This window comes from Mesoplodon densirostris, chromosome 5, assembly GCF_025265405.1.
Source record: "Mesoplodon densirostris isolate mMesDen1 chromosome 5, mMesDen1 primary haplotype, whole genome shotgun sequence".
Classification (NCBI taxonomy): Eukaryota; Metazoa; Chordata; class Mammalia; order Artiodactyla; family Ziphiidae; genus Mesoplodon; species Mesoplodon densirostris.
This window is the reverse complement of record NC_082665.1, coordinates 115,606,055-115,750,233: the sequence shown is the minus strand read 5'-3', so window position 1 is coordinate 115,750,233 and position 144,179 is coordinate 115,606,055. Positions and strand designations below refer to the sequence as shown.

General features: G+C 39.8%; 2 protein-coding genes across 7 annotated transcripts; both read left to right on the top strand.

The window, feature by feature from the left end:
- The first annotated feature begins 42,797 nt into the window (after positions 1–42,797).
- ATP13A3 (ATPase 13A3) lies at positions 42,798–124,615 on the top strand. 6 transcript variants are annotated; one of them, XM_060099308.1, is made up of 35 exons: positions 42,798–43,298; positions 44,068–44,111; positions 61,537–61,594; positions 67,288–67,386; positions 67,816–67,989; positions 68,635–68,817; positions 69,122–69,192; positions 71,131–71,211; positions 72,366–72,435; positions 74,416–74,550; positions 75,028–75,100; positions 77,439–77,570; positions 78,869–79,048; positions 79,194–79,351; positions 80,081–80,269; positions 81,597–81,658; positions 85,171–85,321; positions 87,961–88,107; positions 88,685–88,702; positions 88,845–88,998; positions 89,095–89,215; positions 93,031–93,155; positions 95,075–95,250; positions 95,776–95,898; positions 95,972–96,051; positions 96,823–96,865; positions 96,954–97,063; positions 97,371–97,467; positions 98,371–98,443; positions 100,085–100,262; positions 100,927–101,123; positions 106,861–106,949; positions 112,712–112,792; positions 114,386–114,475; positions 121,158–124,615. In XM_060099308.1, exons 4-35 carry the CDS (start codon positions 67,336–67,338, stop codon positions 121,353–121,355), a joined length of 3,810 nt encoding a protein of 1,269 aa, XP_059955291.1. In that variant the 5' UTR covers positions 42,798–43,298; positions 44,068–44,111; positions 61,537–61,594; positions 67,288–67,335; the 3' UTR covers positions 121,356–124,615. The 6 variants fall into 6 exon arrangements, with proteins under 6 accessions (XP_059955291.1, XP_059955290.1, XP_059955292.1 ...); XM_060099307.1 differs by lacking the exon at positions 61,537–61,594 and adding an exon at positions 61,441–61,503; XM_060099310.1 differs by lacking the exon at positions 61,537–61,594 and adding an exon at positions 61,441–61,503 and having other exon boundaries at positions 42,799–43,298; positions 87,961–88,077.
- Positions 124,616–129,817: 5,202 nt separating this feature from the next.
- On the top strand, positions 129,818–131,527 carry GP5 (glycoprotein V platelet). Its single transcript, XM_060098647.1, has one exon. The coding sequence runs from the start codon at positions 129,818–129,820 to the stop codon at positions 131,525–131,527; it is 1,710 nt and encodes a 569-aa protein (XP_059954630.1).
- Positions 131,528–144,179: the final 12,652 nt, after the last annotated feature.

Below are 144,179 nucleotides of genomic sequence, written 5' to 3'. Positions count from 1 at the left end.
ATGAGAGAAGCATTGTATTTAAACACTCCCAGACTTTGCCCATACATTTTTTTTCCTTTGGCTGGTTTTAATTTGTATGCTTTTGTCATAATAAAACTGTAATTGTTAAGTATAGGGCTTTCCTGAGTTCTGTGAGTCATTCTAGCAAAGTATCGAATCTGAAGGTGGTTTTGGGAAAACCCCAAACTTGCAGCTCTTGTCTGAAGTAAGGGCAGTCTTATAGGGACTGTTCCCTCTGAGTGTGCAGTTTGGAAAAACCCTTAGAGATGCCAAGGTAATTCAATGAGAAAATGACACTCTTTCCACAAGTGGTAGTGTAATCATTGATATCCATATGTAAACAAGTGAACCTCAATACTTACCTCAAGGAATTCCTTGGCAGTCCAGTGGTTAGGACTCTGCACTCTCACTACTGAGTGCCCAGGTTCAATCCCTGGTTGGAGAACGAATATCCCGCAAGCCATGCAGCGTGGCCAAAAAAAAAAAAAAAAAAAAAGGTAAAAAGGAAGAGGTTGAAATAAATTTAAAAAATTTTTATCTCATACTATATACAAAAACTAACTTGGAATGGATCATAGGTATAAATGTAAGAAGTAGAAATATAACATTTTTAAAATAAAAAATAAGTGAAAATCTTTGTGACTTTGGGTTGGGATATATTAATACATTAAATAGACCATAAAAAGCAGGAAAAAATGATGAATTGGACTTCATCAAAATTAAAACCTTTTGCTCTTCAAAAGACACTGTTAAGAAGATGAAAATGCAAGCCACAGGCTGGGATAAAATACAGCTGACCCTTGAGCAATGTGGAGGTTAGGGACACCAATCCTTGTGCAGTTGAAAATCCACATAAAACTTAGTATTTGTATCCAAACTTAACTGCTAATAGCCTACTGTTGACTGGAAACCTTACTAATAATATAAACAATTGATTAACACCTATTTTGTATGTATTGTATTTACATTAAAGTAAGTTAGAGAAAAGAAAATGTTGTTAAGAAAATCATAAAGAAGAGAAAGTACATTTACAGTATTGTACTGTATTTATTGATACCATAAGTTTACATTGTCTGTTTACAAGATGAATCGTCTGTCAGTACCTACATCAGTATTGTCTTATGTGATGCAAAGCACTGTAGATGTTACACATATTACTAACACTAGACATAAAAAATGAAAGACAATGTGAAAAAGAATTTCATATTTATTTACAGGTGTAACAACTTATGCATTGATAAAGAAGCAGCAGCAATATAATTGCTTCATGGTAGCCTAGCCTACACACTAACGAATGAATCGTTATAAAATTTTTAAATTTATTTATTTATTTATTTTTTGGCTGTATTGTGTCTCCATTGCTGTGGCTTTCTCTAGTTGCGGCCAGTGGGGGCTACTCTTCATTGCAGTGAGCAGGGGCTACTCTTTGTTGCGGTGTGTGCACTTCTCATTGTGGTGGCTTCTCCTGTTGCAGAGCATGGGCTCTAGAATGCAGGCTCAGTAGTTATGGCTCATGGGCTTAGTTGCTCTGAGGCATGTGGGATCTTCCTGGACCAGGATTCAAACCCATGTCCTCTGCATTGGCAGGTGGATTCTTAACCACTGTGACACAAGGGAAGTCCCTTGTTATAAAATTTTTATGGCATACAGTATTACTGTCATATTCATAATACAGTATTGGAACTTTGTTACATTTTGTGAAAAAAAATACTTTCCTGTGATGATAGGCGGAAGCACAGTTTCTCCAAGTAGGGGAGAGAGAGAGAGGCATACTTTACAGTAATGTAATTCATTGAAAGCAAAGCTATAAAATAGTGAGAAACAAACACATTCTTAATTTCATATTAAGTATCACTCACCTTATGCCAACATAAGGATAGGCTTCCACTTCAATACAAGTCTTGTACATGGTGTTCTACATGATGAATACTTAGGCAACGGTGATGATGATGACACAAAAATGTCTCATACAGTTTTTGCCATGCACTTATTAGATTTTCAATATTTACTATTCATTAGGTAAAGTAGATCATCATAAAGGTCTTCATCCTCATCGTCTTCTCATCGAGTTGGCTGAGGAGGAGGAAGAGGAGGGGGGTGTCTTGCTCCCTCAGGGGTGGCAGAGGCAGAAGAGGCGGAGGTGGAAAGAGAGACAGGCACACTCAGTCTAATTTTACAGAAATACCTTGTAAATTCTGACTTTTTTCTGTCTTCATTTCTCTAAAAAGGCTTCTATGTGGTATCAATCCTTCTACCTTTTGCTTTAGTTTCAGTGCCTGAATGATAGAAGTGTCTATGTTGTAGAAGTCAACAGCAGTCTTGAATAAGCAGAACCCGTCTGCCAGATTGTCTAATGTCAGCTTGTTTCCTAGCAGTGCTTCTTCTATATAATCTTCCACATCATCTGGCACTGGTTTAGAAGCACTCCTCTCTGTCAAGTCCTCTTCAGTTAATTCCTCTGGTGTGGTGTCTATTAGCTCTTGAATTTCTCCAAGATCCATATCTTTTATGTGTGTGTGTGTGTGTGTGTGTGTGTGTGTGTGTGTGTGTATTTGGTTGTCCAGCTCCTTAGTTGTGGCACATGGACTCCTTAGTTGTCACATGTGAACTGTTAGTGGCAGCATGCATGTGGGATCTAGTTCCCTGACCAGGATTGAACCTGGGCCCCCTGCATTGGAGTGTGGAGCCTTATCCATTGAGTCACCAGGGAAGTCCCAAGATCCATATCTTGAAACCCTTCACCACCAACCCCCCACCTTTTTTTCATATCCACAATCTCTTTCATGATTTCCTTGATTGGCTCTGTCATAAATCCTGTGAAGTCATGCACAACATCTGGATAGTTTTCTCCAGCAGGAATTTATTGTTTTGGGCTTGATGGCTTTCACAGCTTTTTCTATAACAATGATGACATCTTCAGTGGTGTAATCTTTCCAGACTTTCATGATGTTCTCTCTGTTGGGGTTCTCTTCCATCATACTGACAGTCTTTTCCAGAGAGTACCACGTGTAATAAGCCCTAAAGATCCTTATGACCCCCTGGTGTAGAGGGTAAATTAGAGATGTTGTGTATGGGGGCAAGTAGACCACTTTGCCAGCTTCAGTGTTGAACTCATGGGGTTCTGGGGGGGCCACAGGCATTGTCCAATATTAAAAGAACTTTAAAAGGCAGTCCCTTACTGGCAGGGTACTTCCTGACTTCAGGGACAAAGCATTGATGGAACCAATCCAAAAAGAGGGTTTTATTGTCCGGGTCTTCTCATTTTACAACCAAAAGACTGGCAGCTGGTGTTTATCTTTTCCCTTCAAAGCTCAGGTGTTAGCAGCTTTGTAGATAAGGGCAATCTGGATCATAAACCTGACTGCATTTACACAAAACAGAAGAGTTATACTATCCTCTCTTGCCTTAAATCCTAGTACTCACTTCTCTTCCATACTAATAAATGTCCTTCGTGGCATTTCCCCCCCCTCAGAATAAGACACTTTCATCTGCATTAAAAACCTGTTCAGGCAGGTATCCTTTCCCCTCAGTGATTTTCTTTTTTTTTGGCGATACATGGGCCTCTCACTGCTGTGGCCTCTCCCACTGCAGAGCACAGGCTCCGGATGTGCAGGCTCAGCAGTCATGGCTTACAGGCCCAGCCGCTCTGCGGCATGTGGGATCCTCCCGGACCAGGGCACGAACCCACATCCCCTGCATCGGCAGGCGGACTCCCAACCACTGTGCCACCAGGGAAGCCCCCCTCAGTGATTTTCTTAATGGCATCTAAGAACTCATCTGCTGCCTCTGGTTCAGCAGAAGCTGCTTCTCCTATTATCTTGATATTTTTTAAGTCAAATCTTTTTCTAAAATGATCAAACCACCCTTTGCTGACATTGTTTTCTCCAGCTTCTCCAGATCCTTCACCTTCTTTTTGCTTTAAGCTGTCATATAATGACTTTGCTTTCTCTTGAATCGTATTGAAGTCTATAGAAATGACTTCCCTATAGCAATTCTGCACCCACATAAAGGCTGCATTTTCAATACAAGATAAAAAGTTATTTCACAAAAAGTGAAATGTTTTCACACCTGTTGGTGTAGTTGCAGTGAAGCTTTCATGAAATTATTTTTCTTTTTTCATAGTGGTCCTTACATTGGGACAACACAATAAATGAAATTAAAATGCTCTAGAAGGAATCAATAGCAGAATAACTGAAGCAGAAAAACAGATAAGTGACCTGGAAGATAAAATAGTGGAAATAACTACCGCAGAGCAAAATAAAGAAAAAAGAATGAAAAGAATTGAGGACAGTCTCAGAGACCTCTGGGACAACATAAAACACACCAACATTCGAATTAAAGGGGTCCCAGAAGAAGAAGAGAAAAAGAAAGGGACTGAGAAAATATTTGAAGAGATTATAGTTGAAAACTTCCTTAACATGGGAAAGGAAATAGTCAATCAAGTCCAGGAAGCACAGAGAGTCCCATACCGGATAAATCCAAGGAGAAACAGGCCAAGACACATATTAATCAAACTATCAAAAATTAAATACAAAGAAAAAATACTAAAAGCAGCAAGGCAAAAGCAACAAATAACATACAAGGGAATCCCCATAAGGTTAACAGCTGATCTTTCAGCATGTAAGCCAGAAGGGAGTGGCAGGACATATTTAAAGGGATAAAAGGGAAAAACCTGCAACTGAGATTACTCTACCCAGCAAGGATCTCATTCAGATTCGACAGAGAAACTAAAACCTTTACAAACAAGCAAAAGCTAAGAGAATTCACACCACCAAACCAGCTTTACAACAAATGTTAAAGGAACTTCTCTAGGCAGGAAACACAAGAGAAGGAAAAGACCTACACAAGCAAACCCAAAACAATTAAGAAAATGGTAATAGGAGCATACGTATCGAGAATTACCTTAAATGTAAATGGATTAAATGTTCCAACCAAAAGACATAGGCTGGCTGAATGGATACAAAAACAAGACCATTATATTGCTGTCTACAAGAGACCCACTTCAGACCTAGCGACACATACAGAAAAAGTGAGGGGAATGGAAAATGATATTCAATGCAAATGGAAATCAAAAGAAAGCTGGAGTAGCAATTCTCATATCAGACAAAATATACTTTAAAATAAAGACTATCACAAGAGACAAAGAAGGACACTACATAAGAATCAAGGGATCAATCCAAGAAGAAGATATAACAGTTGTAAATATTTATGCACCCAACATGGGAGCACCTCAGTACATAAGGTAAATGCTAACAGCCATAAAAGGGGAAATCGACAGTAACACAATCATACTAGAGGACTTTAACACCCCACTTTCACCAATGGATAGATCATCCAAAATGAAAATAAGTAAGGAAACACAAGCTTTAAATGACATACTAAACAAGATGGACTTAATTGTTATTTATAGGATAACCCAGCCAAAAAGAACAGAATACACTTTCTTCTCAAGTGCTCATGGAACATTCTCCAGGATAGGTCATATCTTGGGTCACAAACCAAGCCTTGGTAATTTAAGAAAATTGAAATTGTATCAAGTATATTTTCTGACCACAACACTATGAGCCAAATACCAATTACAGGAACAATACTGTAAAAAATACAAATACATGGAGGCTACACAATACACTACTAAGTAACCAAGAAATCACTGAAGAAATCAAAGAGGAAATTAAAAAATACCTAGAAACAAATGACAATGAAAACACAATGATCCAAAGCCTATGGGATGCAGCAAAAGCAGTTCTAAGCAGGAAGTTTATAGCAATACAAGCCTACCTCAAGAAACAAGAAAAATCTCAAATAAACAACCTAAACTTACACCTAAGTTTAGGTGTAAGGAGAAATGAAAAAGGAGAAGTAACAACTGACACTGCAGAAATACAAAAGATCATGAGAGATTACTACAAGCAGCAATATGCCAATAAAATGGACAACCTGGAAGAAATGGACAAATTCTTAGAAAAGCACAACCTTCCGAGACTAAACCAGAAAGAAACAGGAAATATAAACAGACCGATCACAAGTGCTGAAATTGGAACTGTGATTAAAAATCTTCCAACAAACAAAAGTCCAGAACCTGATGCCTTCACAGGAGAATTCTATCAAACATTTAGAGAAGAGTTAACACCTATCCTTCTCAAACTCTTCCAAAATATAGCGGAGGGAGGAACACTCCCAAACTCATTCTATGAGGCCACCATCACCCTGATACCAAAATCAGACAAAGATGTCACAAAAAAGGAAAACTACAGGCCAATATCACTGATGAACATAGATGCAAAAATCCTCAACAAAATACTAGCAAACAGAATCCAACAGCACATTAAAAGAATCATACACTATGATCAAGTGAGCTTTATCTGAGGAATGCAAGGATTCTTCAATATACACAAATCAATCAATGTGATAAGCCATATTAACAAATTGAAGGATAAAAACCATATGATAGTCTCAATAGATGCAGAAAAAGCTTTCAACAAAATTCAACACCTATTAATGATAAAAACTCTCCAGAAAGTAGGCATAGAGGAAACTTACCTCAACATAATAAAGGGCATATATGACAAACCCACAGCTAGCATCGTTCTCAATGGTGAAAAACTGAAACCATTTCCACTAAGATCAGGAACAAGACAAGGTTGCCCACTCTCACCACTATTATTCAACATAGTTTTGGAAATTTTAGCCACAGCAATCAGAGAAGAAAAAGAAATAAAAGGAATCCAAATCAGAAAAGAAGAAGTAAAACTGTCATTGTTTGCAGATGACATGATACTATACATAGAGAATCCTAAAGATGCTACCAGAAAACTGCTAGGGCTAATCAATGAATTTGGTAAAGGAGCAGGATACAAAATTAATGCACAGAAATCACTTGCATTCCTATACACTAATGATGAAAAATCTGAAAGAGAAATTAAGGAAACACTCTCATTTACCATTGTAACAAAAAGAATAAAATATCTAGGAATAAACCTACCTAAGGAGAAAAAAGACCTGTATGCAGAAAACTATAAGACACTGATGAAAGAAATTGAAGATGATACAAATAGATGGAGAGATATACCATGTTCTTGGATTGGAAGAATCAATATTGCGAAAATTAATATACCCCAAGTAATCTACAGGTTCAATGCAATCCTTACCAAACTACCAATGGCATTTTTCACAGAATTAGAACAATAAATTTCACAACTTGTATGTAAACACAAAAGACCCCAAAGAGCCAAAGCAATCTTGAGAAAGAAATGCGGAGCTGGAGGAATCGGGCTCCCTGACTTCAGTCTATACTACAAAGCTACAGCAATCAGGACAGTATGGTACTGGCACAAAAACAGAAATATAGATCAATGGTACAGTATAGAACGCCCAGAGATAAACTCACACACATATGGGCACCTAATTTACGACAAAGGAGGCAATACAATGGAGAAAAGACAGCCTCTTCAATAAGTGGTGCTTGGAAACCTGGACAGCTACATGTAAAAGAATGAAATTAGAACACTCCCTAACACCATACACAGAAATAAACTCAAAATGGATTAAAGACCTAAATGTAAGGCCAGACACTATAAAACTCTTAGAGGAAAACATAGGCAGAACACTCTATGACATAAATCACAGCAAGATCCTTTTTGACTCACCTCCTAGAGAAATGGAGATAAAAACAAAAATAAACAAATGGGACCTAATGAAACGTCAAAGATTTTGCACAGCAAAGGAAACCATAAAGAAGACGAAAAGACAACCCTCAGAATGGGGGAAAATATTTGCAAACGAAGCAGCTGACAAAGGATTAATCTCCCAAATTTACAAGCAGCTCATGCAGCTCAATATCTGAAAAACAAAAAACCCAATCCAAAAATGGGCAGAAGACATAAATAGACATTTCTCCAAAAAAGGCATACAGATTGCCAACAAACACATGAAGGATGCTCAACATCATTAATCATTAGAGAAATGCAAATCAGAACTACAATGAGGTATCATCTCACACCGGTCAGAATGGCCATCATCAAAAAATCTACAAACAATAAATGCCAGTGAGGGTGTGGAGAAAAGGGAACCCTCTTGCACTGTTGGTGGGAATGTAAATTGATACAGCCACTATGGAGAACAGTATGGAGGTTCCTTAAAAAGATAAATATAGAACTACCATATGACCCGGCAATCCCACTACTGGGCATATACCCTGAGAAAACCATATTTTAAAAAGAGTCATGTACCACAATGTTCATTGCAGTACTATTTATGATAGCCAGGACATGGAAGCAACCTAAGTGTCCATCGACAGATGAATGGATAAAGAAGATGTGGCACATATATACAATAGAATATCACTCAGCCATAAAAAGAAACAAAATTGAGTTATTTGTAGTGAGGTGGATGGACCTAGAGACTGTCACACAGAGTGAAGTAAGTCAGAAAGAGAAAAACAAATACTGTATGCTAACAGATATATATGGAATCTAAGAAAAAAAAAAGTTCTGATGAACCTAGGGGCAGGGCAGGAATAAAGACACAGGCATAGATAATGGACTTGAGGACACAGGGAGGGGGAAGTGGTAAGCTGGGATGAAGTGAGAGAGTGGCATGGACATATATACACTACCAAATGTAAAATAGATAGCTAGTGGGAAGCAGCTGCTTAGCACAGGGAGATCAGCTCGGTGCTTTGTGACCACCTAGAGGGGTGGGATAGGGAGGGTGGGAGGGAGGCGCAAGTGGGAGGGGATATGGGGATACATGTATACTTATAGCTGATTCACTTTGTTATACAGAAAAAACTAACACAACACTGTAAAACATTTATACTCCAATAAAGACGTTAAAAAAAAAGGAGCAATACCAAGACTCCACTGGCAAATGAACAGAAGCTGAATTTAAAAAAAGAAAAATCCAATTAGAAAATGGGCAAAAGACATGAACAGACATCCTGAAGAGGATATACAAATGGTAAATAAGCACATGAAAAAAGAAGTTCACTATCTGTGGCCATGAGGGAAATATAAATTAAAGCATGTAAGCTATCTCTACACACCTAGCAGAATGGCTAGAATAAAAAATTGGCAACACCTAATGCTGGTTAGAGTGCAGAGAAACTGGATCAGTTACAAACTGCTGGTGAGAATGTAAAGTGGAACAGCCACTGTGGAAACCAATTTGTCTGTTTCTTATAAAACTAAACATGTAGCTACCATACAACTCAGCACTTGCTCTGCTGGGCATTTATCCCAGAGAAAAGAAAACTCATGCTCCCGCTAAAAAACTGTACACAAATGTTCAAAGAAACTTTATTCAAAATAGCCAAAAACTAAAGACAAAACAGATGTCTTTCCACCAGTGAATGGTTAAGCAAACTGTGTACATCCACACCGTGGAACACTACTCAGCAATAAAAAGGAACAAACTATTGATATATTCAATGACTTAGATGAATCTCCATGGAAGTATGTTGCATGAAAAAGTCAATTCCCCCCAAATTACATATTGTATGATTCCATTATATTATATCCTTTTAATGGCAAAACTATGGATACAGAGAAGAGATTAGTGGTTGCCAGGGTCTGGGTAGGGAAAAAGAGAGGTGAATGGGACTATAAGAGGGCAGCATAAGAGGCCCCTTTGATGATAGGACTCTTCTGTATCTTGACCATATCATTGTCAATACCCTGGTTGTGATATTGTATTATACTTTTATAAAATGTAACCATTGGGGGAAATTGGATAGAAGGATCTCTGTGTTATTTCTAACAACTGCATGTCAATCTACAATTATCTCAAAATAAAGAGTTTAATTAAATGAAACTGCACATGAATGTTTATAGTGTATTTATTCATAATCATCAAAAACTGGAAACAAACCAAATGTCCATCAATTCTTAAATAGTAAATAAATTGTGGTACAACCTTACAATGGAATACTAATCAGCATAAGAAAGAATGTACTATTGATAGGCAGCAATATGAATGAATGTCAAAAGCATTATGCTAAGTGGAAGGAGCCAGACTTAGGAGTATATACTTTATGATTCCATTTATATGAAATTCTAGAAAAGTAAGAAACCATAATGATAAAGAGCAGATCAGTGGTTGCCAGGGCCCAGAGGGTGAAGATACAGAATGACTGAATATGGTTTCCAACTAACTTTTGGGGGTGATGGAAATGTTCTATCAATATAATGATTGCAGGGCTTCCCTGGTGGCGCAGTGGTTGAGAGTCCACCTGCTGATGCAGGGGACATGGGTTCGTGCCCCGGTCCAGGAGGATCCCACATGCCACGGAGTGGCTGGGCCCGTGAGCCATGGCCGCTGAGCCTGTGCGTCCGGAGCCTGTGTTCCGCAACGGGAGAGGCCACAACAGTGAGAGGTCTGCATACTGCAAAAAAAAAAAATAATGATAATGATTGCAGTAGTGGTTATATGACATTATATATTTGTTAAAACTCATCTAATCATGCACTTAATATTGATAATTTTGTTGTAGTTAAATTATACCTTCATAAAACAGACCCCCAAAATGGGGCTAATACATTTAGATGAATTTACAAATTTTTCACTTAACTGTGTATTATGGACTCTAGCTTCAGGGCATATAGCCTTACCTTCTTTCCACAACAGTTGCATAGTATTCCAGTGTATGGATCCCCATAATCCCAGAGTTAATTTAGTTAATTTAATTGTCCCCTTTTGATGAGCATTTGGGATGTTTCCAATATTTTACTTTACAAATAAAGTTGTAATAGTCAACCTTATCATATATCTTTGCATATTTGCGTGTTTTTATTGAATGGATTCCTAAAAGTGATTTCTTGGTCAAAAGTTATATACAATTAAAAGTTTAGTAGTAAGTATCAAATTGCCCTATAAAATAGGGTGGGGTCAACTTACATTCTTGTCAGTGGTGAGTAAGAGTCCTGTGGTTGTTTCTAAGGGATTTTTTTTAAAACTCAGGCTTTCAGAGTTTATTTCATCTATTTATTTTCCATCTAAGGGATTCTTTTTAAGCTCATTTACTTGTTCCTTTCCCACAGCTTTCTCGTGCAGTTAATATTTTCCTTTTCACAGGTCCCATAGGATTTCTGAAGCTCTGAGTTTTGACTGGTTTTTTTGGGGGGGGTATAAATTTTTTTATTTATTTATTTTTGGCCGCATTGGTTCTTCGTTGCTGTGCACGGGCTTTCTCTAGTTGCAGCGAGTAGGGGCTACTCTCTGTTGTGGTGTGAGGGCTCCTCATTGCGGTGGCTTCTCTGTGTTGTGGAGCACAGGCTCTAGGCGTGCAGGCTTCAGTAGTTGTGGCACGGGGGCTCAGTAGTTGTGGCGCATGGGCTTAGTTGTTCTGCAGCATGTGGGATCTTCCTGGACCAGGGCTCGAAACTGTGTCCCCTGCATTGGTAGGTAGATTCTTAACCACTGCACCACCAGGGAAGTCCTCTGAGTTTTGATTGTTGATGCTTTGCTAGGGCTTGTAGAATGTCTTAGTTATTTGCTGACCAATCCACAAGGAGCTCAAATGATAGTGGGGAGATAGACATGAAAAGCAATACTATATAGCATGTTAAATAGCATAATACTTGTGTATGTGTCATACACTGATAGTAATGATGAGAGAGAAGATGATGATAATGGTAATAATAATAGCCAAAAATTATTGAGCCCTTACTATGTACCAGGAAGTAATCTAAGAGCTATATATATACTTATTAAATCCTCCCCAAAATGCTCTGAGGTAGAAACTATTTCTACTGTTCCCATTTTATAGACTCCTTTGCTGGGCGTTGAATGACGAATAGGAGTTATCTAGGTGAAGAAAGGTTGTGGATTAAATGGAATCAGTCAGAATGAAGTGTGTATAAAGGTACCAGGGAAGAAAGAAAAGTCAATTCAGCAGTCCTGTGAGTAATTTCAGGTGGCTGGCACCCAAAGGGCACAGGAAAAGAAGAAGCTGGAGAGAGTTCATGAGAGGGTGGATGGAAATGTTTCTCATTTCCTCTTGCTAAACACACACACACACCCTACATTTGGCTGCCCCCACCTTGTTAAGCTATGGTTTCTAGTGGAGGCTGGGGGAAGACTTCTCATTAGCAAGTAATGCTGGGGACTTCTCTGGTGGTCCAGTGGTTGAGAATCCGCCTTCCAATGCAGGGGATGCAGGTTCAATCCCTGGTCGGGAAACTGAGATCCCACGTGCCGCGAGGCAACTAAGCCCATGCACCGCAACTAGAGAGAAGCCTTTGTGCCGTAGCAAAGAGCCTGCGCGCTGCAAAGAAAGATCTGTGTGCTACAAGGAAAGACCCGACACAGCCAAAAATTATTAATTAATTAATTAATTAAAAAGGAAGCAATGCCTGGAATTAGACCCAAAGGTTGAGTAAGAGTCAACCAAACAAAGAAGAGGAACTGAGTGTTCAGGCAGAGAATGTGACACAAGGTATCATGACTGGAGTGCTTAAGGAACTGACTGGAACTGGAGATGGCTAGTTATGAAGTGTTAAGGGAGAAGAGCCATTAGCGAGGCCAAAGAGGGTGGCAGAGCCCAACTCATGTAGAGGCTGTGGGTTGCATTAAGGAGTTCTCAAAACCCATGGTGACTCCAAAATCAATCAATGAAAAAGAAATGATCCAATATCTACTCTAGGCAGGCCCTGTCCTGGGGGCCAAGGGAGATGCAATGATGTGGACTGCCTTTAAGAAGCTCATAGACTAGCTAAGAAGGTAAGACATGAGCAAATATAAGGGAGCCAATCAAAGATAAAGAGCTACATATAACAAGGAATAAATATGAAATGTTGGGATTTATGGGAGGGAAAGACAATTGGCTGGGGAGGTGGGATAGTGAGGCATCAGGGGACGGAATGGAGTCTTGAAGGGAGGGTGCCATTTGGAAGGTGATAGGGAGTTAGCCTTCTGTATAGGACATTCCAAGAATAAACAAATGGAATATATCCTATATATATATATATATATATATATATATATATATATATATATCCTATATATATATATATTTGGAAGAGACTGAGTAAGTCTGCTGGCCCAAAGGGTGTGTGTGTGCAGGGAATATGAGAGAACCTTAGAAAAGGTGCATAAGGTCAAATTAGGAAGGGTCCTACATGCAAGGCTAAAGAATTTGAATTCAAATCTTTGTGGACAAAGAAGGGCTATTCTGTCTTTTTCAGTGTTGAGCAACTTGAATAAGGTGATCTTGTTTGATGATTAATCTGGAACAAAAGAGATAACCAAGTCAGGGAGACAACTTAGGAGGTTAGCGCTTATGTCACAGTTTTGTACAAGGTTGGCCAAAATAAAGAAGAAACGAGAAACCAGAGGGAAGAATGTGCCTCGTCATTTATGCCTTTTTGCAGGAAAGTTATTTTCTTCCTTACCATGACATACATTCTCTTTTCATGGTAATCTGCCTTCAGAACCTTGACGATGGATGTATTTAAAGTTCTAGAAGCCAAGTCGATGGCATAGTATGATGTCTTTTAGGAATATGTACTCAAGTTTCTTCATTGGTGTCTATCACTATGTTTCATGCTCACTCTCCTGTCTGCTGGGTCTCCTTTTTCCACAGGAGGTTCATTATTGAAGCATTCTTGATACGATAATAAAATATATTAAAATTATTTAAAAGGATGTTTCCTTCTCTTGGGGTGTTTTTACTCACAACACTTCTGTGGGTTTTCCCATGCCAACAACCGGTTCTCCAACTCTCCAGACACCAACTGGGTGTCCTACAATTCAATTCTATTCTGACACTAACTACCCCGAGTTAGCACAGACTCCACAGTTTTAAGGGTTCAGTCCCACAAGACTGTCCCACTTCAGATGCCAGCTGAAAGTATTGGGTCCCCCAGGTACCCACGCTTTTGTTCAATTTGGCTGCAGAGTCAGAGTTCCCAAACTCCCCACCAACTTCACGTTCCATCATTTGCTAGAATGGCTCACAGAATTAAGGAAAACACTTTACTTTCTACCATTGGTTTATTATAGAGGATACAAATGAACAGCCAGATGAAGAGTTATATAGGGTGAGGTCCAGAAGGGTCCTGAGCACAGGAGCTTCTGTCCCTGTCGAGTTAAGTTGTGCCACCTTCCCAGAACAGAGCTGTGTTTGCCAACATGGAAGCTCTTCCAGCCCTAGGTTTTTATGGAAGTTTCACTACACATGTGTGATTGAGTAAATCACTGGCCAGCAGTGATTAACTCAGTCTTCAGCACCTCTCCCCTCTCCAGACTTGGGAGTTCTGAAAATTCCAAACCTCAAATCACAGGGTTGGTTCCCATTGCAACCAGCCCCCACGAAGTTACCTAGGGGCCCACCAGCCACCTCATTAGCATAAACTCAGGTAAGGTTGAAAGGGGCTTATTATGAATAACAAAAGACACTTCTATCACTCAAGAAATTTCAAGGGTTTTAGAAGTTCTTGTACCAAGGAACCAGAGATGAAGACCAAATATAAATGTATTTATTATATCATAATATCACACCTTCCTCTTATTTGCTGAACAGAAGTGAATACGGCCTGTGTCATCTTTTAAAAATAGAGAGTTTTCAGTGAACACTTAGCATTTTTCATTATTTTGCTCTCCATTGTAAGGTCAGGGACCCGTATGAGAACCCGCTTAAAAACCACAGAGCATCACCCCACCCAAAAATGCACTATGTACACACACACACACACACACACACATGCACACATGTGTAAAATTTTGCCTGCGATCTGAGGGGTTCACTGACAGCTGAAACTTGTAGCCTCCAGGTTAAGAATCCCTGTCCCTCTGTATCCAGGAGACAAGTGCTGTCTGAAGGCCACAGAAAATTGAGACAAAATTCTATTACCTCTACAGTATTAAGGAAAAGGGAGAGAAGGTATGGAATGCATTCCAGTGAGGAACTTTACTGGATTCTTGAAAGGTTTAAATGGTAAGATTAATAATAACAACTAAAATGCTTTGTATATATACACCATAAAATGCTAGACCTGTATAAATTTAAGGGATTCAGTCTCCATTTGTGTATACAATATGGTAGAGAGCTTAAAGTGGAGGAGAAACATCAGCCCTCCTCATTACCCCCTCCACCCCCCCATATAATTGGCCCTTGCTGGACTTGTTTTCAAAGCAGTAAGCAGTTTTTGAGGGCCCTGCAATGTGCCAGAGGCTATGCTCAGCACCTAAGAGGGAAAAGAAAGACTGTGAAGACTCTTGCCTTCTAGGGAAGTTTATAGCCCAGCAGGAAGAAACAGATGTATATTAAAAACACACACTAATAAAAGGAATCAATGATGTGTTAAAATAGACTTGTGGAAATGCTGTGGAGAAAGGAGGTGGTACTAATTTTGCCTGGAGGTGAATTTGAAAGCTCTGCAACATGGGAAGGATGTTCAGGTGAAGTTTTGTTTTGTTTTTTTCCCTTTTAGCACAGGAAGAGAGAATTCCAGGGTCCCTCTACCCTGGACTTATCACCTGGACTCTGTGTACCAGCTACTCCAAAAAGAGAAATGGCCAAGTGCATTCACCCTGCTCTTCAGTAATGAATGAAGTAGCTAATGTGTGCCAGGAATGCTGCCCGGCATTCTCCAGCTGTTATCTCTAATTCTGATAACAACAAAATGGTGGAGTGTTAGCCCCGTTTTCCTGAGGAAACTGGGTTCTGAGCTAGGACTCATCATGGTCACACCACTAGAAAGTGGCTGAGCCAGGACTGGAGCTGACTCTAACTTCAAAATTACTATCTTTCTTCTATGCTACATGGTTGCTTTGGGCCTGTGTCTTAAGGCCTTGTGATGTTGTGGTGTACTCAAGCACACACATAGCAGACATTTGATACTTGTGTGGTAAATACATGGATAAATGAAGAAAAGAACAAAAGATTAAACTTCCCAGTAGGGGCAGCTCCTAGGAAGCCTGTTCCTGCATCCTGCAGAATGAATTTATCTTCCTTGCTATTGCCATATCATCAGTCGGACCCTGTTGTCCAGAGGGACTCCCCTCAGCAGGGTGTGCTGACCTCTGATGCAGGCACTGTCTGGGGAAGTGTAGATTCGCCCAGCCAGAAGCCATGCTTGTGCCTGAAAAGTCATGGCACCACTTCTCATCCACTCTGCCAGATTTTGCCACCATCTGCCCTGGATTGTAACCACATGTGGAGAGACCTTGCTTTGCCTGTGAGGCTGAGAGTCCCATCTACCTCACTGTTAGCAAAATGAACTCGGGTTTGCTGGTCTGATATGCAGCAAAGCCAGCCTCCTGACACCAGGTGGTGGTGAAGGAAAGTGCAGATTTTATTGCAAGGCACCAAGCAAGGAGAATGGACAGCTCATGCTCGAAATCCCCAATGGCTTTCAGGGAAGTGTCTTTAAAGGTAACCTTTAAGGGTGAGGGTCACAGGGTGTGTGATCAGCTCGTGGACATTCTTCTGATTGTTTGGTGGTGAGGTAACAAGGTGGTATTTCGGGATTTTAATCATCAACCTTCTGGTTCAAATCAGTCTGGGGTCTATATGCTTGCAGTCAGCATGTAGTCACCATCCTAGTGGTGGTGACCCTGCGGGGGGGGGGGGTGGTCAGCTTCTGCAGAACAATACAAAATTATGCATCAGATTGTAATCTGTATCCCTTCAGGAAGAGCTAGGAGTTTTGTGACTCTATCATTCTAATCATAAACTGCTTGAGTTTGTTCTTTGGAAACTTGGGGAAGGCCAAACAAGAAGTAGGGGACACGGAGGAGCTTTTGTACCCCAGAGGCTCTCTTTTTCTTTAAGACTCCTCAATCCTGAGGGGGAACAGGGGCAGGACAAGATAGGGAATACAGTTTTGGATGGAGAGGTTAATTATCAACTTAGCAGGGGAACTCAGTTTTAGGGGGACTTGGTTTCATCGCTACCCTGCTCCCCGTGGTCCCTGGACTGACACGCAACAGCTGGGGAAACCAGAGCAGCTCTAAAATGGGAACCACTTTCCACCAATTTTGTAAAGATTACAGAGGCATAGTTGTTACTTGAAGCCCTTTAAAGTATACTGTCGAATAAAATTACTGTTATTATTAGAGTTAGCACTTGACAAATGTTTAGCAAATGATTAGACAAATGATGATGTGAAAAAAAGTATGATGGGGAAAATGTGTTCTAGGAATTCAGATTACTGTAGGGTGGGGGGCCACTGAGGAAGGGAGACTGGAGGAAGGGAGGATTTGGCTACTTTGGAATATGGAAATGACAGTGGCCGTGGGGAAAATAACTAGAAGGGAAAAACTGCACCAGCATTCAGTTCAGCAACACTATTTATTTGCAGCAACATTCTGGTCTGAGGAGTCCTATAAGGAAGTTTTATGTAAAGGTAACTCAGCAATAACTAACATTGATCAAGAGTCACTTTGGTCTGGGTACTCAGCTAAGTGCTTTACATGGGTGACCTCCTTTAATTCTCATAACAGCCCAATGAGGTGATTACTGTTATAATCATCCTCAACTAATAGATCAGGAAATTGAGATGCAGAGAAGTTAATTAACTTACCTGAAGTCTAGTGAAAGCCAAACCATGCAGTGATTTGAATGCCAAACTAAGACTTTGAACTCCCACAGTGACAGAGGAGAGCTGCTGAAGCAGTAATATGGGTAGTAACATGGGTGCTTCAGGAAGAAAGCAGTATGGTGCAATACTTAGGAGTTGGGACTTTGACACCAAACTACCTGTTTTTCTAAAATCCCAGTTCTGCCACTTGCTAGCTGTGCCATCTTAGGTGTATTATTTAACTGCTCTGTGCCTCAGTTTCCTCATCTATAAAATGGGGGTAATAAAAGCATCCTGCTTTTAGGGTCTTATGAGGAGTAAATGAGATAATAAATGTAGAGTACTTAGAAACAGTGATGGCACATACATGTATGACAACTGTTAGCTACTATCAGTATGCTAGCTATTTGCTAGATGGACTGGAGAGAGGTCAGAGGCAGGGGGCCAGCAGGAGGCAAGGACTGAAGCAACGCTGCCTAGGGTGATGGCTACTGGAATAAAGAGTAAGATATTTTAAAGTAAGAGTCAATAAGGTTCATTAACTGGAAATGTGGGATAAAGAAGAATAGTTAATAATGATTCCTGGTGTCATTAACTGGGAGGAAAAGGGTTTCTAATAGCAACAGGAACACTAGGAGAGGAGGTAGTTCTTGGGGGCCAAGACCACACTTCGGGAAGGCATGGGGGGCATGTCAAGAGGACTCTGGGTTCTATCGCTAGCTCTCACCAGCTTGGCAAAAGCCTCCTTCCTCCTCTGGGTTTTCCCATCAGCAAAATGAAGCTTTTACACTTGAGATCTCAAACTTCTCTCCCAACTCAGATATTCTCCTATTTTACCTGGGAGTGCCCTAAAGGGAGACTGATGCTGATGGCCTGGCTCAGGCTTTTTGAAGTTCAAGGGTAGGTGACAGGAGGAAGGCAATAACAGAAGAGGGGGACTCCCCCCTTCTTTTTTTCAAATTGAGTTATAATTGACATATAACTCTATATTAGTTTCAGGTGTACGACATAATGATTTGATATTTCTATATATTACGAAATGATCACCGCGATAAGTCTAGTGATCATCTGTCACCATACAAAGTTATGACAATATTATTGACTATATTCTCTATGCTGTACATTTCATCCCCGTGACTCATTTATTTTGTAACTGGAAGTGTATAGCTCTTAATCCCCATCACTTATTTTACTTCTCCCCTCTGGCAGCCACATTTTTGTTCTCTGTGTCTATGAGTCTGCTTCTGTTTTGTTTTGTTTTTTCATTTGTTTTGTTTTTTAAATTCCACATATAAGTGAAATCAAACAGTATTTGTCTGTCTAGTTACTTTACTGAGCATAATACCTCTACATCCATCTATGTCATTGCAGATGGCAAGATTTCATTCTTTTTATGACTGAGTAATATTCCATATATATATATATATATATATATATATATATATATATATATATATCACCTCTTCTTTATCCATTCATCTATCAGTGGGCACTTAGGTTGCTTCCATATCTTGGCAATTGTAAATAATGCTGCAGTGAATATAAGGGTGCATATATCTTTTCAAATCAGTGTTTTTGGTTTCTTTGGAAAAATACCCAGAAGTGGAATTGTTGGATCATATAGTAGTTCTATTTCTAATTTTTTTTGAAAAACCTTCAAACCATTTTCCATAGTGGCTGCACCAATTTACAACCTTACCAGCAGTGTATGAGGGTTCCCTTTTCTCCACATATTTGTTGTCTTTCTGATAATAGCCATCCATTCTGACAGGTGTGAGGTGGTTCCCCCTTATTTTTCTTCATGTCCCCTTAAATATTGAACCTCAGGTCCTGCAAAGGCCCCCTCTCTTGAGATCCCAGGGATCTCTGGGACAGGCTCTCCAAAACAGCCTGTCCCAGAGATCCCTGCACCTCTCAAGAGATTCTGGGGAGCAGTGTTGGAGAAAGTCAAGGTCAGTGTTTGATTTAGATGCACCGCCTTCCACTTGACTGGTTCCTGACTCAGGCTTTGTTTTTCTACCAGATTAGAGAAGAAAGGAGAGGTTGTCTTTAAAAGTTCACTGTCCTTAGCACTGGCATCAGAAACACAGCAACAGTGAAACTGGAACCCTCGGTGGTGGCAGCAGCCCAGGAGAGCTTGTGTTTACCCTGATGGGCACACCTGAGGGGGTGGAGCATCACCTGCCCAGGTGCACCTGGAACTGGCCCTAGGCTGGTGCATGCAGCTGGCCTTCCATTCAGAAGGGCTGTGGGAGAATGGGCAGGTGCTTTTCTGAGAAGAGCTGCATTTTGAAATGGAGTTTCACATAAAGTAAAATAGAATGACAAAACCTAGGCTGAATAATGAACATGTTGAATGCATGCCAATCAACTTAGACAGAAACAAACACCGGGAGAAAAATGTTTTTTCAAATAAAGTACTACTTCCACAACATAGTGACATAGTACTACACAGAGGAGGTGCCTTCTCCTTTTTTAAAGCTGGCAACTGTGCTTAGACCATTTTCCTCAGATTGGACAATATTTAGGAATTAAATTTAGGAATTAAAATTAATTCTTACATATAGTGATTGGGAGTCATTTAAAAAACCTTAATTGGCTCTCAGACTTAATGATTAGAGGGAACTTTGCTTATTATTTTTTTCTGTGTGTGATATGTGGGCCTCTCACTGTTGTGGCCTCTCCCGTTGCGGAGCACAGGCTCCAGACACGCAGGCTCAGCAGCCATGGCTCACGGGCCCAGCCGCTCCGCGGCATGTGGGATCTTCCCGGACCGGGGAACGAACCCGTGTCCCCTGCATCGGCAGGCGGACTCTCAACCACTGCGCCACCAGGGAAGCCCCTGATTAGAGGGAAATTTGACATTAAGTAGGCTCTTTTCAGTTCACACAGTCATCACTTTTACTCATGTCAGCAAATATTTATTGGACATTTTTGTATTAAATAAAATCCTACTTGGCAAAAGTATTTTAAACACTTTAAAGCACTGTGCAAAAATGTTCGTGTGCTTGGCGGATTCATAGATTTCAAAAACCTTATGCCCCACGTTTTACAGATAGAGAAACTGAGGTCCTGGGAAGCAAAAAGTCTTACTGATGATCATTCCCTATTTTAAATATAGTGCCAGGCTGTGAGGATTTAAGGAGATGAGACATGCAAGTAATGGATAATCTAGCTCAAGAGAGATAGCACTAAGAAATGGAACCCATGGTGTTTAATTCCTTGTTTGTGTCCAATAGAATGCCCAATGCTTCTGAGGGTAAACTGGAGACCTAGGAGACTGCATCTTCCGTGCAAATTTGGAGAGACCATAGTGAAACCTAAAAGAGAAGAGGACACAGAAGTGACTAGAAGTATATCCATGGCCCCCTGGAGAGATGGCAGGCTGCTGAAGACTGCTGGTGACCACCCTGAAACAAGTGCCTGATCTCTAGGGACAGGCCTGGCGAGGGGTGGGGGTGGGGTGGGGGGGGTCTGTTTTTAAGCAGCACCCACAGGAGACTTCAATTATTGGTTAAGTATCAAGAGAGAAACCATGGGGAAAGTAGGGCATGGTGTGGCGAGAACCCATCCTTTGGCTAAGTCATTCCACTGGAGTCAATCTCAGTGAAATAATCACTGTTAAAATAGTCTCAGTGAAATATGGACAAAGCTTTATACACTCCAGAATGATTTATAATTGCCTCTGTTCTCCTTATTTTTCTCTTCACTCCTTGCTCCAGTCATACTGAAATACTTGTAGTTCCTCTGAACTTGCTGCATCTTTTTTCACATCCCTATTTTATATATATAAAATATTTCTATCTCCTTTCACTTTTTATTCTTTACCATCCTTCTAGAATGAGCTAAGTGTCACCTCCTTCCAGCATTTTCTTGTCGCTAAATTTTGGTGGCTAAATCGTGTCTCCTTAAAATTCCTGTGTTAAGGCCCTGACCCCACCCAAAGCCTCAGACTGTGACTGTGTTTGGAGATAGAGCCTTTAAAGAGGTGATTCAGTTAAAACGAGACCTTTAGGGTATGATGACCCAATCTGACCGGTGTCCTTATAAGAAGAGGAAATTTGGACGTACAGACACCAGGGGTGCACACACACAGAGTACAGGTCACAGGAGGACACAGTGAGAAGGCCACCAAATGCAAGGTAAGGAGAGGCCGCAGAAGGAACCAAACCTACTGACACCATCATCTTGGATTTTTAGCCTCCAGAACTGTGAGAAAATACATTTCTGTTTTTTTTGTTGTTGTTGTTTGTTTTTTGCGGTACACGGGCCTCTCACTGTTGTGACCTCTCCCGTTGTGGAGCACAGGCTCCGGACGCGCAGGCTCAGCGGCAATGGCTCACGGGCCTAGCCGTTCCACGGCATGTGGGATCTTCCCGGACCGGGGCATGAACCCATGTCCCCTGCATAGGCAGGCGGACTCTCAACCACTGTGCCACCAGGGAAGCCCCATTTCTGTTGTTTAAGCCACCCAGTCTTGGTACTTGTAGGTCCTTTCCTTTCTGGGTTAATGGCACTCCTCGTGCCTCCTCTTGTCACCTTATTTTAATTGTATATGTCTGCTTCCCCGTCATTTTTCTTCCACATTTTGAGTTCCTGGAAGTCTAGACTTACTCACTTTTATATCTTCAAACCAAGCCCAGTGCTTGACTCCTGAATGCCAGGGGTTCAGTAAATGCAGAATGAATTAATTACTCTGAATGAAAACAATATGCAATGTAAATGAGGAACAATGAGTAACAGGATATGCAAATTATAGCATATTCCTATGACTAGAACAATGCTTACAACCAATTTTTAATAATGTGGGAGAGGGCTTCCCTGGTGGCACGGTGGTTGAGAGTCCATCTGCCGATGCAGGGGACACGGGTTCGTGCCCCGGTCCAGGAAGATCCCACATGCCGTGGAGCGGCTGGGCCCGTGAGCCATGGCCGCTGAGCCTGCACGTCCGGAGCCTGTGCTCCACAACGGGAGAGGCCACAACAGTGAGAGGGCCACGTACTGCAAATAATAATAATAATAATAATAATAATAATAATAATGTGGGAGAAATGCTTATGTTCTTATATTAAGTGAAAAAAAGGTAGGATAACAGATTCTACCTTCAGGATGGGCACAACTATATTAAAATGAATCAAAGGCAACTCAAAGGAATTATGCAAAATGTTCCTAGTGCCTCACCCGGGTAGTGGCATTAATGGATGTTTATCTTAGTTCTTGCTTCCTACTTTGGAAATTTGTACCCCTGGTATTTCCTATTGAAAGTCAATCTGTACTTACCTCCTTTGTTGCATCTCTCCTTCTGCATTTCTGTTTTCTGGTTTCTTATTCCACTGTTTTACTAGTCAAGACTATATACTCCTTGGAACCGGAGCAGTGTTTTTGTACTATGGTTTCTCTGGTGCTTGGCATATCGTATTAAACACTAAACATCTAGTCATTCACTAAATAATTCTTCAATGAATGATGGCAATAACAACCACAAAAATGAAAGTTTTTGTTGTTGTTGTTAAGGAAACTCTCATTAAACCTCTTTTTCTTATGTCTGGCAATCCGGAAATATGTGAGCAGAGATGACAGTTTTCACTATGAATGGAGGCCAGTAATGATTCAAGTAACCTTGCATCAGAAAAAGGGATAAAATGGGTCCACAGAGCAGAGAAGGGTTTTGTGATTTGAGAAGACTTTTTGAAAGGCCTAGGTGTGTGACATGCTGAGGGTGGAGAAAGAAAACCTGACTATATTTTGTCAGATTTCTTCAAAATCCCTTACCAGTTAGTCAATTTGTTCCTCTAAAACTTGACGTCATGGTAAGATAACACAGGAGTGTTTACAATGAAAAGTTACTAGCAAAACACATGGAGTGTCTAGTTGCCACAGCTAACACTTCTTGCTCTCTGAAGTTTAGCCTCAGTTTCTGGTGAAATTTAGTAATGAATATCCACATCCACACTTGCAGATGGGAGTGGACCTGTCTCATAAATACTAGGTCAAGGTTTCCTTCCGAAGCTTAAAAACAGCAGAGTGACTATTTGTGGCACTCACCATAGAGCCCCACTGTGAGCTCAGCACTCTGGGTTCATCTTAGCTTCACTCACACACTCAAAACAGGAGAAAACTCAGTGGGCCCGAAGCAAAGGTGGGATCTTAGAAAAACACAGCTGCCAGGGTTAGCATGTGTGTAAATGTTTCTCTCTGTCGTGCCCGTGTTGCTTTCTTATTTGCTTGGCTCTGAAAGCTAAGCTTTCGGGCTTTAAACTTAATCCCGTCAGACCTGAATCGATGCTTCTTAATTATGCCTGTGATGTAGTAAATCAACACCCTATTAGGAAGTCATTCAAGCATTAAATATTTAGGAACTTATTACAAGAGAATTGCAACATGTAAGCCCTCAGGCAGGAAAAGATGTTGCTAATCTGTTCCATGTATGGAGCAGTGCTAACTGACATTGTGCAAACCAGGACAGGGCTGCTGGTCATATGTCCATTCATATATTTCATCAAATCCCACCTTTCAAATAAAAAAAACATCCAGTATAACCTCCCACCTTCACCTTTCTTTCTTATTTGCTTCTTTGTGGTTCCCTTTAAGCTGAAATTAAGTCCTAGTTGTGGCTCATGAGCTTAGTTGCTCTGCGGCATGTGGGATCTTCCCCAATCAGGGCTCAAACCCATGTCCCCTGCATTGGCAGGCAGATTCTTAACTGCTGAGCCACCAGGGAAGCACATGTTGGAAGATTTTTAATCACAGTTCTATTTCAGTGCTTGTGATTGGTCTGTTTATGTTTTCTACTTCTTCCTGGTTCAGTCTTGGAAGGTTGTGCTTTTCTAAGAATTTGTCCGTTTCTTCCAGGTTGTCCATTTTATTGGCATATAGTTTCTTGTAGTAATCTCTCATGATCCTTTGTATTTCTGCAGTGTCAGTTGTTACTTCTCCTTTTTCATTTCTAATTCTGTTGATTTGAGTCTTCTCCGTTTTTTTCTTGATGAGTCTGGCTAAGGGTTTATCAATTTTGTTTATCTTCTCAAAGAACCAGCTTTTAGTTTTGTTGATCTTTGCTACTGTTTTCTTTGTTTCTATTTCATTCATTTCTGCTTGATCTTTATGATTTCTTTCCTTCTACTGACTTTGGGTTTTCTTTGTTCTTCTTTCTCTAGTTGCTTTAGGTGTAGGGTTAGATTGTTTATTTGAGATTTTTCTTGTTTCTTGAGGTGAGATTGAATTCCTGTAAACTTCCCTCTTAGAACTGCTTTTGCTGTGTCCCATAGGTTTGGGGTCATGTTTTCACTGTCATTTGTTTCTATGTATTTTTTTTTATTTCTTCTCTGATTTCTTCAGTGATCTCTTGGTTATTTAGTAGCGCACTGTTTAGCCTCCATGTATTTGTGTTTTTTACAGTTTTTTCTTCTGTAATTGATTTCCAATCTCATAGCATTGTGGTCAGAAAAGATGCTTGATTTTGTTAAATTTTCTGAGGCTTGATTTGTGACCCATGATGTGATCTATCCTGGAGAATGTTCTGTGTGCACTTGAGAAGAAAGTGTATTCTGCCACTTTTGGGTGGAATGTTCTATAAATACCAGTTAAATCTATCTGGTCTATTGTGTCACTTAAATCTTGTGTTTCCTTATTTATTTTCTGTTTGGATGATCTGTCCATTGGTGTAAGTGGGGTATTAAAATCTCCTACTATTATTGTGTTACTGTCAATTTCCCCTTTCATGGTTGTTAGCATTTGCCTTATTGCCTTATTGAGGTGCTCCTATGGTGGGTGCATGAACATTTATAATTGTTATATCTTCTTCTTGGATTGATCCCTTGATCATTATGTAGTGTCCTTCCTTAGCTCTTGTAACAGTCTTTATTTTAAAGTTTATTTTATCTGATATGAGTATTGCTACTCCAGCTTTCTTTTGATTTCCATTTGCATGGAATATCTTTTTCCACCTCTTCACTTTTAGTCTGTATGTGTCTGTAGTCTGAAGTGGGTCTCTTGTAGACAGCATATATATGGATCCTGTTTTTGTATCCATTCAGCCAGTCTGTGTCTTTTGGTTGGGGCATTTATTGATACATATTATCGATATGTATGTTCCTATTACCATTTTCTTAATTGTTTTGGGCTTGTTTTTTCTTGCCTTTTTTTTTTTTTTTTTTTGCTGTACGCGGGCCTCTCACTGCTGTGGCCTCTCCCGTTGCGGAGCACAGGCTCCGGATGCACAGGCTCAGCGGCCATGGCTCACAGGCCCAGCCACTCTGCAGCATGTGGATCTTCCCGGACCGGGGCACAAACCCATATCCCCTGCATCAGCAGGCAGACTCTCAACCACTGCACCACCAGGGAAGCCCAGGGAAGCCCCTGGGCTTGTTTTTGTGAGTCTTTTTCTTCTCTTGTGTTTCCCTCCTGGAAAAGTTTCTTTAGCATTTGTTGTAAAGCTGGTTTGGTAGTGCTGAATTCTCTTAGCTTTTGCTTGTCTGAAAAGCTTTTGATTTCTCTGTTGATTCTGAATGAGATCCTTGCTGGGTAGAGTAATCTTGGTTGTAGGTTTTTCTCTTTCATCACTTTAAGTATATCCTGCTACTCCTTTCTGGCCTACAGAGTTTCTGCTGAAAAATCAGCTGATAACCTTATGGGGATTCCTTTGTATTTTATTTTTTGTTTTTCCCTTGCTTCTTTTAATATTTTTTCTTTGAATTTAATTTTTGTTAGTTTGATTAATATGTGTCTTGGTGTGTTTCTCCTAGGGTTTATCCTATATAGGACTCTCTGTGCTTCCTTGACTTGACTGACTATTTCCTTTCCCATGTTAGGGGAGTTTTCTACTATAATCTCTTCAAATATTTTCTCAGCCCCTTTATTTTTCTCTTCTCCTTCTGGGACCCTTATAATTCAAATGTTGGTACATTTAGTGTTGTCCCAGAGGTCTCTGAGACTGTCTTCAATTCTTTTCATTCTCTTTACTTTATTCTGCTCCTCAGCAGTTATTTCCACCACTTTGTCTTCCAGCTCACTTATTCGTCCTTCTGCCTCAGTTATTCTGCTATTGATTCCTTCTAGTGTAGTTTTCATTTCAGTTATTGTGTTGTTCATCTCTGTTTGTTTGTTCTTTAGTTCTTCTAGATCTTTGTTAAACATTTCTTGTATTTTCTCAATCCATGCCTCCATTCTATTTCTGAGATTCTGGCTCATCTTTACTATCATTACTCTGAATTCTTTTTCAGGTAGCTTGCCTATTCCCTCTTCATTTGTTTGGTCTTGTAGGGTTTTACCTTGCTCCTTCTTCTGTGACATATTTTTTTGCTGTCTCATTATTATTATTTATTTTTTGGTGAGTGGGATTGTGTTCCTGTCTTACTGGTTGTTTGGCCTGAGGCTTCCAATGCTGGACTTTGTAGGCAGTTTGCTTGGGAGTTCCTTCCGTCTCCTTGGGCATCAAGGGTCCCCACCAGCATCTGGCAGGTGCCCTAGTTGTGGGGAGACATGAAGGCTGTGTCTTCCCACACTGCCATCTTGACTCTGCCCTCTAAAGTTTTAAAAATGTTAATATTTTACTATATTATTTTATCTATCTATCTATCTATCTATATATATATATATTTATCTTTGTTGTTTTGTTGTTGTCAACCCATTTGAAAGTTGCAGACATCATGGCTCTTTATCCTCAAAAACAATCTCCTGGGCCTCCCTGGTGGCGCAGTGGTTGAGAGTCCGCCTGCCGATGCAGGGGATACGGGTTCGTGCCCCGGTCTGGGAGGATCCCATATGCCGCGGAGCGGCTGGGCCCGTGAGCCATGGCCGCTGGGCCTGGGCATCCGGAGCCTGTGCTCCGCAACGGGAGAGGCCACAACAGTGAGAGGCCCGCATACTGCAAAAAGGAAAAAAAAAAAAAAAAAAAAAAAAAATCTCCTATTTTTTTTTTTTTAATTTATTTATTTTTATTTTTGGCTGTGTTGGGTCTTCGTTTCTGTGCGAGGGCTTTCTTTAGTTGCGGCAAGCGGGGGCCACTCTTCATCGCCATGCACGGGCCTCTCACCATCGCGGCCTCCCGTTGCGGAGCACAGGCTCCAGATGCGCAGGCTCAGTAGCTGTGGCTCACGGGCTCGGCCGCTCTGCGGCATGTGGGATCTTCCCAGACCAGGACTCGAACCCGTGTCCCCTGCATTGGCAGGCAGATTCTCAACCACTGCGCCACCAGGGAAGCCCAAAAAACAATCTCCTATTATATCACATCTCAGAAAACTAAAACTGGTGAAATCTAAATTCAAAATTCCCTTCTTTCTAAGAATCCTTTTACATACTACCAGGATTCCAAACAAGGTTCATACATTGCATTTGATTGTTATGATGTGCTGGTCTGTTTTATTCTAAAATAGTTTATCCATGGTTTTGTTTTCTGATTGTTTATTTTCAAGACATTGACATTTTGGAAGAGTTCAGACCAGTTGTCTTACAGAATACTCCCACTTTTGGATTTGATTGATTGTTTCCTACTAGTGTCTAACTCATTCCTCTAACTCCTGCATTCCCTGTAAACTGGAAGTTAGATCTAATGGAAATTTGTGGGTTTTAATTAGATTAAAGTACAGTGTAATCTGGGAAGTGGTGATCCATTTTCTAGGTATTGACTGGATTAAACACCATTTGGGGGACTTCCCTCATAGTCCAGTGGTAAAGAGTTGCTTTCCAATGAAGGGGATGTGGGTTCAGTCCCTGGTGGGGGAACTAAGAGCCCACATGCTGCAGGTCAACTAAGCCCTCGAGCCACAATTAAGACCCAATGCAGCCAAAAATAATAAATATTAAACACCATTTTAAGTTGTTGGTACTTTAGAAGATCATCTTTAGCCTTATAAGACTCCATTCCTATCCTTTACCCACCTAGGGAGGGATGCATGGTTATATATGGACAGAGAGGGAGAGAGAGAGGAAGATTTCCCTGGCAGTAAGAGGAAGAGCACTGAATTTGGAGTTTAGCCCTGAAGTTGATCATATCCCTTTCTCAGTTTCCTCATCTAAAATTTAGAATAAGTTTCTTTTTAATGGATTGTTGGTTTCAAATGAAAGATCAGAAAAGTCTTTTTTTTAGTGAAATAAGAAGATCTATGTGGAAGTAGCTCTGCTTCAGGGACTGACATCCAGTTCACAGACATCCTTGATTCATCTCAAGTAAGTGAGCAAAGTATGAATCAATCAATATATCATCTATTATCTATCTATCTATCTATATCTATCTATCTCTATCTCTCTCTCTATCTATCTATCATCATCTACCTACCTACCTACCTACCTACCTACCCACCTATCCATCTAGAGTAATGAATTTTTGGTATTTCTCAAGAGTGACTAGAAAGTGTGGTGGGGTCCAGTTTTTCAATGATGATTTAAGACAGTGGTTCTTAATCAGCGGAAATTTTGCCTTCCAGGGGATATTTGGCAATGTCTGAATACACTTTTGGTTGTTTAACTGGGGAGCAGTTACTGGTGTTTAGTGGGTGGAGGCCAAGATGCTGCTAAATATCCTGCAATAAACAGGACTGTCCCCCTCACCCCCCAGCCAAAGAATTATCCTGCTCAAAATGTCAATAGTGCCAACATAGAGAAAACTTGATTTCATATAAGGCACAATTAAATATTGAACCTTAGTCCAAAATCCTAGGCCAATCCTTCAAATAAGTATTGGGAATTTGAAATTCCATGCCATAAAACAGTGAATTATGAATAGAAGAAGAAAAATAGAAAGAAAAAAATGGAGATACAAATATGTTAATCATTTCAGTTAACATAATTGCTACAGTTCAACTGAGCTTCCTCCAAGACTAAAAAGAAATCACAATCAGTTGTATAATTTTTTTTTTTTTTTTTTTTTTTTTTTTTTTCTGTACGCGGGCCTCTCACTGCTGTGGCCTCTCCCGTTGCGGAGCACAGGCTCCGGACACACAGGCTCCGCGGCCATGGCTCGCGGGCCCAGCCGCTCCGCGGCATGTGGGATCCTCCGGGATCGGGGCACGAACCCGCGTCCCCTGCATCGGCAGGCGGACTCTCAACCACTGCGCCACCAGGGAAGCCCCAGTTGTATAATTTTGATTATTAAAAAGGGTAACTCCTAAAGGACATTGATTTTCCTAAAATAAATTATAAAATGTAATTTTCAAAAAGTGTTTTATAATACAGGGAGCAATGAGTGACCTAATGATGGGATGGGCAATAGTCTCAGTATTCATGAAAAAAATGCAGAAGTAAGTTCCATATGGCTATTTATTATAGCAACTTAGATAAAAGCTACAGGGAAAATATTCAGATGAAATGCCTTTAGGGTGATTCTGTGAGGCACTGGATTAATATGATTCCATTTGGAGCCTTCTGATGGTCTAATTTGATTAAAGAATTGAATTATGGTACCTGGAGGAATATAAGGTTTAAGTAAAGGCACCACTGAACCATGGCCTGGAGCCCTTATTATGTTTTTAAAAACACTTTGTAAATATACTATTTAAAAAAATAACTTTATTGAGATATTATTCATGTACCATAAAAATCACCCTTTTAAAGCATAGAAGTCAGTGTCTTATGGCATTTTCACAGAGTTGTACAACCATCACCACTGTCTAATTTCAGAATATTTTCATTACCCCAAAAGGAAACACTGCACTCATTAGCAGTTACTCCCTCTTCATCCCCCCAAACCTCCTTCCTCCATCCCTGGAAAACACTAGTCTACTTTCTGTCTCTGTGGATTTGCTTATTCTGGACATTTCATATAAATGGAATCATACAAGATGTGGCCTTTCGTGACTGCCTTCTTTTACTTAGCATAATGTTGTCAAGGTTCATCCATGTTGTCACATGTGTTGATATTTCATTCTTTGTATTGCCAATTAATATTCCATTATATGGATATACTTATTCACTTCTTGGTTATTATGAATAATGCTGCTATGAACTTTGGCATGAATGTTTTTTTATCCTGAAAAGATATTGAATTTTGTCAAATACTTCTGCATCTATTGAGAAGATCATGTGGTTTTTGTTCTTTATTCTTTTTTTTTTTTTTTTTTTTTGCGGTACGTGGGCCTCTCACTGTTGTGGCCTCTCCCGTTGCGGAGCACAGGCTCTGGACGCGCAGGCTCAGCGGCCATGGCTCACGGGCCCAGCCGCCCCGCGGCATGTGGGATCTTCCCGGACCAGGGCACGAACCCACGTCCCCTGCATCGGCAGGTGGACTCCCAACCACTGCGCCACCTGGGAGGCCCTGTTCTTTATTCTTTTAACATAGTGTATTGCATTTATTGATTTTCATATGTGAGATCAACATTTACATTCCTGGGATAAATCCCACTTGGTTGTGGTATAAAACACTTTTTACATGTTACTGGACTTTGTTTTCTAGTTTGTTAAGGATACTTGTGTCTATAGTTATAAGGGATATTGGTCTGTAGTTTTTTTGTATTGTCTTTGTCTAGTTTTGATTATCAGGTTCATACTGGCCTCATAGACTGAGTTGGGAAATATTCCCTCCTATTTTATTTTTTGGAAGAATTTGTGAAGAATTGGTACTCTTCTTTAAATGTTTGTAGAGTTCATCGGTGAAGTCATCTATCTGGTCCTAGGCTTTTCTTTGTGGGAACATTTAAAAATTACTAACTCAATCTCTTTACTTGTTATAGGTCTATTTAGATTTCTATTTCTGCTTGAGTCAGTGTTTTTTTTTTTTTTTTTTTTTTTTTGCAGTACACGGGCCTCTCACTGTTGTGGCCTCTCCCGTTGTGGAGCACAGGCTCCAGACGCACAGGCTCAGTGGCCATGGCTCACGGGTCCAGCCGCTCCGTGGCATGTGGGATCCTCCCGGACCAGGGCACGAACCCGTGTCCCCTGCATCGGCAGGTGGACTCTCAACCACTGCGCCACCAGGGAAGCCCTTGAGTCAGTTTTGATACTTTGTATCTTTCTGGAAATGTATCCATTTTGTCTAGGTATCTAATGTGTTGGCATACAATTATTCGTAGTATTCCTTTATAAATCTTTTAATTTCTGTAATGTAGGTAATGGTGTCCTCTCTTTTATTCTTGATTTTGGTAATTTGAGTCTTCCCTCTTTTATTCTTGATTATCTGGATAAAGATTTGTCAATGTTGTCAAAATTTTCCAAGAATCAAGTTTTGGGACATCAGTTTTCTGTAATGCTTTCTTATTCTCTTTTCAATTTATTGTCACTCTAATCTTTTTTATTTTCTCCTTGGTAAATATACTATTAAATGTTTGCATAATGTGTTATAAACTACATTCTCATTTTGCTGACCATCTTTGGGCTTTAGGTTTTCTCTTCCTTCCTTTTCCTCCATTATAAATGATATCTGAGTGACCATCTCTGTGTAAGCATTTTCTCTGTTTCAAATACTTATATATGTTAATAGAGGAGAAATGGCTTTGGAGGGACACACTGGTCCTTTAATTTACCCAGCTATTTGACATTGAACAAGTTACTCAAGTTTAGGTTTCTTTAGACATTAACATCCCTTTAGGATGTTAATCCTTTCTTGGCACCTAGGTAATGTTATTAGTTTTCTATGATTGAGATATCTTGAGCAGAGGATGTAAACATTTCTTTAAAAACTTGATACATAAAGGAATACTTTTTATTGTTCCTTCTTATATGAAATAAGAAAAGGAAATAAATATAGATATGGAAGGAGCCACTTCAAAAGTTCCAAGACAGGTATCTGAGTGATGTGATGGTCTTTTCTATGTGTCAACTTGGCTAGACCAGTTATTCAGTCAAACACTGATCTAGATGTTGCTGTGAAGGTATTTTGTAGATATGATTAAAGTCCTTAATCAGTTAACTTTAAGTAAGGGAGGTTATCCTAGACAATCAATTGGTTCAATAAGTTGACAGGTCTTAAGAGCAGGGCTGACTCTTTCCTGGAGAAGAAGAAATCCACCTGAGTGCCCCAGCTGACCTTTCCTGATGGTCTGCCATATAGATTTCAGCCTTGCCTCGTCAGCCTCCACAATCGTGTAGGCCAGTTCTTTGAACTAAACCTCTTTTTTTTTTTTTTTTTTTTTTTTGCGGTACGCGGGCCTCTCACTGTTGTGGCCTCTCCCGCCCAGCCACTCTGTGGCATGTGGGATCCTCCTGGACCGGGGCATGAACCCGTGTCCCCTGCATCGGCAGGCGGACTCTCAACCACTGCGCCACCAGGGAAGCCCTGAACTAAACCTCTTAATAGATATCTCCTGCTGTTCCTGCTTCTCTGATTGATCACTGACTCTTACAAGGAGGACCAAATTTAATGAAAAAAAGTTAAAAATTCTAAACCTCCTTATCCTACATTTATTAAGGCTGTAGGCTAATTTATTCAAAATTTATTGAGTGGTTACTACCTAATGTTTATTGTTGTAGTTGCTGGGACTATAGGAATGAATAAAATAGAGAAAATTCCTGTCTTCGTGGAGGTTACATAGCAACCATAACAATATTGACCACCTGCTACAGCATCCACATGTGGAGGATAAAAAGGTGAACTATACCCTCTCTCTTGGACCTTGTAATTAGTCCATGAATATTTGAATTGGTATGAAGGAGGGTGGAACTGAGCAGGAATTTTAATTGTAGGAACACATAGTTTCTAATGAAGAGATAAAATCAGGTATTTCAGAGAAACTATGAGGTACCTCTTGAAGGGATATTTGAGATCTTTAGGGTCCTGAGACTTCTTCAACAAATAAAATAATATTTAAAAAATGAAACTAAGTTCATAGATGTATTTAGATGTACCCTAAAAAAATCATAAGCTTAAAAAAATTATAAAGGGAATTTTTAGTAAAGCCCCAAGAGGTTTCACTTTGGCTTTCTTTGTGAGCAATATGAACTATTTAAGTATATTTAAAGAGTCCAGTGACAAAGAGCAATGTGCAAATAGTGAGATGTTTCTGTTGTTCTCCACTTTAACACCTGGTTCTATTTCATTTTGTGCCTGCAGCTGTTGTGGAATTTGCAGAACCTTGAGCTGTTTGGACTCTGCTTTCTAGACTGGATTAGATTACAGGTAACCTCATGGTGGAGGTGTATTTTGGATCAACTTACTTTTGAAATGTTTCTGAAAGAAATTCTTTGGTAATGGGACTTCCATACAGTAGCTCAGTCAATATTGCCTTAATTTGCCAATTTTGGTGAGGCATTTTTTCCTTTGACAAAAACAAAACAAGAAGAACAAATGGGTTCTTTTTCTTTATTACTATAAAGAAGCAACAGCCTTCAGCAAACAGATGATAACAAACAACCTTCTGGTGATCTTGAGATATGGACCTGTCATAGTGGGATGAACATCTGTCGACTTGAATGAGACAATCATACCCACCTACTGACCTGCAATCCTTTCACCATTACTGAGCAATTCTTTTTTGTTGCCAGGAGCCTAAAGGAAACAATCACCTATAGCTGGGCGTGTTCCTTGTTTGCTCCAGAAGCCAGAACTGCCAGCACTGAAAATAGGTCACAAGTGGCTAGCAGTCCCTGAGAGGCTCACAGGAAGTAGCTACAAAGGTCAGGGGAGGTTTTTAACGATTATCTAAGAGGCCAGTGAATGACAGGCCTACAGGAGTTTCTCTGCTTGGCATCTGAAACAGCCACGTGGAGGAGCTGCCTCGGAGACAGACTGACAGGTGTGGAGATGTGAGCCTGGTGCCTGAGCCCCATGGTGCCTTTGTTCTGCTGTACAAAAAGCCTATGACTATATACAGTATAAGAAAATCATCTTTCAGGACTCAAAGGATGATCATGAAGGATTTACGGCATTAACTGCAGAAACCCAACACAATAGCCCAAGTGGAGAGTCAAGGTTGCGATGAACAATCTCTGAATTAATTCCAACCCTGAGATATTGGGATCCCATGATATCAGGTATATGTTTCTACTAATATTTGCTTTCATGGATCATTTGTTACTGAAGTTTATACCTTAATGCTGTTTCACTGAGAAAATTGTTATAGTACAAATGTCAGGGTAGAGTTACAATCTTGACATTACTTTTCACTTGTCTTATTGGCCAAGAACACAATTTCAGAACCAGCTTGACCCTGGGAATTACTAGGCTCAATAATAACCATTGCCTCTCCCCGAATAAAGAGGCAGGATACCATAGAGCAGGGATCATCCAACTTTTTCTGTAAAGGGCCAGATATTATAAATATCTGGGGCTTTGTGGGTCATACACTCTCTGTCACAACTACTCAACTCTGCTGTTGTAACACAAAAGCAGCCATAGACAATACGTAAATGAATGAGTATGGCTGTGTTCCAATAAAACTCTATTTTTAAAATCAGGCAGCTGGCTTTGACTTGGGGCCCTAAAGGGTAAAAGCACAGACTTTGGAGTCAGGTTCAAATCCTGGCACTATTACTTGCTAGCTGTGTGACCTTAAAGAACTTAATTAACCTCTCTGTGCTTTGCTCTTTTCATATCTCTAAATTGATAACAGTACTTACCCCACAGTGTTGTTATAAAGATTAAATAAGTAAATGTGTAAAGTACTTAAACAGTGCCTAGCAGATAGTAAGTGTTATACAAGTGTTTGTTAGATAATTAACCATCCTGTGAAGTAGGTAATACTATTCCTATTAAAACTGAAATTTGAAGAAATAAATATGTTACTTCTAAGAAGGCTAAGACTGGAACCTAGTTTTCCCATCTCCAGTACAATTGTTCTTTTCTCATCAGAGGTGAAATCATTACCTCTAAACACAGAGAAATCCTGGGAACAGCCTAAGGGGGCAGGCCTTGCCCCTAAAACCATCATTTAAAGAGCTGCTTGTATTTCTCCTCTCCCTGTCCACACGAGGAGGCCCTATAAGCAGTCGTGTGCTGGAGCTGATTTGTGTTGGCTCATTCGAGCAGATTGCTAAATTTTCAGGAATTCTGTGAGCTGCATAAACTGTTGGTAGCTTGAAAATGGCCATGGTGGGAGTATTTACACCATGAAACTAGCAGGTGCTCCGAATCAGGGCTTTTTTCCTTCAGGAGGCCTGGATCACTAGCACATGACTGGCTACATGCCAGCAGTGAGCACTCCTCCAAGCAGGGGTCCTATGATCTAAGCGAGTTGGTAAACAATATTCAGCAGCATGTGACCTACCATATCCTAGTGTACCATGGCCTGAGAAGAATGCGCATCCCTGGCTTTCTGTCTCGTGGCAGAGACAGAAAAGATTACATGCTTTGTTTAGCAACAGAAATGAGTGAGTGGTGGGCCCTGGACTCTGATTTCTATACATCTGATTCACAGCTCTCTTCCTATTCCTGTTCCAACACACTCGTGTGCATGCACACACACACACACACACACAGAGGCCTGTGTGGTTCAAGCTAAATAGGGACAAAATGACTTAGGAGGGGCTGAAGGAAAGAGAGAGCTTGTTAGGCAAACATCATCAAGTACTTTTAATGGTCACTTTTTATAGGAAAGGCAGTGAGTGCTGTGGCATTTTGTTTTTAGTCTTCTAAATTTTTTTTTTTTTTTTTTTTTTTTTTTTGGCTGTGTTGGGTCTTTGTTGCTGTGCACGGGCTTTCTTCTAGTTGCGGTGAGCGGGAGCTGCTCTTCATTGCGGTGCGCAGGTGTCTCCTTGTGGTGGCTTCTCTTGCTGCGGAGCACAGGCTCTAGGCACGCAGGCTTCAGTAGTTGCAGTGCATGGGCTTGGTAGTTATGGTTTGTGGGCTCTAGAGCCCAGGCTCAGTAACTCCGCGGCATGTGGGATCTTTCCAGACCAGGGCTCGAACCCGTGTCCCCTGCATTGGCAGGCAGATTCTTAACCACTGCACCACCAGGGAAGCCCCTTTTTTAGTCTTTTCTAAGGTGAAGTCTTCCTGAACACTGTCCTCTAACCTGTGGGAGCAGCGGAAGAAATACAAAAGAGGGCTGGAGTCAGTCAGAAGGACAGTAAGACAAATCACTTCCTCTTATGAAGTTGTGAACCTCATTTTTCTTCTCTATAAAATGAGAAGCTTAATCATGCCATTGTTAGTCTGACATGGTGGTTGTGAAAATCAATGACAGTTTGTTATTCATTTAGTCGACATACTTATTACTGAGTACCATCATTAGCCAGGTCCTCCACTAAGTGGTAAGGATCCAGAGATGGGTGAGTTGGGTCCCTACTCATGAGAAAGTCAGAATCTGGGTGTTTAATCAGATAATCCAAAGAGTTTGGATCCCAGAGGCTGGATCCCTGTGACTTCATTTGGTTGTACTGATGAAGAGTTTGACCCTGGAGCCAAGTTGCCTGTGTTGAATCCTGGCTGTGTGTTGTTTATTAGCTCTGTGACTTTGAGTGAGTTATTTAGTATCTTTTCCTATTTTGTAAAAGGGAATTTTAAGCTCTCCTCAGTTTCATCTTTAAACATTGAGATGATAATAGTACCTACTTCCTGGATTATTCCAAAGATTAAATGAGATAATGCATGTAAAGCTTTCTCATTTTAAAAAAAATACAGATAATAAAATCTATTAAAAAATACAGATAATACAGATAAAAATCTCTTTAAAAATACAGATAATAGTAACTAATGCTGCTTTTAGTATTGGCATTGTTGTAATGATCAAATAACATACAAAAGTACTTAGAACTATAGAAACAAAAACACAAATACAACATAGACTAATGGAAGACACAGACGGTAAACAGGTACTTGTTCAAGGTTGCAAATGCAGTAAAAAGATGCACAGAATAGGGATGCTTAGCCTGAGAGTCAGGAAAGGCATTTAACAGAGATGATGTTTGGGAATGTAAATTCATTCATTCACTCATTCATTTGACAACAAACATTTGAGAGTCTACCATATGCCAGGCTTCATCTAGTGCTTGATATATAGTGATAAACTAAACCGATTCAGTCTTTGCCAGTAGCTGCACCAAAAGATGGCTTCTGGGGAGGGCAGGGGAAGTGCTTCCTGTGTCCCTTCCCGTTAATTCCAAAAATCCTTTCCCCATTTACAAACATGGACAACTGATCCTTTTTCAGTCTTACATAAAGTGCCATGGAAGCATAGCCGCAAGACAAACCCTCATTTCTTCGTCCAAAAAGACTACCACTTTTAAGCCCCGAAAAATTCTTGAGTTGTAATCAGTCCTCATCTTCACAGAATTGAAATCTGGTGGGAGAGACAGGTGTTAAATATGTACATAAACTCACAGGTAATTAAAATTGTGGTAATGCTTATAAAGAAAATAAATGGAGGTCATCAGAAAATAAAGGAAAGAATAAATAGCCAGGGAAGGCCTTTTTCAAGAACTGACGTACACGTATTTAAGGCATGAGCTGAACTTGTATGAATTAGCCAGGCAAGGAAACAAGGGAAAGAGAGAAAGAAAAGGTTGTGCAAAGGCCCTGGGGTAGGAAAGAGTGTGGCATGTTTGAAGAACTGAAAGAAGGCTTACTGTGGTTGGAATGAGGTGAGGTAGGGAAGGGAGGAAGGTGAGGGTGTAGGAATGTCAGTGAAGGGGGAGTGATGGGCAGGCCATGTCTAACCCTGGACTTTGTAGGTCAAAGAACTTCACATTTTATTCTCAGTGAAATGGGAAGCAGTTGAAAACTTTTATCAGAAGCTATGCTCGGAGTCACACACAATAATACACTCTGGCTGCTGTGTAAGAATGGATTGGAGGATGGTAAGTGTGAAAGTGGGGAAATCAGTTGGGGGCTAAGGTGGTAGTTCCAGGTGAGAGAGAAACTTGAGAGGTGGCTTGGATTATTCTAGTGGAAGTAGAGATGGAGAGAGGTGGAAGGATTTGAAGTGGATTTGATATTGGAATGGAAAGAATGACACCCAGGTTTCTGGCTTGAGCAGCTGGGTGGGTGACAGTGTCTTTTGCTGATGAGAAATTCTGAGAATGTAGCTGGTTTGGAGAAGAAGGGCAAGAGCTGAGTTTTGGATAAGTGAATTTAAGAGGTACCAGTGAGACATCATGTGAAGATGATATGGACGTATGGCCCAGAGACTCTGAAGTGAGACCTGGGCTGCAGGTATATATATATGGTTGTGAGTTATTAATCTACATGCAGACAATAACTACAGCTATGGTATTTGAGGTCATCAGGGGGAGTGAATGTGGATCAGGGCTCTCATCCTTTTTTGAGGTTCCAGATGTCTTTGAAAAGCTGATAGATGCTATACTTCTTCCTTTAAAGTATTTTCATTCAAGTTTAAGGCATTTATAGACCCTCTGAAGCCCATCCACAACTCCTGTAAGGTCCATAGATGACCAATTAAAAAAAAAAAAAAAGACCCAAGCAATAAGACTTGTATATAAAGAAAAACAGGCCCTGGATTGAGCCCTGGGGAGCAGCACCATTTAGAGGTGAGACAGAGGAAGTATCCCCAAGAGTCTGAGGTGGCGTAGACAAAGAGGGAAGAGAAATTCCAAAAGACTTATTGAAACTGAGAGAAAAGTCTTTCAAGAATGGGAGATAGGGCTTCCTTGGTGGTGCAGTGGTTGAGAGTCCGCCTGCCGATGCAGGGGACACGGGTTCGTGCCCCGGTCTGGGAAGATCCCACATGCTGCGGAGCGGCTGGGCCCGTGAGCCATGGCCACTGAGCCTGCGCGTCCAGAGCCTGTGCTCCGCAACGGGAGAGGTCACAACAGTGAGAGGCCCGAGTACGGCAAAAAAAAAAAAAAAAAAAAAAAAAAAAAAAAAGAATGGGAGGTAAGTATTGCTGAGAGGCCTGAGAGATAAAGACTGAGAAGTGTCCACTGAGGTTGGCAACAGCAGTGACCTTTGGGAGGCCCAGGACTGTACTTATGAAGGGTTAGAGCTCTTGGAAGGAGGCATTGCCTGCTCCTCTGCAAAAACTGGAGTGAGGGGGAGATACTGGATGCAGAGGTGGGTTGATGTGTAGATTTGCAGGTGTTCCCTCTTGATGGCCTGCGTTTTTTTCAGTGAACTAGAAGGTAAGGTGACAGTGAGAGAGGAAGACAATTGAGAACAAGGATGGAAAGTGAAGTTAGAGCTTACTAAGGCGTCTGTTACCTATTTGGGGTTGTGATCAGGGGCTGGGTCTTAAAGAGTGAGTAGGATCAGATGAGGGAAGGGCTGGGCTCAGTACGAACAGAAGTCTGGGCACAGAATCATCGTGGGCCAAGAGCCAGCCAGGCTTCCAGAACTTCTCAAGGCTTTCTCCACTCCCTTTCTCTTCATCCTGGGCTTCTCTTTTTCTGGCTTGTCTTTCCCCTCAGTCTATAAACATGCTCAAGCTTTACCCAGTGACTCAGCAACTCCTCTCATCAGTGTCCAAATTCTCTTCTTTCCATACCCAAAACATCTGTAACAGGAAACTTTTTGAAATCTTCAATTGCTCTTGTTCTTCCTATAGTTTTCCCTTGCTTGGTTGCGTGTTGCCTTATTTTGGGGATGTTGGCTGCTTTTTGAAGTCTGGAGTTCTACATGGTCTTTTAAAAGCCTGAGTGCATTGATAAGTTCATGCTGGGTTCCTTGGAGATACAAGCAACAGTCAGAAGCTGGGGGAACCCCTGCAGGATTTTAGATAGGTATGTGTTTTAGACAGTTCACTCTGGAGGCTGTGTGGAGGATGAATTTGTCTGAGGGAGACTGTTAGGAGGCTGCTGTAATAGTTCAGGCTGGAGAGGATGGCTGGAACTTTTGCCAGTGGGAATGGAGGTAGAGATTTGAGTGTTACTGAGGGGAAATAGAAATGACCGGATGATTGGATAACACAAGAGGCTGAATCTAGAATGACTCACACTCATTCCCAACTTTCTAATTCTGATGGCTGTGGATGGTGGTGCCAACAGCTGAGGGAGGAGCTGCTATGAAGGCAGAGGATGAGTTCGGTTTTGAGCAAGCTGAGTTCGGGGCACCCCTGTGATATCTAGATAGAGCTGCCTGGTAGGCAGTTGGATATTTGGGTCTAACTTTTGTGGAAGAGGTCTGGGCTGGTGATCATTGATTTGGTAATCGAAACTGTGAGGGTGGAGGTGATTTCCTAAGACTGGAATGAGACGAGCTGTGGGCTTGCAGTGGAGTCTCCCATATAAGGTGCAGACTCACAGTTGGTTGTAAAACAGGATGTTAGGGGGCAGGGCACAACTTTAAAAAAAAATGACATAGCCATAGTAAGTGACAAAAACTACTGAGAACCAACTAGGTCCAAGATGGCAGAAGATTCGACTTCCAGTAGACCTTGAGCCTCATTATACGCTCATTGTAATACATTAGCATGCTAAATGACACACCCACAGGCCCATGACAGTTTTGAGGCCAACCATAAAAGGTCAAAAAGTGCAATTCTTGGAAATCCCCACCCCTTCCCCAAAACAGTTGGAATAATCCTCCCACTCATTAGCTTATGAAATTATCCACGCCATATTTCAAGGCCTCTTGCTTCTTGCCTTCCGAGATGGCCCACACTCTGTCTGTGGAGTGCGTTTCTCTCTAAATAAATCTGATTTTTACCTATCACATCGTCTCCGAATTCTTTCACAATGAAGAAAGAACCTTAAATTCACGGGCAACAATAGCCACCCAAGGAGGCACAGGCTTTATTTACCTAGATGTGAGAACTGGAAGAGTTCTCACATCTTCTGGAAACCAAGAGAGTATTGAGATTCCAGAGGTGGGAGTCGTCTGAGCTGTCAAATGTAGCAGAGAGATTCAGATAAGATAAGGGTCTGCAGGATGCCTGCTAGATTTGGGAAAATGAAGGTCATGGTTTACTCTGCCCTAACAGGGTTAGGAAAGGTGCTGGGGGGGGCGGGGGGAGAAGAGGGGAAGCTTGAGTGCCTAGTGCTGAGATGTGAGGAAGTGGAGTCAGCAGGACAGACCACCGTTTAAGAGGTCTGCATGAGAGGAAGAGAAGCGCTTGGAAGCTAACTGGAGAGGGCCCTTGGAGAGGAGGGTGGGCACGATAGTTTTGTTTTTGGAACCTGAGCTTGTTTAAAGGCTGAGGGAAAACAGCGACGAGCCAAGGAGCCCAGAGAGGTGAGGAAGGAGGCTTTAAGGGCTCCACGCCGCCAAGACAGCTTCTTAGAGTTTGCCCAACGCTTCCACGCTCCTTATCTCATTTAATCATTTGAGGGGGAAACAAACGGTGAGACTGAGCCCAGGAATCGGGGAGAGAGCTGTAGATCCATCTCGGTCCAGGGCTTAGTCCATGCCACGTGGTACCAGGAAGTGCGCGGAAACCGTCCAGCTCCACGCAACCTACGGGCCAGGAGCAGCGCGTTCCTGGCTCCCCGTGAGGTGACATCGGTGCCGTGGACTTGGGGATGTGTGCTGCCCCCAGATGAGGTGTCAATACGTGTCGCGGACCAAGGGTAGCAGCCCCCCGCCTAGTGTTTTCATGCGCTATGAACCGGAGGATGAACGCTCCCTGCCCTCGGCAAAGTATGCCCAAGTGCGGTGCACCAGAGGTCGTTGAGTCTCCTCCTTTCTTACGCTCCAGCAGCTGGGAGTTCTGTTAGCGGTAAGGTGAATGACAGTAACAGTGATAGCCGGGCCTCAAGGGCGCGGGCAAGGTAGTCTCACGGCCGACAGATGGCGGGAGCCCGAGGAGGCAGGTGGCTGAGCGCGCTCCTCGCGCGAGTCACCGAAGGGACGTCGCGAAAACCAAACTCGCGATTTGTTCATCCGGCCGGGGCCCTTCTCCGAGATAAATCTTCTGCGAGGGAAGTATTTAATTTGCATCCAGCGCTGTCGGAAGAAACTCCTTACCGCTGGAGGCGGTGTAGTGGGTGCGTGGGAGCTTTCTCCTGGGTACGTCTTCCAGTCCTCAGCCCAAGGCCGGGCAAGCCAAGCAGGTTGTTAAATGCAATTTATAGTTTTTGGTTTGTTTTTGGAGGGGGGAGTCTGCTCTTAAGGAATGAAAGGTACCTGGATTGCGAGCCAGGATCTGACCTCCTCTCCATCATTCTAGTACAAGCTACCTCTGTGACCTTGACTCTGCGCAAGTTAAGCTAGGCCCTTCACTGCGACTCAGTTTCCCTGTTCATAAAATGGGGATTTGGACTATGATCTGGTCTGCACGGCCAGGATAGCAAATTCCACCTCCTCCCGCCAAAAAAATGCATTCCTCCGTTAGAAACACCCCCTCCCGAACAGCCGACTCCTCTGTAATGCCCTCCCTCACCCTTTCTTTTCTCCTCCTGCCTGGGGGGACGGGACCAAACGGGAGGAGGTGGGCGGGGCCGCCCATCGCCCCGCCCACCCGGCCCCTCCCCTCCCGACTTCCCCTCTGCGCCCCTCCGCTTCGGCGCTGGATGAGGCAATCACGTGACCTCATATCCGGCTCGGGAGTCCCGAGCTCGCCGCGCGCGCTCCCTCGCAGCCACCCGGCTCTCCCCGCAGCGTGATCCAGGCGCCACCGCGGAGGGGAGGGGGGGTTCGCTACGTCGCTGGCGGCGGGAGGCCGTTTCGGAGTGCAGAACGCCCCCCTCCCCTGCTTATCTCCCCCTGCTGCCCGCCCTTGTTCTCGCCCTGCTCCGGCTACACGCCGCCGCCGCGGGCGCCGAGGAGGAGAGCGCGGACGCCCCTGCGCCCGGCTCGGCCCGGGCCCCGCCGCGGCGCCTCCCTCCCCTCACCCCGAGCCGCAGCGTGCGGCGGCGGCGGCGCCTCGAGCTCGAGCGACCCGCGGCCGCCAGCGCCGGCCGAGGGCGATGGGGCTGGGCTGAGGCGAGGCGGCGGCGGCGGCGACAGCAGTGGGCCCCGGCCCTGCGCGGCCCCTCGGCTGCTTCGGCCGGGAGGCCGCCGAGGAGACGGCGCGGCGGTGCCGGGTGAGTGGCCCCAGCTTCCCCGAAGCGTCGGAGGGCTGGGTGAGCAGGGCGTGGAGCCGGTGGGAGGTTGGAGGAGGTGAATGGTATTGTCGGGGGTGGCGGGTACCAGGTGAGCTCGTGGTCGGCCTCCTCGAGCCGGAATTGGGCATCACTTCTCGGGGAAGGTGTGTGTGGGCTGGGGAGAGGAGTGTTAAGACTGCGGAATGTCTGTCTGGGACAGGTGAGGCGCGGAGGAGGGCACCACGTTGTGGGTGTGAAGACCTGGTTGGGACACGCCGCTTGGGGGGAAGGCGAGTGTGTTGGGTTTGGGAGTGAGATGGTGGTCCAGCCCTTTCAGAAAGTCCGGGAGATGTTGAGATCGAAGGTAGGGGTATTGGCAGGGCGCTTGATGGGTTTGTGCGGGTGCTGACTGAGGAATCTTCATTTCGACCTTAGCCACGGAGTAGTGGAGCTCCTGGCCAGTCACCGCATAAAGCTAAGTGAGGCCCAGAGAGGAAAAGTGACTTATGACTTGCTTAAGGCCTCTCACTTTGACTCTAGAAAAACCCAGGGCCCTTTCTCCATGGCCTCTCTCTTTAGAGCCTTTCCTTCTCCCCACATCATTCGCAAAGTTAGGTTCTGGTGGATATGTGACCTCTTTTTTTTTTTTTTTTTTTTGCGGGGGGAGGGGGAGCAGAGGGAATCTGACTGGGGATTGACAGTAGTAATTCAGAGCTTCCCAGTTTGGAAAGCTTTTGTGACAGGTGTTTATCATTTCCTCTTCCCACAGATCTGACAGAAACATCCTTGGATCTTGGTGTCTGGACATAGGAGGTATGAATCACTCAGATAATTAACTACTTTTTCATCAGTGTTTTAGAGCTATATTTAGTGGTTACATTAGTGCAGAATGAATGGGTATGGAGTTGTAAACCTAGAAACAGAAACCTATGTTTCCTACACGATTCCAAACGAAATGAGTAGAACGTTTATGTATGTAATGACTATTTTAGATCTATGAATCAGGAAGTTAGAATTTTTTAAAAAACTAAGAAATGCAGGGACGTTTAAGATTATTGCAGAATGAACACTTGTCTAAAGACTTTGTTGCTAAAGTGAAGGTGTTCTGATTTGATTGTCTTTTGAAGGGCAATTACTTAGTTAAAAATGCTCTACCGGGCTTCCCTGGTGGCACAGTGGTTGAGAGTCCGCCTGCCGAAGCAGGGGACACGGGTTCGTGCCCCGGTCCAGGAAGATCCCACATGCCGCAGAGCGGCTGGGCCCGTGAGCCATGGCCGCTGAGCCTGCGCGTCCGGAGCCTGTGCTCCGCAACGGGAGAGGCCACAACAGTGAGAGGTCCGCGTACCGAAAAAAAAAAAAAAAAATTAAAAAATGCTCTACCTTTGCTTAGAATTCAGCCTTTTAGTACCAGGGCACATTTATTAATTTTGTTTCACTGGAATATATGTGGTATTCTTTTCTTAGGAGGATTGTTGCTTTGCTGAATAGGCTACAGTTGCCAAAATAAATGGATGCAGGCATCCCATTCTGGTTTAGCGACCCTTTTTAAAGGCAAGTCAGTTCCTGGAAGTTGCTTGAAATAGTAAGCCTATTATTAATAATTGTTATGAAAGTTTACTTTTGCTGCTATCCTTGTTTTTGTATTATCCACCATTAGAGCAGATGAGGGTGAGACGCCTAAGTGAGATTTTTGAACATTATTAGAACAGCAAAGCCTATTTTTGGTCAGGGGATTGGATAGGAAGAATGTTGACATTGGTTGGTTGCATTACTTCCTAAGTAGTATAATTATAAAAAAATAAAAACATTAAGTAGCAATTTACTTTGAAAATAAAGTTGACAGGCTTCACTTTGACTCTGTGTTCAAATTATGTAGTAAGAGGGCAGAGTTCTTCGTCCAGGCTGACCAGGAAGCTTTATTTGGGGTAGCTTTGGTTGTTAAAGTTTTAATTTACAACTGATTTGAGATAAATAGGATAAATTCCTATATAGATAGGAAAATAGTTTCACAGTAGTTAAAACAAAACTCTATAACCTGAATGTCTAAACAGTATTTTCTGATGAGTTTTCTACTTTGTTCTGCTTATTAGTTATTAGAGCTAAAATCCTTCTGTTGGTTTAGTTAGCCCTAAATAGTTATTTCATTTAGGTAACATCAGTTTCCCATCTGTTATGTTTCAAGTATGGATTCTTATGTGGATAATAGTGTGTGTTTGCAGCTACAGAATATTGTAGTAGAAGAAGCATGAACTTGGGAATCAGACCTGAGTTTGATCTGACTTTCTTAACTAGCTATTGACTTTGACCAATGCTGATAGTTATAGAGTAAGCTTACTGGATACTGTGCTTTGAATTAAACATGATGTGAATTGTCTCATTTAAACCCCATTTTACAGATGGGGAAACTGAGGTTCAGAGATGTAAGTTGCTCAAGGTCACATGCAGCTAATCCGGTAAACCTAGAAATAGAAACCTCTATGTCACATACAGTAACAGAACTAGGATTCTGGCTGTGTTGAAAGTCCCTTATACTGTTGCTTAACTTCCCTGTTCTGCTTTTTCTTTCTTCTTTTTTTTTTTTTTTAAATTAACAAAGGAGAATACTAGTACTTACATCAGAGAGTTTTGAGGATTAGCTGAGAGCATATGTAAAGAAAGGAGCCCTCTCCCTGGCACATAGTAAATATTCCTTTCCCCCTTCCATTCCATATACTGAATCAGGGCTGTGCTTGTTTAGCATGGTGGTTTTGTAACCACTGTGAATATAAGGTTTTAAATGTCAATATACTTTATTGCTAAAATGGATAGCAGTTCTAGGAAATGGGCAGTGATGAATGATAATGGGGCATGCTGTGGAGTTTTGTCTTTAGTTTTTGTATTTTTTCCCACTGGTCTAGGTGATGGTGGAAATCGGAACTTCATGCTTGTGAATGACAATGAGGTGGTGGTTGTAGTTTCTAAAATCTTAGAAGACAGAAGTAGAATTTCAAAATGATACTGATTACTTGGTTCATCTAAAGCTGGCTTTTGTTCACTGGTATACTGGGTAACCTAAGCAGGGGACCTTGTGAACGGACCCTAAGTTGAATAGGAGTTAGCAGCTTAGCACTAACTGGACAACATTCTTCAAACAACTCACAGTGGTATGCTAAAGGAAGATAATCTAGTGTCTGACATCTACCTGATACATAACCAGAAGGTTTGTTCCAGTGATGGAATGTGTTCTGAATGTGCTCTGTAGCTCATCTGGTTAAATCTGGATCTAAGAGTTAGCTGATGGGATTTAGTCTTTGGTTTTAGAACATAGTTTTTCTGTGTGAAATGAAGCCAACTGGCCTGTTGGAGAGAGTAAATCTGTAGTCATCAAAACCGTATTCTAATTAACCCACTTAACTAGTCCAGGTAACAAGCAAGAAGCAAGGAAATGATCATTACAGTCTTACTTTAATGTTGTTGATCTTCATATTTTGAGAGTAGAGAAATGAGAGAGGATCAGGATTGGGCTACATATTTTAAGATTTAGGTTAGGGCTTCCCTGGTGGCGCAGTGGTTGAGAGTCTGCCTGCTGATGCAGGGGACACGGGTTCGTGCCCCGGTCCGGGAAGATCCCACACGCCACGGAGCGGCTGGGCCCGTGAGCCATGGCCGCTGAGCCTGCGCGACCAGAGCCTGTGCTCCGCAACGGGAGAGGCCACAGCAGTGAGAGGCCCGCGTACCGCAAAAAAAAAAAAAAAAAAAAAAAAAAGATTTAAGTGAAAGAGTAAAAGGTTCTAGGCTTATTTAATCTGGAGAAAAGTATGTATCAATTACAAGGTAGAATGTCCTGAAGTTAATGGTAACTAGTAATTATAAAAATTGAGTTAAAAACATTAAAAACATATTAGTAAGATTAAAAATAGAGGTAATGTGAAATGTTATGAATAAATGGTAACTGGAAAAAATGATCACTGTTATCATGGTGAGTTGAAAATGATTTTTTGGTCCTCAGTAAGAAGGGGGAAAAGTGGAATGAAGGAAAGGGAGAGCTGTTCAAATAATCAAATATCTGAGACAGAGGAAAGTTGAGGATGAGGATTGCTGAAGAGTTTCCATAGACCACCTCTCCAGAGAGCTATCCCAACACCAGACCTCGTAATATCTTAAGCCCACAGGCTTGTATTGGGGCCTTTGCTAGGTCTGAGATGGTAAAATATTAACTCAAGTAGCAAACTTTGAGACTGTCCAAATTAAAAAAGGACTTATGTACCTTATGTATGTGTCTCTCCAAGGGAAGGGTCCACATAGATTTATGAAAATGGAGCTTCCCAGAGGCATGTATCTTTGAAGTTACAGGTGAAAATGAATCTTTTACCTTATCTATCACCAAAGGCCACTAATGCTAGTATGAGCTGAGAATTCAGGAAGAAAGTAGTACCCTGTGTTTGAAGTCTGTTTTTTTGTATGTAAGATGGGATGAATGAAGTGAGTTGTAATTAATCTCTATTTTTTTGTAATTAATCTCTTAATCAAAATTTCTCTCTTGTTGACTCTTTCACTTACTTGCTGTGGATCTTGCTTTATTTATTTATTTATATATTTTTTTGCGGTACGCGGGCCTCTCACTGTTGTGGCCTCTCCCGTTGCGGAACACAGGCTCAGGACGTGCAGGCTCAGCGGCCATGGCTCACGGGCCCAGCCGCTCCGCGGCATGTGGGATCTTCCCGGACCGGGGCACGAACCCATGTCCCCTGCATCAGCAGGCGGACTCTCAACCACTGCGCCACCAGGGAAGCCCTGGATCTTGCTTTTAAATAACCCATTGAGGGAATTCCCTGGAGGTCCAGTGGTTAGGACTCTGAGTTTCCACTGCCCGGGGCCTGGGTTTGATCCCTGGTCGGGGAACTAAGATCCCACAAGCAGCACAGCGTGGCCAAAAAAAATATATATGTATATCCAATGGCACTCAGATACTAGTTAGATTAGAAGCATAATTTCCAGGAAAAGTGAGTTAACTGTAAAGTAGAATTTCTTCATTACATGATGTGGAACACGCTGATATCTCTATAATCTTTCTCAGAAATTATTATTAAAAGTTACTTATATCTGTTGTTGGGTGATGAGGTGAAAGACAGGTCTCCCTCAGTGATAGCAAGCTAGATTAATTGACTCCTATTTTTTTTTTGTTTTTTTATTTTTTTCACAAAGGAATTTATGAGTTGGACATTGAAATAAGGAGGTATGAGATTGGAAAATAATAATGCTGAGTGGTTGTAGGTTATTTAGACTAGCCCCTTCTTTTTATAGAAAAGGAAACTGATGTCTGGAGAGGTAAGTGACAGCATGTTGGTAAAGGAGAAGCTTTCTATTAGTTGGGTGTTCTTTCCACCCTTGTCTTTAGTTTGTACTCTGTAGTAATGACACATCTCAAAACTCAATGTATGTTTTGTGGGTTTTTTTTTTTCTTATTGAGAACCAACTTTAAAGGATTGATTTTGATGACTTGACAGACTTCTGTTACATTTTTAGTTTATTTTAAAATAAGTCATGGAACAGCTCCCACATATGTGTCTAGCATGGCTTATTTACAGCATCCCTATTGCTCTATTTTTCCTATTTGTAAAGTAGGATGAAAAATATGTTAGTAACTTACTTTGATATATAAAAGACAAGTATTTTGGTTCCTAATTCTTGCTGATCTAAACAGCTGAGTAAAATGAAATCCCCTTTTATGTAGGGGCTTTGGGCCTACATTCTCATTTAAGGTAAAAATCCTGTGTAGTCAAAATTACCCATGAAAAAGTCATTTAGGAAGGCACCAGTTTGAAAACTGGTTAACTGACATGTGGTTTTTCAATTCTCACAGCTAGTTTTTTCTTCAGCTGTTAGTATAGGTTACTTTTTTCTGGAATCATAATCGGTTATGTGCTTTGGATTGACCAAGGAACACCAGATTTAGTCTCCGTTGCATGCTCACTCTGGGACAAGAATGTGAGGGCAAGCGTCCTGCCGCCATTATTTAGAGTATTTTTCTCTCTTGTTTTTCTTTTTTCTTGCAGCACAGATAGTTGAATTGTAATTAAATCCATATGTGATGTGATTCCACAGGGTGAATAATGGAGAAAGAAATTAGGTGTTTAGGAAAATCTGCTATTTCCCTAGGGTTATACTGGGTGTTTTTTTTTTTTTTTTTGCGGTACGCGGGCCTCTCACCGCTGTGGCCTCTCCCGTTGCGGAGCACAGGCTCCGGACGCGCAGGCCCAGCGGCCATGGCTCACGGGCCCAGCCGCTCCGCGGCATATGGGATCCTCCCAGACCGGGGCACGAACCCGTATCCCCTGCATCGGCAGGCGGACTCTCAACCACTGCGCCACCAGGGAGGCCCATATTGGGTGTTTTATACCACACAAAACTAGCATAATTAAAGGGCTAAGTAATAAAGTTGGGATTATTGGGGCACTGTTGGTACTTTTTATAATTCTAGGTGGATATTCAGCTACTATCAGTGTTTTTTGTTTCTGTTTGTTTTGTTTTTGTTGTTTTGGCTGTGTTGTGTCTTTGTTGCTGCTCGCCGGCTTTCTCTAGTTGTGGCGAGTGGGGGCTACTCTTTGTTGCGGTGCGCGGGCTTCTCATTGCGGTGGCTTCTCTTGTTGAGGAGCACGGGCTCTAGGTGCACAGGCTCCAGTAGTTGTGGCACACGGGCTTAGTTGCTTCGTGACATGTGGGATCTTCCTGGACCAGGGCTCGAACCCGTGTCCCCTGCATTGGCAGGTGGATTCTTAACCATTGCGCCACCAGGGAAGCCCTTACTATCAGTGTTTTTAAGAGTTAATGTCTCCTTACTGCTAACAAGATTTGCTTTATTTAAAAACAACTCTGTAAGTTGTTAATGTTTTCCATGAAATTTAAAGTATTTGAACTTAAATATCACTCTGGGGATAGCACAGTAAGAAAACACCAGTCGTTAAAGAAATGTTATGGTGACTAAAGATTTAACAGTCATATGCCCTGGGAGAGGGCATGTGTATTGGTTAAAATGTGGCCTCAGAGCCATATACAAGTGATTTTGAATTCCAGCCTCATCACTTACTAGCTCTGTAGTCCCTTAACCCTATTTAGCGTCTTCATTGGCTGAATGGAGGTGATAAAACATAGAGAATTGTGAGGATAAGAGGCTCAGTAATTGGTAACTTACTATTATTTGTTAGTTTAATAACATTTAACATATTCAAAACAAGTCACATTCCTGTGTGTATCTGTGTGTCGTGAGAGAGTGTGTGTGTGGGTTGTGACTGAGGATTGCTTTTTCTCAACTGGAGCAGCAGGCAATAATGACATACTGTTTAATTCAGGCTTTTATAGCAGAAATACCATGATTTTGCATCTTTGGTAGTGACGTCCTATAAACCTCAAGATGTTAATGTCATGGGTCTCTAATGTACGTTTGATGTATGTTTTTTATTTTTATCTTGATGTCTCTGGGTGTGTTAGCAGTCTCTTTTTCCCCCATCCTCTGTGTTAATGTTACCTGTTGTCTCTCTCCCTGGCTGCATTATAAAATTTAAAAATATGTTTAGTTATGTTTATTTAATAGGATTTTATGTTCCCTTATTTTCATTTAGAAATTATGGTTAGTGAAATGTGTCTACATCTTTTCTTTAAAAAGAAGTCTTGAGGGCTTCCCTGGTGGCGCAGTGGTTGAGAATCTGCCTGCTAATGCAGGGGACATGGGTTCGATCCCTGGTCTGGGAGGATCCCACATGCTGCGGAGGAACTAGGCCCGTGAGCCACAACTACCGAGCCTGCGCGTCTGGAGCCTCTGCTCTGCAACAAGAGAGGCCGCGATAGTGAGAGGCCCACGCACCGCGATGAAGAGTGGCCCCTGCTTGCCACAACTAGAGAAAGCCCTCGCACAGAAACGAAGACCCAACACAGCAAAAATAAATTAATAAACTCCTACCCCCAACATCTTTTAAAAAAAAAAGAAATCTTGAAATTTTGTTTTACTTCTCTGGCCTTTGGATTGATTAAATGTAGTCACTGGTTCTTCGTAGACCAAATATTTTTTCCTTATTGTTTTCCCAAGCACCTGAGATGGAGTTCTTACTTACATGCTGATTATCATAATGTAATTCAGTTTACTAAGTGAAATGTAAAGTACTGCAGGCAAATAGCCTGAGTAGCACTTAATTACTTGAAAGACTAGTCTAGCAAATTGTTAGTTAAAATAGATTTTTATTCCATGGGTCCTATATAAAAGTATACTTTTTATAGTTATCACCACTGTCTTAGAGTTAGTTGGTGAATAATTTTGAGCTAATCTACAGTTGTTTTCTGTTCAGTTTTTGGTGAGAAGAGTAGAAAAACTGCTTAATTTTGTCAGGTTCAAAAGCATCTTAATGTGTGTTTTCCCAAAATCCTTTCTAATCTCTGGTGCAGCCCATACATTTCCCCATGTTACTTTAAAAGTTGTGGCAATTACCAATTGTTGTAATGCATAAGAGTTGTGAGTTTTATAGGCAGTAAGGAAGGAGGCTGGGTCAGGGCCTCTTAGTTGAGCCCTAAGATTGTGTTGGCACATCTAACTATTGGATACTTTTTTAGTTCCTGTCTGTGCCAAGCACAGGGCTAGATGCTGGGTATATGTTGATGAGTGAGTTCTGCCTTCTTGGAGGTAAACAGTCTAGCAAGCGAACACAGAACTGCTGCTTTGCACACCATTCACATTGTATTCTTCTGGAATGTGGCCCCTTGGCACGTCCTTGGGTCTCTTTCAGTTGAGAAAAGTTCAGAATCTCCATCACGTACAAGTTAATCCATATCTTTATCAAACAGGGTCTTTCATCATAACTTGATTCTGTTCCATCTTTTTTAGCTCCATTTCCAGCCATTCCCCAGAGGCCATCCTGTGCTCCAGCTAGTTCAAGTGACTTGTATTCCTGACATTTTCTGGGATTTCTCACCTTAGCACTTGTGCATATGGTAATTCCTCTACTTGGATTCCATCTCTCTCTTATTTCCCCTCTTTTTACTGCTTGTTTGCTTGATGAACTTCACACCCATCAGGTCTTATTAGATCAAAGGAGAGTTCTTCTCTGAAGACTATTCTGTCCCTTGCCTGCCTCTTCCTCCCTCCCTGTGCCTCTCCGTGCTCCCAGTGCTCGCATGATACTTAATTTACTGCAGTGTGCAACTGCTTTGATATGTTTGCTTACTTGTCTAGCCTAGGTTTGGCTTCTTGAGGTTAGAAATTTAATCTTTGTAATCTCCCAACATTTAGCACGTACTTGGCACATATAGACAATGACATTCTAACAAATGATTTTATGAAATAGGAAGTAGTGATAAACCATACTGATTCTTTCTAGAATGCTAATTTAATATTTACAGATTTATTTTGAAATAGTAAGGGTACTTGGGCAACATCTTGGTTTTCTCAATTAATTTGCCTTTTCCTAAACCAAACAATGCTCTAGGGTTGGATTTTCAGATATTACTTGGTTAGGATAGAGGCACTGTTTTAAGTTCATCGGTGACCGTGTTGGTGGGACTTTCTGTCCATAATAATGAAAAACTGACCATCACTGGTCTCTAAAACAAATAAAACTTCTCGATCCAAAAATAATGGGTGATCCGGAGGATTGCCGTAGCACCAGCTCCATCTGTCTCTGCTAGTAGTGCCTACTGCTGCTCCTGGGCAGCAGGGAGACTCAGTCAGGAGGACTCCCCGATCTTTATGGGCCAGTCAGGAGGACTCCCAGATTTTTTTGGTAAATCTGAGTGGTAGAACTGTAATGCCCACTCCCTGTATCTCCTTCATGCTTAAAGAAAAAATATTGTGGGGACTTCCCTGGCTGTCCAGTGGTTAGGACTCCACGCTTCCACTGCAGGGGGGGCACAGGTTCAACCCCTGGTCAGGGAGCTAAGGTCCTGCATGCCTCACGGTGCAGCCCCCCCCAAAATAAATAAATAAATAAATAAATCGTTGCCTAGAGATTCATCTTAGATTTGCCAGCTTTGAGAAGCTGTAACCCATTTATGTATTAACTTCTGAACAGAATAACTCTTGATGAACTGGACGAGGAAGTAGTTGCTACTGGTGAGCATAGTCTTGTGGCGGCGGTTGTATAGGGTTAGGTGAGGTCACTAAGGGCCTGGGGAGAGGGTATTGGGAGAGTCAGGAAAGGGAAAGGGGCATAAGGATGAGACGTGGGAGCAGGGCAAAAACAAAATTTACTTTGTTGTGAAATTTTGCCCAGAAAAAGGAAAGATTTTACCCCTTCCTCACACTCACCTCCTGTCTTGCCCTGTCTGATTCAGTCAGCTGTGTTGCTGGCTGCTGGCCTGCTTCCCAACTTTAAGTCTGTTTTTAGTCTGTAAGCCCAATATTGTGAGACAAGTGCTGACTGCTCTGACACGTGTAGAGGAGGGACAGAGGTGGGCCAAGTCTGCTGCGGGGCCGGAAGGGACAATCAAAGCTTAGCAGAGAAGATAACTGACCAGGGGCTGGAAGGACCAGCAGGAGCTCTTCAGCCAGCCTAAGTTAGGGAGTGGCATTCTTAGCAGAAGGAATGATGTATATAAAAGAATGGAATCAGGAATCAGTAGGGCTCTTTGAGGAACTGCAAGTTGTGTTCTGTATAGCTGGGAAGTAAGGTTTGTAGGAGGTGAATAATAACCAGTGATGAATGGAAGGTGGTGTTGACAACTAGGCAGGGCCAGGTTCTGAAGGATTTTATGTGTCTCCCAATTAGTTGTGACTTTGTCCTTGGAGCCCAATTGGGTCTCTCTTTTGCCCCAGTTTCCCATGGTAGGCAAACACATAATAGTATTGTGTGTTGTAAGACTTTCCAAAGTCTTGCTGGTAAGAGGGCTACTTAACTTTGTTTAATGCAGTACTTTTCTTCAATTTATATGAGCAGTCAATGCCTTTAAATTTTTTTTATTTTGGAGGGACTTGTACCAGTTGGGAAATGCTGCTGCAGACAATAGGAAGCTCTTGAAATTTTAAGCAGAGAGAAACGATCACATCAGGTTCATATACTGATGAGAATGAGGGAGACTGGAGAGGGGATCAGGACCCAAGGTGAGGCATGCCAGTGCAGATAGGGTGGGGTGAGGTGGGCTTGAGAAAGGTAGGAATGATAAGACTTAGTGCCCAGATGGCTGTAGAAGGTGTGGGATAGGAAGGAGTCTAGGATGACTTCCCATTTCCTGGCATGGCTTTTTAGGCAAGTCCTATTCGTTAAAGGAGTAGAGGGCATTGGTAGTGGCAGCAGCAGGTGGGAGGGCAGGTTTTTGGAAGAAAGTTGAAACAAGCCATTTGAATTTAGCTGTCTGCAAACATGGACCGTAGATGTTTGAATCCGTGCGTCTGGATCTCCTGAGAGAGCAGTGCTGACAATACTGTTCGGTTGTTGCCACTGTAGACGGGCCAGTGGTGCGACCCTTTGCCCATGATATTGTTACAGAGAGAGAAGCGTGGAGGAATTAATAGTTAAGAAGTAGTCAGAGGGGGGCTTCTCTGGTGGCGCAGCGGTTGAGAGTCCGCCTGCCGATGCAGGGGACGCGGGTTCGTGCCCCGGTCCGGGAAGATCCCACATGCCGCGGAGCGGCTGGGCCCGTGAGCCATGGCCGCTGAGCCTGCGCGTCCGGAGCCTGTGCTCCGCAGCGGGAGAGGCCACAACAGTGAGAGGCCCGCGTACCACAAAAAAAAAAAAAAAAGAAGTAGGCAGAGGAAGTAGAGGCTTGGTAACCTGGCTACCTGCCTCAACACCCAGGCTAGTGTAATATGAAGTAGAATTCAGCAGCATTGTGAGAGGTAAAAAGGTCATTTGTGGGCTGTCTTAGGAACCTACGCTGTTTACCGTATGAAAGCGTGTATTTCAAATACATGCTGCTCTCAAGTGAATTTTTGGAAAATGAATGGTGCTGTCTGCATTAATTTGTTGGTAAGGCTTTTCGATACAAAGTCACCCCGTGCTTGGCTTTCTAGGGAAAGTGAAAAATGCTAATCTTAGTTAAGTGAAGATTATTATTTTTTCCTGTTTTTAAGACAGTATTGATTGAAAACTGGTAAATCGATAATATTTTGTAAACTAAAAATCACTTTACAAATATCAGTCACTATTATTACGGTTGACATAGTACCCAAATACATTGATTTTTTTTTAAATCCTGAATAGTGGATTATAGAATGACCATAGGAAATGAGAAAGTTAAGATTTCTGTGATGGTTGTACCATGAGTAAGGCCGTTATCCTCTTCAATAGCAATTTAAAGTACTGTATTATTGAAATATTTGCTGAATGAAGATTTTAAGGCCTTTTACACTTCCTTTCTATGCTGGATCAGCATGAGTAGGTTTAAAATTGGGGGAAAAGGAGTCAAGTGGAAAAAAATTCACGTAATTGAAAAAAGCTGATCCAAGTGCCTATCAGTTGTAGTTGGAAATTTGCAGGATTGTACTTTTTGTACAGAATGGTTTCCTGGTGATTTTGTGCTTCTTTGAGGTTGAGCCTTTATAATGTTTGGAAAAATGAAATGTGAACCGTACTGGAGTATAGATCATGAGTAAAACTAATTTTGTTTTCTTGTAAGCATAATACAATAATCCTGAAGTGACATATGCTGAGTTAGTGAAGAAAAATTATTTTGGAGTTTGTTGTTATAAGAAAAATGAACATATCTGTAGTCTATGTGTGACTCCTTAACATACTGAAGATTTAGAAGTATAATTCTCCGGAAAGTTCTTCTGTTCTTCCCTCTTTTTTTTTTTCCTTCTCTACCTTTCCCTATCCCCCCACCCCTTCTGATCCTAGTTCTTCCTTTCCACTCTGCTGCTCTATTTTGATACTTTTCTGTGAAAATGATTACTTTTTGTTTCAATATGCAACTACAGTGTAATCTTCTTGAATATTTTTAATAATCAATTTAAACTCAGCATTGTACTGCCAATAATGCACTTTACTCAACTGAAATGGCAGTGCCATAAACAGTTGACACCAGCTTTGAGTGTGTGCATGCATTGATCACTGCATCACCATGGTTACCTGTCAACTGCAGCAGTAAGGTTTCATCTATAAGTTACATCCCAAGTTTAACTATGCTAAAATGTGGGAAATACGAGTCTTAGAATTAATGAATGTTTAGATTTCAAAGACTATCTTTTAAGTTGCTGATTGAAATGTCAAACAAGTTATTAGGGATTGGATTAATAGCATCACATTTTAGAAGAAATAGTCACTAATTTGCATTAAAATGGAAGAAACATTCATGTATATATTGCTTAACAAAAACCCTTACCTTACCTCTGAAAAGTGTAACTTTTTTTTAGTTGAAGTATAGTTGATGTACAATATTATATGTTACAGATGTACAATATGGTGAGTCAATATAGTGATTATACTTCATTTATAGTTATTATAAAATATTGGCTATATTTCCCATGTTATACAATATACCCTTGTAACTTACTTTATACGTAATAATTTGTACCTCTTAATCCCTTACCCCTAAAAGTGTAACTTTTAGTTTGGGGACTTAGGCACAAACAGTTTGGTTTATTTATAAGTTGTTATTAGAACTCTTTTTAAAAATAAATAAATAAATAAATAAATAAATAAGGCTGCGTTGGGTCTTAGTTGCAGCACGCGGGATCTTTGTTGCGGTGCACGGGCTTTTCGTTGTGGCACGTGGGCTCCAGAGCGCCCGGGCTCAGTAGTTGTGGCACATGGGCTCTCTAGTTGTGGCTCGTGGGCTTAGTTGCCCTGCGGCATGTGGGATCTTAGTTCCTTGACCAGGGATCAAAACCCGTGTCCCCTGCATTGGAAGGTGGATTCTTAACCACTGGGCCCTGTTACTAGAACTCTTGATTTGTCAATTCCTATTGTATTAAATGCCCATGGCACACAATTTCTTTTGTGCATGTTTTAAAATACCCTCATTTGTTTCAGCTAGGCTTGTTTGTTTGTAGGTACCCACTTTCACCCCTAAAGAGAAAGAAAAAGCACAAAACTTTTATAGTCTATTTCATAAGTCTAACAATGCAGAGAGGAATTTGAAGAAACTGTTAGTGGTAACATACATGTATAGGGACATGTGACATGGATTTCTAATTGGGATTGTTGGATCAAAGTATGTAGGAGGTTTAAATTTTTGTATACTGTCAGTTGGTTTTCCAAAAAGCTAGTACAGGTGCACTCTTAACAGCAGTGTATAAAGGTGCTCTTTTTTTGTGTGTGTGCCAATTTAATAGGCAAATAATGTTTTATCATGTAATTTCATACTTTACCTCATCTTGTTTTCTAATAGGATCATGTGCTCTTTAATTGTTACTATTTTCCCCCTCCCTGGTTCTACAGCATTGTAAGATCCCTAAATTCTAGTTTCAGACGATTGTGAATTTGGCAGTAATCTTTATAAAGGGAATAATATACCTGCCTTTCCCTCCCATTATCATATGTTTTATGTTTATTGTCATGTCTTATTTTTCCATTGAGACACATGAAATAGAAGTCCTATTATAGGCAACTCCTACTTTCTCTTATTAGTATTTCCATTGGTACTAAAAAAACTATATAAAATTTCTTACCTTTAATCATTCTTGATCAGTGATTGCCTTGCTAAGGCTTGTGAAAACTGTCAGCCTCTTTTCTTACCAATGTTGGAACGTCACCTAGTGGTGAAAGAGTGCAAGAGAAGGCTGTATACACAGGCGATACTTGTGTAGCTCAGAAACTTTCATGGTTGGAATAAATCATGAGTTATTGGGTTGGCCAAAAAGTTCGTACGGGTTTCCGTAAAATGTTACAGAAAAACCCAAACAAACTTTTTGGCCAACCCAATATTACAACCGTCTCATTTTAGAGGAGAAGTTGAAACCAAGATGGGTGAAGGAACTTGCAAAATAGTTCATGTTGAATTAATTGACATTTAAGAACAAGTTGAAGCTGATTCTTGAGTTGTGTACTCTTTTCGTTTGTTTTTTTTTTTTTTTTGTATTTTGGGATAAAGTTTTATATCTCCTACTGTTCCTAATATAGTAGTGAACATGTCATATATGCTCACTTAATACTTATAGTTGAATTAGTTTGATAAAATAATTTAGAATTTGCTGTTGCTTTTGCTGTATCACTGGCTAGTACTTTTCCTCAGTGGAGCCAAAATATGGAGGAGACAGAAAAATAAAAATAGCTAACTGTAGCTTTCTTGAAATATGCTTGTTAAAGGAGCCTTCAAAATGGCTACTTTACCTTGTCTGGGGTAAAATAACAATAAGAGTACATCCAGGCAAAGAGAGTGGAATGGTCTGATAGAGACCATCTGGAGGGTCCTACAAGTTCAGGCCCACAGTTGGCCATGTGTGGTAGAATTAGAATTCTGTACATAGGCTCAGTCTTCTTTCTTTCCTTTCTTTCTTTAACTATTTAAAAATATTATTGCACATAGATGGTGAAAGCATTCAAAGAGCACGAAAGTCTCCCTCATTCCCATCCTGACACACTGTTACCCCTGATAGTTACGTCACCAATTTACAGATATATTCATTCTTTGGTTGTCTTAGGGGTGGGTGCCAGTTTTCTTTTGAGACCTTTTTGGTTCTGCCAGTTTTGAATATTCACTCTTTCGGACTGGTCTTATCATAGTGAGCCTTTCTACTGCTTTCAGTTGTCTGCTGTAGCATTTTCCATAATAGATGGTAAGATTTTGAAATCAATCTAGCAATTATAATACTTTCATAACTTTCAGCCCTTGAGTATGGAGTTTTAGAAAGTCACATACATGAGGAAGGTTTAAGGGGAAGTATAAAAGTTTTAAGATCAAAGTAACTTGAATAAATGAAAAAAAATCTCTCATTCATATTAAGTAGACAAACTTAATTATGCAAACTTAATTATGCTGTATATAAATTATATATTTTACTCATTTCCTTTTTTTAATAATGAGAATAAAGCATAGATACCATTTGTCAGTCCAAAGGTACCTTCTCCCAGTTTTTACTGATTAAATACTATACAATTGACTGTAATACTCAAAGCCATTATTTTGTCTGATGATAGTCTTACCACGTGGGGTTTCTCTGAATAAATGGGTTGATTTCTTACTTTAAATAGCGTATATAATAAAAGTGATAAAAATGTATGTACGTATGTTATAGTGCAGGTTAAGTTATGACTCTTAATGTTCTTGAATTGACCCTAAGACAGAAAATTGCATTATCTTTCCTAATTATAACTTATTTTGTTACAGCTATCACATTGTTTTATAACTTACAAAAAAAATAATTATACAAAGACTGCCTTTTACAAATGTAAATACAGTTTTAGTTTGGTGTATATTGGATACAATGGTCTTCCTTAAGCCTAAACACAGAAACAAAAGCATGTATTATAAGAGAAAGTTCAAGATGGGAAGTGATAAAATGGGTATTGAGTAGAGCTTTGTTAAGATTTAGCTGGTATCCTCGTAAAATTTCCATGTATTCATTAAATTATATTATGTCATTCTTATTGTTAGGAGCTGACTTGAAGTGTTAAGTTTTGCCCTCATAAAGTTGTCACAATTTGGTTACTGTTGTTGGGAGATTGAGATTTTGTCATTCTTTTTACACAAATATTTGTATAGATACTAAAATTAAGGTTGGACAGTGAGTAGAGTTAGGATTTTATATTGATAAGGGCATATTTCAGTTGTAAAGGTAGAACTGCTTTTGAATTGCAGAAGGTCATCTTAATTGCTGTAGATGCTACAAATTTGACAATGAAATAATATTGATTGAAATATTGATGAACTAATACAGAATGCTGGCTTTGCTGTTTATACTTCAGAATCTTTAAAACACCCTTTGCTTTGTGGTTCTGAAAGGTGTGTTTATCAAATCTTTATTTAACATGTATAGGTATGTTTAATTCTCAGGAAAAAACCTAGAACTACAAAATAAAGTGGGATGATTCATTTTGTTTTTCAACAGTACAAGGTGGCCCAAAAGTTTTAGTGCAATTTTAATTTTTAAAACTTAAGAAGTACATGTTCCAAACTTATAAAAAATATCATTTGAGAATTTTTAATACTTATTTAGTTTTGCAAATATTGAATAGTACATTTTAAATTTTATTTATTTATTTATTTATTTGTTTTTGTGGTACACGGGCTTCTCACTTTTGTGGCCTCTGCCGTTGCGGAGCACAGGCTCTGGACACACAGGCCCAGCGGCCATGGCTCACGGGCCGAGCCGCTCCATGTCATGTGGGATCTTCCCGGACCGGGGCACGAACTCGTGTCCCCTGCATCGGCAGGCGGACTCTCAACCACTGCACCACCAGGGAAGCCCTAATTTTATTTTTTTAACTTCAGTTTCCCTGAAGTTGGCAAATACCAGCAGAAGTAAAAAATTAAATTAAAAATATTTATTCAGAATTTACTTTGCTTGAGGTTTTACTTGAGTGGGAGATCATTCATTCCCTAATTCACCTCGTAAAATTACCTACTTTGGAAATCTAAGCACATACATTGAGTATCCTCAAAGAAAACCCTCCACATATAATACTATAATATTGTTACAGCTAATGCGAAACTCAGGTTTGAAGCAAAGATGCCTTAGGTGTGGGGATTCTATGCTTGTTAAGTCCAGCTCATCTTGTTTTAGGAAATGAGATCTGACTCTTAACCCTAGATTTAAGACTATACCTTAAATGATTCTTAGTAATTACATAATGTGAAAAAATGAGTTAACTTTCACAAAAATTAGCATTAGATTTTGTGATTTATTCCTGATAGCTTCACTTTGTCCTGTGCTGCTGTTTTTACTTACACAAAAAAATCAGGTTCATTGTAAATGCAAGGAAGGGTTTGGTTAAGCACAATAGCCTATAAGCTGCTTGCTACTTAGATAACATCAAGGCTCAGTCATGCACTGTGGAATTGGGACTTCAGTATGCTAGCTAGATATCATTTATTCAAGTAATAGGAGCTCTGCAGTGGCAGTCAGATGGCAGAAGGTATGTCTTCTGAAAACCCATTTAAAATCGGAGCATTAAAAAATCCTAAATTTTAATGTCTTAGTCATTTTGAAAACAGTTCAAAAAGAACCCAAACAAGTATGTGGCAGAAAATTGTCTTTTGAATGGATTTTTATGCTTAGTTTCATTTTATTTTTGTTATTAAGAGCCGGCTTTTGAAAGCTCTGCTAATATCAACAGTTGGAAGGAATGATGATACAGTGCTATTGGTAAGAAAAATTTCTTTGTTTTTTATGATCTAGAAATTGACTTGATTAAAAAGCACATGCCCTCAAGCAAACCACCGGAAGTTATACTTCTGTAAGTTAAATGGATTTTAGAAGTTTGATATTAATGTTTTAAATATCTAATTGAGTAAATGGTAGAATAGTATTTAATATGTATTTTCATCTTGATAAGTAATATATTTTGAAATACGTTATATAGATTTTTATCTTCATGATGTCATAAAAATGTTAAGGGGTTTCTATATGTACATGTTTTTAAAATTTATACATTTATGGTATGTATATGTTTTAAATGTAAGCTGTTGCACTTGTCTCACTGGGCTTTACTAAAAGTTTATGTGAAGAGTGAATTCTTAGTAATTTCCTATGAAGTATAATATGTTTATAGAGAATAATAATTGGTGACTTTGAGAGCAACTTTTAATTTGAATTACTTAAATTATTTTTAATATTTCATCTTTGGTAAAATTTGGTAAGACTTAAGAACTTTGCCTTAAAAAGTAGAACTTTGCCTTAAAAAGTAAGGTAAATTTCAGAGAAATAACACTTATAAAAAGAGTAATGAGATAATATGGTCAAGAATTGTATTTAGAAAAGTATGAACATAGATTGTTGTAGGCAGTGCACCATGTGTAATGGCTCATTTAAAAATAATTTGAGTATTTTTTTTTGCTGTGGTCAGTTTTTACCTGTAGAAGATGAGATAAAAATATAGTTATCTTGGACTAATTTGAACTCTGTCAAGAGATATTTGGGGAAAAGATTTTAAATAGTTATGAGCATATGGAATTAAGGAAAACATTGAATTTTAATGGTAGTTCTTTTTCTAAAATTATGAAAAGCATGCTTATTTATCTGCAAATATATTCTACATTGAAAACTTAGAATTTACAGAAGTGGGGAAGTACATCTATATTTCTAGGCAATGGATGAAAAACAAGAGTGAAGAAGAGTTAGATTCAAAACCCAGGGGTAAGAATTTATGGATAATACCTGAACATAATAGGTTGAATCAGTAGATTTGGGACTCAAGAGTCCTCAAGATTCATATCCCTTCGTGCCAGGAATGACTATCCTCTGAAATTTTTCTTTTATTTTCACTTCAGATGGGTGAATTTTTTTTTTTTAATTCAAGTATAGTTGATTTACAGTGTTGGGTTAATTTCTGCTGTATAACAAAGTGATTCAATTGTACATATATATATACACACATTCTTTTTCATATTTTTTCCATTTTGGTTTATCACAGGATATTGAATATAGTTCCCTGTGCTATGCAGTAGGACCTTGTTTATCCATTCTATATATGATAGTTTGCATCTGCTAATCCCAAACTCCCAATCCATCCCTCCCGCACACCCCCTGCCCCTTGGCAACCACAAGTCCATTCACTATGTCTCTGAATCTGTTTCATAGATAAGTTCATTTGTGCCATATTTTAGCAAATGGATGGCTTTTGTTTAAGAAAACTTTTCCATTATGGACAATTTATACATATTAAAGAGTAGAAAGATGAGTATAATGAACTCTCATGGACCATCACTCAGCTTTTTTTTTCTTTTTTTAATTTTAATTTTTTTTCATCACTCAGCTTTTAAGTCAGCTTTATCAGTTATCAACTCACAGCCATCCCCTGACTAATAAAGATTTTTTTTTTAAGTTTTAAGTTTTTTTATTGGGAAGTAAGTTCAAACCTGCAGAAAAGTTGGTTTGTTTGTGTAAAGTTGTTTGTTGGTTCCTTGATTATTCTTCTGATATCTGCATAATCTATAGTGATGTCTCCTGTTCTATTCCTAATATTGATAATTTTTGCCCCCCCCCCCTTTGAGTTTAACTAGAAATGATCAATTTTATTAATGTCAAAGAACCAGATTTTGGTTTCATTGATTTTTTTCATCATTTTTCTGTTTCTTAAAATTTCATTTATTTCTTCTCTGAATTTTAGTCTTTCCCTTAAGTGCCTATACTGGGTATAACTTGCTGTTCTTTTCCTACTTTCTTAAGAGCATTATAAGAGTGTACTTTCATTTCTCCATGTTCTTTGTGCTGTTGCTGTGTATAGTTACCCACTTAGTTACCATTTCTGGTGCTCATCAGTCCTTTGTGGAGATCCTTATTACCATCGGTTATCTTTTTTCCCCCATCTGAGGAATTCCCTTAACAATTTTTTTTTTTTTTAATAGTGTAGGTTCACTGCTGGTGAATTTTCCCCAGCTTTTGTATCTGAAAAAGACTTTTATTTCACCTTTGATTTGGGAAGATATTTTTGCTGGGTATAGAATTCTCAGAATCGTTTCTTTTTCTCAGTACTTCAGAGATGTTGCCCTGCTGTCTTTTCGTCTGCATTGTTTTTAGCAAGAAATTTAATGTCATTTTTATTTATTTTCCTTTGTATGTGACATGTCTTTTTTCTCTGGCTTCTTTCAAGATATATATATATATATATATACACACACATATATATACATAATATACATATATATATATATATACACACACACACGTGTGTGTGTATATATATATATATATATAAAACCCATTTTTCATCATGGGTTTTGATGATGGTATGCCTTGGTTTAATTTCTTATGTTCTTTGGTTAGTGTTAGTTGGACTTCTTGGGTCAGTGGGTTTATAGTTTTTCATCTAATCTGGAAATTTGGGGGCCATTATAGAATTACATATTTTTTGTTCCCTCCTGCCTTACATGTATATCAGAGTGCTTGAGATGTCACACAGCTTACTGATGCTGTTATGTTAGCTTTTTTTCCCCTCTAGTCTTTTTTCTCTCCATTTTTCATTTTGGATATTTCTATTACTATGTCTTCAAGTTCATTGATTTTTTTTTTGTTAATATCGAATCTGCTGTTAATCCCATCTAGTGTGTTTTTCATGTCAGACATTGTACTTTTTATTTTATGTTCGATTTGGTTCTTTTTTATATTTTTCATGTCTCTGCTTCACATGATCAGTCTTTCCTCTTGCTTTTTGAACATATGAACTATAGTGGGGACAGTGTCAGGGCAGAGTTCCTTTGCAGTTATTTTAATGTCCTTGTCTACCAGTTCTATTATCTCTGTCAATTCTAGGTCCTCTTCTGTCCATTGATTTTTCTCATTGTGGGTCATATTTCCTTGCTTCTTTGCAAGCCTGTTAAGTTTTAATTGGATATCAGACATTGTAACTAGATATTTTGTATTCCTATAGATCTCCTTGGACTGTGTTCTGTGAAGCAGTTAAGTTACTTGGAAACAATTTTATTCTTTCAAGTCTTAAAAGTTTTGTTAGGCAGGATCAGAGTAGCTTTTAGTTTCAGGTTAATTTGAACCCACTACTGAAGCAGAATCCTCTGAGTACTCCGCCTGATTTCATGCAGCTAATGAGGTTTTCCCACTGATTGGTGGGAACAGGTACTCTTCCCAGCCCTGTGTGAGCCCTGATGCATTTTTCTCCTTAAACCTTTTGGGTAGATCTTCCCCTGGTCTTGGTAGTTTCCTCACAAACAAGTGCTGATCGGTATTCAGCTGAAGACTTGAGAAGGGACCACTTTGCAGATTTTCAGTGTTCCTTCTCTGTACATATCTCTTCTCTGGTAATCTGCCCTGCAAACCCAGTCACTTTGGTGCCTCCCCAGACTCCCAGCTTCATCTCTTCAACTCAGGAAGATTGCTGGGCTCCCCCTGGCATTCCTGTCCTACATTTTTTTTTGCATCCTGTAAATTATTCAGTTTGTGAACTGGGACAATTGTAGAGCTCACCCATTTTTGTATCAGTTTCCTTCATTGACGTCCAGTTCCTTGAAGACTATATAGTTTTATATATTTTATTCATTTTGTTGTTTTAGTTAGGAGAACTAGTCTTGGTTGGAAGCAGAAGTCTCTCCATTTAAGAATTTGAAGAGGTTCCTCCCCTCGAGAAACATATTTTAGGTGGCGTTGGGAAATGGGGATCAGAATTATATGTTTTGCTTGTTAAAAATGACTGGTAAATCCTGAGTGATGATCCTGAGACACAGTCCATAACTTAAGGAAGAACCACGGATTAAAGGTTAAGAACCCCAGACTGGATTCTTTAGTGGGGACAGTGTCAGGGCAGAGTTCCTTTGCCTTATTACCCTTTGAAGGTAGGCACGTGCACATTTGAAACCTTGCAGGATTGGACTAAACCTTACAGGTTCAGGCAACAACAGCTGATCTTTCCTACAGGGAAAGAGGTTGGACTTGCTAATTCTCCCCAAAGTCTATAGCAGCAGGTGTATAGCCCTTGAGCATAACTGCGGCCTCAAGTTGTATTGGTTTGATGGAACAGCCTTACAATGGTGGGATGACTCTAGTACTATACTTTTCAGGGCTGTAACAGTACCCTAGACTGAGAAGAAATTGTTACTAAATTGCCTAAAAGGTTTTGTATGATAATGTGTCTTGTTTTCCTCTGAGAAACAAGATACCTCTGAGGCTTCTTTTCCAAGATGGCACTGAGTCCAATATTGTGTGTGTGTGTGTGTGTGTGTGTGTGTGTGTGTTCAAACTTTTGCATTTTATTTCTGTGGAAAGCCCTGACTCTACCTAGCCCTAACCCCGTCTTCAGGGCTACCAGAAAGTAGAGAAACTTTGAGTGCCCATTCAGGAGGCATCAATATTTTTTATTGGTCATTTTGTTGATGACATAAATCAGGAGATTTCAGTAGCCTTATGGGGGGGGGATTAACTTGAAATCCTGCAGTTGGTTTTACTTTGCTATTAATTCATATCATGTAAACATTACATGTGGCTATTGCTGTCTTATCACAAATTCTTTATCACGTCATTCATTCAGGAGGTATTTTTTGATTGCCTACCATGTGTCAGACTTGTGCTTGCTATACACCGTATAGATGAGTGGAGGTATTGCATCTGTAATGAGGGAGGTAATATTCCCACTGTGTTCTGCAGAGATCAGCCTAGTCTAAAGCAGTGGCTCTCAAACTCTTTGGGCTCAGGGCTCAGACCCTTTTACATTCTTGAAAACTGTTGTGAACCCTAAGGAGCTTTTGTTTATGTGTGTTATACCTGTTATCGCCACATTAGTTTTTATAGATCTTTAAGAATATTAATTTAATAGAACAGTTATAGATACTACATGTTAAGTACATATTTTCCAAAAATATATATATTTTCCAGAAGCAAAAAAAAAAACAAAACGAGAAAACCGGCATTGTTTTACATTTTGCAACTCTCTTTAATGTGTGGCTGAATGTCTAATATTTGAATTTAATCTGTTTTTTAATACAGGAAAAAGATTTTTGTCAGTGGGCTCAATGAATTTTTTCCTACACAAGCATTATGGGTAGTCAGGAACAATAAGATTGCTCAGTGGACTTGGCATCAGAATGAGTTAGTTGAGTGGTCTCCAGTAAAGGTACACTTGCCTTAGAGATTAACCCAACAATTGCCATACATGTGATAGGTGCTCAGTAGATGAGTCTGGGGAATGAAAAAGGAAGAGTCTGTAGTAATAGTTTCTCTCAGAATTTAAACGGCTTTGTAGCAAGGCTAGTGCTAGTATAAATTAATTAATGAAATATGCCAAGTTTTGTGATAGTAGTAAGCCAGGCAGTTTCAAGAACTGGCACACCATTGAAAATGTCATGAGAATCAGCACTTTAGTGACTACTTAAATATCAGTTAAACTTGTATCAAAACAAGAAATCTAGTAGTATGAAGTTAGTATCAGATATAGTCTACCAAGATACAAGATAATGTTCTAATATTTGTTCCTCTTTCCCTCAGTTATCTTCAATTGTTCTGAAGCACAAGACCTTTCCAACCACTGTAGATATGGACAAAGAAGAAAGAAAGACTATCAACCAGGGTCAAGAAGATGAAATGGTAACCAGCTTTTATAATATAAAGTATGAAGAATTTATATTTCTAGGGAAGTAGAAAAGTATATTAAAAAAACTGCTAAACTAAAATACAATAAAACAACAGCTAAATCAGTGTGCTGTCGTCTGACTGTTTTTGAGTTGGGATTATGTAACACCTCTGGTTCCAGTATAGTTCCTGTTTCACTTGTGAACTGTTAAAACTTAGAGGAAAGAGATATGTTTTTTCATTTGATAATTTAAGAAGTTACATTAGCTAATGTTTAAATATATCCCAAATGCAAAATTTCTAATTTTCCATTTATAAAAAATGTTTAAAGTCAGCTTAATAAAACTCAAGTCTTTGTTGGTGGTATGTGGGGGGAAAGATAAGGTTGTCACTTTGAAATTTACCTCTCATGTCACTTGATGTGTAATCACTATGTCCATGCAGGAGATTTATGGCTATAATTTGTGTCGCTGGAAGCTTGCCATAGTTTCTCTCGGAGTGGTGTGTACTGGCGGCTTTCTTCTCCTGCTCCTCTATTGGATGCCCGAGTGGCGGGTAAAGGCAACCTGTATTAGAGCTGCAGTTAAAGACTGTGAAGTGGTGCTGCTGAGGACTACTGTAAGTCCACGTGTTTACTTGTAGCTGATTATTTGAGGAGTAAAATAATGTCTTTGTGTGTATTCAAAATAAAATACGAAGAGAACATCACTGCTAGGATACAATGAGGAATACTAATCCTAGTATTTCTAAAGCATCTGTGTTTGAAGTGACTATTATCCCAGTGATTAGACTTTAAAGGAATCTTAAAAATGATCATATCTACCCTTGTTTATAGTTCTTGATGCACTGAGAGATTGGATCAGTGGTTGGTCTATCAAACTCACTTGACAGGACTGTATCCCAGATCTTGTCTACTGTGCAATGCTGTTGCACCCTAGGATTTGTTTTAAAATCCTAATTGGAAGCATTTTATAAGAGGCTTTAATATCTAGTCTCAGTATATAGTTGGATAAATTAAGAAATTATGATCGTTTTTGAGATCCTCTCAGTGAAGTATGACATATAAAATGGTGAGCAGTTGAAAGCACTTCCTTTTTGAATTTATGCATCTTCGTATTTCGAAATGGTTTAACATTTAGTAAGTGGAAAGTGAGACTTTCTCAATTAGAGATAAGTAAATAATATATTGTGTAAAGAATGGGAACCAAATATATATCGTTATGTAATATGCATAATTGACTCTTTATTCCTTTCTCTTCTAAGGATGAATTCAGAATGTGGTTTTGTGCAAAAATTCGCTTTCTTTCTCTGGAAACTCCTCCATTTTCAAGCCCAAAATCTATGGCTAATGAGGTTTCAAATGGCCATGCTGTTCACTTAACTGAAAATCTGGCTGAAGAGAATAGGCTTGAGATGAATAAATATTCACAGCCTCAATCACAACAGGTATTGTGATCTTAGTCTCAAAGTTCCTTTAAGAACCAGAATTGTTACATTTTATACTATTACGGATAGTCTATAATTTTGTACTTGCAGTTTTTTTTTGTTTGAGATAAAATTATATGCATATAAAGTGCCTATGTATCATTGTATATAACAGTTATTTACTAGAAGAAATAGATTACATGTCACATGTGATTGCTTTAATTTTAATAGTTGTTACACTATATGCTAAATTTGTGTTAGTAAACTTAATTGTTAACAAGTGATAATAATGCTTTTTGATATAACCTTTATGTATGTTCTACAGATTCGTTATTTCACCCACCATAGTGTAAAATACTTCTGGAATGATACCCTTCACAATTTTGTTTTCTTAAAGTACGTACTTTTCTTTTGTTTGGATTATGAGTATCTTGATAATGTTTTAGCTAGAAAAGAATTCATTTTAGTGTTACATAAATTTGAAGAGGTTTTTGTTACATAACTTTCATTTACTTGTTCATTAATAACTCCTTGGTGTTATTTGAATACTTAATAACCATTTTAGAATAAATCCTATCTGCAACTTGTACCTTGGCAAAATTTACATAAAAGTTAGAAGCAGTATGCTCCCAAAATCCAGTCTGAGTCCTTTTCTTTTTGAGGATTCATCTCAAAGTGAATTTTGAGTATACCTTTTTTTTTTTTTTTTTTTTTTTGCGGTATGCGGGCCTCTCACTGTTGTGGCCTCTCCCATTGCGGAGCACAGGCTCCGGACGCTCAGGCTCAGCGGCCATGGCTCACGGGCCCAGCCGCTCCGCGGCATGTGGGATCTTCCCGGACCGGGGCACGAACCTGTGTCCCCTGCATTGGCAGGCGGACTCTCAACCACTGCACCACCAGGGAAGCCCTGAGTATACCTTTTAGTCTGTCAGTTCTTTTTCTTTTTGAGGGTTCACCTCAAAGTGAATTTCGAGTGTACCTTTTAGCCTGTCAGAGTATCTGAATTATCACCTCTCAATTTCCTGACAGTTCCATTCACTTGTACTTGAGGGATGGAGTGATAGACAAACATAAATTTCACTTTAATATGTGGATAAAGATGGGACATCATCAAACAAGTTAAGCCTTGGGTAGGACATATTGGAATAATCCTTTAAAATTTATTTTTTGTGGAGGCTTCAAATGATATAAGTACCAAATTAACTAGGATTCTATTTTTATTACTGTTAAAGTGATTATTGTAAACACTCGTTAAGTATCGTTGCTTGAGAGTGGCAAAGAAATTACCAATAAAAAAAGAATCACCTTGTGAACATTTAAAATGTTCATGCCTGGATTTTGTTCCTCAGACACTAAAGAATTGGTATATTTTGGAATGGAGCAGGGCAATTCCACATGCCTACTTCTCAAGACCATTCCTAGTTAAGAACCATTGCTTTCTTTATAGAACACTGCCTATAAACTGTCATTTTGTTTTTTTAAAAATTTTGACTTGGAGCTGATCCCTGCTACCTTTGGAGAAGTAATCAATCTCAGTGGGAAAAAAGAGTCAAACATACTTGCTGTGTAGCCTTTGCCAACCATACCAACTTGTAGAATTTAAACTTATCCCAGTGATAGCAGCTAATCATGGAGCTTGGTTTTTCTATCCGAAAAAAGCAGAAAAGGATTGGAGTTAAATGATATGTTAGATTCTCTTTAGAGTTTTTCTGAATAGCATCTCAGTTAAAATAAGCATAATTAAGACATTTGTGGTGGAAAGTAGATATGCTAGTTGAATCCCAGTTTTAATTGTTACAGATTTTAGACATTGCCTGTGACTCATACAGATTCAGCACTTCTCTTCTCAGTATGTATTAGATGAGGGAAGGATTTAGATTGATGCTTTTGTAGAAGGAAAAATGAGTAGGACTTCTTAGAGTGAAGCTTAAAAATTGAAGAGGGAAAACTAGATAAAAAGTAAAAACTTTTTCATCTTTAGTTTGGAATTCTTGAGTTAGTCATACTTTAATTTTATTAATTATTAGCTCTTACAACTTTGGCACAGAGTTAAAGGATAATAATATTGTTACATAAGCTTGAGTATTAAGAGCCATCTTATTATATGATATGTTGGATAATTTAGAAGTTGCCACATTTGAGACTTAGACCTTTCATTATTGTTTTATCTTAGGAATTAGAGATTTAAAAATTCTCATCCATATCTCAGTTTTTGTTAGGGGTTTCTATTTGTAAGGAAGTCACACTTTAAAACCAGGAATATAGAAAAATGAGGCATTGAGAAATTTGGATATTTTAAACTTTGTTTAAAGTAAAAACTTTGGATTTATTTAGGGGACTGGATGAAGGTGTTTCTTGTACGTCAATTTATGAAAAGCATAGTGCAGGACTGACAAAGGGGATGCATGCCTACAGGTAATTTTTATCCAACTAAAGTTAGACCTATTATCAAACTTCCTAAATAAAGTAGTATATATAGTCTACCCTTTTACCATATAGTTGTAATATTAACAGGTATTTAAGTATTATAGTAGTTGACAACTTACTGATATTTTATTTGGGTAGCATTGTCTCTCAGTTTAAGAATTATAAAAATGTTGAAGCTGATTTTGAAGTGAATATCCCTGATAATATACTGTATTTCATCAGTTCTAAGGTGCACACTTCCCTGCATTTTAACATCTCTATAAGGAGGGTGTGTCATACAGTGGGTGGAGTGTCATCCTTTACTTGACACCATTTTTATCTTTCTTGATAGTACATAAAATCATAGAATGTCTTACAATTCAAATCTTAGATTTACTGAAATGTTGGGAATGGTAAGCATGAGCTCAAATTTACCACAATGAAAATTTGTAAATTGGGAGACATAATCCTTTTTATAGTGTTGTTCTTTGCTAAAGTATAAAAGTATACCAGTGTATTACATATCGTAGAGATAAATGCCTTTTTCAAACTACATTAGAAATTCTCTTGTACTCCTATAGCATGTTCTTTCAAAAGGTTGGAATATAAATTCATTCATTCAGGCTTCTACTTCATAAAAGGCAAGAATTAATGTATCATATAGGAAGTACTATTATAAGGAATTTAAGTGGAAGGTTTTAAGCAACTTAAGCATTAAAAAAAGCCAAATATATAATGTTTTGAAATAAACATTTTTAGTACAGTATTCTTATTAGAAAAATAGTACAGGACCCCTCAAATTTACTTACGTAGTCTCTTGCAAAAATGCAGTTCAAAATTGTTGAGATGTATTGTGTTCATGGATGGAAAAGAAAGTCTTTTGTTGATATGGTTATTATAGACTAGTGGGAAAGGTACTTGTCACACAAAAAGATAAAGTGATAACAGTATAGTTATGCAGTATGGACTACATTGATTTAAATACTGTAGATAGAGAATTTAAATTGTAGAAGATAACTGTTTTTAGAAACATGAACGTTTAAGTTCTGGATTTAAGGAGCAGTTGCTGGTTTGAGCCTTATCTAATGCAATGCCTTCCCTAAATTGTACTATTATGATATAATATAGTGTAATATTATTATTATTGTATTTTCCTGTTATAGAAAATTGCTTTATGGAGTAAATGAAATTGCTGTGAAAGTGCCTTCAGTTTTTAAGCTTCTAATTAAGGAGGTAAGACAATTGTACTTGTCTCAACATTTGTGATCAATAGGTTTGTCAATTGAAAAGAGCCAGGATTTAAGTAATAAGATATCCTTGGTTTTTTGTTTTCTAACTGCTCTTTGCTTATTTTTTTATTTGGAAGGGCAGAAAGATATTCCTCTGATAGATCAGTAATTTGGGAGCATGATTACTTTTTTATTTTGTCTAATTTTTTTCTTTTCTTGTCTGTAGTTTTTTTTTTTTTTCTTTTTTTTACACTCAGGAAGTTGCACATCTAAAGTTGCCCTATTTTACAGATGTATACACCTGTCTTTTCTTTTTTCCCGCTAATTTTTTTGGCCACACTGTGTGGCATGTGGGATCTTAGTTCCCTGACCAGGGATCAAACCCTTGCCCTGTGCAGTGGAAGCGTGGAGTCTTAACCACTGGACGACCAGGGAAGTCCCTCCTCCTAATTTTAAAAACAATTAATCATGTTTTCTTCATGTGGTACACTCTTAGGAACTAGGCATTGTGCCAGAAGTTTGGAATTAAAAACATGACATGATGGGTAACAATGAGGAGCTTGCACTTTAGCCCAGGAGGAATACATGTCAGTAGTTACTGTGGTGACCCTTCAGTTGTAAGAGCCGTAGAAGCGGTGGGAATGAGGGATTGCAGGCATGTAAAGGAAGGAGTAAGTGGTTTTGCCGAGGAGAGTTGGGCTCTCCAGTCTTCTTTCTGGTTTTGGGCTAAAGTATAGAATTAGCTGTATTGGGTGAATACTTTTAGTAGAAGGTACAGATTGTTTTCCGTCAGTTCCTGAGAGTGGCCATATAATGCTGCTTTAGAGCATAGCAAAGGGTAATGATTAGGAATTAGAAACACTGGTTTAAAATATGACTTCATCAGTAACTAGCTTTGGTCATTAGAAGACCTTTCTCCCTGCTGCTCCTTTATTGGTAAAATTGTAGGAAGTCCTTTAATGATCTCATTTGATTTTTTTTTTTTAAGGGAACTTTTATTTATTTATTTATTTATGGCTGCTTTGGGTCTTCGTTGCTCCTCGGGCTTTCTTTAGTTGCAGTGAGCGGGGGCTACTCTTCATTGCGGTGTGTGGGTTTCTCATTGCAATAGATTCTCCTGTTGCGGAGCACGGGCTCTAGGCACGTGGGCTTCAGTAGTTGTGGCTCATGGGCTCTAGAGCGCAGGCTGAGTAGTTGTGGCGCACGGGCTTAGGTGCTCCGCAGCATGTGGGGTCTTCCCGGACCAGGGCTCGAACCCGTGTCCCCCTGCATTGGCAGGTGGATTCTTAGCCACTGGGCCACCAGGGAAGCCCATCTCATTTGATTTTGAAGTAAAATGGGACTATATATGTGAAAGTGCTTTAAAAAGTACAGAAGCATCAATTTTAAAACATTGGGGGGTTATTAATGAAATTGGTAAAATACTATAAAATTAGGGTAAACAAAGTCCATTGCCAGGACTCCTTATCTTTTTTTTTTATTCAGGTTTTAATATTTAATTATTTCCTTAGAGAAAGCAAAACAGTGTAACTTATTTCATGTTTGTCTTCTCTTTGGATTCCAGTGAACCTTTGACTTATAAGTAAATTAGTGCTTCGAGTTCATAATAAGTAAACATTTGTTCCAGTTGGTTAAAAGTTTTTGTATTCTTTAGCAGCACAGTAATATTGAAAGTAAATGTATTTTATTGCTAAAGCAGAATGAAGAACAGATAAATTCACACGTTAGCTATTTCTAGCTGAATCTGTATTTGGGTTTGGTATGAATCTAAATGGATGCAAATAAATTAAGCTTATTTAGTCAAACTCTAGTAGCTTGATGGTAAAAAAAAAAAAAAAGTAACATCTTGCCCTGCTCTTTGGGTAGTTACTTGTTACCCTAGGATACTACAGAGCTTATCCTGTAAGTATCCTGTTGGTTATTCCTTAAATCTGTATGGTTGTAAATATCTCATTCAATTTGACTTAAAAATCTTGTTTTTTAGGTTCTCAACCCATTTTACATTTTCCAGCTGTTCAGTGTTATACTGTGGAGCACAGATGAATACTATTACTATGCTATAGCCATTGTGATTATGTCTGTAGTATCAATTATAAGCTCCCTATATGCCATTAGAAAGGTAAGTCCAATTTATTATGGGTTTCACAACTGTGTTTGTATTTTGTAATAACATGTAAGGTGTGTAGAATGATACTTGGTATAAAGTAAGTACTCCATACAGTTATTCTTTTAGTTATGTGAATATGTACTCCCTTTCCCTCTTTTTTGAGGTGGGGGAAGGCAGCCGCTTTTTAAGAGTCAAAGTATCGCTTGACTGCTTTGAGGCTGTAGGATCTATAGTTGCTTATCTAAGACTGGAATACTGGAGGCTGATTCTGCTGTTTTCAGGGCTGTCTCATTAAAGTGCTTCTTATTTTGTCTAATGGTTTGAGCAAAAATACTGAATGATCTTTGAATCTTTTGGTCTTGACCTTTTCAAAGGCAGAGTAATATGAGTTTATTATTTTAGCTTACCTTATTTTATATTACCCTTGCTTTCTAATAGCTTGAAGAGTCAGTTTATATTAATGAGTTAAAATTTTTTTCCCTGATTCAGCAATATATTATGTTGCATGACATGGTGGCAGCTCACAGTACTGTGAGAGTTTCAGTTTGCAGAGTAAATGAAGGTAAGTAAGTACTTCAGTTTACTCTTGGAAAAGTAAATTTAAAAAGATTTCCACTAAGCACTAATGTGTGAAGCAAGCCCAATATATTATACATATACACTTATTTCCATAAGAAATAAAAATGTGTGTTTGCATTTATACTCATGTTTCTATATCAAATTCTTTCATTTATGTGAAATTGTATTTTTCTTTTTCTATAATGTGACAGATACTATACTAGGCTCTTGGGATACAGTGGATGCACATAGTCCTTGCCACCATTGAACTTCAGTCTAGTTAGAAAGACAAATGATAAACAGAAACAGTAAAGTGTGATAAATACTATGATAGGGAGAAGTCAGGGTTAGATATTAGAGCTCATTTACTGTAGGTGTCAGGGATGCCTTCTTTGAAAAAGTATTCTTAAGTGATTGAATTAGACAGATAAAAAGTAGGTGAGAAAGTGGTAAGGTGGGGGCGAGAGAGGGATAGAGGAGGATTCTAAGTGCCCAGAGGCCTGGGTATTAGAGAGAGTTTGGTCATTGTAATAACTGAAAGAAATTCAGTGTGGCAGATGCAGCAACTAGATAGTGGACAGCCTTTTAAGGCTTGTTAAGGGATTTGGACTCTCCCAAAAGGCAGTGGAAAGCCATTGAAGGGTTTTAAGTAGGAGAGTGATATGATCATATTTGCCTATTTGAAAAAATCATTCTGGCTGCCATGTTTGAACTTATTTAGGGGGGATTAATATTGAAGGCATGAAATGAATCAGGGTGAGGGTAGTGGAGATGGAGAGTGGTGAGATGGGTCTGAAAGATACTTAAATGTGGGCTTTGAAGAAGATTTGATGATTCATTGGATGCAAGGTGATACAGTGGTGTCAGGCTGGGGGCATGGATGTTGGTGTCATTTAATTAAATAGGGAACACTGGAGGAGAAGCAGGATTGTAGGGAAGGATAATGTTTTGGACATGTTAGTTTGGTGAGATATTGAAGAGGTAAAGGAGGTAAAGGGGTGGCAGCACAGCATCATGGGCCTTGGAGACAGTAGCCGCTCTGATTGATCAGGAAAACCAAATCAGTCTGCACTCTCTTGGCTCAGTATACACATCCGGGTGTAAACCCAAGTCGGCCTGGCAGGTTGCTTTCTTCCTTGCGCCTCCTGGTCACTTGCTGGAGCACTAGCTGATCGTTCCTGCTTCCCCTAGCTGCAGTCTTAGATGTGGAGCTTGTTGGTGCTCCTCCTCTCCCCACTCTGCAGCTGCCGAAGATCCTGGGGAGGCTAGGACAGGGGCAGTGCTCAGTGTTTAGCTTCCTTATCCCCTTTGTATAGTCCAACAGATCATTGCTACTTCGTTTCTCAGTGCACCTAAGAGGGTTAGAATTTCAAGTGGCATTAAGGCATTGAGTCACGTTTTTAAAATAAGGGATCTTATTAAGAAATAAAGATTATTATACTTACTACATTGCAAAATAGCATTAGAATTCTTGAAAAGTTGTTTCCTCATAGCCTAGTAAACTACTTCTGCCTTTTTTTAGAAAGGGAAGAGTATCTGTCCTGCAGGCTAACATCACAAACAGTAGTTTTCTCCTCACCCATCTTTGCTTAGAAACTAGTGTAAGTCTCTTCTAAGCGTAGTTTAATAAAATCTAGGGGTAGGGGAAGAGAGAGAATGCCCAAATATAAGGCCACCTTTTACTTGGAAAGATCATTAAAGAAATGTTTAACTAACTTGAATATAATACATAAATTTCTAAGGAAATAATGAACTAGGTATGACAGTTTAATTTATTTTATAAATTGATTTAAAATAATATCTAAGATATTTTGGGACTATTTTAGGAATATTGAGAAAACAGTGAGACATTATGGATTATAAATTGTAGCAACAAGAAAAAGAATGCTGTTAAAAAAGGAAGTGCTAAAATTTCAATGCTTTTATCTGTTTCCAAGGGATTACAGAAATCTGAGTTTATTTACCTGTTGCAGGGGCTCTCCTGTGTGGATTCATCGTCTGTTTACTCATAGGGCTGATAGCTAAGATTGAGCATCCACCGTTGTAATGAGTGTTGAAGCCCATCTACCTGTTAGCTTAGAGGGGACTTGGCATCAACTCGGTGCAGTTGGCGTCCTATCCAGGGACAAACTAGCTGACACATTTAGACACCATGCTTTGTTAGCTTAAGGAATAATCTTATTTGTCAAAACTCTTCATCTCTTGGGATTTTTCTATTTAACTCCATTATATTTTTAATGTCTTGATGAGATCAGGTGGCCTTTGGATAGATCTTTTGTTTGCTGTATTCTTATTCCAAGTTAAAGAGTATTCTTTTCAGACTTTTCTTTCTTTAAATTCAGAAATCGAAGAGATCTTTTCTACAGATCTTGTGCCAGGAGATGTCATGGTCATTCCGTTAAATGGGACAGTCATGCCTTGTGATGCAGTACTTATTAACGGTACTTGTATTGTAAATGAAAGCATGTTAACAGGTAAACTAAATTAAATGAGTAAAACCCAGATGAGTTGTTTATAATGATATTAGGATTAAGTAGTTGTTGATTAAGCTATGTCACAATTAACTGTGCTGTTTGTATCCTTTACTCATGAATGTCATGAATGTGATAGATATTTGTGAAAAGATTTTTTTTATTTTGAGGGAACCAAATTCTGCATTACACTCATCTGTGATACTAAAGCACAATGCTGTTGTTCACGATATCTCTTGTCCTGCTTCTGTCCAGTCTTTTGACATGAGGAAATGCTTTATAGTAAGGGAAGAGGAAAGAAATCCTTTGCTCACAGCATATTTATTTCTCACTTTGATGTGCAAAAAGTGGGACTAGAAGAGTCGATATTTTTATTAAATTGGGGAGAAGTAGACTTTAAAATAACTTCCCTTTGGAAATTCACAATCTGGAGGTAGAGCTTTATATCTTTATTTTTTTTTAATTTAATTTAATTAAAAAATTTTTTTTCTTTGAGCATTTTTTTAACATCTTTATTGGAGTCTAATTGCTTTACATTGTTAGTTGCTGCATAACAAAGTGAATCAGCTATGTGTATATATCTTTTTATCATGACTATTTTTTAATTGTCATAGTCAACCTGGCAAGAAAGTGATTCCTATATAATACATTTTTGAACTGTTAAGAGTCTTAAAACACACTCATACACATAAATATCCCCACACACCTGTCGCCTTTGACATAAGAAGTATGAATGCTACAGAGCACTACATTTTAATGTTAAAAGAATTTGTCTCTTTCTTACTGTTAGAGAATTACCATACTCTCTGCCCTGCTCGGATGCTTGTTCTCTTACTCGCGTGTGTGTGTGTGTGTGTGTGTGTGTGTGTGTGGGTGGGTGGGTGGGTGGGTGGGTGGTCGGGGAGTGGGGTGGGATTAGGAGTGGATCTTCACGTGTTGTGTGTGCTTGGGGTTGCAGAGTGCTTCCCAGGTTAGTTCTCAGGGATACCAGAACAGGTGCTGAGGCGACGGCAGCAACCTCATCTTCTTATTTGAAACTTGGCACAGTTATTTCCAACTGATTTCCTTTGAGTCACAGATCACTTTCGGGAATTACTGTGGAAGACAAAATTTGATATTTCTGGGTAAGGAAATTGATAGACCAAAAGCTAATTGATTAAGCTATGTTAGTCACATGTGAGAACTGTTAATAACTGTTGCCAACAGTATGATAACATTTAGGATATTTAACAACTCAAGATTTGTGTGTTTGATACTGATTTCTGTGCTTTAACTTACGGATTTTTTTTTTTTTTTTAAAGGAGAGAGTGTTCCAGTGACAAAGACTAATTTGCCAAATCCTTCAGTGGACATAAAAGGAATGGGAGATGAATTATATAGTCCAGAAACACATAGACGACACACTTTGTTTTGTGGGACAACTGTTATTCAAACTCGTTTCTACACTGGAGAACTTGTCAAAGCCATAGTAGTTAGAACAGGTAGAAAATATTTAATCTTGTCTTGCATGGTTTAGCATACTTGGAGCCTATCAAATGCTTAAAAAGAGATTCTGTTTTGAGAGATAACTCTCATTTTCTTATAAAAATACTATATAATCATTTTCTTCTTTAATTTTTTTGAAAGGATTTAGTACTTCCAAAGGACAGCTTGTCCGCTCCATATTGTATCCCAAACCAACTGATTTTAAACTCTACAGAGATGCCTACTTATTTCTACTGTGTCTTGTGGCGGTGGCTGGCATTGGGTTTATCTACACTATTATCAATAGTATTTTAAATGAGGTATGTACATGGGACCCTTAATAGCGTTTGATTCTTAGTTTGATTCACATGTGGCTCTTGAAGATTTGAAATGTAGCTAGTGAGACTGAAAAATTAAAATTTTAATTTAATTTAAATTAATTTAACTTAAAAAAAAAGCCATATGAGACTTGTAGCTATTATGTTAGAAGGTACAGATCTAGAACATCACCATCAAAGCAGAAAGTTTTGATCAGCTCTGGTTTAGATGATCTTTTATTTGCTCTCTAGTTACTTTAAAAAAAGGAGGAGTGATCCCATACTCACCAAAAGCTTTATTTTTTTCTTTTTTAACCTCTGGTATATACAGCATTAAAATTATTTGTGATTACTGAATCGAAGGTATTTCTAAGGGACCTTGTCAGATTTCTTTTTTCTATCCCCTATAGAGACTAGCATAGTAGTAAGAGTCAATATCTGATAATATTTGACTTTGAAGTATGTAGTGTATGAAGTATATGGGGCTATTAAAGTAAGAATTAGCTTTAAAAATAGCTCATTCTACAGTCCACTGACAATTCCTTGAGCTTTCCATTTTGCAGAATCTCTAAAGGGAAAAAATTATAGATAGTTAATACATGAATATACATACACACTTATTATATATAAGATTAAAAATGGTTTATAGACTTTTCACTAAAGAAATATCCCCATTGGGTTAATAAATATTTAATATTGGGGGTCTGACATTTATTTTTATGTTAACTGTAGGTAGAAGTTGGGGATATAATTATCGAGTCTCTTGATATCATTACAATTACTGTGCCACCTGCACTTCCTGCCGCAATGACTGCTGGCATTGTGTATGCCCAAAGAAGACTGAAAAAAGTGGGTATTTTCTGTATCAGTCCCCAAAGGATAAACATCTGTGGACAACTGAATCTTGTTTGCTTTGACAAGGTTGGTTCAATGTCATATCATTGTCAAAGGTCACTTTGTAAGTCTAAAGTATTAGATTAATGGTTTCTGTATTCTTTATCAACTAATTTGCACACGTTTTAAAAGAAATGTTCTTCTCATTTTTCTCTTTTAATATATTTGGCACATGCATCATTTTTGTATTATTTCTTCTCATTATTTTTTCAATTTTTAATACTTTGGATATTGCTTATTTGTCCAAATCTGCAATTGACTGACCATTCATATCCAGAATTATGCCTTATAGTAGTAGTAGTAAAATTTATCCGCTCTTTCATCTTTTTAACAGAATAGGCTCTATACAGATATAGTTAACTGGAATGTTATTGCTGTAAAGTATATACACTTAGTGTTTGCTCTGTGATTTCATTGAATGTGTTACAAAATTATGAAAGACACTGATTATATGATTTTATGTGAAAATGACAAATTTTGTACCTGTGTGAAATATACCTTGCCTCTTACAAAGGGTTCTTTTTTCCTCACCTGAAATTAGTTTTCCTAAAACTTTAGAGAATTAAACCTTGGTCAGAAAACTTTCAATCTGTCTCTTCTGGGTAACTGACATGATAAGAATTTGATTTTTGTGCATCTTCATTATTAAAGAAAAAAATATGAGATGTACTTTATTAAGAGAAAAAAAAGTCCTATCCCATGACTGTGTATTATATGAGTCTGTTCAGAAAATTTTACTTAAAATTTTGCTTAATCTTTTTTGGAAATGTTTTAAAAATTTTTAAGCAGACACAAAAGTGGAGAAAAAGATGCAAGTATGATAAACCCTCATTTGCCCATTATCCAACTTACACAGTGACCAACAGTTTGTCAGTCTTACTTCACTGTCCCCTCATTTTGAAGGTGGCAGCATCAGACATTACGTTATTTCATCCACATGCGTCAGTATGTAGCTCCAGAAGATACTGTTTTAACAGAACTGACCACAGTACCGTTATCACTGCTTACTACACTGAACAAAATTAACAGTTCCTTACTATTACCTAATGTCCAATTCATATTCAGGTTTCCCTGCCTTTCTCAAAAATAACTCAAATTTTTACAATTTGTGTTTTCAGTCAGAATCCAAAGAAGGATTGCATTGGTTATAATTAAATCTGTGACCATTGCTTTTCTTGCGTCTCTTTCCCAGTCGTCTTATTGAGGAAACCAGGTTATTTATATCCTGAATTTGGCTGATTGCACTTCTTGATGTCATTTCACTTGTTCCTCTTCCCTTTTTTGGCTCCCTCCATTATGTAGATGCAGCATAGCTTTTCATGATTTTGTAAATGTGTGCTTTTTTTTTTTTAAGACTGGAACTCTTACGGAAGATGGTTTAGATCTTTGGGGGATTCAACGAGTGGAAAATACACGGTAATTATTAGCTAGACTTGATCATTTATTTTAGTTAATTTTAATAAATATTTTAATATATGAAACATTCAAACATATAGAAAGTAATATTACAGCTATGTACCCACCAGTAAGATTATACAGTTGACATTTTGCCAGATTTGCTTCAGATCTCCTAAAAGATTTAAAACATTACAGATATTGCTTAAGTCTTAACCTATCTCTTTTTCTATCCCTACCACCATTTTGAAGTTGGCTTGTTATCTTTGCATGTTTTTATATTTTTACTTCATGTATATCTACCCATAAACAAGATCTGTCTATAAATAAATATACACAACTGTTATGTACTGTATGTGTTTTGCTGCTTTTTTGCCTCATAACATTGTTTTCAAGATTCATCCATGTTGATATGTATAGATCCAATTTATTAATCTTAACTGTTGTTTAGTATGCCGTTATATGATTAAACCATAATATTTGTTCTTCAGCTAAGGGACAGTTTCATTTTTTCTCCCTTTTTCCTTCCACTTTCACAAACAGTTTCGCAATTAAAATTCTTAGGCACACAACTTCTGTGAGCATGTGGTTGAGTTTCAGTAAGCCAGCTTCTTAAAAGTTTCATTGCTGTGTCATACCGCACATGCATGGCCCCAGCTCTAGTAGGTACCGTCTACTTGCTCTCTAAGTGATGGTGCTAACCTACTCTCTCTCCCTCCGTGGGTAAGAGACCCTGGTGCTCCATATCCTTGCCAAACTTGCCATTGTCAGACTTCTAATTTTCCCAAATGGATAGATACGAAATGGTATTTCACTGTGGCTTTGTTCAGAGTTTCTTTGTTTGGAGTTTGAGCGTATTTTCACATTTTTGGAAGGAGGGTAATTTAGCATTCTCTGTATTGTCAATGTATATCTTAATTTTTTTAATGGTGTTGTTTGTCTTTATCTTATTCACTTGGCAGAAGTCCTTTGTATTTTCTGGGTGATCATCTTTTTCAGTACTATACATTAAAAATATGTCACCAGTCTCTGTTTCATCTTCTTACTTTGTCTTTGCTGTCTTTGATACTTAAAAGTCTGACTACTATAGCTGTGTTTATGCCACTTGTTATCTTTTCTCTCTCAAAGGTCTGTGGGATTTTGGTTTATACAGAGTCTGAGAGACTGTTGTTTGGTTCATGTCCTGTTAGAGCTGCCACATCTTCTCGGTAAACAGCCTGTCGCATTGTGCCCTTATCCCTAGCGATGCATCTTGCCTTAAATTCTGTTTCCTCTCACATTTGTACAGTTATACACCAGCTTGCTCTTGCCTAATGTTTGCCTCGTATATCCTTTTTTCTATCTCTTTACTTTTCAATCTTTACGTTCACATTTATTGCCATCGTGGTCACATTTATTGTGATTTCAGATGTATTTGAAATTATTTCTACCATCCCTCACCCCAATTCCCAAACACATTTTCTCATATTTCTCTCCTTTTCTCAGAATTTATACATCCTAATCTTTTACTACTTGCCCTTAAGTTATTAATATTCATAGTTAGAGTCTAAAGTCCATGGGTGTCTTTATTAGTTTCTAACCCCCCCCAAACCCATGCACTGTACACTACTTTTACTTTCACCTCCCTTTTTATATGTATTTGTTGCATAACATTTTATGATTATGATCTTGGCTTTATACAGTCTGCATGCTAGGATTTACCTAGGTTTACAGATATCTTTGCTAACCATTGCTTCTTGTATCCCATTCCTCTGGATGAAATTGCCATCTTCCGTAACTACATTCATTCGTAGTTCTTTGTTCCGTTTTCTCTCTTGAATGATGGTGTAACGGTATGGATTCCTAGGTTGACAGCTGTGTTCCCTCAGCACCTTGGAGATGTTATTCCATTTCTCCTAACTTCTTTTGTTATTGCTATTGAGAAGTCTTAGTCTTCTTTAGTAATTTTTTTTCTACTTTGCTTAAAAAAATACTTCTTTATGCTTGATTTCTGCCATTTTACCATGATCTTTTTCTTTGTGCGGTGCTCATTTTGCTTCTTGAATCCAAAGATTCATGCTTTTCCTAAATGCTGGAAAATGTGCAGCCTCTTTCTGTTCCATTCTGGCTTTTCCCCCATTCTTTGTTTTCTCTCCATCTGGGAATCCTAACCATACCCTGGACAAGAAATTTCATTCGGTTATTTCCAAATCTGCCTCTCCCCTTTTCCCCGCCATGGTGTCTTGTTCTTTTTCTAAGTCTGTAATTTTAAAATGCCTTCTTTGCATTCTTTCAGATTGCCATTCTATTATCTCAGGTTTATGGGATTCTAACTCTGTCTTTGTTTTGTCTGTTGAGTCGTGAGAATTGTCTCCTGGTTCATTCTTCAATTATGGACTCATCCTTAGCAGGAGTTTTCTGTGAGTCTCCTTTGTGGCTGTGTTGTGGGGGCTCCTCTCGGGAGAGTTTACACTTTGGCCAAGAGTAGTGTCAGTGGTACCAGACAAGCTGTAATGTTACTTTCATAACTTGGGGGTTCCTAGGCCAGGCAGTAACATATATTCAAGCCCAAATGCCATCCTGAGTAGCGTAATGGTTTAGAGTTTAGGTACTGACACCAGACCTCTTGTGTTTGAATCCTTGCTTTGCCACTTATATGCTGTGACTTGGCAAGTCACTTAACCACTCTGCTTCGGTCTCCTCATCTCTAAAGTGGGGATACTAAAACACCTTCCTGTGGTATAAGGATGAGAGGAGTCAAATAAATTTAAAGTTCTCAGAACAGTGCTTAATGCATAGTAAATATGTTATATAGATATTAACTATTTTCTTGAACTTTGGGTGGGGGAAAAGAGGTAAGCTTATTCTTAGTTATGCCTTTGTGTGGGGGTAAATTTTTTCTAGTATACTCTTTTCCCAAGGGTGTAGTTCTTCAAGAGCACTGGCTATCTTAGGTGAGAGGGATTCTCTCAGTTGCAACTCCCCACTTTGTATGTGGCCACAACTTTGTCTCCTGTTCCCCATGTGGTTATTAAAACTCAAGGCCTTAAGGGTACTGAGATGGCTCTCCTCCCTCTTTCTTCTCCCCTAGACAGTCACAGCATCTTTTTAAGGTCACACCCCTCTGGTTTTCCTTTCCCTGTTCTGGCACTTGAAATTTTCCTTTTCTTTCTTATGAGCCCAGTTTTGCATTTGAAAGGTAATGCGTTACACATTCATTTTATGTTTTTACAAGAGAGTTTTTATGTGTTCTAATTTGCCATGTGTCCATAGGTGGGAGTTTTAATTATTGTTTAGTATGTAGTATTTTCTATACTGTTTATGTCTGGTCTAGTTATTCAGAATCTAAGGTAATACTGTATTTTAGTCATGTATAATAATTTTCATGGAAGAAAATGTTTTTGAATGTCAAAATCTATTGTGAAAATTAATACATGCATAAATGCAAACATTTTATTTCTACTTTTTAAAATAATAAAACCTGAAAAGGCCTGTTAGACTATTGTCTTCAGCCTTGGGATTTATGAATCTAATTCAGTGCATTTTCTATATAGTTTTCTTTTGCCAGAAGAAAAGGTTTGCAATGAGATGTTGGTAAAGTCTCAGTTTGTCGCTTGTATGGCTACTTGTCATTCACTTACAAAAATTGAAGGAGTGCTTTCTGGCGATCCACTTGATTTGAAGATGTTTGAAGCCATCGGATGGGTAAGTTCAGTGTTTTAAAGTACAATTAATTAACTTTAGGAAAATAGTGAAAACTAACTTGCAGAAGAATTGTTTCCTCACGTTGTTTTGACAATGGTCTATCTTGTACCATAAAAGGAACTATGTAATTTCTTTCTTTTTTTTTAAATTTTTTTTTTTTAATTTATTTATTTTGGCTGCATTGCGTCTTTGTTGCTGCACCCGGGCTTTCTCCAGTTGTGGCGAGCGGGGGCCACTCTTCATTGCGGTGTGCGGGTTTCTCATTGTGGTGGCTTCTGTTGTTGCAGAGCTCAGGCTCTAGGTACGTGGGCTTCAGTAGTTGTGGCTCGCGGGCTCCAGAGCGCAGGCTCCGTAGTTGTGGCTCACGGGCTTAGTTGCTCCATGGCATGTGGGATCTTCCCGGACCAGGGCTCGAACCCGTGTCCCCTGCATTGGCAGGCAGATTCCCATCCACTGCGCCACCAGGGAAGCCCTGTAATTTCTAAAGATACATCACTGGAGAGATATTTATAATTGTCTAAAAAGACTGTTTTAGTTAAATTGACTCATTCAAACGACCTTTAATAGAGGATGACCTGCTCAGGGCCCTGCTTCGTGTTTACAAGAGAAAGCAGGTATCAGTATCTTGAGGCAGTAAGTCTAAGTCAGTAAGAAGATCTCAGTGACACAGTTCGTTGGCCATAGGGCAGAAGTATAGAGTGGGCATGTGTCTTCAGTGTCCTTTTGTCCCCATCCATGTACTACTTCCTGTGTCCTTACTCTCACACGCGCACACACACGCATGCGCAGAGGTTTCTGTCTGTTCACTTCTTTCTGTTTGTTTTGTCCTTGATTATTTTAATTTCTGAGTGCTCGCTTGTGTTCTCTGGTTTGTTTTCTCTGTTCTTCTTTTACAGATGTAATAATAGTTTGTTTTTAAAGTTCCTTTCTTGCTTCTGAATTTTTAATTTTCTCTGGGTCAGGTTATCTTCCCCCGCTTCCTGTATTAATCTTCTCCTTTATGCTTTTAGAAAAAATTGAGGTGTCATTGGCATCTCCTTCATGCTTTTGGTTTTCATTATGCATCTTGATGGTACTTTTATATTTAAGAATGAAGGTCTGATTTGATAGTTCTGGGTAGCTGCAACAAGGTTTTTCATCCTTGTTCATATGTATGTTAGTCTGTTTGCCTGAGAAGTGTCTTCCCTGAACGGGAAGGCTGACTGGGGGAGCCTGTTGTGTACTGAGGGTGGGGCCCCTTCAGCAGGCATTCTTCAGTTTCAGGGGAGCAGAAGGAGTCTTTAGGTTGCTTTCCCCGCCCACTCCCCCAATGCTTGCACACGCAGTACTCTGGAATGCTGCCCCTCATATTAGCAGCCCTTCCTCCTCTCAGGTAGGTAGTTCGTATCTGTAGAGCATGACTCCTGGGTTTTTGGTGGGGTGGTTTGTTTCTTTTTGCTTTGCTCAGCTATTCTGGCTGATAAGAAATGTTCCCACCTCTCCTGTATGTCCTTTTGTGTTTATTCTGGGCTACTATTTCCTTCATTGCTATATCCATCAATATGTTTCAGTTCTCCTTGCTTTGCTTTCTGTTTACTTTTACAGGGTTGTTTCTTTTTTTGTGTTTTGTTAGTATTTTGAAAGGGAGGGAGATGAATGAAGAAGTACTCTGCCATTTTCTGAAAGCCCACAATAAATACTCATTAAATTTAATTCCTTAAAGGAGACCCACTTCATTTATAAGGAGTAAAACAAAGTACAGCTGATTCATCTCTGATATTCTCTAAAGCTGTTCTCCAACTGAACAGATTTTCAGTAGATTTTTTGTTCTGTATGTGAATCTTTTAAAAAGTGGGCTAAATAAGTAAGTTTGTATAATAGCATGCTTTTTTGACTCTGAGATGCTTTGATGCTCGATCTTACCACAGAGTATCTATGGAATGTTTTTGAATAACTGGGCACGACTATTATTTTATGTGATTAACACCATGTAAGATGCACCCCAATTTCAGAGGTGTTAAAACGTTTCCTAAGAACTGTGTAAAATTGGCTAATTGGACACAGCTCTCTTCCCCTTCATTTTCCCATTGATGATTCCTTCACTTATAGATCCAAATTAGTTTATTGTTTGTCATGGGCGTGTATTTAATACAAGTTTTTGATTGAATTTTTCACCAGAAATATTTTAAAATTAAATTTCAAGGAGTTAGGATAGTAGTACTTTAATTAGACATATTCAAGCTGGGACACTAAATTCACATCTTTGTTCCTCAGAGTGCTCTTGACCCAGTGGTTCTGCTAACCGTATCTGAGTTCCACGTATTTTTGAATCCTCTTCTGTTAGCAGAAAGGAATCCCTGGATGATAGACTGACAATTTTTGGAACTGCAAGGACCTTCTGTGTCTTGCAGAAGTAGTCTTTAAACCCAGCTGGTTGTAGGCTCAAAATTAGAGAAGTTTTTCTCTATTTCTTTACTAACCTCTGTCTCCCCTCTCCCATGGGTTGCTAGGACTTTAACTAACTAGCTTTGTTTATATTTTGTTTTACTTTTTTTTTTTTAACTTAACTGAAGATAGCCGTAATGTTTCATTTTAAAATGGAACCAGTGAATTGAATTTATGAATTTCATGAATCAATACTTTGGATATTTTCCTTTCAGATTCTGGAAGAAGCAACTGAAGAGGAAACAGCACTTCATAATCGAATTATGCCCACTGTGGTTCGTCCTCCAAAACAGCTGCTTCCTGAATCTACACCTGCAGGAAACCAAGAAATGGTGCAGAATTGTTTTAAGCTAGATAATACTGTTAGTGCTCACATTTTGTCCTCATTTTAAAATATTGCTGGAAGATGAAGTCACATGTCCTTTTTCTAACTCTAATAGAGATATGAATATGTTTACTGCATTTATCAGAAACTACACCTGGTGTGTTGCAGGCCTTCTGTGTAAAACATTGAGATTCAATTCTCAGTACTATTACTTTTTTTCCTATTTACTGAGTGGCTTAGTGCCTTGTGATTTAGATGCATGGTGGTTAAGACTTTTAAAGTGCATCTGTATTCCTGGGACTTAATAAAAAGAATATGTGAAAGGCTTTATTTTTAGGTTAATTTTTAAATATGTTCCTATCAGTTTATGTTAGAACTTAATATTTTAATATTTCTAGGATAGCAGAATGTTTTAAAATACTCAAGAATATACTTTTTTAATAAATGGGAGGTGGTAAAGAAGCAATCTTAAAACCTGACTTTGAAATATTCAGAATTCCTTACTGTTTTCCAAATGTTTTGTGGATGTGTAGTTAAAATTTTTTTAGCTTGAGTGTGTTAATGGACTTAATTTATACTATTACTTTATTCTTTTTGTCTTGTTTTATTTTTAGGAGCTGTTTGAACTTCCAGTAAGTGAAGATTGTTTACTTGTTACCTAAGTATATCTTGAAAAAAAAATTTTTTTAATTGAGGTATAGTAGATATACTTGTATATCTGTTTTAATTCTTAAAAAATAATAAATGGTTTGTGCATCTTTTGAAATTACATAGGCTATTTATGAGATAGGAATTGTTCGCCAGTTCCCATTTTCTTCTGCTTTGCAACGTATGAGTGTGGTTGCGAGGGTGCTAGGGGACAGGAAGATGGACGCCTACGTGAAAGGGGCGCCGGAGGTCATTGCCGGTCTTTGTAAACCTGAAACAGGTAAGGCAGCAGCTAGGCTTTGAGTGAGATTCTGGTATTTGTGTAAGCTTGTAGTCACAATTCTAATAATGACCTTTATTTTCTCCTTCTTAAAAGTTCCTGTTGATTTTGAAAAAGTTTTAGAAAATTACACCAAACAGGGCTTCCGTGTGATTGCTCTTGCACACAGAAAATTGGAGTCAAAACTGACATGGCATAAAGTGCAGAATATTAGCAGGTAAGGTTGATGAGTGGTTTTTCTACAGTTTTTCCAATAAGGCATCATTTATGTTTATAAAAGTCTTGTACAATAATTTATATTCAATTACTATTTACTTATTAAATATTTATTGGATATATGCAAATATGTAAGAGTTCAATGTTTGTTTTAGGCAGTTGACATAAAAGTACAACTCTCTGGAGTTACTTTTATTTTATTTTTTTTAAAGCTACCTTACCTTTAAAAAATTTAATTTATTTATTTATTTATTCATTGGCTGTGTTGGGTCTTCGTTGCTGCGCGCGGGCTTCCTCCAGTCGTGACAAACGGGGGCTACTCTTCGTTGTGGTGTGCACGCTTCTCATCATGGTGGCTTCTCTTGTTGGGGAGCACAGGCTCTAGGCACACGGGCTCAGTAGTTGTGGCTTGCGGCGGGCTGTAGAGCACAGGCTCAGTAGTTGTGCGAACGGGCTTTGTTACTCCACGGCATGTGGGATCTTCCCAGACCAGGGCTCGAACCTGTGTCTCTTGCATTGGCAGGCGTGTTCTTAACCACTGTGCTACCAGGGAAGTCCCTCTGGAACTACTTTTAGTTTATTTGTTAGATATTTATTGAGTGCCTGCTATGTGTCAGGCATGTTTTAGGAACAAAATTAATGTTTTTGGTAAACATAATTCTATAGAAGTTTATTTTTCCCCAGTGATCTACAGTTATTCCTTGGTATTTGTAGGAGATTGGCTCCAGGACCTGCCTCACGGATTCAACTGTGGATCTTGTAGTACTGTAGTATTTATTGAAAAAAAAATCTGTGTGTAAGTGGACCCACACAGTTCAAACTTGTGTTGTTCAAGGGTCACCTGTACTTGCTTTTGCCCAGTAGCTGAAACCAAGTATCATGAGTCACAATAACCACACACCCCCACCCTCACCCGCAAAGGTCAGATGGCCATTACCAGCGTCACGTTTACTTGCAGTTATAGCTATGGGTTTCACATTCAAGGATTGTCACTTTTACTATAACTGATACAGACTGACCTTTTGAAGATAACACTTTTGTTTAGGACTGTTTCATGAGGTACCTGGCATTTTGTAAGCAGAAAGAAATATTTATTGGCTATCCTGCTAATTCTGCCTATCAAATAGACTTTTCTTCTCACATCCCTGCCCCGCTGCCACTGTCTCTAATTCAGGGACTCAGCTCTTTAGTCCAGTCTTTCCTATATCTAATCTGTGTACCACACTATATCTACAGAGAGCTCTTTAACATTCAAATCTAACACTAGTCTTCTACCTGGAATTCTTATAAATAGCTCCCCATCATCTACTGGCGGAGTTCACAAGCAAGAATATGAATCAGGAAATAAACAACAGAATACATACTTAGTTAAAAAAAAAAAAGTAAATGATTCAAACAGATAATTATCAGAAAAAGACATGCAAATGGCCACTGAACACATGAAAGTGATAAGATACTTCAGTCTTGGGGAACTACAGAATTAAACCACAGCAAGACATGACTTCTTTCTTAAGGTTTACAGAATTGAAAAGATTGATTATATCAAGTGTTAGAGAAGGCTTGAGAAAATTTTAACAACATACTGCTACTGCACTATTGTACATTTGTAAAGAACATGCATCAAAATCTCAACTTGCGGGCTTCCCTGGTGGCGCAGTGGTTGAGAGTCCGCCTGCCGATGCAGGGGACATGGGTTCGTGCCCCGGTCTGGGAGGATCCCACATGCCGCGGAGCGGCTGGGCCCGTGAGCCATGGCCGCTGAGCCTGCGCAGCCGGAGCCTGTGCTCCGCAATGGGAGAGGCCACAACAGTGAGAGGCCCACGTACAGCAAAAAAAAAAAAAAAAAAAAAAAAAAATCTCTACTTGCTTATACAATTTGACCCAGCAAGTGCAGTTCTAAGAATCCAGCCTAAAGAAATATTTCTATGTGAGCATAAGGTTCAGATTTAAATAGTATAAATAACATGATATGATAGTGGTTAAATCCTGAAGTATTAATACTTCTGTTAATTATTCTAAGCGCATTATGTGAAAAGGGTAGGACAGTGTTTATAGTACAATCCTGTTTTTCTGGATGAGAACTAAAGGAGTGGAGTGGATAGCCAAATAATAACTAAAAGGAAAAAGAACTTTAGGAATTCTACCTGTTGAAACAGAATACTGGAGGAATTTGGTCTAAGCAGGGACGTTTAAAAAAAAAAAAGAAGACAACAGCAACCAAATGATCTGATGCATGCATATGTGTGATTGGGAGCCACACATGTAAAATATTATACCCTAATTCCTACGAAGGGAACATTAAGGTTGTCTTTCTCTGTGGCTTTGCCTTTTACCATCTCCTCCCCCACCTTAAAGACTGAGAACTGAGTTGCCTGTGGTTCTTGAGCCTGTCTTTCAGGCATCCTTCTGTGCCTTGGACAGGCTGTTTCATCTGCCCAGCATACCCTACCCTCCCTATCAGCCCTTCTCTCTCTCTACTCCCCTTCCTCATCTTTCAACCAAGATCTTCTCCGTGTTTCCATTCTACCTGGAGGAACAGGTTTTGGCATTTCTCTTACAGCTTGAACCTGTATATCTTGAATATTGTACTATTCATTAACTAGAAGGCAAGATTTCCATGACCTGTATCATTCCTAGGAGAGTTAGGAAACCAGCTGCAGCCAGAAACTAGAACCTCACAGGAAAATGGTTACAGATTTGACCCAGTAGTTTCACACTGGTACAGCTTTGTGCTTTGAAATGCATTTTCAGGTTTCAAGGCTTATTTCTCCTGTTACCACCAGCAGTATAATTCGTATTAAGTTTTCTAACTATTCTTTAATATCTTTACCACCCATTGTATAATTGTATAATTTCAAAGATGTTTAGATTTTGTCACTGTTTACTTAGGCACCCTTATTTTGAATTTTGTGTAGAAAAACCACTTGGTTATTGCAAGTCTGAAATTTTGGTTCCTATCTTCAAACCCCATTTTCACCATTGAAAAGAATATTTCTGTGATATAATTTTGATAGCTTTAGATATTTTAAGAATGCAGCTGTCACTGAACAGACTTCATCTCCATTGTAGTGCTGAAGCACGTATTATTTTTGCATGATCCCTTTGCTTGCATGTCTGTTTCCCCACAAAAGGGTCTTGAGAGTAGAGATCATGCCTTTTCATCTTTGACCTCCCAGTGACGAGTGTACTACTTGGTGCACAGTAGATAACTATTTGAAGAAATAGCATCTTGATAACTATTGAATATTAATATTCTAAAAGACCCATCTCTGGATCCTGGTAGATCTCATTGTTGGACTGCTAATAGTTTTTGTATCACGCTTCCAGCATCAAGAATTTGATCAAGAGTTTTATAAAATTCCTCAAAGACTTGATAATGAATCCAGTATAACTATTGAATGTGCCTGTGTACAGTTTTTCCTTTTCTCTTAACATTTAAATTAGAGTATGTTCGATGGGGAATGGTAAAAAATAGATATATTTTATGGTCATTCATTTTGTAGGTAGGATACAAGATGAATATTCCTTAGTACTAGAAGTATTTAGTGTCTTAGACAAAGATATCCATTTCCTAAGGATCTTTATATGCCCAGGTTTCAAGGGTAAAATTTAATTTTAAAATGTATTTCTTGGGAATTGTTTTTTCAGATTTAAGTTCATTGAGATCGAACTCATAAACTTATACATTTATGGTTTATTCAGCATATAAAATGTTTTAATTTATAATTTATGGCTATTTTAAATTGCCTTATCAACATAAAATGAACAAATACCTGTTCTCTTGACTAAATCATGTTAAAATTTCTTTTTCTGCAGAGATGCCATTGAGAACAACATGGATTTTATGGGTTTAATTATAATGCAGAACAAATTAAAGCGAGAAACCCCTGCAGTACTTGAAGATTTGCATAAAGCCAACATTCGCACTGTCATGGTCACAGGTTAGACTTTATAAAAGGACACAGAAAAAAATCGAGTGTGACTCTTAGAGTTCAGGTTATCTAATACTGAGGAATGATTAGTTAGTTATAAAAGCATACTTATTACTATTGACATATAGCTCTATCTAATACCACACTATTATCCTATAACTTAGGTAATTAAATTTATTATATAGTTGCTCCATCTTACATTGCCCTATTTCAGCTCTGAATACTTTTCCAAGATAGAGGACAACTTTACAATACACTTTGGAGGTCTAGCAAATCTGTTTATAATAAGTATAATACAGTAGTGAAAGGCACACTGTAAATATTTAAAAGAGGCTCTTTTTTGTTATCTCTCTTTAATCATATATTTCTTATAGCAGTTGTTTTACTCTGCCTTGTGTTAGTTATTTGTAGATTTGTTTTCTCTATTAGAATATAAGATTCTTGAGGGTTAAGAATATGATTTACTTATTTTGAGATTGTCTATAATTTTTAGAACTGTGCCACATACATGGAAAATGATTAATAGATATTTGTTATAATTATATTTTTATATATAAGATAGTACATGTATCATTGTTTGTGTGTAACAGTGAAAAGAGCCATTTTTTGGTTTCTTTCTTGACTGCTACATCTAAATGATTCTCCTGGTGTTTATCATACTGTTCTGATCAACAGTTTATCATACTGCGGATAATATTAGATAATTCCTTTCTTAGTCGTATGAAATTGTGGCAGCTCTTAAAGTGTTTTTTTTTTAGCAAATAATCAAATTTAAGATATTCACTTTATGGCATTTGCGTGTTCAGTAAGACATATGGAAAAGGCTTGTGTACATTTTTATGTTTCAGACTCTGAGATCCATCTAATACCATACTTATTACCAGATAGCTCAAGTAACCAAATTTATTAGCATCCCAGCAGTTCTTGGTTCTCATGATCCTGATTCAGAGCACTTTGTCTGTATCACTGGCCCTTGTTTTCCTGCCATGAAAGAATATGGCGTTGTGTCTCAAGAGGATCTGTCAGGTCATAGGAAGACACGCTTGGAAATAGTGTGTGGGAATTGAAGGAAGAGACAATAGTGCCCTTCCGTTCTGGTAGCAGTGGGCTCCCCAGACCTTTGCCTGCTTCTCCTGTACATCTGCATTTTCTTCTCTTGATCTTGTCTTTACAGTGTCTTTAGTTCTTTCCTTTCGTGACTGAGAAGTTGTCTGTCTTGCTTCTCTTTATATCTTGTAAATTGTATTCTTGTTACTTTGCTTATCTTTTTGTTTTGTGTACTCTTGCTTTTGTACCTCACTTTTTTCTGTGATGCAACTCTCATATTCTTGTACAGATCACCAGTCACTCCCAGGTTATTTCAACAATATTTATTGAGCACTGTGCCAGGCGTTGAATGGGTACCACTAGTCCATGACTCAAAAAGATTGAGGCTGTATTTGTCTTTAAAAATTGTGGGTGAGAATGTTCTGAATATTTAGTATCTATGTGCTTTTGAATTATTTGAGGCTTCTTTTTTTTTTTTTTTTTTTTTTTTTTCTTTTTGCGGTATGCGGGCCTCTCACTGTTGTGGCCTCTCCCGTTGCGGAGCACAGGCTCCGGATGCGCAGGCCCAGCGGCCATGGCTCACGGGCCCAGCCGCTCCGCGGCATATGGGATCCTCCCAGACCGGGGCACGAACCCGTATCCCCTGCATCGGCAGGCGGACTCTTAACCACTGCGCCACCAGGGAGGCCCTGAGGCTTCTTTTGATGTACATATATCCTGATTTTATTATTTTTAAACTCCAAGAGTAAGGACCATACATTAACTTCATTTTGCCCAGCCCCGTAATGGGGACTGTAGTAGATTCTCAGTAAGCACTTGTTGTTTACTGCATTCATGTTTCTGTTGTAATGTTAATGTATTTTCAATATTTTGAAAATTAGGTGACAACATGTTGACTGCTGTCTCTGTGGCCAGAGACTGTGGAATGATACTACCTCAGGATAAAGTTATTATTGCTGAAGCATTACCTCCAAAGGATGGGAAAGTCGCCAAGATAAATTGGCATTATGCAGACACCCTAACACAGAGTAGTGATTCATCAGCAGTTGACTCAGAGGTAATGTCAAGTAGAATTTTCTTTTACAAAACTTGCTTGTTTTAATTTATTCTGAAAAAATGTGCATTAAAAACACAACAAAAGCTCAACAAAAACAGAAACCTGGGCCATCTCCTCAGAGACTCTGATTCATTAGGACTGGGGCAGATGCAGGTCTCTCAGTGTTTAAATTTTGATATTTAGCCAAAGTTGAGAAGCACAGTTTTAAAGTATAAGAATCCCAAATACTTATCCTATTTTAAAAGTAGTGGTAAATGATGCAACTGATCCATAATGTTTAGCTCATGGATGGATCATTTCAAACCGAAGCTGATATTTAGCCTTCCTTAAGTTTTATTTTTTAAATAAACAATATAGACAGATTACCTTAAAACTGAATTTTCTTTTGCTTTCAATAAATGTTAAACATTCACTTGTCTTGTGTAAAACATCAAATGAAAGAATTTAGTTTTGGATCAAATATATTTAAAATAGGATTGTGTTACTTGGTTTGGCTAAATATTGTTCTGAATGTCTTATACACAGGCTATTCCAATTAAATTGGTCCATGATAACTTAGAGGATCTTCAGGTGACTCGTTATCACTTTGCAATGAATGGAAAATCATTTTCGGTGATACTGGAACATTTTCAAGACCTTGTTCCTAAGGTTAGTGATTTGGGTTATTGTTCATACGAATATGCTGTGAACAGTATTTTAAAGAAATTTATATTTTTTCCAGTTGATGCTACATGGCACTGTGTTTGCTCGTATGGCACCCGATCAGAAGACACAGTTAGTAGAAGCATTGCAAAATGTAGAGTAAGTATTGGTGGATTTTGTTTTTGTTTTGGTTTTTTGGGGGGCCCTGCTGCAATGCATGTGGGATCTTAGTTCCCTGACCAGGGATCGAACCCGTGCCCCCTGCAGTGGAAGCACAGTGTCCTAACCACTGGATTGCCAGGGAATTCCCTGTTTTTGTTTTTTTTAATTTTTTATGAATTGTAGTTTTGTTTTCAAAACCAGAAAAGTAACTAATATTTCGTGTATATAAACTTGTCACCTGTAAGATAGGTAAGTGCCTCTTTAAAAGAGGCTCATCTGCTTATTTATTTAGGTAAAGTACAATATCCACCATTCCTTTTCTAGGTGATATCCATGAGGATATCATTCACTCTTGAATGATACCATTCACTCTTGAATGATAGAAGTGATGTTATACTTTCAGTAACTAATGTTTCAAGTTTTTAAGGGAGAAATCTTTACTGATAGCCTTAAAAGTAAGTGTACTAAAGACTAGGCAGGCCCAATCTTTGCTCTAAAGATTAGGAAACTGAGATGCCAAAATGATAAACTGATGGTTGCCCATCCTGTGACAGTACTGGAGCAGTGACCCAGGTCATTTGACTTGCAGGCTGGTGCTGTTCGCAAAGCAGCATGCCTGTGGTCATTGTAATTAAAAGATTCATTAGTCCCACTGGGGGAAGCTGGGTCTGTCAGTTCTTCAAAATACTGTGCTGGAGGAAATCTTAAGTTAAAAGTTGTATATTTTTAGAAATTAATCAAAATCTTAACATAATTTTTGTTTCTTAGTTACTTTGTTGGGATGTGCGGTGATGGGGCAAATGATTGTGGTGTAAGTATAGATTTTGTGATTTGTAGTTCTTTCTGTGGCCTAAATCACATGCACAAAACGCAAGTAATTTTATTCTTCAAACCATTAGGCTCTGAAGAGGGCACATGGAGGCATTTCCTTATCAGAGCTCGAGGCTTCGGTGGCATCTCCCTTTACCTCCAAAACTCCTAGTATTTCCTGTGTGCCAAACCTTATCAGGTAGTATACATTGAAAAACTTCCCATTATCTTTTTGTAGGTCTAAGAATATAGGAAAAAAAAAAACGTTATAGAAAGTAATTTGAATTTGTTTTAATGGTATGTTAGTGTATTTGATCTATAACTCTTTAGCAACAGATTGATTGCTACTCCTGATTTCTTCCAGTTCTGCTTTGGCTAAGTTCTTTTGGTAGAAAAGTGCTTTGTTGTAAGGGTTGAATGTTGATGTTCACCTGTCAAGATATAATTGTGGTTTGGAGGAGGCATTTAGAATACTTCTGTTCACATGCCAACATTTGTTTTCACAGGGAAGGCCGTGCTGCTTTAATGACTTCCTTCTGTGTGTTTAAATTTATGGCTTTGTACAGCATTATACAGTACTTCAGTGTTACTCTACTGTATTCTGTGAGTACTGACATTGCTAACAGAGATGGTATTTTGTGTTAAGACATTTAAATTCAGATATTGAGCATATATGTTTCAGTTTGAATGCATCCATTAATTGTGGAACTTAAATAACTAGCATCTGTAAATATTCCTTATATTTCGAGTAGCAAATTGAAAATCTCATTAATCTGGAATAGCATTTTCCTTAAGGCCAACAACTGTGGATTCAGCCTTGTGAATGAAAGATGATTGTATTCTTTTTTTGCCTTTAGTGCAGATTGGACATCTTTTTAAGAACTCTTCAAAATGTCAAGCTGTGACGTACTTTAGAATTGCAGTTAACTTTGCTATACATTTATAAGGAAAGGCCAGAATGAGAAAAGATGTTTCAGCTGTAGTTTTAGGACTTTTAGGACTTGTATAAACAAGCGATATCCCTAGGTACTCCATAGGTTTTGTAGTTGAAGTGATCTCACTTTAGATTTTTCTCTAAATGAACACTGGTGAGATCCCAAGAAGTCTTTGTGAAACTATCCCCTTTTACCATTTGTGGAAAGTATCAGGCGGGGTGGTGGTAGATATTAAGGAAGCTTCAGGATACTAATTTTCAAGAATGTTCAAATTTTGTGAGTAGAAGTTTGTGTTTTCTTTTTGCCAAAAAACTTTTAAAGTTTTTATTGAATGAATTTTTTGGAGCTACTTTTTATACTAATATATTAAATTGAATTTTGCAAATATGTTACATTTCACTAATTTAAAGGCAAATCTGTTCAGTTTTTAAGCATGTCCAAGTGTCATTTTGAAGTTGTCATTTAAAACCAGGGAGGAAAAATCTAATAAAACCAGGTAGAAATGATATAAAAGTGGTGCTATAAAAATAGTTCCTGAACACTAACTATTTTTAAAAAATCCCTTCTCTAGATCTTAAGTAACCTAGGAGACTTCCAGTTTCTCTTCATTGATCTGGCAATCATTTTGGTAGTGGTATTTACAAGTGAGTATTTTGCTTTGTTATTGTTTTTAAAGCATATGAAATTCTGATGTGGCTTATTAAACTTTGGTAAATTTACATGAACAGTTGTAACACAGTGCATATCTCTCCATCTTCCCTGTAAGTATGTTCTTTTATTAGTGGTTGTTTATATTTTGCCCCATTTGTTTTATTCTTTCTCCACTTTTTTCTGAAATATTTGAGAACATGTTTATGTTATCATGACCCTTTGCCTCTGAATGTTTTAGTATATATTGCCCTAAACAAAGTCATTTTCTTATACAGCTAAACACAGTTATAATGATCAAGAAATTTAACACTGATACAATTTTACCTAATCCGTACCCATATTCAGGTTTTGTTATGTGTTCCAGTAAGGTCCCTTATACCTATTTCCCCCCACTAGTCCCCTATCCCAGGATCTAGTCTAGGCTCATAAATTTCATTCAGTTATCATATCTCTTTTGTCATCTTTAATCCAGAATAGTATGTCAGCCTTTTGGGGGGGCTTCTTGACCTTGACATTTATGAAAGAAGATAATCCAGTTATCCGAGTTTGTCTGATGTAGTCTCATTAGACTCAGGCTATGCATTCTTGGCAGGAATACCAAAGAAGTGATGCTGTGTCCTCCTGAGTACATCATATAAGGAGACAAGATGTTGATTTGTTTCAGTATTGGTGATGTTAACATCAAAATAAATAATAATGTTAATGAGATATGATCTATTTAATCAAATGAAAATTCATAAGTCCATACTGGAAATAAATAAGTGATTGGGAGAGAAGGGAAAGCTCTTCCTTACAGTAAAATGCTAACTAATAATACAGAAGGAATGATTGGCTTATACTATGGAAAGACCCTTGTCTTACTGACATCTTAGGCTGGCTACGTCTTCGCTGTGGGGGACTATTGTGTGTGTCATAGGATGCTTACCAGTATCTCTGGCCTCTACCCACTGGATGCCAGTAACACTCCCCCATTTGTGACACCCAGAAATATCTCCAGACATTGCCATATGTTCTCGGGGCCAAAATCACTTTGGTTGAGAACCACTGAGTTTGACAGTCTTTAGTGGATGCTACAACTAGTAAATGAAAGTTGATAAGGAACAGGATTTTTACACAGTCTTAGTATCTTTCTACAAATTACTTATTAATTACAAAGAGAAAAATAGAAACGCTACAGTGGAGAAACTTGGTGGACCACCTTAATAAGCAATCAGAGCCTTTTTTTTTATGTTACTGTTATGTTTATATAGCTTCAAACCTTTGTTAATATCTTAAGAGGAGGAAATATGTATTATTTTAACTGTAGCTTTGCAATTAAAGATTCAGAAATAAACATACAAGGGTGGTGATGATATATGCTAATATTTACTATTCTTTTTACTTGTACTAGTGTTTCCTTTGAATTTCAATAGACTAATGTAAAAAGTACTCCTGAGCCATTTTTTAAAAAGCCGAAATTGTTTACTTTTACAGATTATTTAGGTATGTATAGCGTCTGGCTTGTTTTTTGGACATTTTTCATGCTAAATATTTGTTAGAGAAAAACAGTTTTTTTTTTTTTCCCTAAATGTTCCTAAATGAATCTGACAGATGAATTTAGATATAAACCTTTCCTCTCTTTCTTCTCAATGTAGTGAGTTTAAATCCTGCCTGGAAGGAACTTGTGGCACAAAGACCACCTTCAGGTCTTATATCCGGGGCCCTTCTCTTCTCCGTCTTGTCTCAGATTATCATCTGCATTGGATTTCAATCTTTGGGATTTTTTTGGGTCAAGCAGCAGACGTGGTATAAGGAATCACATCCACATTCAGAGTAAGTTGGTCAATCCATTAAAAAGTATGTGTAAAATGTATGTAATATATATGCATGCAAAAATAAGTTTAAATTTTATGTAAAAATTGCATGCAGCTTGACTAAGCACTTAAATAATTTGACCTGTATTTGACTTTATCTGTAAGAAGGTGGTCAGGCCAGGTCCTAATAGTCACTACCAAGATGGGGACATTGGATCAGTTTCTTAATTTGCTGCTGAGCCTTGCTTTCCTTATCTGTAAAATAAGAAAGATGAAATTAATCACTAGGGTCTCTTCTAAACCCAGAATGTTTGTGTTCCTAACTTCTCTATCCCCAGTTTGGGAAATGACATTTAAAACCTAAAAAAAATTAAGTAAAGGTATTAAGTGGGTCTTTTATTTGTTTATGGGCAGAGTGTTTTCCAGTTCACAAATTATGATAACATTATTTTAATTAATTACACATAGGTAAACACAAGGTCTGTTTACCTTTACTATGCTAATACTACTCCCCAAATTTAAAGAATGGGGAAAGGGTTAAGTAAGAGAGGCTTATTAATTAATGAAGTTTCTTACTTTCTTGTAATTTTTTAATTGATCGGAATGTGACTAGAAAGAAAAACTGGTTTCCTTTGGGAAACATATTGTGTTTACTAATATAAAATCTTTTGTGTGTGTTTTAGTACACAGGAAGCTTTTAATACAACAGGAAGCCTATATGGGAATTCTTCACATTTGTACAATGAAACCAATCCTGATAGACATAATATAGAAAATTATGAAAATACCACAGTGTTTTTTATCTCCAGTTTTCAGTACCTCATAGTGGCAATTGCCTTTTCAAAAGGAAAACCCTTCAGGCAACCTTGCTACAAGAATTGTAAGTTTGGCATTTATTGTTATTCCCATCCTGCTTCCCTTCTTTAAAAGTAATGCAAGAGTAGAGTTAAAACTGTCCTTTCAAAGTAAAATAGATCTTCACAAATAGAATGAACCTAGTGATTTAGATGTTTACTGTCTTGTTTTATTCTCTTGGTAGCTGCCACCCTAAGTTTAAAATTAAAGCCAGCAGTTCTAAACATTCCTGGTTTTCACATCCTATTACTTCTGGCTCCAACTTTTATTTTTACAGCCCATTGCAAGGAGAGTTAGAATTAGAAGCAGGAACAGAGGTTCCTCAGTTGGAACAGTGGGTATTATACTTTGCTTCTGGGTGGTCTGCATAGCACCAGCTGTCTTTTCTCATTTTTGACACTGTTCCAGCCAGTATTCACCTGGAATTCTTCATTTCTGTCACCTTTGCATCCACCACAGAAGGGGCCAGTAGAATGGAGGCTTGTGCCTATGTAAGCTTGTCTGCCTGTGGCAACAGGAGATAGCGTATTTTGATTGATCACAATTAGGGTTTGGGAGGAAAAAAATTATTCACTATTTGTAAATTGCTGGTTTTAAAAATTTGAGACTGTACTAATTAATATATGGAATACTTAAATTTTTTTTCACATAAAACTGGACTTTTGCAGTATCTTGGGATGAGTAGTAGTTATTCTTTTGCTGTAAAGAAATGCCAGTGTTCTAGTTGGCAGAATGTCAGGCCACAGGTTTTGGTGTGATACAGGGGTGATAACTACTCACATCTCTATATCATGTTAGAGTTAACAAAGCATATTCACATGTTTTCTTATTTAGTCTTCTACCCTCTGGTTTGTAGGGAAGGTTTTATTACTTTATATTTTAGACAGGTAAGACTTTAAAAATATAAGTGCTGATAATAATTGAAATCTGTTTTTTCTCTTTTTTAAAAAGAACTGATATTTCTTATCTAATAAATGGAGGCTGTATTACTGAGAGTCATATTAAAACCATGGGGGACAAAAAGCCTTGCATAGAAGGTTTATCACTGTACTTTTAAGAGAACTTCATAACTTAAGTTACCTTATTATAAGGTGAACTTAAAACATGTATATCAACCTTAATTATTATTTTTAGTTCAGTATTTTTAAATTTTAAGGAAATATTGAGCATGCCCAGGGGTAGCTAAAACATCTATCAAAGAACAAAACTTTCTTTACATCAAGAAAACTGGTGTTCAGGCTGGTTGATAATAAGTAAGCCAAGCTGCACCAGGAAAGTTAATTTAGAGGTCTAAGTAAATCCACCCTATCCATACTTCTCCAATTAAGAAAAAGAAAGAGGGCTTCCCTGGTGGCGCAGTGGTTGGGAGTCCGCCTGCCGATGCAGGGGACACGGGTTCGTGCCCCGGTCTGGGAGGATCCCACATGCCGCTGAGCAGCTGGGCCCGTGAGCCATGGCCACTGGGCCTGTGCGTCCGGAGCTTGTGGTCTGCGACGGGAGAATCCGCAGCAGTGAAAGGCCCGCGTACCGGGAAAAAAAAAAAAAAGAAAAGAAAGAGACTATTAGTTGCCTATTTTTTAAACACATCTTTTATATTATTTTGGGAAACTTCCAAAAAAATGAAAGGCTCAAATATTTTGATTTCCTATTAAATTTCAAATTGATTTAAATAAACTCAGTTGTTGATGGCTGGACTGTTTTTTTTTTAAACATGTTAAAAATTATATTTTAGTAGAAATATAGCCACAAAACCTTTGTCCTTACTATAAAACATGCCTCCCGGAAAATACAACAGGAACAGGAAAGTCAACATATACATACTTTGCTGATTTTCACATCCTGTCTGTCTGTCTGTCTTTCTGTCATTGAAGTCCCCTGATCTTGGAATGTAGTAAAGAAGGAAAAGTAGAGAAGAAAGTAAGAAATGACAGAAATAAAGTATTACTGTATAAAGTGATATACAATGTAAAGTATAAATATAGATGGAAAAGAGTGGGGAAAAGGTTACGACTTTGCTAGAGCTGACATTCATTAGCCTTTCCTTTTGTCCTGCACAATAGACAGTTAACAGGTCTTCACTGGGACCTGCTAGGTGCTCTTCTCAATAGCTAAACAGTGTAATGTTTTCAGTCTATCTTGAGGTGATTATTTTTAAGAATTAACCTCAATCTTAGGCATTTAAGGCATTATAGAGTTTTTTGCTGTCTTCTAGTGGTTCAGTTTGAATCTAAGTAAAACCTTATTTCAGCCTGTGGTTACCCATTTTTAACTTTACCTTAGCCCAGTTATATTTTTTTGTTTGACTATGCTATCATTTCAGGGGCCATGATCATATGGACTTAGTGCTAACACTCTCTCTTAACTAGATGTGATTTCTTGAGATCTGGCTTCAATTTTTGCTACAGTTTTTTTTTTTTTACTTGATCCCTATAATTTACTGCTTGTGAAATCCAGGTTCTTTCTCAGTTTATGAAGGCATTATTACTGACATGCCAGTATCCTTCCTGTTCAGGCCTATGTATCTTTTTTTTTTTTTTTTTTTTTGCGGTACATGGGCCTCTCACTGCTGTGGCCTCTCCCGTTGTGGAGCACAGGCTCCGGACGCGCAGGCTTAGCGGCCATGGCTCACGGGCCCAGCCGCTCCATGGCATGTGGGATCTTCCTGGACTGGGGCACAAACCCATGTCCCCTGCATCAGCAGGCGGACTCCCAACCACTGCGCCACCAGGGAAGCCCAGGCCTATGTATCTTTTGCCTGTTCATCTGCCATGCCTGAATTGGTTGGAGCAGATATCTAGAGGCCCTGCAGAATAAGGTGGCCTTTGAAAGACAAGTAACTGAGTAAGGAAGGAGGGAATAGGAGAACGAAAGACTTGAAATCTGTGTTATAGATCAGGCAGTCCTGGTTAGTATTTTTGAGGAAGGAACAAGAGAGGTATATATCAGAGCCATGGATAAGTATTACGGATTTATTTACTCTATGTAAGTTTTTATTTTTGAGTCACTTAACTAAGGGGAATATGAACGAAATCCTTTATGGTGCCTTATTTTGATGCCATATTCCATCAAAAGGAACTGGTATCATTAGAAGAACAATTCTGTGATGCCATAGCTGGGATGTATGTAATAATAACTTAAATCTACTGTTTCCTCCAGGATCCTCACCATATCCTCATTTTATAGTTAAAATAATTTGACTCTGAATGACTCGTTGATGTTCACATAGCTTTGTGGCAGCATCTGAAATAGAAGCTAATTCTTTAACTTGTGGAACATTCTCCCTTAGCCGCCAGTCACCACCAACACAGAGTTTGTTTTGATAGCTGTCTTCTGGTGAAGAGTATTCCTTGCACTTCAGTACGATCACTAAGGAATCACTGACCATGCCAGGAGAATCCCGGAGTTGAGAGCATAGTCTACTAGAAACTCATACCTCTCCAAAATGAATCCCTGACTTTTCCATTCTTGGTTGAAATCCTTATTGATTTTTTTCATTTTGGTGGTTATCTAAATCTGCCAGCCATCCACCTGCCCTGTCAGATTCCTTTGAATAGTGCCTCTTTTTCTCCCCTGGCTAAACAAAGGAAAGATTCAGTTATTTATTTTTTCCTTCAAATGGAAATCTTGGCAGATTTTTAGAGGTGTGATCAAAGGGGGTGGTTATAGGAGAAGGACAGATGAAGAGTTGAGAAATACTGTTGAGGTAGATGTAAGAAGTTTTTGAGTTCGAGTAAAAAAAATTTTTTTTTGTTAACATGTCAGGACTAGATTGCAAGTCTGTTTTTGCTTATCGTTATAAAAATGCAGTAGGATTTGAAAAACATTCAATATGGGCTATTACTTTATTGAAACAAAACCTTTTCTGTCTCTCTGTCTCTCTTTGGAATTTATATTCTGACTTTTTTTTTCTTTTTGGTCTTTTTTCTGATTTAGTCTTTGTGTGTGTGTGCTTGTGTGTGTGTGTGTTCATGTACTTCCAACTAGCACTTTCCGAACACTTTTTCTTTAACTGACTATATAGATATTTGAATGGCTATATAACGTATTACTTTCATTGCTGCATTTATTGAATAGAATGTTGTATCCCCTGTTTGAAATTTATTTTTTATTTTTTGGTGAAATTTTAATTTTAATTTTTATTTTTTGGCCACCCCGCGCAGCATGCGGGATATTAGTTCCCTGACCAGGGATCAAACACGCGCCCCCTGCTGTGGAAGCGCAGTCTTAACCACTGGACCGCCAGGGAAGTCCCATCCTGTTTGCAATTTAGTAGAATGTTGGAAAAGATAAAAATCTAGAAAAAAATTCCTTTTTTATATAAGTGGGTTCCATATTTTTCATCCTGTTGGTCAGTGGCTCATAGTAAAAGAGTTTCCCCACTTTTGGCATGAATGTTAGTATAACTTTCAGTCTAAGCTTCTAGAACAATAAATATATATATAAAACAATAAACATATATATATATATAAAACACAGTATTGTTTCTATAGAATAATAACTGTTGGCCTATAGTTTTCAACTGACAGATTAATAAATTTCATATTTACAAATGACTCCCACATTTAAAAATATTGAGACCCCTTCCTTCATTTACAGCCTGTAAATAGTATATTAAACTTCTTTACTCAGTCTGAAGGCTTCATGATAAAGTTTTGGTTATATGTGGTCATAGTAAAGTTTGAGTTTTGAAGCCGACCTCAAATAGGAACTTAGAGGGCTTCCCTGGTGGCGCAGTGGTTGAGAGTCCGCCTGCCGATGCAGGGGACACGGGTTCGTGCCCCGATCCCGGAAGATCCCACATGCCGCGGAGCGGCTGGGCCCGCGAGCCATGGCCGCGGAGCCTGTGTGTCCGGAGCCTGTGCTCCGCAACGGGAGAGGCCACAGCAGTGAGAGGCCCGCGTACAGCAAAAAAAAAAAAAGGAACTTAGAAATAAATATCAAGACCAAAGAAAAAAGGGGGAAAAGTTGGGGTCTGTCAATACAATTGAGACTATTTCTGAGCCCCCTCCACCCCCGTGGCTTGTTACATAAGGGTGTGCCTCTATACGTGCATGTGAATGCATGTATTACACAGTTAACAAAATGGTCGTGAGCAGGGAGTTTTATTTTTGAGTTAGGAAAGTGATACAAGTACTGATGGATGGAATTTACCATCCCTACCTACCACAGCAAGCCACAGGATTAGCCCACATTTAAAGTAGCAGATCAACTCAGTTTCTGGGTTTTAGCTAGCGTTTTCTGTGGAAATATTTTCACGGAGGAAATGAATGAAAAAGTGGGATTCACTGAACAGAAATATACTTACATTCAACTTAGAGTGCCTCTGTTTAGGATTATAACATAACTAATACTGAGAATAAATGTTATTAGCATTTTTACAATCAGTTGTCTTTGCATGTATGTTTTAAATGATAATCTAATTTTGCCGTACGTAGTCTAGTCTCCTGTTTGTGATTATAGATTGGCTTGGTTGTCTTATAAAGTAGCTATCTATCTGTGAGATACACAAATAAATATCCATAAAGGTCTGTCTCTTATTTTTTATAAATGCTGATTATTTTCCCATTACATAAATAAATCCTTTAGGCCTGCATGATGTATCATACTCTAGGAAATATCATAGAGCACACATTTTATATACTTCATCAACCGGAATAGAAGTATTCAAAACCAAATTTAAGATCGACAGTATACCATTTGTTATTATATGCCTTTTTATTTAAAGGAACTCCCTAATTTAATTGTTTTACTTTCTGTTTCAGATTTTTTTGTTGTGTCTCTGATTATTTTGTATGTTTTCATATTATTCATCATGTTGCATCCAGTCGCCTCTATTGACCAGATTCTTCAGGTAAGGCTTAAGCACATCAATTATTACTGATTGTCTGAGGAGTAATAGGATCTGGGATAGCAGTGGTAAATAAGACAGTAGTGGAAAATGACACATTAGTATCACATAGCCAAATGAGACTTCTGGATGATTGCTAGGGCTTAAGATCTATCCCCCTCCTCTGCTCTTATGTTACTGGGGAAAGAAACTAAACTGTCTTTGTTTCTTTTTTCCAGGATCTCTTCTTTCCTAATTTTCAAAGATCCAGTTATATTAACCCAAAGGGAATATAATTAAAACAGCAGCAGCCTTTATTGACTCTACCTGATATTTTTCTTTCCTGTTTCTTCAGTCTTTGCTTCTAGTTCCATTTCCCTTTGTCCACAAAGAAATTAAATGTCCCTTGGTCTTTAAAACTAAAAGAACATTGATTCCATTATTTGACCCGTCCCGTACCAGCCTCCTTCTTGAGTAGCCTGCAGGCGCTGCCTCATCACGTGCTCTCCATTGAGTTCTTTATTCTCGTTCTCATTAACAACCTTATGAAAGATGAAATACTTGTTTTATACAAACGAATATGCACACACGTTTAAGTTGTTAATCATAATAGCAATAAAATAATACCTAGGAGTCCAACGTGTTACCTTAAAAAAAGGTAGCATTACCAACACCAGTAAGGCTCTATTGTGCACCTTTCTCCAAACACCCAGAAGGAACCACTACCTCATTGTCTTACTTTTCACTATACCACATATGTATGAAGTCTTAAAAGATAGTTTTGCTTACTTTTGAACTTTATGAAAATGGTATCTGGTAATCGCTGTTTTACTGTGACTTGCTTTTTCCCAAAAGCCTTACTATGATGCTGCATGCATTTCATTTTCATTCTGTATAGTATTCCGTTATAGGAATATACCATAATTCACTTCTCAGTTCTCCACTGGTAAATAACTGCATTGTTTATAAACTTTTCCTGAATTAATGGTCCTGATGTAAACATTCTTATACACGTCTCAGTGTAAGGGATTGAGTAACATCAAAGAGTTCATCCCAAGTACAAGCAGCAAGGGGTGGTACAATGCTGTTGAGAATTTAAAACCAGCAATAAAGCCCACTAAACGTCCATATCCTAGAAATATCACCTTGTCATGGGAATTCTAAACAATGTCAGTGGTAAAATACTCCTTCCATTACCACCCGCCCTACCTTGGCATACCACTAGGGCAAACGGTCTTCTGGTGTGTTCTAGTATAAGTTTGAGCATGTCCTCTTTAGCTTTCTGAGGTTCCAGTTGTTTTCCAAAGCGATTATACCAATTTATACTTCCATCAGTGTATGAGATCTTTTGTTCCACATCTTTGGCAATGTTTGTCTAGTGTGTATAAAGTGTGATACGACTTTGTAAGTGATTTTGGATAGGACCCCTATCCCCACCTCACATTGTTCATCATGATCTTTTTGGCTGTTCCTGAGCTTTTCTTCCTCCGTATACATTTTAAGTCTAAGTTTATACCAGGGTAAGCCCTCTTGGAATTTTTATTAGAATTACACTGGGTTTATCAAAAAATTGAGGGGGAGAATATCTCTATTTCTTCAGAATATCTTTCTCCCTAAAGGTTTTTTTTTTTTTTTTTAAAGAAAATGTTGGGTGGTAGGAGTTTATTTATTTATTTATTTATTTTTGCTGTGTTGGGTCTTCATTTCTGTTCGAGGGCTTTCTCTAGTGACTTAAGGGGGCCACTCTTGGGCTTCCCTGGTGGCGCAGTGGTTGGGAGTCCGCCTGCCGATGCAGGGGGCACGGGTTCGTGTCCCCGTTTGGGAAGATCCCGCATTCCGTGGAGTGGCTGGGCCCGTGAGCCATGGCCGCTGAGCCTGCGCGTCTGGAGCCTGTGCTCCGCAACGGGAGAGGCCACAACACTGAGAGGCCTGCGTACCGCAAAAAAAAAAAAAAAAGGGGGGGGGGGGTCCACTCTTAATTGCGGTGCGCGGGCCTCTCACTATCGCGGCCTCTCTTGTTGCGGAGCACAGGCTCCAGGCGCGCACGTTCAGTAGTTGTGGCTCACGGGCCTAGTTGCTCCGCGGCATGAGGGATCCTCCCAGACCAGGGCTCGAACCCGTGTCCCCTGCATTAGCAGGCAGATTCTCAACCACTGTGCCACCAGGGAAGCCCTCCCTAAAGTTTTTATACAAGTTTTTGTTAGATTTATTCCTGTAGTATTATGGTTTTTGTTCCTCTGATAAGTATCTGTTTAAAATTGTATTTTATAGTCCTTTTATGCTGGTGGAAACAGTGCAGTTATTTTGGATATTCATCTTGTATCCATCAGCCTTGTCAAACTTTATTCTTAAAATTTTTAGATTCTCTAGGATTTTGTTTTAGACACTTATCTATAAATAGTGACTTTTTTTGTTTCTCACATTTCAGTCCTTACGCCTTCTATGTGTTTTTCATGTCTGTTAACCACACGAATGTTGGTGTGATAGTGATGTACTTGTCCTGTTCCTGACTCTACAGGGAGTGTTCCTAGTATTTCACCACTGGATATATTGTGGGCTGTAGGTTTCTGGTATATACTCTTTATTGGGTTGAGGAAGCTTATTTCTGTGGTGTTGTTAACATAAATAGACGTTTAATTTTATCTAATGCTTCTTCTACAGCTGTTGAAATGATCACATAGTGTTTCTTCCAGGAGAATGTGGTGAATTACAGTTGACTGATATTCAAATGTTGAACCAACACCACATTCCTAGAATAAATCCAACTTGGTCATGATGCATTCTTTTTTATATCTGCTGGATTTGGTTGACTATGATTTTGTTTAGGATTTTTGCTTGTGGTTGCATGAGTGAGATCAAACTTAGTTTTCTTTTCTTGATGTTATTGACAGGTTTGGGTATCAAGCTTATAAGCACTTTATGGATGAGCATTCCATTTCATGGACTTTTCCATATTTTAACTAATCCCTTTAATGGATATTTAGGTTGTTTCCACTGTTTTGCTATTATAAACAATGCTGTATTTGCAGATTCTTGCACACTTTGTTAAGAAGGACAAATGCATATTTAGAGGTTAATGTCAGAAGTAGAATTGCTTGGCCAAAGGGTATCTAGAATTTGAATTTTTATAAATACTATGTTATTGAACTTTGAAAAGGTTGACAGTTTATAGTCTTACCAACAGTGTATGAGCATCTCTTTCCCCACACGCTTCATTCAGGGATTTAGATAAGCACTTTAGGCAAAAGAATAAATATAACACATTTATATAATATTTCTCTCTCACCACATGCCTTCTGCTTCACAGCCAAATTATTTTTTGAAAGAATGCTACATGCAACTCACCTCTCACACGCTCATCAACTAATCTAATCTGGCTACTACCCCTGCCAGTCTACTGAAACTGCCCTTGCCAGGGCAATTAACAACCTTCTTGTTAAGTCCAGTGGATTTGTACCCCTGATGTGTGTGTGGGTTTTTTTTCCCCTCAGTCTTACTTGTCTCCTCAGCAGTATTTGACAGGTTAGCCATGCCATCATTCTTGAGACATTCTCCCTGGAATTTTATCATGCTTTGCTTTCTTCTGACCTTTTCCTACTTCTTCTGTGACTCCTCATTCTCCATTGTGGTTCCAAACCCTGTGCCTGTGTCTTAAATGTTAGTGCTCCACACATTTGTGTTCTTATCCCTTGTCTTACTCTATCCATTCAGGTGACCTCATCCTTAATTGTGGCTTCCCCTGTAGTTGCCATCTATGTGTTGAAAACTCCTGACTTTATACCCTTAGCCTCGTCTCACAACTGAGCTTTAACCTGAATGTCTACTAACATACTGAACATTATATGCGTGGTTCACCCATCAGTTTTCTCAGTCAACATTTAAACAACTAAGCTCATCATGTTCTCCCTCAACCCTGCTTCGACTCTGTTTCTTTTTTTTTTTTTTTTTTTTTTTTGCGGTATGCGGGCCTCTCACTGTTGTGGCCTCCCCCGTTGCGGAGCACAGGCTCCGGACGCGCAGGCTCAGCGGCCATGGCTCACGGGCCCAGCCGCTCCGCGGCATATGGGATCCTCCCAGACCGGGGCACGAACCCGTATCCCCTGCATCGGCAGGCGGACTCTCAACCACTTGCGCCACCAGGGAGGCCCTCGACTCTGTTTCTTGATACTACCATTTATCCAAGGCTTCTGTGTGTGTGTATACTTGTCTTTTCCTTCTCTTTTCATGGCCAGTCTGGTCCTAGATTTTCTCAGGTTTCTTATTCTGTATCCCTGTCTCTCTCCAATCCCATCTGCCACCTAAAAGGAAACTATTGTTTCCTACTCAAAACACTTCTGACCCCAGATGTGTGGGGTTGTTTCACACCAGCCAGTTCTCTGGACACCAACTGGGTGTCTTGCAGTTCAGTTTTAACACTACCTGGAGCGAGCACAGACCCTGCGAGTTAAGGGCGTGGTCCCACAAGATTGCCCCCGCTCCAGGCACCAGAAGCAAGTCACAGAATGTCACCTGTACTTCTTCTGACCAACCAACTATAAGTCAGGGTTCCCACAACCCTCATCTCAGCTTTGGTAATTTGCTGTAACAGCTCACAGAGCTCAGTGAAACCCTTAACGTTTATTGGTTTATTATAAAGAATATAATAAAGGTACAGGATAACAGCCAGATGAAGAGGTACATAAGCCAAGGTCTGGAAGGGTCCCAAGCGCAGGAGCTTCTGTCATATTCCATTGGGATGCTTCACCCTCCCAGCACACGGATGTGTTGACCAACCCAGAGGCTTTCCAAACTCTGTAGTTTAGGGATTTTTTTTTAAATGGAGATTTCATCATACAGGCATGATCAATTATTCACTTGATCTTTAGCCCCTCCCCTCTCCCTGGTCTTTCTGATGAGCAGCCCACATCCTGAAGCCCATGAACAGTAGCCTTACTAGAACGAAAACATTCCTGATACCCAGGAAATTCCAGGGGATTTAGAAGCTCTGTTTAAGATATTCCTATCTCTCCCACCACTCAGGAAATTGAGTTTAAAGAGCCCTGTGTCAGGAGCCAGGGACGGAGACCAGATATATTTATTTCTCATTATGTCTGCCACCACTGTAGTTCAGGCTACCATTGTCTCTTGCCTGGATCAGTATAGCAGTCTCCACCCCTCAAATCCTTGCTGAGTCGTAAGTGTCTTTCTAAAACATATCGTGCCACTCCTCAGCGCTTGACACAGGTACTAGTGTGTACCTAAGTACTCAGTAAATATTTGCTGACTAAAGAGATGAATGCATGGATGAGATTTTTTTTTTCCTTCTTCTTCTCCTCTTTTTTTTTTAGGCCTTAGAAATTAATCACAGGTTTTAAAGTGAAAACTTCCTTCTTAAATTGATCTGCACAGTTCTTTTTATGAATTTGTCTTTAAACAGTGTAGAGTTTTGAGTAGTACTTCATTATTAGATCAGTATCTACTTCATTGTTTAAAGATAGGACTTTATTTTTTAAATAGAGACTTGTTAGAAATTCATGATCTAGTAGAGCATGGGCTTTTGAGTTTGAATTGGATTTGTCTCTAAGTTCGATCACTTTAATGTATCTTCTAAACCTTGAGTTACTTCACTTTGCGTTTTATCATCTGAAAAGCGGGTATAGTATCTACCTTGTGGCATTGTTGAGGATTGAGTAGATAATGTATCTGAAAGTGTTTGGTATATAATAGGAATTAAATAAATTTGGAAATTACGATATAATGCTATAATATCAACTACATACTATATTAACATAATTTTTGTCTTACAGATAGTGTGTGTACCATATCAGTGGCGTGTAACTATGCTCATCATTGTTCTTGTCAATGCCTTTGTTTCAATCGTGGTAGAGGTAAGCACTTTACATAATTAAGTGGCTGCCTTGCTGCTTTGCAATTCTTGGTGATTTAATGGTAATGGGGGAAATGGATAGGCAACATTATGGAAGCCCACAAAAACTTTCAGTGTCATTGCAGTTAAATTCATTTAGCCTTCTCTTCTCAACTTTTCCATGAACTAATAATAGTCATATTAAGAGATAGGATGGAATTCCCTGATGGTCCAGTGGTTAGGACTCCGTGCCTTCACTTCCGAGGGTGTGGGTTCGATCCCTGGTTGGGGAACTAAGATCCCTCATGCCATGCGACGTGGCCAAAAAAAAGAGAGAGAGATGATTTAGCTGCAGTCATAGATGGGAGAAAATAAGCAGTTATAAATCAAAAATTAGTGACAGAGAAAGGAGAGAAGATTGGTGCTCAGGTGGCCCATAAACTGGTAAACCAGTGGCCATGAAATCAGAGCACCACCCAAGTCCTGTGATGTACAGTAAAATCTCCCATTTAAGGGAGGAAAGGGAGGGGGCTCTCTCCATGAAGTATAGTAAATATTAATAATTAGAGAGTTTATTGAAATTGTAAAATAGTGACTATGATGAACTTACCCAATCTCAGCACTGATTGCTGGAACTTCTTCCTTGGTATTTACTTCTAAGTTTTCCTTAGAGGGAAGAGGTCTTAAGTACTCTTTGATCCATATTATACTGTATAGTTATTCTCCTACTAGGATTCCTTTAGGTCACCTGCTCTAAAAGGAGATAGTAAGTTCTCACTTGCTGCTTATTAATAAAATTTGGTCTGTTCTCAGAGCTACTATTATTCACTCTTACAGTAGCAGTATGTCAAATGAAGAAGGAGATGCAGTTGTGATTTTTAAGGGTTTCATAGAGTAGGCTTTTGAATTAAAATTAAGTAATTTGTGGGAAACATGTATACTTTAGAGATAATGGCTGTAGACTTGTTAATTATGTTTAATTTGATATTTTTCTAAAAGATGATTTGGTATTTAAATTGGGGCCATAGTGGACAGCATGGTTATTATGGTACTGATCTTTTTAGGTTGCCCATTTTAATGTATTTTTGCTGTTTTATGCATGTCCAAGATACTGTACTTTAAAAGCTTTCCTTTTTCTATAGTATAAGTTCATCTTTTCACTCAAATGTTATTTAAGATAAAATCTTTTTATAAAACAATTTCTAGGGAATCCTTTCTTAATCTCCCTTAATTTATTCTTGCTTACTATCAAAAGAATTATTTTTCATCATATGCATATCGATATAGTTGTATATAGATATAAATAACTCAATTCACTGTTAAGAAAAATACTTCAGATTATAAGCATTATTTTAATATGGGAAAGACCTGAGGATTCATATAAAAGCCATACTTTGTAGAAAATTTATCAAGAATTTTATGATGATTTATATTTGTTACAAAAGTCCTGTTGTTATTCTTTATCCTTTTGCAATATAAACTGAAATTCTCTATATGAAAACCAAATCATGTTTTTCACAAATGTCTCAGCATTGTGTGAGCCTTTTTAAATGTATGCATTAATAAAGAATGACATAGTCATTTTTAATTCTTAACTCGCTGGACTATCTCTCAGAACTTCTTCCTTGACATGGTCCTTTGGAAAGTTGTGTTCAATCGAGACAAACAAGGAGAATATCGCTTCACCACCACACAGCCACCACAGGTTGGAAATCAGCCCTTACTCTCAATTCTTCACGTCAGTTGTGTACTCTGCATTGTGTAGGGTGATATTCTGTTGTGTGTTGCTCAACCTTTTCCTCTTTGCCTGGCATTTCATTTTTTTGTAAGGAGTCCTAGAAGATTCATGGCAAACATTTGTTACAGTCTTTTTAGGACTTCAGAAATTTCATAAGTCTCTTTTCCATTCCAATCCTTATCTTCTCTGTGTGTGAAGGTCTTATTCTCAGTGGTAAATTTTTCCATTTCTGTCTGGCTTAAATTTTATGTTTCCAGTTTTTATGAGTCCCATTAGAGGCTAAATGAGATTCATGTAAATAAAGTTATGGAATGGGAATTATTTCTTCATGGATCAGAGTCCAAAGGTCAAAATTCTGAGGAATTATTTCTGATTTCTTTTCAGTTACTGTGCCTTAATTTTGGGTGGCTTTTTGGTTTTCCCCAGCATATGTCTCTCATCATTTAGAAACATTTTCAGAGAGATAGTGTTCATTTTTATACAAACCATGGTTTAAGGACTTTTGACTTTCTTTGTGGTGAAAAGAAAAGAGAAGCAGATGAATAAAACCTATTTTTTGGTGTTAGGATGTTGAAATTCTTGATAGAAAATATAGGTTAGTCTTGTTTTTTAAACCAGTACCATTGAATCACAGCTCTGAGCAGCTTTTTTGAGTACAGAGAACTTGACAGCATAAAGTTTCACTCCCTCATTATTGTGCCCATTGCTGTTTGTAGGTGGGCGATATACTTTATACACATGAGTTCTAAACCTTTCACTCACCCCAAGCCAGAAAGCAGCTTTCCAAATTCAAGAGGATTCCCTGGTGTGGGTCACTCACTTATTTTTAGCCTTCTTTTACCTGAGTAGCTATGTCCTGAGCTTTGCTTTGGTAATTGATCAGGCTTGATGCCTGGTGTAGTAGTATCACAGGATCACTTTATAAGTTCTATAGAGCACCATTTCCTTTTCTAATGCTTGATGATGAGTAAGGATAGTTTTGTAATAATGTGATAAATCTGGAATCTGCTTTAGTTTCTTTTTCTCAAAGCAGTGTAAGGCACAGTTGTCCCTAGTAAGTATGACCAGAGCTGTATTAGAGAGAGGCTCAAGTCCCTGAGCTACATCTCCTCTGTGTCTTGGTTACCTCACTACATTGCTTCAGAGGGTTAACTTTGGGTCCTATCATCAGTCCTCATATAAAATATTTGTACTGGCAAGGCCTTGGCCAAGGAAAACATTTCCATTGAGTTTTTAGCTTTTCCAAAGAGATCTCCGACTATTGATCTAAACAGGAAACGCAGGTTCTGAAGAGGAACTGTACGCTAAGTCAAAAGTGGGTATCATAAAGCTCCTTTAAAACATTTGAATTGGAAAGCCTTCCTCACTTTTCAGCCAAAATTAAATGGCAGAAAATTCTATCATTTGCTACATCTTTTTTCTAAAAATGTGTAAATAAGTATGTGTCCTCATTATTTTTAAGAGTTTGTGCCTCTCATGTGAAGTTGTACCTCTGAAGTGTTCTGGGGAGAGAGTGGTCTGAGCAGGGAGGCTCCCGCTGGCCCCATGTGTTTACCAGTTCTGAGCACCACTGAGTAGACAAGAAGTTTGGCCTTCAGTTTCTAGGGTCATGTTTTAAGAAAGCATTTTTTAAATCATTGGCTTCAGAAAAGAGAGTTCTTATAACCTCTTAGCATGGAATGCTGTGCTTTCATCTTCCAACATTTCCATTTGTAGTTTGCTCTCACTGTTCATATTTGTGACCCTTGGAGAGCCCATCAGTTAGTCAGATTACTGTAAGGGTGTAGATCTCAATTAGGGGTAATCCTCCCATCCTCCCGGGGACACGTGGCAGTATCTGGAGACATTTTTGTTTGTCACAATTGGCGGGGGTGGTGGGGGTGAGGTTGCTACTAGCATGTGGTGGGTGGAGCCTGAAGATGCTGCTGAGTAAACATCCTACGGCAGCGCCCAAGACAAAGACTGTCTGGGCTAACATGTCAGCAGTGCCGAGGCTGGAAAACCCTGCCATACGGTGAAAAAGCAAGTAAAGATGAGAGTGACCTGCTACACCTAGGAGCCCATTCTGTGCTCTTTCCTACCAAGAGTCCCGTGAGGTCTTCTAAGATCGCAGCTCTCAGCCTTCTCTGTTAATGTCGGGGGAAGAACGGCCATGTTTCTTCATTCCTTCCTTACCATATAAACCCAGAGACCATTGAGTAAGGTTCGAAGTTTCACAGCTAAAGACCCTGGACTAGGCTCCAGGTCTTAATGCAGTTGAGTTGTGAAGTCGAGAACCTCACCTAGAAATCTCTAGTAACCATGTCCAAAATATCTGGTGATCTGCAAGGCAGCTATGTAACGCCTCCAGAATCCTTCCAATCTTAAGGTGTTTCTAACTTCGTTTTATACATAAAGAAACAGCATTCAGTCCACTTGCCATGGTTATGCAGCTTATGAGTGGCAGAGCTGGGAGTTGAAGCCAAGGTGTCTGATTTCAAGAGGAGTGTTTTTTCCACTGTACCACACTGTCTCACATTATGAGGCCACAGAGATGCAAACTAATATAACAATCAAGTGACAAAATGGAGACAAAGAACAGCTCCTGTTTCCAAAACCTACTTTTTATGGTAGACACTGTGAGGCATTTTGTATAAATTCTCTCTAGTTATTACAGCCACCTAAGAGGTTAGGGTAGAGAGACTGAAGATATCCCTGTCTTCACAGATGAGGAAACAGTGTTAGAACTGGAATTCAGGTTCAGTTTTATCTGGGCCCAGGACCATAATATTCCTATAACAGAAAGCCTCCATCTGTTCTTTAAAAACGAAATAAACCTTTAGGTGTCATTTTATTTAATAGTAGACATTTTAGATATTATGTTTATTTGGCCCACTGAACATACATACAGCTAACCTAATTTAGATACAGCAAGATTTTTATATAATAGTCATTTATTTCCCACAGTGGTTCTTTTTCTTATTAATGCACAGTGGCATCAGTAAATGTCCATTGAATCAAATTGAAAACAGGTTAAGTAAACCATTTGTAAATAATCAAAGTTAAAACTTTCATGTAACTAAGTATTTTTTTTTCTGTAATGATCTTTAGCAGCTCCAGATGTTAATACTTATTCTCTGACCAAAAAAAAAAAAAAAAGATTCTTGAGATGCAGTGACTTTCAAGTAAGGATATTCATCACAAATGCCTTGAGCTCCACCTTTGATCTACTGAATGAGAAGTCTTCAGTGGAGGGGCCCATCACCTGTGTTTTTCTGTACAGCTTTACCCGTGTTTGAGATCTGTGCTTCATATTCTCTTTTGAAGAAGCGTTTGTGCCTACCCTGTGTCTGGTAAACTGAGGCTGCTTAGTGGTAGATATGGAACTGGAGTCATACCGTCATGTATTTTGATAATGCCTGAGAATGTGTCCTGATTATGTTTCCCTTTTGGGGGAAAAATCCAGATGTTAGCTGTAGTCTTTATGCCACTTAGGATATTATTCGAGTTTATTTACATAGAATGCTCATTCTGATTGTGTTTGTCTTATATTCAGGATTGGTATGGAAGAAGACTTTTATGAAAACCACAGTACCATTACAACATTTTCCCCATAAGCATGGGTTTATATCTTACATACTGCCTATGAAAACATTTCCTAAAAGACACTGCTAGGAGTTAGCTGGCATTGGGGTTCTGGAATGAACAGCTTGGACTGGTCTAAGAAGCAGGAGAATTTTAGCTGTAGATCTTTTTGAAAGTTCTTTGTGTTTTTTCTGCTGGGCTGTGGTAGCCACTTTGCCTTCTCTGAGGGATACACTTGGTTATTTAACCAGTCCTTTCAGGAGCAAATCACAAGATCCAGTTGCTGGGGCTCCTGTGTTCTGCTTCAGAGACTTACCCTAGATGTTTGGCAAGGCCTTGGTGCTCATTCTAAGCCCTGTGATGCTTCATCTCTTCCCTCTCCTTGCACACTGCTTGCCTTTGTCCTGTTGCCACTGTCTTTTCTCCCTTGAGTTAGTTCTATTCTAGCATGCCTGTAGCACCGTTTATTTTCTCTACCAGTGAATTATATTGTTTGAGGATGTCTGTGGTATGCTTGTGTTTGTAAATTAACAAGCCCATGCTTGCTTATAGTGTATTTTTTGTGTATGCTGTTTGGGGAAGGTGAGGGTACAAGAACAAAATATGAGTCTAATTATAGTGGAGGGGGGAATCCCTAGTGTTCCTTGTGACTGAATTTATTTTTTAAATTATAACAAGTGTATGTTGCTTTTAATAGGGACATGAGGATTTTTTTTAAAAAAGCATGCACATTAATGTGAAAAGAATACTATTCAATTGTGATTCTGTTTGCAGTAGATTTCATTTTAATTTTATTGCTTGCCTCATCTTCCACAGGTGGGGAAATGATGGATTTTATTATTTTTTGTTTGTTTGTGTGTGTGTGTATGTCTTACATTTGAATACACTTGGCTGTGACTTTCCTTAACTCAGCCTGTTTTGCATTGCTTTCAGCCCAACTGGCTCATCTGGACAGACAAGGCCTATATGTTTCTGCCTTTTTTTTTTAAGTCAGCATTCACCATTCGCCCTTTTCTGTGATCCTTTAACAGTGCTACTTGCTGTAAAATAAAAAGTGACGGCTTTCACATTGATTTAGGAACAACGAATTTTTTTTCCCCTGCAATTAGAGGGAAGAATTTAAACACCTCGGGGAAAAGATAGGTCCAGGTAGTGAGCTGTTGCCTCAGATTAAATATTAAGGTTTGTCATGTGTACACCTATCCCGGAAAGGAATTATTTGTTATTTGGATCACCTGAAGGGTCCTATAACTAACCTCTTCTATATTCTAATGCTAAATGTTTTCTTATGGACTTCCTTTGAGGTGATGGTAATAACTCTCTTTTTAGCTATGACAGTAAAGAGGCTACTAGATGAATAATCCTCAAATCTGTATCCCCACTAACCCACCCCACCCCTAATTTAATATAGCTTGCTTGTGACAAACCACAGTTTTTGCCTTTCAATTCTTGGTAGTGGTGCAGCTTATACTGTTTTGTCGACACAGTGAACTAGAAGGCCTTTAAAAGCACGTAGTTATTGTGTATCATGCTCTCTGCCGCATGCCCACCCCTAGTTTTGAAGAAGGAGAGAGTAATAGGTTCCTGGTGGTTGTCTCAGTACGATGAGACCTACCAAGTCAAAGTATGAAGAAGTTTTAAAGAGTTTTCATTTTAAAGTATTTTTGCTATTCTCCATTGGCCAATTTAGAAACCTGTGTTTTAGGATCTGTGTTATAGCAAATTTGCCTTTCTTGATCATGAAGATATTTTGAGAGTTAACATTAGAACTCTTCCGGAATTTTGTGAGATTACAGCTGACCCTTGAATAATGCCAGGGTTAGGGTTGCTGACCCTCCCCACAGCCAAGAATCTGCTATGATTTATATAATTTATGGGCCTTCTGTATACAGGGTTCCTCCATATCTGCAGATTCAACCAATTGGGGATCATGTAGCACTGTAGTATTTGCTAAAAAAAAATCCACATGTAAGTGAACCTGCACAGTTCAAACCCGGTGTTGCTCAAGGGTCATCTTTACTTCAGTTGAGCTTAGACCTGGTTGTAGCCTAGGTTATAAGTTGATGGCAAAACAAAACAACCTGGGATTTAAATTTTGCTTTGTAGAAGAAACAGCCAAAATAGTTAAGAATTGACTGTTCTTCAGAGGTGAATATAACTACAGGTCTCAGTATAGTCATTTAGTTTTATTTCATTTATTTCCGGTTCCAATTAAGACAAACTCTGAGGGCCTTTATTGAATTTACATTTTTGTACAATAACCAGGGACTCTGCTTTCTTGTTCTTCAAGAACTATTTATCTAAGATCACATCCAGTAAAAACACTGGGATTGATCCGAAGGAAGTCTGTGACAGCAGAGCTTTTTATAATGAAATAATACTAAGAATTAGGACTTGCTTTATAGTTTTCTGTGTACCTCTTTCCAGTTGTGGACCACCAAGGGGAAACCATCATTATAAAATAAAATTGTTTTTTATGTTAATGAGAATGTGGTTTTAAAAGAAGTGATTGACATTAAACATGATCTAAGTTCTGATTTTGACATAACAATATTTACATAATGCTTTGAAAGGTGATATTAACAGTAGCAGTGGTATCTTTACACCGTTTTCTTTCAAAAATGATCAGGTGGTTAAGTTGCTAGAAGCAGTAGTACCAAAAGATAGTTCAGGATAGGATGATGGTTTTCATATTAAATATTAAAAATGTTTTCTCTGAATAGTTTGAAGTTATTCTTAATACATCAGATGTTTTATGTTATGGAATCACAGACTCCAGATTTACACGTTATTTTTAAAATGTATCTGCATACAGGAGGAAGTAGGAACATAGAACTAAATAAAATGAAGTATAAATTATATGGATACTTTAGAAATATAATCTTAAAAAAATAATGTTCCTAAATAATGGAAAGCTGACTTTTTTTTTAAGCGTGGACTTTTTTTTTCTTTCCTTCATGTATTTGTTGTGCTCAGAAGTCATTTCCTCTTATTTTTCTGTGCTGATGAACTATGCTTTAACAAACTTGTTAAAAACAACAGCTCTTAATCTACTGGGTGTTCCTCTTTTTCCTTATTTTCTTAGGAGTCAGTGGATTGGTGGGGAAAATGCTGCTTGTCCTGGGCCCTGAACTGTAGGAAGAAGATGCCAAAGGCCAAGTACATGTATCTGGCCCAGGAGCTCTTGGTTGACCCGGAATGGCCACCAAAACCTCAAACAACAACAGAAGCGAAAGCTTTAGTAAAGGAGAATGGATCATGTCAGATCATCACCATAACATAGCAGTGAATCGGTCTCAGTGGTATTCTAGTAGCAGTATTGAGGAGAATGTAAATGTAGGACTTAATCTGATCCTGTGCGTCAGAATGGCACCCTTTCAATTTATGTCCCTTCCAATATAGTAGCTGACTTGAGTTTTTTTTTTTTTTTAAACAAAACAAACAAAAAGAGATTGGCCTGTCAGTTAAATTAATAATCAATCTTCAAAGTCCTATACCTTCATTCAGTAACTCTAAATATTATATATATTTCCAGAACTTGCTTGATTGTTATCCTCAGTGATACTCTTTATAGGGTACAGAAGAAAGTTGGTATCTGGAAGGTGTTTAGATATTAGCTTCTAAGACTTTAGTTTATGCCTTTAAATTTATTTTCACAGCCCCCTTATTAGAAAAAGTCATCATTTATATACAGGCCCTAAATTTGTGGTTGATAAATAAAATGGGTGTTAATTAGCCTCCAATGAAAATAGGTACAAAGCCTGTTTTTATTTGATTTCAATATTTCTCCCAAAGAAAACTTAGTATACATAACACCAGTTCCCTTTAATAGCCTAGAGTTAGGAGTGAATTTTATGGTGTTGCAACTCAGGTAATTTCCACTTATGGTTTTATATTTTCTGTACAAACTGCCTGGGTTTTATTTTTTCTTATCAGCAAGGTGCTTCACTGCCTTCTTGAGATGTCCCTCAAAGCTATTAAATGGATCTTGTGCTATGTCTGGTGTCAGTAGTATAATTTGCTTTAGTTAAATGTTGTTGAAGCCTTTTCAGTAGGAAAAAAGCTGATTTCTTTTGGCAGTAGATGTATATCTAACTTTCTAATATCTCCTCATACCTGTTTTTTTCCTCTCAGGCTTTATGTTATTTTAAATGTCTTTTTATTTTCTTCTACGTCTTTAATTACCTAAAGACATAGGATAATAGTTTTTTGTTTTTTAGTTTTTTGAGTTAGAATCTTACCTCCTAAAATTTTAAAGGTTTGATGTATGTCTCTCCTGTCAATAATGAGGGTTAAAAAAATGAGTGGTTTTGAATAACTGCTATTTTTTCAAAGCAGTATGAACCTGGCGAGTTTGTTTTATGCCATTAGGTGGCGCCAGAGGTCAGAGTTTACCTATTTTGGATTGGGTGTTTACGAATGAGCATATTTGGTTGTGGAAATTTCTGGGAGGAAAAAAAAAATGAAATAAAGTTAAAAAGAAAAGTCATTCATTGAGCCAAAAGAAATGTGGAAGATATTTTTCATCTTTCTGTTTATCCTGGTTAATGTTTAAATTCTAAACAAAATTAAAGTAATTTAAAAATGCCTTTATAGGTAAGATCCAGCAGTTTGGCAAAGCCCAAAGTTCTGATAAACAAGAAAACTGATACTGCTCTAAAGTAGACACTAAACTACTAAGATTGTGTGATCTTATCCTGTGCTCTTCCTTGACCGGTAGCATGCTTGTGCTTTCTACTTCTAGCTGATCATTATTTTCCTGATACATATTTACCAATTTGATCAAATGTTACCCAGAACCATAAAACCAGATGGTTCTCATTTTTTATGCTGCAGAGACCTGATGATTTTTGGTTAACTGTAGAAAAATGTATGTTACACTCAGGATCACTGTTAACTGCTGTGGCCACTGATGATTCTTAGAAAAATATAATCAAAGTTTTCCATCAAAAAAGTATGATACTATATTAATACACATTAGATGATAAGAACAATTGTTCCATGAATGATTCTATGAAGCTATGCATCTTAGACCTCTTGAGCTGTGAATTAGCACTGTTTTTATAGTTAATTACTCTCTTTATCATTTTATAATTTCCACATTCAGTTCACTTCCAATACATACGAGTGATAGTCTTCAGTGATCTCCCACAATTGTAAATTTTATTCTTTGATTTAAATACTGAAGCATATAATTAAAGTAATTGCTAAGTAGCAGCTTAAAAATCCAACTATCAGATTGTATTTAACATCTTTAAGAGCATGATCATAAAGAGCTATATTTTTGACAACCTCCCCTCTTTTGTAACGTTTAGATTTTATAAGGGTTTTATATCACATCTGTTCATATTGTTTTCAAAGGAATGAGGTTTTTAGGTAGGTGGACAAAGCATTTGTAGGAGGTTAGATTTGAACATAGACAAGGTGGGTTGTTCAGGTTGTAATGGATGGCTTCCAGAATGTGATTTGAAGAATGTCTGTGAGTCCAGGTGTGGGTCCTACTTAGTGCCATAGATAGACGAGTCCTCCCTCTGTAGGTCACCATTACATAGTAATTTTGATTCTGAATTTCACATTAAATTATTTGCGTGTATACAGATCTAAATTTTAAAATCTGTACATATATTATTTTGATGTATTAAGATGAATAAATATTGCTGATTTAAATTTTATTTATGCACATACCTAAAGGACAGAAATGTCCAGGAAAGTAATTGTTAAATAATATGTAACTTTTTAACTTTTTAAATAAATAACAAGATTTTTAACGTGTGTCTCCCTCAGGGTTGTTTAAAGTTTTTTTTCCTCCCTCAAATATAAATAGTGGTAACTATATGTTTTGTATCTTCTAGCACCAACTGCTGTAAAGCAATGCTGCAAATAATGCTTGAATAAAAGTGGCTAAGCCAACAACAAAATAAAAACTTTTTATATTAGTTTTATAATCCCTACATTCAAAAGCTTTCCAAATTGTACTTGCATTTAAATAAAACTGTTGCAGTTTTTACTATTTATTTTGTTTCCCATGTTTATGAAACTACTGCACAGTTTCAAAAGCATGGAAAATTATATCAGTGTTTATGTACTCTGTTCCCCCAAATGGCTATGGATCCAATGTCCAGAGAAGAGCAAAATTCCAGCTTTAGAAAACATTCTAAGATTTCATGCATGCAGTTTTGACATATCTGAAAATAGGCTTTTTGTATATTTATGGTGGGAGGTGGTTGGGAACTTTTAACAAAATGTTAATTTTTGTACAGTCTGTAGGCATTTACACATATTTTTAATGTATTAAGATTTGGTAATTATGTGCACATTAAATTAATAAAATAATTACTTCCTGTTATGATTTGTGAATTCCCTAAGACTTTGGATTTTTTTAAGTAACTTTATATCAGAAGTGATACTGCATCTTTATATTTTTTAAATTGTATTGCTGCTCAAGAATGGTACCCTGATGTCAAAAAGGCATACATTCAGAATTGTACATTCAGTACTGTAAATAACCTTATGAAAAATTTTTGATTGAATCTGTTCAAAATAAAGATTTGAATGATATATATAACATTTCTTTTTTTCTGTGTCTTTATATACGTTTGTTTGCTCTTTAGTTGCATGAATACTGCCCGCTCTGGATTTATTTTCCTGCTTAATACTTCCCCCATTTCTCTTTTTTTTTAACTTTGAATTTTTCAAGAAAATAATGCAACTTTCCACACATCCCGTCATGCCTGTGACCGGCCCGTGGAAACCTATCAGTCAGATACAGTGTAGAGCCAAATGTGAAGTATCAGGAGGTCTGAGGGAAATGGTGAAATAGAAGACTAGGGACTTAGAATTTATTAATAGTTGGGAAGGTCAGACGGAAAGCTAATGCCATGTAAGCCATGGTAAGTTTGAGGGGAAGCAGCATCCATGGATGCAAAAAGAGTGCTCCATGGAACAGGAGACCTTGGAGCTAACTACTGGCCATAGGAATCCCAGAGAGGGCAGGATGTGCTGGGCCTTGTGCTTGGGTGGGAGGGCTTTCCTTGTATCGCAGGTTCTGCAGGAGCCATGTGTCCCTCTGCCGTGGGCCGTGTGGATGGTTGGCTGGTGTGAGACCTAGTCTGAGCCCAAGTTCCTTCCATTCTCTGCGGGTTGTGTAGCAAATGATCGTGTCCCTTGCACCACAGCCTGCAGGTGGCAGTCCAGTTCTGCATGTCTGTCCTTCCTTTTCCCCCTCCATCACTGCCAGTTGCTTTACTCTGGGTATACACTGCAGGGAAGGACAGGGAGTTCTAGGAGTTTGAATGAGATTGTCCCTGTACCAAGTTGGGGTTGTGATTACTCCACAAGTACAGAGAGATCGCTGCTGTGCCCTGGCCTTGGAGTCTCTCCCACGGAGGAAGAAAAGCATATCTCATTCGTTAGGTACCTGGTTTTGAATGGCCAAACCCTGTAAGCCAGGGTTCTGTGACATACAGAAGCTGCCACTTAGGACAGCAGATTCCTGACTTGTTTCATGGATCCAAAATCCAAAGGACTTGAAACACTGGTGCCGTCATTACTTCAGTGCTCAAAGTACTTCTCAGTACCTCATCAATTTGCTCATTGGATCAACTCTGTTCCTCCACTGTCTAACTTCTGTGCCCAGTGTTCCCTTCTTGGCCCATCATAATGTCCTGTCTTCAAAATAAAACTTGGAGGTAATTCTCACTGGAGATCTTCCTGGGGAAATAGGCTAAAGAAGTTTCACCCGAATTTGACTCCAAGTCGTACTCTGATTATCCCACAGTACCTCTTCCCAGGTCTCTGTCATGCTGGCTCCTGGCATTTGATGGGTAAGGGGCCTTTCACTTGGTCTGCCTGTGTGACTGACTCACTGGTCACCAGGGGAGCTGTTCCAGGCTCTGGAGCTGCTTCCCTTGATTTGAGTGGAAAGACGGCTCAGTGGCTTTCCCTGTGTTTTAGGACTGCATGCTTAGAAGATAATTTCAGTCCCTTCGGCATTTAATGGGCTTTGACTGCATTTGGCTACACTAAAGGCTGAATAGATTTCAGTTCCTTTTCTATAACGCCTGACAATGTCGATTTGGGGGACTTTTTTCCCAACGAGGATAAAATAATTTAAGAACCACTTCTGCTGTACCACTGCACTCAAAGATTCCAGAGGTTAATGTTTATTCTTTTGCAATTCAAGCACTGACTTTTCCCAGTATTTTTAAATACCTATATTCCTACCTTTTTTCTTAAATAATGCCATTTTCCCTTCCAAATCACTTTATATTTGCATTAAAAATATTTTAATAGTGACATTAAGCACATTTGATAAAATTTCCAAGCTCACAGAAAGGTATTTAAGGAAGTCAACTTTTTTCTGGTTTCTCCCCCGAAGGGGGAATACTAAAATTTCTTGGGTGTATTGTTCTAGAAAAAATATATATGCTCATATGTTTTTTAAAATCCTACACACATAGAACCCCATGTTATATGCTATGCTACCCTTGTTTTATGTCATTCAGTGTATTTTAGAAAGTTATGTCAGGGACTTCCCTGGTGGCACAGTGGTTAAGAATCCGCCTGCCAATACAGGGGGCCCGGGTTCGAGCCCTGGTCCGGGAAGATCCCACATGCCACGGAGCAACTAAGCCCGTGCACCACAACCACTGAGACTGTGCTCTAGAGCCCATGAGCCACAACTACTGAAACCCGCGTGCCTAGAGCCCGTGCTCCACAACAAGAGAAGCCACCGCAATGAGAAGCCCACACACCGCAACAAAGAGTAGCCCCTGCTCGCCGCAACTAAGGCCCACGCACACCAACAAAGACCTAACGCAGCCAAAAATAAATTTAAAAAAAAGAAAGTTATGTCAGTACTTGCAGCTCAAATCCATTATTTTCAAAGTCTGCAAGGCATCCTATTGCATGGATTAATATAATTTAAACGACTACTTCCCTATTGATGGTCATTTAGATTTTCTTTTTTTTTTCTATTAAAATCCTGCAAATAAGTTTTTGTGTACATGTCTTAATGAGCACTTCCATAGGATGTAGTTTTAGCAGTGGAACTGCTGGACAAAGAATATGTATGTTTAAAATTTGGTTGATACTACTAAATTTTCCCCCCCAAAGTTTGCTACCATTTATATTCCCACCAATGTAGTATGAGAATATCTACTTCTTCACACTTCATAAAACACTGGATATTTTCAGGCTTTATATTTCAGTGTGGTGTTGGTATAGAGATTATCAAATAGCCCAGAAACAGACCCACACAACATTCATCAGATGTTGATTTAGGACGGTGCTGACATTGTAGCTCTGAGGGAAGAAGGGATATACATATATAGGACAGCCGGTTATCCTAATGGAAAAAAATAAAATTGTACTTACATCATACACAAAAATCAATTCTAGACGGATTAAAGACCTAAATGCGAAGGACAAAATTCTAAACTGTAATAATAAGTTGTTATAGGAGAATATTTTTTTGGCTTGCGAGGAGAGGAGGAATTATTTTAATAGACATAAAAAACAAATCTTAAAGATTAATAACTGCCTATATTAAGACTTCTGTCCATCAAAAGACAGAAAGCAGATGAAAAGGCAAAGCACAAACTAGATGAAGATATCTGTAACACATACAATTGACAAATGATTAGTGTCCAGAATACATAAATGATGCCTACGATTCAGTTTTTTAAAGACACAATCATACATACTTTGCATGTAGAAAAATGGTCAAAAGAACCCAGATTTCTCAGAAGATGAGGCACAACTGGCCCTTAAAAATATGAAAAGATGCTCAAGTTCATAATTCAATAGGGAAATGAAAAATTAAAACCATACCGAGGGCTTCCCTGGTGGCGCAGTGGTTGAGAGTCCGCCTGCCGATGCAGGGGACACGGGTTCGTGCCCCGGTCCGGGAAGATCCCACATGCCGCGGAGCGGCTGGGCCCGTGAGCCATGGCCGCTGAGCCTGCGCGTCCGGAGCCTGTGCTCCGCAACGGGAGAGGCCACAGCAGCGAGAGGCCCGCGTACCGCAAAAAAAAAAAAAAAAAAAAAAAAAAAAAAAAACATACTGAGACAATTATTTCATAAGAATGGCAAAAATTAAATTTAAAAAATCAATTCCAAGGCATGGGTGGAGATGTACAGGAACTGTCATACACAGTAGGTGGCAGCATATATTGGCACAACTACTTTGCAAAGCAGTTTGACATCCCTGTGTTCAATTGAACATGTGGACACCCTTCCTTCAACCCAGTAAGGCCATTATGGAACATATTTGAGAATGTTTTTAGCTTTACTACTCCTAAAACGAAAAAAAAAAAAAAAATGAGTGGAGCACTTGAGAATGTCCTTAGCCTTATTCCTTAAAGGGGGAGAGGGGAACTGGAAATGGCAGAAAAAGGAACACCCAAAGAAAGTGTAGCCCAACCAGGGGTGTGGTTGCTGCAGTGGCCCAGCTGTGTCACTACTGGACACACATCACAGAGTCATATTGTGCCTCTGGGAAGAAACTGCTCTCCCTCCTGCTCTTATCATTCAACTTTGGCCATAGGACTTGGGTGATATATGGTCTCTTTTTCAAAGTTTGAAGATATTTGTCATTAAAAACCAGAATATGTCCTCTGAGATAGGGTCCTTAACATGACTTTTATTCTGGGATAGCCTTTATCCTCAGGATGCAAGGATACTTCCCTCTTCCTTTGGAAAGTGCCAGATCACATGCAAAGCTCTAAGCCTTTCAGTTGCTTTGGGCTGCAGCACCATTTCAGGTAAGGCCAAATATTTTAAGAATTAGTATGGGCAACTGGAGGGCTCGGTTAGTCTGTACGAACAAGAAATAAAATTTAGTACAAGAAGCAATTCGTTTAAAATTACATGTAGGGAACATTGTTTTGGCAGATTAGTATTACTGTATTTCACAGATAATTCAGTGCCACGAGTACTAATTTTTATTTAAGCATCTTAGCAGTGATAGCTCCTTGTTTATGGCTCAATCAGAAATACTACTCTCAAATTCTAGCTCTGTGACCCTGGTTAAGTTACTTAAACTTTCTGTGCCTTAGCTGCATCATCCTTTAATTGGGGATAATATTAGTACCTAACTCATAGGGTTGTTGTAAGGATTAAGTGAAATAATTTAAATAAAGTTCTGAGAACAATGCGTGGCATAAAGTGACAGGTACTATTACCCACTATTACCTACTTTTCTCAGTGTGGTTCACTATTATGGGGTGGTCCTGTTTTAGAGTAAGTTGGCACTGAAGATACAGCATGATTGTGATAAAAGGAATCAGGTGATGGTTGCTGCTGTTTTAACAGACTTTGCTGTTCCCTTCAGGGCTGTAGGTCATAGCCACCCCAGGCTGTCATGAAGTCAAGAGCAGGGCTATGTTCACAATGCACACTGCTCTGTGATGTCTGTGAGAAAGATTATTTTAATTAGTTCTCTCTATGTAAAGATTTAAAGGTATTGACTTTTCCATTGCTTGAAAATGCTTTCATTTCAACGATTTGAACTAAGAGTGGAAAATCTGTAAAACGAACGAGGCCTCGTAGTGTAGAATGAACGTCTTTTCACCACCCAGGAAAATCAGCACTCCTAAGAGGGAGACTTAACTTGTACCTGGGTAACATTCAAAGTCGGTGATAATCCTGGCGAAAGGATCATGCAGGGTTAGGTTACAAGATTGAAATTAGAGCGTTTGTCCTTTGGGTGTTGCCCACAGATCTGCCGCGGTCGCCTTTCCAGACATGCTGAGGAGCGCTCTGCTGTGCGCTGCGCTCGGGCTCCTGCGCGCCCAGCCCTTCCCCTGCCCACCCACCTGCAGGTGCATTTTCCGCGACGCCGCGCAGTGCTCGCAGGGCAGCGTGGCGCGCATCGCGGCGCTCGGCTTGCCCACCAACCTTACGCACATCCTGCTCTTCCAAATGGGCCGCGGCATCTTGCAGAACAGCAGCTTCAGTGGCATGACCGTCCTGCAGCGCCTAATGCTGTCCGACAGCCAAGTTTCGGCCATTGCTCCCGGCACTTTCAACGACCTGATAAAACTTAAAACCCTGAGGTTATCGCACAACAAGATCACTCATCTTCCAGGCGCCCTGTTGGATAAGCTGGTGCTCTTGGAACAGTTGTTTCTGGACGGCAATGAACTAAAGAGCCTTGACCAAAACATGTTTCAGAAACTGGTTAACCTGCAGGAGCTCTTTTTGAACCAAAACCAACTCGCTTTCCTCCCTGCTAGCCTCTTCGCACACCTGGAGAACCTGAAATTGTTGGATTTATCGGGAAATAATTTGACCCACCTGCCCGAGGGATTGTTTGGGGTCCAGGTTAAGCTTGAGAAGCTTCTGCTCCACTCGAACCAGCTCGTGTCTCTGGATTCGGGGCTGTTGGATAGCCTGCGCGCCCTGAGGGAGCTGCAGCTCGACAGAAATCACATCCGTTCCGTCGCACCCGGCGCCTTCGACCGTCTGCGAAGCCTGAGCTCTTTGACTCTTTCCAGAAACCGCCTCGAGTTTCTGCCCTCTGCCCTCTTTCTTCATTCGCACAATTTGACCTTCCTGACCCTGTTCGAGAACCCGCTGGAGGAACTCCCCGAGGTGCTTTTCGGGGTGATGGGCGGCCTGAGGGAGCTGTGGCTGAACGCCACCCAGCTGCGCACCCTGCCTGCCGCCGCCTTCCGCAACCTGAGCGGCCTGCGGGTCCTGGGGGTGACGCTGAGCCCGCGGCTGAGCGCGCTCCCGGAGGACGCCTTTCGGGGCCTCGGCGAGCTGCGGGTGCTCGCCCTGCGCTCCACCGGCCTGGCTTCCCTCCCCGCCGGCTTGCTCCGCGGCCTCGGCGGGCTGCGGCACTTGTCGCTGCGCCGCAACCGGCTGCGGACCCTGCCCCGCGAGCTCTTCCGCAACCTCAGCAGCCTGGAGGAGGCCCAGCTTGACCACAACCAGCTGGAGACACTGCCCGGAGACGTATTTGAGGCTCTGCCCCGGCTGGCGAAGGTTCTGCTGGGGCACAATCCCTGGCGCTGCGACTGTGGCCTGGGGCCGTTCCTGGCGTGGCTGCGGCGGCACGCGGGCCTCGTGGGTCGAGCCGAGCCCCCGCTGTGTCACGGCCCCGGGCCGCACGCCGGCCTGCCGCTCTGGGCCCTGCCCCCCGGCGACCCCGGCTGCCCGCGCCCCGGGAGCCCGCCTTCCCGCCGCCTTGCCCTCGGCTCTTCCGAAGGCACCCAGCAGCCCGCCCTGCCCGCCGCCCCTGCCCGCGCTTCCTTGGGACCCAAGCGCTCCGAGTCCTGGGTGTGGGCCCGGCCAGTGGCCGAGGGCAAAAGTCAGGATCAGAGCCTGTTCTGGGCTCTCTATTTTCTGCTTTTAGCTGCTCAGGCCATAATAACCGGGATCATAGTGTTTGCGATGATTCGACTCTGCAGGCTCTTTCGGAAATTAATCAGAGAGAGAGCTCTGGTTTGAGGCAATGGTAAAACCTTGCAATTAATTAAAACGTGACCAGGGTATTGTCAGACGTGGCTCTGGGGAGAGTCCAGACGGGCTGCCGCTGTCTTCCTCTCCTTGCTTCCTCTTCCTCTTCTCCCATCTCCCTCCCTCCCTCCCTCTCTTCCTCCCTCCCTCTCTCTTCCCCTTTCTGTCTCACCTCCCATTCCCGCCCCCGCCCCGTACCATTTACTGTCAGAAATTGTGGCCGCCTGCTGTGCCTTTGTCGCCTCCTCCGTCGTGTGCACCAGGGGGCGCGGGCAGTGAAGGCCCGTCCCAGTGCCCGCCGTGCCGGCTGGAGGGAGGGTTCTCTCTACTGTTTTCGGAGGGAAGGTGCAAAGGAGGCAGCCAGCCTCAGTCCAGGGCCCGCCTCCCGCACCTGGCAGGTGTCTGGTAAATGTTTGTGAAATGAATGAATAACATGAATACAGGGGAATCCAGTGATAATGGCTTTTCCTAACGGAGAAGATGGAATGCTCGTTTTATCTACTTTTATTTGAAAAGCAGAATTCTTCCAGTTCTTGGACTTCCCTGGTGGCGCGGTGGTTAAGAATCCGCCTGCCAATGCAGGGGGCACGGGTTCAAGCCCTGGTCTGGGAAGATCCCACATGCCGCGGAGCAGCTAAGCCCGTGAGCCACAACTACTGAGCCTGTGTTCTAGAGCCCGTGAGCCACAACTACTGAAGCCCGCGCGCCTAGAGCCTGTGCTCCACAACAAGAGAAGCCACCACAATGAGAAGCCCGTGCACGGCAAGGACGAGTAGCCCCCACTCGCCACAGCTAGAGAAAACCCGCACGCAGCAACAAAGGCCAAACACAGCCAAAAATAAATAAATAAATTTATTTTAAAAACAAAAGAACTTTTCAAAAAAAAAAAAAGAATTTTCCAGTTATTTTTCTGTCCTGTTTCTTCTCACTTTATGTATGTCTGACCTGTGCGGTTTTGGGGAGAGCGCTGAACTGCATCCACACAAAAGCATATTTTCAGAGCAGGTCCGCTGAGAGAGAGAAAACCCAGCCTTCCCTCTGGGAGGTCAGTGCCCAGCGCAGAGCCCTTACAGCAGGGTCTGGGCTGAGCGCCGAGGAGCGGGGGAGGGGCGGGCACGAGAGCAGGTGGGACGGGGGTTAGGGAAGGAGCGGGGGCGTTCGGGGGGTCTAAGTGTGGGGCTGGGAGCGCCCACTGCCCACGGATGCGTGCCCGTGAAGCGCTGCTCTGCTTGTTCACGGGGCCTGTGAGTTGCTACTTGCTTCCTACAGGGGTGAAGACTGTCATTTTGACACTGGGTTGGTTTTCATTTCCTGAAACTAAACGCTACCTCATTTCACAAACATTTACGGAACACCTGACAGTGACAGGTGTTCATGAATATAATGATAAGCTTGGGTTCTAGTTTATTATGCTCGGATCATGTTCTCATTTATTCCAATTGAAGGCAGTAAAACTCTTGTTGCTTTCATTGGGTGTCTGCTTGTGAGAAGCAGTGGTTAAAACATAGGCTTCGAGTCAGAAGGGTTCAGATCCCAGCTCCACCTACTAACTCCATAGGACTGTGGGCAAGGCACCTGAATTCTCGAAGCCTTGGTTTCCTCATCCCTGGAAAGGTATAAATAATATGTGCCTCTTAGAGTTGTTGTGAGAACTAAAGGCAATAAAACATCTGATGAGAGCCCAGTGCCCTGCATACAGTGAATACTCAATAAATGGTAGCTCTTATTATTAAAGGGCAAGCAATTATTACTGCAGTCATCATTTCAAAAGAAGAGCTTTGAGCTGTTTTTTTTTTTCTCTCTGTGTATATAAAGATGAGAGCAAACATCCTCAAACTGGAGATAACATTCAAGTTAGTCTTCACTTGTGGGTGGTCTCAGCCCTGTGTGGTCAGGCTCTGTGCTCAGGGTCCAAAGAAATAGGTCCTCCAACAACCACTGGATGTGGAGCAGAAAGAGCTGGGTTCCTGGCATTGTAGGTGCACTTCTCTTTCAAGGCCAAGTTCACATGTCTCCTCCTGGTGAAGTCTTCCCTGACTGTCCTAGCAGATTAAAGTGTTCCCTTCTCTGTGCCCCCCTCTCAGGCTATCTGGCACTAGGCACCCTCCCACTCCAACTGGTTCTGCTCACCCTTCACTCTAAGGGGTGTGTGTGTGTTTATGTGCCTCCTTGGCTTATTTATTTACATTGCTCCAAATTTTGAAACTACCTACAGCATAAAACTCATACTCTGCATGTAGTATTCTTCAACTGTTTTTTTCTGGGCTAACACATTTTTGAGATTTATCCACATGAAGCATTTGGCTCTAGTTCATTCATTTTAGTAGCTACATAATATTCTATTGAATGAATATACCACAATTTATCTGTTCTCTTGTTGATGGACATTTACTCCCAGTGTTTTTTCTTTTCTTTATATGGCCCATTACTCTACATCCTTACCACCTCTTGATAATGTCAGAATTTTTAATTTTTGTCAATCTGATAGGTAGGAAATGGTATTTCATTGTTGTTTTATCTTATATTTCCCTGATAACTAGTGAAGTTGAACTTTTTTTTTTTTTTGCGGTACGCGGGCCTCTCACTATTGTGGCCTCTCCCGTTGCGGAGCACAGGCTCCGGACATGCAGGCTCAGCAGCCATGGCTCACGGGCCCAGCCACTCCGCAGCATGTGGGATCTTCCTGGACCGGGGCACAAACCCATGTACCCTGCATCGTCAGGCAGACTCTCAACCACTGCGCCACCAGGGAAGCCCTGAACTTATTTTTAAATGCCTATTGAACGTTCAGATTTCTTCTTAGAATTATCTGTGCATATCTGTCAACCAATTTATAATGGGGCATTTTGTCTTTTTGGTATTGATTTCTAGGAACTCTTTACATATCTTCTACACTAATCTTCTGTAAATTATATGCTTTGCAGGTATCTTTTTTCTGTTCTTATTTCACTTTATTCATACTATGTTTTTTGTGGAGCAGAAGCTTTAATTTTAATTTAGTCAAATTTAGCAATAAAACTTTATAGTTTGGGCTTTTGAAAAAAAAAAACCATGTCTTAAGAAAATCTTCCTGGGGCTTCCCTGGTGGCACAGTGGTTAAGAATCCTGCTGCCAGTGCAGGGGACCAGGGTTTGAGCCCTTGTCCGGGAAGGTCCCACGTGCCAAGGAACAACTAAGCCCGGGTGCCACAGCTACTGAGCCTGCGCTCTAGAGTCTGCAAGCCACAACTATTGAAGCCCGCAAGACTAGAGCCCATGCTCCACAACAAGAGAAGCCACCGCAATGAGAAATGAGAAGCCCTCACACCTCAAGGAGGAGTAGCCCCTGCTCGCTGCAGCTAGAGAAAGCCTGCACGCAGCAATGAAGACCCAACACAGCCAAAAATAAATAAATAAAATAGATCAATTTATATATAAAAAAAGAAAATCTTCCTACTCTCAAGCCATGAAATTACTCTCCTTTATTTTCTTCTAAAAGTTGTAAAGTTTTTCACATTTAGATCTTTAGTCCATATGGAATTTATTTTAGTATACGGTGAGATGTAAGGAAACGACTGTATTTTTTGCAAACGTACATCCTATTGTCCCAGACCATTTATCACACAGTCCATTCTCTCCCTGCTGGTTTGCAAAGCTGTCATTTATCAAGTTTCCTTATATGCATAGGTTGGTTTCTGGGTCCTGTAGCTTAAACCATTGGCCTATTTATCTAGTCTTATACTCACTGTCTTCATTATTGTAGCTTTGATAATTCTCGGTAGAGTCACCACTCCACCTTGTTTTTCTTCAGAAAAGTTTCATCTATTCTGGGCCCTTGGCAGTTCTATGCATATTTTAAGGTCAGCATGTCAAGCTCCACTGAGAAACCCTGCTGGAATTCTGATAGGCAACTGGCATCCCCCAGATCGAGTGTTCAAGAGAGAGATATCAAGACAGAAGTCAGTGTCTTTTATAGCTTAGCCTTGCTAGTCACATTTCATCAGTTCCTCAGTATCCTACTGGTATATGCAGGTCAGCCTCTTCAATGTGCGAGGGCACCAGCTGGAGTGAAACACCTGGAGGCAGGGATCACTGGGGCCATTTTGGAGCCTGGCTACCATGGATGTGTAAGTTTGTGTGGTTTACTCTTAACTACCGATTTAATTTCAATGGTCATAAATCTGTTCAATTTTCTATTTCCTCACTTTTGTTACATTATATATTTTTAAGGAGATTGTTCATTTTGTCCCCACGTTTTCAAATTTGTTAGCCTAACATTTTCCATAATATTTAATTTCTCTGTTGTATCTGTTGTTGTCGTCCCCCTTTTATTCATCCTTAATATTGTTTATATCCATCTTCTTTTTTTTCTAGATAAACCTCACGAGTGTTTTTTCTATTTTCCTACTTTTACTGAGAACAAACTTGGGGCTTTGCTGGCCCTCTCTATTGTATCATTGTTTTCTATTTCATTCATTGTTGGCTTTATTATTTCCTTCCTCCATTTCCTTTGAGTCTATTTAGTTGTTTTTCTCTTCATGACTTCTTAGGTCAGATACTTAGCCCATTAATTTTTCACTCTTTCTTCTTTTTCAGGGTGTAAATTTCCCTTAAGGACTGTGTTGAGGTTGATGACTTTTATGTTCTCTTACTGTAATTAACATTTTGGTGGTTGTTGAAATGAATAAAAAGGAGTTGATGTTATTGCTTCTTTGGAAATATTGTTTACTATAGTGTCAAGTAGTACATTGTAACTACATTTCCTTTCTAACACTTCCTTCATCTTTCTAGAATTTGTGGAAACCACTCTGGACCTCTACCCAGCTGCCTCTGGGAACTCCTCTCCATGGCTTTCATTGGTTGCCTCCACTATCTCCTAAATTCCATGTCTTCCTCTTTCTAGTGTGGTCTCCCATCTTATAACTTCCTAGGAGAAGGGATACAGAGGATATCCTTTTTTCTGAGTCCTTACCTGAAATTTTCTTTATTCTCCCCTCATACTTGGTTGCTAGTTTAGCTGGGAATAGAATTCTAAATTCAAAGTGTCTTTTGCACCAAGATTACTGGTAAGAATTCATTGTCATTATTTACAGCTGACTCATTTTTTTCTTTTTGGGAGCCTTTAAGATCTTCTCTATGTCTTTTGTGTTCTGCTGTCAATATGATGTGCTATGTATTCCTCTTTATTTCATTCACACAGCTGGAAACATCCAGGGTCCTCTGGAGACTTATGTCCTTAAGTTTTGTGAAATTATCATACACTACTTCCTTGATAATTTTTTGCCTCTGTTTTAATCCTTTATTTATTTATTTATTTATTTATTTATTTATTTATTTATTTATTTTTATCTTCTCTTGTGTCTCGTCTTTGAAATCTCTCTCTTCTACTTTCTGGAGACTTCTCAACTCTGTCTGCCAACACTTTAATTAAAATTTTAATTTCTGCAGTTGTATTTTTAATTTCTGTGGTGCCTGTTCTTTAATTGTTCCTTTTTATAGATTCTTACTCTTGTTTAATGGATGCAGTCTCTTTTGGTAGGATGCTAGGGTTTAAATTTTTGTAGTTTTTAAAGTTACCTTTTCCTTTCTGAGCTATATCTATTTTCTCTGGGATTTGCTGTTGATTGTTGTTTGCTTCCCTTAAATCCATGGTTGTTGGCTCGTATTTTAAAAGGGAGGCAATAAAAGTCACCATCAGAGAGCTCTGTACACATGGCAAGTTTCATGTTTGGGTTCTGGGGTAGCAGGCTGAGTATTACACTGGGAACCTCTACAAGCCAGAATGTTCATGGAGGGTTGTTTTCTCTAGAACATTGTAATTTAAAAAAATAACTTGTTTGTTTTCCTAGGTGTGGGAGCAAAGGCAAATGTTCCATATAGTAGCTTTCAAATAACGCCTTGGTTTTTACTCCCCCTTCTCACACACACCTATCCTGCATTGTACCTGGTGTAATCAATTTTCAAACCTCTCTGGGGCTCTGTAAAGAAAATGAGATCTCCCTGCTCAGCTACCTTCAACTGTTCTGTTCCATAAATGTGTTGAAATCTCTAGTCCATTGATAATCCTCTTCCATTCCCTGTGATGTAGTGGGTTTATCATTTCAATTCCTTTGTTACCATCTAAGTGGGGTCCTTGGAGGGAGAGGAGATAATTGGGGACAAGCAATTTGCGTGTTTAACTGCAAGTCTTTCCATTTCTATTCTCCAAGTTTCCAGTCTCTCTGCCCCCATCCCACCCCAGCATGTTGTAATTGACTTCTCTTTCTGGAACAACGGCAGGTTGGGCTCTGAATCTCTGCTGACATGGGTACTGACCAAGTCTGCTTTGGGAGAAGTCACTCTGGGCTTCCCAGCTTTAAAAAATCACCATTACTACCAGGGCGTGCCGAAGGCAGGGAGATTCCAGGACTCACTGCTCAGTAGCTGTGCCCACCCTCATTAGGCATCTGGAATGTTACAAGATGATTTCATCGCATCATGAAGAGACAAGCATTAATTGAATTCAGTGGCTGGATCCAGGGTACCGGGGAGCCTGAGGTGCCCAGGGGGAAAAACAATGAACAGCTTCTTCCCAGTGACACTCTTCCTCCATTCCTTTCCACCTCTCTGTTGATGCTTCCAGGTGCTTCTTGGCTTTTATCACCCCAACACAGATATTGATATTTTCAAGTCCACTGCTTGGGATGGTTCTGTGTTTCAGCTGCTGCAGCATTCAACCAAGCTTTATTAAATATATAATACATGCCTGGTACCATGAACTCAATTTTCCTAACCTTTACAACTGCCCTGGGAGGTAGGTATTATTATCCCATTTTATCAATGAGAAAACTGAGGTCCAGAGTGGAGCAGTAACGTACCTAAGGTTATGATCGGCAGAGCTGTCTGTGAGCTCAAGCCAGAGCTGTCTCCTGGCTTCTGGCCTAGACTATTCCAAGCCCCCTCCCCCCTGCTTCTCCTGGTGTGGACGGGTGACCTGCTCAACCCAGGACCTACTGATCGGGGGAGGCAAGCACCAGGAGGACACTCATTCGTGGTTGTCGACATCCTGACCTCAGCCTTCTAGTCCCTTAAGCCTACTAGGGGCTCCCGAGAGCTGAGAGTTATTTGTAGGGGCTTTGGTTGCTAAGAAGGAGAAAAGAAGAGAGAATAAGGAGAGAGAAAGAGGGAAGAAAAAAGGCTGGGAGAGAGGTAGTTGAGAGGGGAAGGGAATGAGAGGAAGGAGGTAGAAATCCAAGTGCAGGTCATTCTGAGAGTGGATGCAAGCATGGCCCTGACCCAGCAGGAGCTGTCCAGAGCCCACGGGAGGCACCATTGTGTGGTGGGAAAGACAGAGAGTTGGTCTCAGATATGGGTCTGAGCAATGCCACTGACTGAGTTTCTACATCCTCCTGGGGTGGTATAGGAGTCCAATGGATGTAAAAGTGCACTGTAAGCTGGAGCTCTGTCCCTAAGGGTCCCCTGTTTTTGGCACACCTTTGGGGCAGGGTGGTTCTCGATCTACCACCTCCGCATTCCGGAGCCAAACCCAGAACAGTCACACTTGGCCCAAAGAAGACCCACGAATGCAAAACATCAACAGAAGTTGCAAAGAGATAAAGGGATGCAGGATGTGTCTTCTGCACAAGCCTTTCCCATGGTCCTGTCCTCCTTCCACAGGCCCCACAGCCCAGAGCTCCCACATTCTCCCCTTAACCGCCGCAGCAGGAGCTGCCAGATTGAGGCCCGCCAGAACCCCAGCTTGACAGAAGGCAGAGAGTTGGGCCTCTTCCCTGGCTCCAATCCCCTAGCAATTCATGTCCACAGTGACATCAAAAGCGAAACAGAAAATGTCGTTATTTCTGAGTTTTTGCCCCCTTCAAGCTCAAGGTCAAAGTCAGCCTCAGTTTAAACTCTTTTCAGTTGATTTGTAGCACAGGCGTAGAGGAGATGGCATCAGTGAAACTCTGCAGCCCACCCAGCTTTGGGAATGCTATCATTCTAATAAGGTATTGGCCCGACGACCTGCCCACGAGCATTTAGGTGGAACAGAATCTACCTGAAGATGAACCTCAGAGAACCTCCTGACTGCATCAGACCCCTGTGTGCCATGACGCTCCCACTGCCCATCACCCTTTCTGGTTCAATTAAAGTAACTCCTGGGCAACGTAAGATCTGTTAATATTTCCAGTGATGATGAAAACATCAGGGTTCTCTGTTCAGATCTGTCAATAGGAAGAAACAAGCTGCCTTGATAGGTAACGTATCACACAACCCTAGAGGCAATCAGGCTCTTTCTGGAAAAGGAAATAAAGAAAAGCAATCTAAAAAAAGTTGGGGAAGGGCACAAAAAGTAGCCAGGCTATCCTGTCCCCATGTCTTGTACAAGTACATTCTTGTAAATCTCTTTTCCCTTTTATGCCAGGGTGCTCCTGCAAAACTACAGAGCCTTAAAGGATCCATTCCCACAGGCAGAGTTAGTTGTTCTCTGTGGAACATAATGACCAAAATAGTGGCCACCGAAGATGTCCATGTTTTAGTCCCCTATGGATGTGTAAATAGGTTAACTTCCACGGCAAAAGGGACTTTGCAGAAGTGATTAGCTTTAGGACCTTGAGATGGGCAGATTATCCAGGTGAGCCCAATGTAATCACAAGGGTTCTTATAAGTGAAAGGATGCAGGAGGCTGGAGAGAGATTTGAATATGTGACAATGATGCTATTGACTTTGAAGATGGAGAAAGTGGACCATGAGCCAAGGAATGCAGGCGCCTTTAGAAGTTGGAAAAGACAAGGAAGTGGATCCTCTCCTAGTTCCTCCTGAAGGAACCCAGCCCTGCTGACACCTTGATTTTAGTCCAGTGAGACCCATTTTGGGTTGGTGGTCATTTGGTATAAGAGCAACAGGAAACTAACTTTTCCCACTTCCATGCCTCAATTACAGCATCTAGCATAGTTTACTATAATTCTACGTGCATGGATCTGCTTAACTGAGCTCCTCGGGGTCAAAGCTATGTGGTTAAGTAGCCTCTCTGTCATGTGGCTACTGGGTCTAGTAGGTGCTCAGAGTTAGCTCTCCTGAATGAATATGTCACATCTACACTGGCCTGCAGAATCAGACCCGACAGAGGTCAGCTGCGACCCATGCTGTGCTGTTAAGGGAGCTCACCTTTGACCCCACTGCCTTTAGAGAGTTAAGTGTTCTTCCTTTTTAAGGTTTTGGAAAGTCAGGATTTGCCACACATTTAATTATGAGCACAGGTTCCCATAACTGTTCTCCGAGCAAGTGTGGCCTTCGTGTGTGTGTCTCTGAAGCTTGGAACAGAGGGTCTAAACCCGAGGTAACAGGAAGGAGAAAGGGCATGTGGATTAGGTCTCTAGGAAGGTGCTTTGAGATGTTGGCCTTCACCTTGAATGTTATGTTCAATCCTGGGGAGCCAGGCTTAATAATTAACCTAGTAGAGAGAGTGTAGAAGAAAATGACTAGGACGAAGGGTGGGAGGGAGAGCTGATGAAGGGCTGGGACCCAGTCACGGGGAAACTGGTTGAGAGAGCCGGGGTGTTCAGCCTGGAAAGGAGAGGATTTGGGGGGCTGATCACTGTGTTTAGCCAGTTCAAGGGTTGGGATGGGGAAGAGGAAAGGATTTGTTCCATGGGGTCTCAAGAGACAGAACGAGGACCACTTGGCAGGAAACACGGGGTGGGCGGTGGAGGAGACGCTTGCTCCCAGGGTTGGCGTGACCATCACGTGGGACCGTGAGCCGTCTCTGTGAGCTGCTCAAGCTGTGGCCGCGCAGCCCCGAGATGGAAGGAATTCCAGTGTTTGATGGAGACAGATGTGAGGCTGCTACGTGTCCTTTAAGGTCCCTTCTCCCTTACACGGCCTGGGATTACTCGACCTTGCCCTGGGTTGAACTGGGTGGATATGGGTGTACCCTGCTGCCCAGACTCTGGCCGCTGGAGACACTGGCCGTGGCGTTGTTGAGCTGATCTGCACAGAGAGGAAGAGCAATTTGCAGGCTCTGTGTCAGCATGGGTCCTTAATGCCCTGGGGTCAATCCACATCCTCAAACATAAAAACCAGCCGTCCCAACAGCAGGCTTTTTGCAGTTTGCTCTTTCCGGGGAGGAGGGCTCTCACTGGCCAGCAGGGCCTCCCAGGGGTTTATATTCCCAGATTGCTTTGGAAAAGCTCAATCCTAGGTTCCCACACAGTCCTTAGAGGGCTGGTCCCCGGCCAAAGTGTGCGTCTGCTTTTCTCCCCTCTTCTTGTGCCTCTTCTTCTAGATACCCAGCCCCCCGCCTAGGGCTCAGGTCCTCACTCTGCTACTGACCAGCTATGTGACTGTGAGTTCTTTTCCCTCCTTGGGCTGTAGTGTCTGCTTCTGTAAAATGGGGGTCTGGACCAGGAGGTCACTCCCACTCTGATGCTACAGAAACCCAGAGTCTAGGACCTGAAAAAAATCACTTCCCTTCCTTGTCCATTTACCTCTGTCCTTTCAAAGACACATCCCTGTCCCCTCCTCCCCGCCCACCCCAGGCTGCCCTTGAATGACTGACCCTGCTCATCTCCCTCCTAACACTTAAGCAGCTACAGAAAGGGCCTTTTCCCAGAACGAGTGGAGAATCAGTCTAAGTGCCTGTCCAGGTGTCCCCGAGCCCATGTTTGTTCCTACCGCCTGTACCACACTTTGTAGAAGCGCATTTTGGCTGGTTGTGCTCATGACTCGTGGTTGGAGGGCCCCCTGGCAAGGTCGCGTCTGAGCCCCAGGTTCAGTCCGTGCTGTGGCGGAGTCCAAGTCTCCCCTCTAACTAGGAACACAGCCCGCGTGTTCTGCAGCAGCTACCTGTTGCCTAGTCCCTGCCCACGAAGAGAAAGCTCATCCTCTGGCACCAAGCCTGGAATCTCACTCATCCTCGTGCAATGGCCAGATGTCCCGTGGGTTATCGTGGCCCTGCTCTTACCACCCCCACCCCTCTGCTGATGGCTGGGAATAGACGTTCTTGGAACAATCATGGTGAGACATGAGTGAGGAAGTGCTTTGTGATTTGAAGAGCTCCATGTGAGGAATGACTGCATCTGGGAGGCCCACTGGGCCCCCATGGGACAGCGAGGCAGGGCCTCCCCAGGACTTGGGTTCTCCCTGGTAGCATCTGGGGAGGCATGTTAGGTCAGCAGATGCTACTGTACGTGGGCTTAGATGTGTTGAGTCAGGTGCTTCCTGGAAAAAGAGTGCGACCCAGAGCAAGAGCAAGATAGAGAGAGAGAGAAAGACGGAGAAAGTGAGGGTACGCGTGGACCCCAGCTTGGCTGTGTCCCTCACTGCATGGCCCTCGGCAAGTTCTCCTTCTCTCTAAAATCAGTTCCTTCACCTGTAAAGCGAGAAGGTTGCTTTCAATGCCAGACATCCACACGCCCCTATTGGTGAGGCTCTGTGAACTCAAGCCTCTTCTCCGCCTCCTTGGGACTCCTGGACCACACAGCTCCTGAGTTGTCACCGAGGCTGAGGCAGCAAGGAGACCAGAGCGGTCTGGGTAGCTCAGTGGTTGGAGGAGGGAGCCAGTGGGGCCGTGGAGATCCCTGCTTGGGCTGCATCCTCCACAGGCCTCACTCACCCAGCAGGAGCCAGGGGGAGAAGTGAGGCTGATTCCCAGGGGCCCGCCCGCATGGTGGATGGTACAGGTTCCCAGGCATGTCATCCTCCTGACAGGCCTGCAGTGCCAGCCTCTTAAACAGAGCCCAGCCCTTTGGACTTGGTTTATAGATTGAGTTATGGGACATCACATAAACGCCCAGTGGAAAACCAGTTCCTGCATCTTCCTTTCTTCCTGAGGAATTCCTGCTTCTGCTCAGATTAACCAGATGGTCCCTTTGTTGGGCATTTAAAGACTCTCCCTTTTCAAAATGCTTGATTTTATAAGAAGTCAACTCGAAGATGGGCAGGTCTGCATTTTCTGGAGGGAAGCCCTGCACTTCAACACGTGGCCGAGAGAGCAGGGTCAGCCTCACGGCCACTTGATGTTGTTTCGAAGCTCAGGTGAGAGAAGCAATATTTAGGGCGAGTTGCTGGAAAGAGAAGACATGGGAAGTGGCTCATACACTCCCCCAGGTACCCTAAAAGATGTCTCTCAGACAAGCCAGAAGTGTAGAGAGCTGTAAATGTATTGTATTTTATTTTATTTTTTATTTATTTATTTTGCAGTATGTGGGCCTCTCACTGTTGTGGCCTCTCCCGTTGCGGAGCACAGGCTCTGGACGCGCGGGCTCAGCGGCCGCGGCTCGCGGGCCCAGCCGCTCCGCGGAATGTGGGATCTTCCCGGACCGGGGCACGAACCCGTGTCCCCTGCATCGGCAGGCGGACTGTCAGCCACTGCGCCACCAGGGAAGCCCCCCTGTAAATGTATTTTAAAAATTCCCATCCATAAATCCATACAGAAAAGTACATAACTCGCATGTGTGCCACTGGATGAATGATCACAAAATGAATTTTGAAGTATTCACTTTTAGTCGCATTCCTGAATACCTTTGAGTCCTTCCCTTCTGTTTTTCCTCCTTCTTTCCTTCTTGCTTTTTTTAAATTAAAAATTTATTTTTCTTTTTGGCCGCCCCGAGCGGCATGTGGGAATCTTAGCTCCCAATCAAACCCATGCCTCCTGCAGTGGAAGTGTAGAGTCCTAACCACTGGACCGC

Bases quoted from the DNA above. Each gene is read 5' to 3' on its own strand.
- GP5 (XM_060098647.1), top strand. From the start codon at position 129,818: ATGCTGAGGAGCGCTCTGCTGTGCGCTGCGCTCGGGCTCCTGCGCGCC.
- ATP13A3 (XM_060099309.1), top strand. From the start codon at position 67,336: ATGGACAAAGAAGAAAGAAAGACTATCAACCAGGGTCAAGAAGATGAA. The intron at 67,387-67,815 runs GTAACCAGCTTT...ATGTCCATGCAG, and splicing joins AGGGTCAAGAAGATGAAATG to GAGATTTATGGCTATAATTT. The intron at 112,793-114,385 runs GTAAGCACTTTA...ACTATCTCTCAG, and splicing joins TTGTTTCAATCGTGGTAGAG to AACTTCTTCCTTGACATGGT.